General features: G+C 42.9%; 2 protein-coding genes across 3 annotated transcripts; both read left to right on the forward strand.

The window, feature by feature from the left end:
• The first annotated feature begins 9400 nt into the window (after positions 1-9400).
• LOC124795433 (chitinase-3-like protein 1) lies at positions 9401-25085 on the forward strand. The gene is made up of 10 exons (XM_047259460.1): positions 9401-9470; positions 9705-9881; positions 10095-10189; positions 10279-10410; positions 12573-12700; positions 14278-14404; positions 14510-14695; positions 16818-16940; positions 18738-18899; positions 24810-25085. The coding sequence occupies exons 1-10, from the start codon at positions 9401-9403 to the stop codon at positions 25083-25085; spliced, it is 1476 nt and encodes a 491-aa protein (XP_047115416.1).
• Positions 25086-40584: 15499 nt separating this feature from the next.
• Positions 40585-116861, forward strand: LOC124795109 (acidic mammalian chitinase-like). 2 transcript variants are annotated; one of them, XM_047258961.1, is made up of 9 exons: positions 40585-40626; positions 64451-64627; positions 70186-70280; positions 70369-70500; positions 79235-79362; positions 79458-79584; positions 79718-79903; positions 114058-114180; positions 114845-116861. In XM_047258961.1, exons 1-9 carry the CDS (start codon positions 40608-40610, stop codon positions 114974-114976), a joined length of 1119 nt encoding a protein of 372 aa, XP_047114917.1. In that variant the 5' UTR covers positions 40585-40607; the 3' UTR covers positions 114977-116861. The 2 variants fall into 2 exon arrangements, with proteins under 2 accessions (XP_047114917.1, XP_047114916.1); XM_047258960.1 differs by lacking the exon at positions 40585-40626 and adding an exon at positions 47935-47988.
• The last annotated feature ends 27318 nt before the right edge of the window (positions 116862-144179 follow it).

Raw genomic sequence — 144179 nt, forward strand, 5'->3', positions numbered from 1 at the left:
GGTGATATTGTGCCAAATTTTGCCCGATTGGCGCTTTAGATCGTCAAAATCCCGAGCTGGTTGTGGGGCCCCGTCCATAACGCCCCAAACGTTCTCAATTGGGGAGAGATCTGCCGACCTTGCTGGCCAAGGTAGGGTTTGACACGTAAGAAGACAAGCAGTAGAAACTCTCGTCGTGTATCGGCGGGCGTTTTCTTGCTGAAATATAGGCCCAGGATTGCTTAGTATGACGGGCAACAAAACGGGGCGTAGAATGTCTTCGATGTAGCGTTGTGTTGTAACAAGCAAAGGGGGCCTGCTATGAAAAGAAACGGCACCCCAACGCTTCACTCCTGGTTGTCGCGCCGTATGGCGGGCAACAGTCAGGTTGGTGTCCCACTGCTGCCCAGGACGCCTCCATATACATCTTCGGTCTGGAATCTCATTGACTGGAGTAAAATTGTCTTCAGTGATGCATCTGAGCCCTGATGTCCAACGAAGACATGTCTGGAGACGCCCCGGCAGAAGTGGGGTACCAATCTGATTGTCGCCCACCATATGGCCCGACAACCAGGAGTGAAGGGTTGGGGTGCCACTACATTTGGACCAACGAGGCGCGGGCTTGCGAGCTCTTCTCGGATGAGAGCAGGTTCATTACAACTAGTGATTCTGCACGTAATCTCAAATGGTGAGAACGCTTAATGCACGCAAAACATTGTGAAAAATTATAATTTCGGTGGTCCAGACGTTGTGCTGCCAGGAGACATAATGTTCCACGAGCGTACTGACCTCCAAATCCTTGAACACAGTACACTGTCCCGTCAGCGTTATTGTGGCACTGTACACCTTTCCCATGTGTGTCTTTTCAGGGATACATTCGCCCTTGACTTCATTTTTATGGATAACAATGCAGACTTCATCGAACAACACAGGTGGAGGAGGTATTGCAACGAGAAGATATTCGGCGAATGTACTGGTCTGTCCATTCCTCCGACGTAAAACCCATCGAGCATGTTTGAAATACGGTGGGGAGGCGTATCGCAGCACGCTCACGTGCACCAACGGCCGTCTAGCAGTTGTGAAGCACGCTCGTGGGAGAATGCAACGCCCTATCACAAGAATCCCATACCAAACTTGTGGCTAGTAGGGGAGCACGTTGCAGAGCATGCGTTGCTGCCGATGTTGATCACACATACTATTAGGATCCATGTCCCGTCTTTTGTAACGCCCAGGGAGCTGACTTCAGTTTATTTGAAATAAATTTCGTTTCGTTCGTCTTGTTGCGTATTTCTTTCAGTTACCTTCTGTAGAACACCTTAGTAGTTCTTTCTATGTAAGATTAAGTGTCATCGAGCTGTTACTTGGCAGTGATATATTATGCGATTGTTGCTTCACTTCTTGTCTTTTGTACAGCTGTCTATCTGTGTATTTTACCTATCTATTTTTAAACAGTGGATTGCAGCTATAATCTGTCTCATTTGTGTTCGAAGCGAAGGCTTAGGTGATACAAATAATTTCGTTAACGTTTCTACTTCGTACCGTTTGGTTATCATCCGCAGCACCGTTACAGAACAGTGGTACGTCTACGACATTCTATGCCCCGTGCTATTACTTTTCATGCAAGCCATCATGAGCTTATATTTCAGCAACATAATGCTCGTCCTCATGCGGAGAAGTTTCTGCTGATTGTCTTCTTGCGAGCCAAACTCTACCTTGAACAGCAAGGTCGAGAACGTTTGGAGCATTACGGGCAGGGCGCTGCAGCCAGCTCGGCAATTTGACAGTCTAACGCGCCAGTTGGACAGCATTTGGCACAATATCACCCGGCATGACATCCAACAACTCTGTCAATGAATACCAGGCCGAATAACTGCTGAAATTGGGTCAAAGTGAAAGGACATGACAGCAGGATACTAGATGGTGCAGAAGTGGCCAAAGATGATGGGGAAGAATATATCTAACAAATAACTAAGGACGTTGTGTACATAGTCTAATTCATGCTGGTTGGCAGCTGACATTTATGTTCCGAAGCTGCGACAAGTAATCTGCTGTTCTGGGAAGTCGCCAAAGCGCTATTCCCTCCGCGGCAATGGAAAATCATTTTAAAGTCCCTCCTGCAAAAGTGATGTACAAAATAACTGCGTGAGTAGTTCAGGACCACGCCGTAGATTTTTCGTGAAAACATCGGGATAAAATTCTAACAGGTGTTTCGTATTGACATGTAATTTAATTATCAATCTGTTCAACACAATGGCACACAGAGTGGTGTAATGGTTAGAGAGCAGATAAATCACTGGTTTGGACCTTCGCTCGCCGCTGTATGCCCGATGTGCCAGCTACATTATCACTTTGCGCCGTTTTTTCATTTCCCTCTCGACGTTGCCGTAGCTCTCGCAGTCGTTCTGCATTGGACTTTTTAAGCTGTTTGGATTCCTTTCGACTCAAGCTTTCCTGTGACTTGCGTTTTTACATAATTTCGAACATACGAGCGAATCATATGAGAAGTCACCTTTCATTATTTCATAATTTTCAGTTTAATACCAATTACCGCGTTCATTCCGGATAATATTTTCATTGTCTCACTTTTGGTCCTTGTAGAGCTCCTCAGTCTCTTCACAATGACATGCAAGTCTGTGTCCTACCTAAACGGATTTCCACTCCCGCACCATTTACAACCTCAACAAATCTAATACGCAACAATGAAGTACATGCGCCTACAATGGTGCGAAGACATAACAGCCAAAACAAATACTAGACTACAAACACGAACAGGCGCGATCTCTCTGTTCTGGGGTTACCTCTTGTTTACGCATTGTTAGTCCTGTAGTTATGACCGACCAAAATCTGACGATAATTCGTCGCACAAGGAAATTAGACTGACGAGCGAAAAGACGTTTCACGTCAAAAGCCTTCAATTCGCGTATGGTATACAACTATACAGTGTCTCTAAGTTTGTCAGATTTTAATTAGGACCAGAGTTACGGTTTGTATTTTTCCTTCTTTTGAAACACGAAATTTCCAAACTGTGGAAACAGTGTTATACTATCTAAAAAACTACTAAACTCACTAAAACACGCATTTTTCGATGATTAGTAAAATACTGTACTTGGCGAGTTTTCTTTGCAAAGCCTCATACGGCATTCATTTTCAGTGAGTAAGCTTCGGAAAGCGCCATTTTTTTCCAAAGTTTGTCGATATTTAATGCGTAGCGAGTACGAAGTTAAAGTCTCATCTTCAACAAAAACCAAGTAAATATTCTGAAATTAATAAACAGTATCCCTATAGTGTCCTTAAGAATTAGAAAATTGCGTTCCCTATTTTAGTTAAGTTCGGAATTAGGTTTTTTCTTGAAACATGTGAAATTTTTGCATCAGGAAAAGCTTTGTAATTGAGAAACGGCAGGCACAAAGATTTGCGAGGCGGAAGACACAACACAGCGGGAGCCGAAAACTCCAATAGTTTCTATTAGCGCATTCTTGTAGGAAGCAGCTGACAATTAATTTAAACGGGACTATAATGAAGGCTACTAACGCAAGTGCTACTCTGATGTTTCTCCAGATCGTTCCATGTAAACGACGAGTTGATACCTTTGAAAAATTTCCGTGATTTTCCAAAATCGTTCCATTCAAATGCCGGGATCGTTTCTTTGAAAAGAGAACGACCGATAGACGGCGTCAAACCATTCAGAAGGCTGACGAGGAGAAAGCTATGTATCAATCTCGGCTACGAATTTCGCGAAGTCCCCAGTCAGCAGGCGATATTGCGCCGAAATTATCAGTCGTATCGGAGAGCAAATCTCTGGTATGTCAACATGGGCGGCCGTGTCAGAGGAGCGCGCGATAACGGAGAGCGCTGAGTTGTTTGGTTTGGCACAGGTTCGCAGTAACGCAACCAGCGGCGCATTTGACGACAGGTGAAGAAGGATCTTAATCCCCGTTTGCTCTGGCGCTTAGTCTAATGTAAGCAGTTTGCTCCTCTCTCCTTATGCGGTACATCTTCCAGTAAGCCGTGCAAACTCGTCCACAATAAAAGGCGGTAGCCTTTGTCACATCCCCTTTGTGAAGCTCGCACGGCCTATATAAGCTGTTCCCTCCAGCTGTCCTACACATCAGTCAGCGAAGCCATCTCCAGGATCAAGGTAAGCCTGCTCACCCTCTACTTGTTCACTTTGAAGCTGTTCTCTTGTTCCCGTCGTCCATGGCACTCGAGTACGGTTGCCTTCGACTGCAAAGTGCAATTACCTCACCGAAAGTCACGAGCAACTCCTTGTTGTAAACTTAATTTTTAGTTTTTGGATGCACTATGCACCTCGTCTTAATCTTAGTGATGCACCTTTCATCGTTGGTTACAATGTTCGCCAAAGAAAAAATGGTCACCTTTATTTCGATATCTCTGAGGAAGGTGTTAGGTGATGGTTCTTCTCTGAACTTTGTACTCTTCAGGGACCAAACGGAAACAAGCTTTTTGCTAACCAAAGAGTTCGTGCTTTTCCTGCACCCCATTGTGTTCTGCTTCAAGTTTTGCTGCATTTCTTCTCCAATGAATTCATCCACTCTTTCCTTGTCACGTGCCGTAATATACGAGTAGCCCGAGCGCATGTTCCCACCTCTGAAGCGTTTGGCATCTTTCCTAATATTGCTCGCACCCATTCACACATCCTTTAAAGCTCGCTTGAGTTTGAGACAAATTTCAGCAGCAAGTTTTTCCTCTTTAACAGGACATTCAATGACAGCACGCTGTCATACGAGACTTTGTTAGCACCCATGGTTACATGGTGTAACCGGTTTAAGTGACATAGATTTTTATATATATATATATATATATATATATATATATATATATATATATGGTGGTCTATTGATCGTGACCGGGCCAAATATCTCACTAAATAAGCGTCAAACGAAAAAACTACAAAGAACGAAACTTGTCTAGCTTGAAGGGGGAAACCAGATGGCGCTATGGTTGGACCGCTATGAATGTTTTAGTTCGACCACTTTTTTCGTTTTTTGATAGATGGCTCTGTAATAGCCACAAACATATGGCTCACAATTTTAGACGAACAGTTGGTAACAGATAGGTGTTTTAAATTAAAATACAGAACGTAGGTACTTTTGAACATTTTATTTCGGTTGTTCCAATGTGATACATGTACCTTTGTGAACTTATCATTTATGAGAACGCATGCTGTTACAGCGTGATTACCTGTAAATACCACATTAATGCAATAAATGCTCAAAATGATGACCGTGAATCTCATTGCATTTGGCAATAGGTGTAACGACATTCCTCTCAACAGCGAGTAGTTTGTCTTCCGTAATGTTCGCACATGCATTGACAATGCGCTGACGCATGTTGTCAGGCGTTGTCGGTGGATCACGATAGCAAATATCCTTCAACTTTCCCCACAGAAAGAAATCCGGGGACGTCAGATCCGGTGAACAGGCGGCCCATGGTATAGTGCTTCGACGACCAATCCACCTGTCACGAAATATGCTATTCAATACCGCTTCAACCGCACGCGAGCTATGTGCCGAACAGCTATCATGCTGGAAGTACATCGCCATTCTGTCATGCAGTGAAACATCTTGTAGTAACATCGGTAGAACATTACGTAGGAAATCAGCATACATTGCACCATTTAGATTGCCATCGATAAATGGGGATCAATTATCCTTCCTCCCATAATGCTGCACCATACGTTAACCCGGCAAGGTCGCTGATGTTTGAGTTGTCGCAGCCATCGTGGATTTTCCGTTGCCAAATAGTGCATATTATGCCGGTTTACGTTACCGCTGTTGGTGAATGACGGTTCGTCGCTAAATACATTCCTGGAAATTGAAATAAGAACACCGTGAATTCATTGTCCCAGGAAGGGGAAACTTTATTGACACATTCCTGGGGTCAGATACATCACATGATCACACTGACAGAACCACAGGCACATAGACACAGGCAACAGAGCATGCACAATGTCGGCACTAGTACAATGTATATCCACCTTTCGCAGCAATGCAGGCTGCTATTCTCCCATGGAGACGATCGTAGAGATGCTGGATGTAGTCCTGTGGAACGGCTTGCCATGCCATTTCCACCTGGCGCCTCAGTTGGACCAGCGATCGTGCTGGACGTGCAGACCACGTGAGACGACGCTTCATCCAGTCCCAAACATGCTCAATGGGGGACAGATCCGGAGATCTTGCTGGCCAGGGTAGTTGACTTACACCTTCTAGAGCACGTTGGGTGGCACGGGATACATGCGGACGTGCATTGTCCTGTTGGAACAGCAAGTTCCCTTGCCGGTCTAGGAATGGTAGAACGATGGGTTCGATGACGGTTTGGATGTACCGTGCACTATTCAGTGTCCCCTCGACGATCACCAGTGGTGTACGGCCAGTGTAGGAGATCGCTCCCCACACCATGATGCCGGGTGTTGGCCCTGTGTGCCTCGGTCGTATGCAGTCCTGATTGTGGCGCTCACCCGCACGGCGCCAAACACGCATACGACCATCATTGGCACCAAGGCAGAAGCGACTCTCATCGCTGAAGACGACACGTCTCCATTCGTCCCTCCATTCACGCCTGTCGCGACACCACTGGAGGCGGGCTGCACGATGTGGGGCGTGAGCGGAAGACGGCCTAACGGTGTGCGGGACCGTAGCCCAGCTTCATGGAGACGGTTGCGAATGGTCCTCGCCGATACCCCAGGAGCAACAGTGTCCCTAATTTGCTGGGAAGTGGCGATGCGGTCCCCTACGGCACTGCGTAGGATCCTACGGTCTTGGCGTGCATCCGTGCGTCGCTGCGGTCCGGTCCCAGGTCGACGGGCACGTGCACCTTCCGCCGACCACTGGCGACAACATCGATGTATTGTGGAGACCTCACGCCCCACGTGTTGAGCAATTCGGCGGTACGTCCACCCGGCCTCCCGCATGCCCACTATACGCCCTCGCTCAAAGTCCGTCAACTGCACATACGGTTCACGTCCACGCTGTCGCGGCATGCTACCAGTGTTAAAGACTGCGATGGAGCTCCGTATGCCACGGCAAACTGGCTGACACTGACGGCGGCGGTGCACAAATGCTGCGCAGCTAGCGCCATTCGACGGCCAACACCGCGGTTCCTGGTGTGTCCGCTGTGCCGTGCGTGTTATCATTGCTTGTACAGCCCTCTCGCAGTGTCCGGAGCAAGTATGGTGGGTCTGACACACCGGTGTCAATGTGTTCTTTTTTCCATTTCCAGGAGTGTAGAACGCGTGCAAAAAATCTGTCATCGTCCCGTAATTTCTCTTGTGCCCAGTGGCAGAACTGTACACGACGTTCAAAGTCGTCGCCATGCAATTCCTGGTGCATAGAAATATGGTACGGGTGCAATCGATGTTGATGTAGCATTCTCAGCACCGACGCTTTTGAGATTCCCGATTCTCGCGCTATTTGGCTGCTACTGATGCGCGGATTAGCCGCGACAGCAGCTAAAACACCTACTTGGGCATCATCATTTGTTCCAGGTCGTGGTTGACGTTTCACATGTGGCTGAACACTTCCTGTTTCCTTAATTAACGTAACTATCCGGCGAACGGTCCGGACACTTGGGTGATGTCGTCCAGGATGCCGAGCAGCATACATAGCATACGCCCGTTGGGCATTTTGATCATGATAGCCATACATCAACACGATATCGATCTTTTCCGCAATTGGTAAAGGACCCATTTTAACACGGGTAATGTATCACGAAGCACATACCGTCCGCACTGGCGGAATGTTACGTGATACCACGTACTTATACGTATGTGACTATTACAGCTCCATCTGTCACAAAGCGAAAAAAGTGGTCCAATTAAAACATTCATATTTCTTTATGTACCACACGAATATGTAATAAAAAATGGGGATTCCTATTTAAAAAGACGCAGTTGATATCTGATTGACCTATGGCAGCGAGACATTGTTCAACAACAACAACTTCACTTTGGGCAACAGCTATAATCCTCGCTGATCCTAGTTGCTCACGGAAGCGGCGTCTCGACGTTAAGAAATTCGTCGAGTTGCTTACGTTCCAATGGGAGCAGTGAAGCTACCAGCATCGCACATATCTACAGGATTCCCATGATGACTTCACGCTGTCGTTGATCAACTAATCACGGGCTGATATAAGACTACCACAGCAGTTGTCACAACAGTCCGTTTGCTCCTGATGAAGGCGACGGAGGTTATCGTCGAAAACTCGAAGTTTTATTACACTCTTACTTGACGGCCCCAAGAAGGCCTAGGTGACTTTATATTACGTAGGACGTAGCTTGTACGATCGTCCTTCGTAGAAATGGGAGTAACACCTGTTGGTATTCGAGGGCAGTAGGCTACTTACTGAGAACCCTCCACCCGTTCAGTATCACATTCATTTGTAATAACGTAAAGGTAATATCACTCTTCAAGAACACTTACTGCTGAATTCCATCAATAGTATTTACACATCAAGCGCAGACTGATACGTGCGCTGTAAGCGTCCCGTTAGAGCGGTATGAGACGTCCTTCAGAGTCTTGCACTTCATGGACTCGTAGTCCTACACTTGTATTTCTCAGGCCATTGTTGAGTGTGAAGCGGAAAGTAGCTGGTTCCTAGTTGGTTCAAATGGTTCAAATGGCTCTGAGCACTAAGGGACTTAACATCTGTGGTCAGCAGTCCCCTAGAACTTAGAACTACTTAAACCTAACTAACCTAAGGACATCACACACATCCATGCCCGAGGCAGGATTCGAACCTGCGACCGTAGCAGTCGCGCGGTTCCGGACTGCGCGCCTAGAACCGCTAGACCACCGTGGCGGGCGGCTGGTTCCTAGTAATTTACCACAGACAGACACGACTGAAACTACAGTTTAGCATAACTCGCACCACACGTTTGAATGCAGACTAGCTAATGCTCACATTGACGTGTACCAAGTGTGTACTCTGATACAGAAAAGACATCGAAACAATATGTTGCATATGACATCTCTATTCGAAATTAAAAAGTAAATAAAATACGGGTTTCAGTGTTTTTGGAAATTCAGCCCCTAAGGGGATGATACAGGGGATGAAAATTTTCATGAAAATATTTTGCTATCTCGGTTAGAAATAAAGAAATACGTGTTAGGGGATGAAAGTTTCTATGGAAATATCACCACGGTAACTCAAAAGACACGATTTAAAAAAACCTTCGACTCCAGCTACCAGAATCGCTTTTTGGTCGGAAATACATTCGGGAAAGACCATACTTCTATGGCCTTAATTAAACCATACCGTCTACCCGAGGGCAGCAGCGGGCGCTAAACTAGTAATATATAACTGAGGTTATGTTACGAAACTTCTCAAGATGATTTCAACGCTTTTCTTTCTTGTATGTTCACATGATCAGTCATCACAAAGCAAAAATTTTTTGTGTTCACAGATGTCTCACTTCTTGCTTGGACTTGCCGTGATCCTCGGCGTTTCTCTCAGCATCTGTGGTGCCGAAGATAGTAAGTTTAGCCCAAACTCCTGTGTGTTCTTGTGATAAAGCAATGTGAATGTAGAGGCCAAATGAAGCATAGAACTCAATATATTATTTGCTTTTGTGTTACCTTCTGAAAGGTTACTTCAGGTTCTGGAGTCTCAAACATACTGTAGTTACGTACTTTCTTCTTCCATCATTGTTTCGTTATTTTTGTTTGTGCTCACCACAGCTATGAAATGACGCTCGCACTGTTTTCCAGAAAAGGTCGTGTGCTACCACGGCAGCTGGTCCGCCTACAGGAACGGAAACGGCAGGTTTGAGATAGAGTACATTCAGCCGGAGCTGTGCACGCACCTCATCTACACTTTCGTTGGCATAACGTCTGCAGGAGAGGTCAGGATTCTGGATGAGTGGCTGGACCTTCCAAGCGGAAAAAGTAAGTCAGCTAACGGAAGATTCGAACAAACTATAATAATCACGGCTACGTGCTGATTTTTCTAACGTTTCACGTGTGATTCTTTCGCGTCAGAGAATTAGAGGTTTATTGAAGTTAAAATGGTGCCCTGTAAAGTGAAGAAATAGCATAATATTTCCACATATTGCAATAAAATGTACTAGATGTAACACTCACTGTTTCCTTTCACGCTAGACGCATATAACCGCTTCAACGCACTGAAATCGTCCAACACGAAAACTCTGGTCGCCATTGGAGGATGGAATGAAGGTTCTGCTACGTATTCGGCTGTAAGTAGAACACAAGGCGCAGTAAAAATTTGTTGTCCTTGTAGCTGTTTTGCTAATGACGTCACGCTGCCTGCTTCTGTGTTATAAAGGTAATGAACGATGCCTCGCTACGAGCAAAATTCGTGCAAAACGTCGTGAATTTCGTGAAGACGTACGGCTTTGATGGCTTCGACCTGGACTGGGAATATCCGGCTAACCGTGGCGGTTCTCCAGGAGATCTGGTGAGTCACTCCCTGCATCGAGAAGTGCGCTCTTTTGTATAGAAACTGTTCTGAGGTCTGATCTGACCAAGTAAGTGTGTTGCTGCTCTCATTAAGGCATAAGGTACAATTTCAAATGCTGATTTAGTTTTGCAAAATTTCAGAACGACCCCAAACACTTGCAGCTATAGTCTCAAGCGACACTGGCACACCAAAAAAATAATAGAACTGATCCGATAACATAGTAAATCATACACATGTTATTTGTCGGTTGGTGCGCACCAGTGGTCTGCGCTCTGTGGCCTCCATTCTGTGTACGGACAACTAAGAAACTAAATAGCTAGAATTTGGAACTCAGGCCTAAAGCTCCATCATTATAGAGAACCAAACACTCGGGAAAAACACTGTTCAAACATCTTGTCTATCTCACGACTTTGGACAGCGAGACATTTCCTGTCGTTCGAAAGCGAGTTAACGCTTTTAACTGAGATGGCACCAGGCCACTTGAGTAGAGTTGATACTTGACATGAAGGATTTCAGTGTTGCCATTTGACTATACTCCTAAAGGACGACCGCCCTGTTTCAGGAACTCTTCGTGCTGAACATTTAGCCTCGGTAAACTGCAACAGTGCATTAAAAAGTCTAGTTTTTGGCAGTGGCTGCTGAAAAACGTAATGAGCTATCTTTCGTCAGGTTCGAAAAAGAAATGCCGCACCCAATGCAGTAAAAAGCCCTGCAAGCACAATCTTGTTCGTTCTTCAGACACCAACCATCCTGTTTTGCGAATAATACTGGCTAGGTCGCTGAACGATTATTTATTTTATTGTATTACTTTATACTACGTTTCGCTTACTGTCAGTGTGCAATGAAGCATAAGGCGAAGCGGGCATTCAGTAGCGAACTCTGCTGGAGAGTTTCACGTTAAGTTGAACTTCGTTTGAGGGATTTTTTGGATGAGATTTTACGGATGTTGACTTCTAATTTTTTATACACAGATTTTGCTGGTTATTACAGGATCTGATGATGGCAGCATCTTAAACACGTCAAAAATAACGTAATAGATGAAAGTAATACTAGGCAGTACTATTTGCTGAGGGCCATAATGGTAGTAGATTCATTCTGGCAATTTTATTTCCTTTATTAACAAGAGGCGCATTCGGTAAGTAAGGTCCGATTGGGCGCGTGATGGAAACTACTAAGAAGACCCGATGGAACTTTTCCACAGATGTGTTGGGCCTGTCGATCGCTCTTTCCAGTTCAGAGCGCAATGTGATCACAGAGATGCCTAATACAACAAAGCCTCCCACCAAGTCTGTTGATTTAGTGAGGGATTTCGCCTGAAGCTATGCAGCGCACATAATATAAATGTCATGCGTTTCTCTCTTCAAGACAATTTTCAGCCGCATTCTTCAGAGGCAATGAAGACACTCCTGTAGCGTTTTCGATGGGAAGTGTTTGATCACCCATAATACAGCCCTTAATTGGCTCCCTCCGTTGCTCACATGAACCGCTGGCTATGAAGACAACATTTTGGCCCAAACAACGAAAGATAGACCAGCGTAGAGAATTGGCGGAAAGCACAGGCGGCTGATTTCTGTGGCGAGGGTAGTGAAAGTTTGTAAAACGCCACGACAGATGTCTAAGTCGGAGCGGCGACTAATTAGAGAGGTAGCTGGAAGGTGTGGCTAACTGTTGCGAATAAAAAATTGTTGATTTTCACTGTGGTTTTCATTTACTTTCCGAACAGCTCTCGTAAATGGTACTGCCATTTCTTCACAATTAGTATTGTGCATAAACCTTTTACTCCTCGGATGCAAGGCACGGCTTCATACACGCCACATTTCACTTGATGTTTGCAAACTTTTGACGACACACTGTATTTCTCGCATACTGGAACTATCTGTATTTTTTTAATTCAAAAGTTTTCCTGTTACAATGATACATGGTTAGTGAATCAGTTTTCATTTTTTGTAAATCCGTACCATGATGTCTCTAAGCTGGTAATGCAAAAAAGAAAAGATCAAAAAGCGTTGGTTGTTAGGAGATGCAGCCTGAAAATTTTTCTCCACCACCTGTCTGTATTACAGTAATTACGTTGTGTTATTAGCGTTAACATGAGTCACAGTGTCCTTCGCTAAGTTATGGATACATGGAGATCTGACGCTAGAAAAATTCTGTTTCAGACGGCGTTCGTTGAGCTGATTAAGGAGCTGAGGACAGAGTTCGACAAATACGGGTATCTTCTGACGGCCGCAGTGGGTGTCGGTCGCTATCTAATCGGAACAGCGTACGACGTACCACAAATATCCAAGTAAGTCAAAAACGAGCAACATATACCTTATCCTCTCCCCAGAGTACCGAGACCACAATAAAACAAATTGTAGCGAGCGATTAGCTAGTATCTCCATACTAGGTGCCGTTTTATGCACTGTGCAATTTTGCTTACTTTGGGAAGCTAATTAATGTGGTGATCAATTTGTTATCACTGCTACTGAAGTTAACTGAGTACTGATGGATTTATTAGGTGACAATTGAGCAGTTCACATACATTAATTACATATGTTAATTATAAGCAACTGCACTTGAGTGTGACCGAGCGAGGTGGCGCAGTGGTTAGCACACTGGACTCGCATTCGGGAGGACGACGGTTCAATCCCGTCTCCGGCCATCCTGATTTAGGTTTTCCGTGATTTCCCTAAATCGTTTCAGGCAAATGCCGGGATGGTTCCTTTGAAAGGGCACGGCCGATTTCCTTCCCAATCCTTCCCTAACCCGAGCTTGCGCTCCGTCTCTAATGACCTCGTTGTCGACGGGACGTTAAACACTAACCACCACCACCACCACTTGAGTGTGGCATTTGCAGTCAATAACAAAAGATTTGGCACACCATCTACACAAACATAACTGACCTATATTACAATTGGGTTGGGTTGTTTGGGGGAAGAGACCAAACAGCGAGGTCATCGGGAAGGGCGGGAAAGGAAGTCAGCCGTGCCCTTTCAAAGGAACCATCCCGGCATTTGCCTGGAGTGATTTAGGGAAATCACGGAAACCTAAATGAGGATGGCCGGACGCGGGATTGAACCGTCGACCTCCCGAATGGGAGTCCAGTGTGCTAACCACTGCGCCACCTCGCTCGGTATATACTACAGTTCTTTTCATTTAAACAAAAGATTTCTGTTTTGGACCTTGGCTAGTTTGATCAAAATTACTCTTTACAAAACTTAATCTCAAACAAATAACACCTTGATTAAATCTCTACCGGGCATCAAATGAGTGGAAATGTCGCCTTGAAGCGGTGTTTCAAAGCGTTTATTACTCGACATCGTCACCAGATGCTTCAAAATGACGTTTCCATTCATCTCTGATATCTCAAATAATTCTCCGATAAAGCCTAAATTCGAAATTAAGATCTTTCCATCACATAGTAAGTTTAGAAACAAAACAATAACATCCAGAGGATCTCTCCACTAACTTCCTGCAAGGTTCTATTTGTTCCAACATGTCATTGGACATCTCAGGTCCTTCATTGCGCCCGTCGAATCATTTGTTAGCAACTTTCGTTGGTGTTACGTAATGCCTTCTTTTCCCGCGCTAATGACATGTGGGTGCCAAGACCCTTCTTCCTAAAGGCAGCCCATTTTTGAGCACTGTCAATAACTGCAAGGTCATAAAACTTGTAATACTCTACACGGACACCTCCATTGTGCAAATATCTCCGTCACTGCAGACCAACAACACACTTTTCCTTAGAGATATACTATGTCAATTGGGGGCCGTCCCGGAACCTCATTATCTGGTGACTGTCTTTCTTTTTGTGTTCCCAGACTGCTTGTAGAGCCCTCTCTTACAGAGGCATCACAACCTGCAACATTTAATCTTCTACAGATACCTGGACTTCATCAACCTGATGACGTATGACCTCCACGGATCGTGGGACGGCAAGACCGGACAGAACGCCCCTCTGTACGCCAGCTCTGCTGACAAGACCGAGGCTGAGAGGCAACTGAACGTGGTGAGTGTCTGTCCCCCATTCGACTACTCTGCTCCACTGGAAAAGCACGCTCCAGGCTGGGTGGCACAAGCGGCAGCTGACACATCACTTCTGTACGATTCCCAGGATTCGAGTGTGCGCTACTGGATTGAGAATGGAGCCGACCCCTCAAAACTTGTTCTGGGCATGGGCACCTACGGGAGGACGTTCACCCTGTCCAGCACTGCCAACACCGGAGTCGGAGCCCCTGCATCTGCACCCGGCACCAACGGGCCCTACACCATGGAGTCCGGCATGATGGGTTACAACGAGGTACTGCCACACTTATTTACTACTCAAGTTACCCCAATACTTTATGGTCAACATTATGCAAATGATGGACGATCCTTTAAGAGAAGGATGTAATGGTTGAAAATGAATATTTAATTTCTTACTGATACAAACAGCTTACATCTTATACCAAAACTGAGGTTCATAAAAAGCGTCCAAAGTAACATCCGCCAAGATCAGAGCCCCAGTTTCAACATAATACAACGACTGAGCTGGGCCTCATTCCTTTCGCAAACTGTTTATGATCCTACAGCACTCTGCATAATGTCCTCTTTGAAGGCTGCATTTCGTAGTCACGTAAGCAGGTGCTTGTTGATGAATCATTCCCAGAGAGATCCAACAACATCAACTCAAATTTTCGTGTCCGAACAACTCTTTGCTAAGAACTTTGGCCGGCTCTCTAGGCCTTGAACAATCCAGTTTCTCTTAATTTTCTACCGATGACAACAGCTTTTTTTCAGTTTAGATAACACCTATACCGAAACTTTTGTCTGTGCGGTTGTTCAGAAATTATTCAGTTGGACAACACATTAAATATACTTATTAAATATACTCCTTATAATTATATGTCCGAAAGAACAGACACGATATCCATATAACTATATAGTTCTGGCGATAACGACCATGACATTCCTCTTCTGTGCAGATGCACACATATTACCCGAACTCTTACGGGAGTTGGTAATAATGCCTTCTACGAGTAACGAGTGTGTTGAGGTGGGACACTATGAATGTAGTGTGTGGACATACAAGGTGAGAATGTGAGTCTCACGGGAGGCGTGCGCGAGATAGTCCCTGCAGTCGCACTATCCTCTGTGACCTCGGTGGCTCAGATGCATAGAGCGTCTGCCATGTAAGCAGGAAATCCTGGGTTCGAGTCACACATTTTCACCTGTCCCCTTTGATATATATATATATATATATATATATATATATATATATATATATATATATATATATCAACACCCAGCAGCAGCTGAAGGTATTAATATATAATTCTAACACATTAAATACGTTTCTGCAACTTCCTTTACTGTAAAATATTCATCTAGAACAAAATTGTGCAGTGGCAAGATAGTGAAACGAACAAACTGCACTTTTTGAAGTGTGTTATCTTACACTTATTAAACAATGGAAACGCCAGGTAGCAAAATGAACTATGTAGGAAAAGGTACATTGCTACTTGTTGTAAAGAAGATACGTTCACTTGCAGACAGGCACAATTAAAATTTTGGGCAAGCGTCTTTTATTTGTGCCTGTCTGCAACTTAACGTGTCTTCTTTACAGCATGTAGCAATTTACATTGTTAACTTAAAATTTATCTTTTACATAACAGAGGTTTCAATTAATCTCTTTGTTATATAAATTTTTTTCTTTGAACACTCCTTTAAATATGTTTCACTGAAGTGTTGCGGAGGATGATCAAGAGAAAATCATCATAGATTTGCTTCTAGTTACGAAGTTTTGGTAGAGGCGTTTAGGACAGTTTTGGGCAAGTTGGTGTGCTGAACAGGTAAAAGTTGCGGATATAGTGCCTTTGAGAGAGTAAAAGTTGAGGATATGATGTGTTGAGCAGCTAAAAGGTGCGTAGTTGGTATGAGCGGCCCTGACCTTCCCTCCCTCCGCCATTTGCTCTGGGCGTGTCTTCACGGCCACCTCTGACTATATGGTATTCTCCAGCCGTATTAATTGCCATCAATTTACATTTCTATTGATTAATACCTGATTCTTATTCTAAAGGAAGCGCACCATTACTACTAAAGTTCGTCTGAAAACACTTCTTTCTTGAGTTACACTTAGTTGACGATGTTTTTGCCAATCTGCAACCTTCGTGTCCGGTTGGGCCGCAGGTACAGATACACCCTTCAGAGACATTCTTCGTCAAGTGCTTATTCCATTTCGTTCATTGGTTCATAACTTTCTTTTGATATTATTTACCACTTGTAATGACGAAATTCTGGAGGTCACAGTTGCTTTTGTACTGCTATTATCTAAGTGGCTGTAAATTAAGTTATTCATTGATCTCGTCGAGATGTATTTCAGTAACGTACAATTTTTTTTAGAATAAATACAACTGGTTGTGTAATGCTTTTCATATTTGCAGATCTGTGAAAAGATTAACGCTGGTGGGTGGACAGTCGTTTGGGACGAAGAGCAGAAGGTGCCATATGCCGTGAACGGAAATCAGTGGATTGGCTACGATAACGAAGAATCCATCAGACTCAAGGTAACAGGCGACACTATAATTCTCTAAACTCTTCCACATTCATTCTGGTGGATTTTTCCCTCACAGCCTGGGAGAAACTCTTGGCATTTACAAGTTTGAAATACAAACTGTGGGTACTCCAAGGCATTTATGTAATTCACTTTAGAGTGTTTATCTTACAAGGCCTTCGTCAGACAGTAACAGCTGCCTGAAGATGGCATTGTTAACACGAGGTAGCAAGATAAATAGTTAGGGAATGCTAAGCTCAGTGGTGGAGCTTCTCTAGAATTACCTCTGTAGGCATACCGTTGCAGTATGGATTGCATTCAGAGAATCGTCTCAATGACAGATTCATACAGGAGTACCGCAGGGATTCGTTATAGGACCTCTTTTGTGCAGTGCCTACGGTACTTGCTTCCTAACTACGCCATTCGTCACCAAGTGCTTTTACTCACATGACACTGCCCTAATAAGCAGAAGCCGTTCGCCAGCTGCACTTAACCCTGACTACAGGACGCCTGCAGAGATATCAAACATTTGGTAACGGACCGGCGAGTTGGACTCATTGGAGCGAAAGTAAAAAAAATGGTTCAAATGGCTCTGAGCACTATGGGACTTAACGTCTGAGGTCATCAGTCCCCTAGAACTTAGAACTACTTAAACCTAACTAACCTAAGGACATCACACATACCCATGCCCGAGGCAGGATTCGAACCTACGACCGTAGCGGTCGCGCGGTTCCAGACTGTAGCGCCTAGAACCGCTCGGCCACCCTGGCCGGCAGCGAAAGTGAGACATTGCCACTCATCAAGAGATGATCTCGAGAAACTGGAGACCTGTCTGGAACCGCGCGACCGCTACGGTCGCAAGTTCGAATCCTGCCTCGGGAATGGATGTGTGTGATGTCCTTAGGTTAGCTAGGTTTAAGTAGTTCTAAGTCTATGGGACTGATGACCTCAGAAGTTAAGTCCCATAGTGCTCAGAGCCATATGAAACAAACTGGAGACCCCTCACACTCCATTTCAATGGACAGTGATAGACAGATACCTAGGAGTGGCAGTTAATCGACGGCTTACATGGGGACAGCACGCAAACCAGGTGTGAAAGAAGATATCTCATATCCTGTGCGCATTTTACCCACTAATTAATGCAAGGTCATCATTATACATTGCATGCAGCGACAGTCTGGCGTTCAATGTAACTTGTCTGCTCCATCTGAGACACAAAAGCAAAATCTCACACTGAGAAATTGCAACGGCTTCGAAATGAGGCGCTGCGGCGCGTACTCCATTTTCTGAGTTACTTCCCGGCCTGTTATCTGCTGAGGAGGAACCAGCCACTAGGCGATACCAGGAATACTCCCGGAAACTTTGCAGTCAAGTCAGGATGTTCCTCAGTTCCTTAATACGTCACCTCAGACATTGATAAAGAAACAGACCGCTACAAGCGGTAACCAGTAATACCAAGAGATAAAGGCTGTCATATGTTTAAAAATTCAATGCCCACCAAGAACAAAAATTGAAAAACAAGTTGCCCGTAGTAACAGCCATTGAATAATAGCAAGAAATACGTAAAGAGTAATAAACGGTATCGGAGCACTAAAAATAGGATTCATTCTATTAACAGAAGACAGATTCGGATCTAGCAAGACAAACACTGTTGAAGATCTGCAGTCTGGGTTTCCATTGATAAAAATTTCCCTTCCTTCCTCTTCGTATTCCCAGCTATGAACTTAGAGTAATGTTCTGATGTCAACCACTGCATGGCATATACCAATATACATCGGCAACAACTACGTTTTTTGATGGTTGTTTTCAGTCCCAATACGTTCTCGACATGGGCCTGGCTGGTGGAATGATCTGGAGCCTGGAGACAGACGATTTCAAAGGCCTCTGCGGCTCGAAGACCTACCCTCTTCTCAGCACCATCAACGAGGTCCTTCGTGGAATCACCTCCACCAACAGCGGTTCCTCAGTAAGTGTGGTCGCTGTAGTTAACAGCAGCTTATGACGCATACACATTATACTGCCTACGTTCCCTTCTTCTGGTTCTTTTTTTTCCTCTGAATGATATCCCACGTATACCGCCGGCTTCATATCCATTTACAACAACCAGTTTTTCATAAGTTTCCAATGTATTTTTCACGTAGTTAAGATTTTATTTTCTTATGTGAGACGTTAGAACGTGTCTTTAGTGCTTCACCTGTTAAATGCAGAGCATCCTGGACATCTTCTTTGCTATGATGGCAAATTCAGTCTTAGAAAACACGTAACGCGAAGATGTAAGGAAGCAAGGAGTGGTTCCATCGGAGAGATGGAGGATCCTATAGGCTTTCCAGAGCTATGTGCTCGCAGCCCCTGCCTGTCGATATTCCACCCCTGATTGAAGTGATGATACACACCTACCTTCTTACCTCATTTTTTATGCACAACTTGTGTTTATGAACACGCCCTGATAGCCGTGCGCGTTAAAGCACCGATTCAGGGACGGGAAGGTGCGATAGCCCCATATAGAATCCGTCCGAGGGATTAACGACGAAGATCGTTGTGCCAGCCAACCTGAATGTGGTTTTTAGGTGGTTTTCCACATCCCACCAGGTAAATAGCAGGCTGGTACCCAAGGTGCGTCACAGTTAGCACGATTCTCAAACGCTTAGAAGACTATCTCTCACTTTCACATGCGTAGCCCGATACGCAAAAGTTGTGGTACATATTTTCCACCCCAGGAGAGTGACACGGTGGTGACAGGAAGGCCATCCGGCCACCCCTTAAATTAAGCATGCCAAATCCGTTAATAACAAATGCCGATCCTGCGCCGGTGCTGATCAAAGGCATTAGGAAAAGAAAAAAGAACAATCTGCAAGTTTACACTGAGGTGAGGGAAGTCACGGGATACCACCAAATACCGTGTCGGACCTCCTGTTTCACTGCATAGTGCGGCAGTCGCTTGCAGAAATATTGAGCCATGTGCCTCTACATCCGTCCATAATTGCGAAAGTGTTGGCAGTGCAGGATTTTGTGCACGAACTGACCTCTCGATTACATCCGATAAATGTTAGGTCGGATTCTGGTCTGGCGATCTGGGTGGCCAAATCATTCGCCCGAACTGTCCAGAATGTTCTTCAGACCAATCGTGAACAGTTGTGGCCTGCTAACATGGGACGTTGACATCCATAAAAATTCCGTCATTGTTTGAGATTATGTCCATGAATGGCTGCAAATGGTCACTCCAAGCAACTGAACATAACGATTTACCGCCAATGATCAGTCCATTCCATGTAAAATCAGCCCTCATCGTTATGAAGCTATCACTAGTTTGCACAGTGCCTTGTTGACAACCTGGGTACATGACTTCATGGGATCTGCCCCACACTCGAACTCTACAATCAGCTCTGACCAACTGAAATTGGGACTCGTATGGCCAGGTAACAGTTTTTCAGTTGTCTAGGGTCCAACCAATCCGGTCAAGAGTCGAGAAGAGGCGATGTCGTGCTGTTAGCAAAGGCACTCACGTCAGTCGTCTGCCGTCATAGCCCCTTAACGCCAAATTTCGCCGCACTGTCCTAAAGGATACGTTCGTCGTGCATTCCAACATTGATTTCTGCGGTTATTTCATGCAGTGTTGTTTCTGCTTTAGCATTGACAACTGTACGCAAACGCTGCTGCTCTCTGTCGTTAAGTGGAGGTCGTCGGCCACTGTGTTGTCCGTAGTGAGAGGTAATGCATGTAATTTGGTATTCTTGGCACACTCTTGACACTGTGGATCTCGGAAAACTGAGTTCCCTCACGATTTCTGAAATGGAATGTCCCATAAGTCTAACTCAGACTAGCATTCCGCCTTCATAGTATATTGATTCCCGTCGTGCGGCCATAATCATGCCGGAGAACTTTTCACCTGAATCACCTGAGCACAAACGACAGCTCCGCCCGTGTACTGCTTTTTATCCTTGTATACGCAATATTACCGCCGTCTGTATATGTGCATATTACTATCCCCTGACTTTTATCACCTAATTACATGAATGTAATGTAGTGCGGGTTAATCTAAAACTAATGAATACGTCGTAATTAATTAACGTATGTACCAGACTGCGTCTGGAACCAGACCTTCCTTCTTTCCGCGAGCAGCCGCCTAATGCTCAAGCTATCTGAATACGCTTCAATGCCTGATTGAAGATTTCACTGTCACTAACTGTTCTTTCTACTACTTCCTATTACTTGTCTACAAATATAATTACATGTGTCTTCTTCCCGGACTATGAATACCAGAAGAACGAACAGGATGGAGGGCCATCACCACCGTTCATTAGACAGAAGTTCAGAATTTTTAAATGTTGCTTCGCTTTCATCGTTAGGTGCCATTACCTATTCATTGATTTCATCCATATTAACTGAATTAATTTCATGTCAGTGAAATTAATTCAACTGATAACTCTATAGCCTCCTACGTTTCGGGTAAGTTGGTTTCTAGATATTTGTCGTTAAGGCTGCAACGAAAACACATGATTTTTATAAGACCTGATAGAATCTCTATATAACGATTAAGAAGCTATACAGCGGTATCATACCATGATGCAGACTGTTGTTGTTGTGGTCTTCAGTCCTGAGACTGGTTTGATGCAACTCTCCATGCTACTCTATCCTGTGCAAGCTTCTTCATCTCCCAGTACCTACTGCAACCTACATCTTTCTGAATCTGCTTAGTGTATTCATCTCTTGGTCTCCCTCTACGATTTTTACCCTCCACGCTGCCCTCCAATACTAAACTGGTGATCCCTTGATGCCTCACAACATGCCCTACCAACCGGTCCCTTCTTCTAGTCAACTTGTGCCACAAACTTCTCTTCTCCCCAATCCTATTCAATACTTCCTCATTAGTTATGTGATCTACCCATCTAATCTTCAGCATTCTTCTGTAGCACCACATTTCGAAAGCATCTATTTTCTTCTTATCCAAACTATTTATCGTCCATGTTTCACTTCCATACATGGCTACACTCCATACAAATACTTTCAGAAACGACTTCCTGACACTTAAACCTATACTCGATGTTAACAAATTTCTCTTCTTCAGAAACGCTTTCCTTGCCATTGCCAGTCTACATTTTATATCCTCTCTACTTCGACAATCATCAGTTTTTTGCTCCCCAAATAGCAGAACTCCTTTACTACTTTAAGTGATACAGACTAAAATTAGCAAATAAGAAGAAACATGCTCTCAAATGGACGCGAACCCTCCACCTAGAGTATTTCAACCTGATACTCTACCCGCTGCTGTAATTGGGTAATGCTGTTACAACGTCTTTAATGTGTATTTTTGTCGTATATGTGATAACAGTGGTGCCAGTTTGACATTCACTGACGTCAGTTTTCTACCAAAAATATCACACAGCGAAATACTGTCACATTCATTTCTGTGCTGATAATATGCAAGAAATCGCTCTGGTGTGCGCTAATTTATCTCGCCCTGTATGTGTAACGAACATTGGTAAGCCCGCTCCTACTTATTGTAAAATTTATTGTACTCACTTATACTTACTGAGGTGCAAAAGTCATGAGGTAGCGATATGTATATATACAAATTGTGATAGTATCGCGGACACAAGGCATGAAAGGGCAATCCACTGGCAGAACTGTCATTTGTTCTCAGGTGATTCATGTGAAAATGTTTTCGTCGTGATTATGGCCGCACGAAGGGAATCAACTCGCAGTGGTAGTTGCATCTAGTAGCACGTGACATTCCATTTCGGAAATCGTTAGGGAATTCAGTACTCCGAGATACACAGTGCCAAGAGTGTGTCGAGAGTAACAAATTTCAGACATTATCTTTCACCTAGGTCCTAAGACAACACAGTGATCGACGGCATTCGCTTAACGACCGGGCGCGGCGGCGTTTGCGTGGATTGTCAGTCCTAGCAGAGAAGCAACACTGCGTGAAATAACCGCAGAAATCAATGTGGGACATACGACGAAGGTTTCCGTTAGGACAGTGTGCTATAGCAACAGACGACCGACGCGAGTGCCTTTGCTAACAACACAGCGTCGTCTGCAGCGCCTCTCCTGGGCTCGTAACCATTTCGGTTGGGCTCTAGACCAGGGGTCCACAAACTTTTTAGTACGCGGGCTACATTGACTCCTCCACGACGTCGTAAGGGCCGAGATCTACCTAGTGGGATTAAAGCACCCTAGCACTCCATGATCACTGTAATGTAAGGCTAAAGGAAAGATGAAATCGATAAAATCTAAGGTTGAGGGAATAGCTAGCACTGAAACGAACTACGATTTTTTTTAATTACATAATTTTGATTGGTGGACAACCCTGACCGAAATTCTGGCGTACTTTATTCTGGCGAATTTCACAGACAAAAAAGTATGTCACTGCACATTCTTCACAAAAGCATCCTGCAAAGTTAACGAAATCTCAAAATCATTGTTAGCAACACTATTACTGCAAGACGTAACATAGGTAGAGTATGTCAACGCATTGTTATTTCAAGCGGCGCAACAATAACTTTAGTTATGTAGTCCTGTAGCGAGTAGCAGAGCCAATATCGCGGTGTATTGGTCGCGATAGGCCACGAAACTCAATTGTTGGCAGTATAGGTACCACTCAAATATTTGGCGGGCCGGATACCGGGGATGTCCGGCCAGCTAACGCGGGCCGGTTTGCCGGCCCTCGCGGGCCGGTTTCGGCCCGTGGGCCGTAGTTTGGAGACTCCTGCTCTAGACGACCGGGAAACCGTGGCCTGGTCAGATGAGTCCCGATTTCAGTTGGTAAGAGCCGACGGTTGGGGTCGACAGTGGGGCAGACCCCTCGAGCCGGCCGGTGTGGCCGAGCGGCTCTAGGCGCTACAGTCTGGAACCGCGCGACCGCTACGGTCGCAGGTTCGAATCCTGCCTCGGGCATGGATGTGTGTGATGTCCTTAGGTTAGTTAAGTTTAAGTAGTTCTAAGTTCTAGAGGACTGATGACCTCAGAAGTTAAGTCCCATAGTGCTCAGAGCCATTTGAACCAAGACCCCTCGAAACCATGGCCCCAAATTGTCAACAAGTCACTTGCAAGCTGGTAGTAGCACCATAATGGTGTGGGCTGTGTTAACGTGGAATGGACTAAGTCCTCTTGTAGAAGTGAAACGGTCATTGACTGTAAATGGTCATGTTCGATTACTAGGAGACTACACGGAGCCATTCATGGACTTCATGCTCCCAAAAATGATGGACTTTTAGGGATGACTGTCTGGTCACAAGCATAACATTTCCAGAAAATAATAAATAAAATTAAAAAAAAAAACAGTTACTGGAATAATCCCTATTGGGACTGTCAAAAACTGAATCAATTACTTTATAAAGCTCAAACAAAAAGACGTAATTCACCTTTCCTTCTCTCTAGGAAAAATTGTCAATCACAACAAAACTTACAATCTTATGCTGCGTATGTTACAAAATAGAATGCAAGGCTTTTCCACAATTTTCAAATGTCACAAAATTCTCGGAATATCGTAAGGCTTAGGGTATATGGTAAGGGGAACTTCGATGAAACAAGCTTTATTACACAAGTAATCAAATAAATCAATGTATGCAAAATATAACACTGTTACAAACATACGTAAAAATATGTACTCCTGTCTTCAATCATTTTTCCAGGCATGTACTTGCCTATATCCTGAGCACATGGCCGACACGATTCCGAAGAAATTCAGTAATTACGTAGCTTCTGAAGCCACCCATCAACTCTCTAGCTTTCAGGACAGCTGCAGAATGACCACATAAAACATGGCGCCTAATAGCACGGCATGGAACTGCAGGGAGCGCTGAACAACTTCCTACAGTCTCTCTATGTACTATTACATTGAACCATCTGCTTTTATTGAAGCCTGTGACGTACTTTGCAGAGTTCCAGCTCGTCCAGCTCCAGCAGTAGTTCCAGCTCGAGCTCCAGCAGCAGTTCCAGTTCCTCCAGCAGCAGCAACACTGCAGCCAGTGCCAGCAGCTCCTCCGGCGTCTGCAGCTCCGCGGGCTATGTTCGGGATCCCAGCGACTGCAGCGTGTTCTACCTGTGTACCGCCTCCGGCAGCGGCTACATCGCCAGCAAGTTCACCTGCCCAGGGGACCTCGTCTTCGACGAGTCTTCCTCGGCCTGCAACTACAAGAGCCTCGTCGCCTGCTGAACGCTCTCCCGTAGTCTGCCGATACTTCGGCCTTGCACTCAAGTACCTGCTTCTTCAAATTGTACTTCCGCTAGTCGCCATGGCGTGCGTTGACTAAATAAAGCTTTACTGTGCACTGCAAAAGCATCTTATTTGTAGACCAAGCATTCTTGTGCCACGTCAGATGTTGACATTTGAAGGAAACTGACTGTACTCCTTACACATGTAATTTATATTTTTTAAATTCGTATCAGTAGTACAAGGAAAAGCTGCCGTTCGTAAGTTGGATATGAAAAACCGTAAAGATTAAGAAAACATGTAAAATATCTTCATGCTCTGATAGACACCCTTAAGTGACATAATTTCAGATAGTTTTCTGTTGTCACTGAAAAAGGTGAAAAGCATTATTGAGTAAATTTTAATTTGCTGCGTAATGGCGACGCATTGTTGTCCACCAGGGACACTCTGTTAACTGGCGGCGCGAAGTTATCAAATGCTAGAAATACTGAAACAATTAAAATCATGACATGGGGGCTGCAAGGTTTCTATAAACGATAACTGAATTAATATCTGATACGTATATTAATCTTTAAGCATACAGTTTCACATCTTAATCTCACTTCGTCGGATACAGCGGCTGCATTCGATACGAAACGAAACGTAAGATAGAGAGATGGCGGCCAACTGATCCCGCTTCTTCATAGCAAAAAGAAAAAGATATTATTAGGTAATACTCTTTCCAGAGATAATACTTCGTACACAAAGCTATAATGTACGGTGCACATATCTTTTAGCCGCATTAGACTACTATTCGGTTTTGTATTCAGATTTCACTTTCCATGAAACGTTTCTCAAAAATGTGTGTGAAATCTTATGGGACTGAGCTGCTAAGGTCATCAGTCCCCTAAGCTTACACACTACTTAACCTAAATTATCCTAAGGACAAACACACACACTCATGCCCGAGGGAGGACTCGAACCTGCGCCGGGACCAGCCGCACAGTCCATGACTATAGCGCCTTAGACCGCTCAATTAATCCCGCGCGGCGAAACGTTTCTCAAAAGAAAAAAAAAATGATGAAAAATTTTAAATAATTTATACCGCTGGGACTCATAGTCACATATACTGTCCTTCCGTTTGGAGACGCTATAACAGCCAGACACAGAAAAGTTAAGCACCCAGAAAACAGGGGCGGATCTCAATTGAACTTTGGTAACATTATATACGTACACACCATCATTAGTGCGTATCTAAACGATTAGAGTTGCTATTCCCTTTGACAGGCAGAACAGCCACCAGTTATTGTTATTCGTGTTTAGTGTTGTTACCAGGCTGGTAGGATATACAAGGGGCATTAACGGCGTCAGATGTTGAATGATCGCACGAAGATGACGCTCAGTCAAGTGAGACAGCGTTATCAGCACCTGACAGAGTATGTAAGAGGCCTTGTTGTGGGACTCCACGTAGCCGGATGGTCGGTTCAAATGGCTCTGAGCACTATGGGACTTAACATCTGAGGTCATCAGTCCCCTAGAACTTAGAACTACTTAAACCTAACTAACCTAAGGACATCACACACATCCATGCCCGAGGCAGGATTCGAACCTGCGACCATAGCAGTCGGGCGGTTCCGGACTAAAGCGCCCAGAACCGTTCGGCCACCGCGGCCGGCCCGGGTGGTCGAATCGTGCAACATCCACGATTGTGGGGCATTCTGACGTGACAGTAACCCAATGTGGGATTACGTGGGAACAGGGATTCTCGCCATCAGGCTTCTGCTCGAACACGTCTGACCACCACGATGGAGGACTGTCATATGTGAACCTGGCATATCATAACATCTTCTCATCTGTTCCTGTCATCTGAGAACAAGTAACTCACTCCGTGTAACATTCAGCGTTGCCCCACGCTATTGGTCACAGATTAGCAGCAGCGGGTTGTGGAATTACTGTCCCATGCGGGGGCTGCCCTTAAACAGCTGCCTCTGGTATGTTGTCATCACAAGGAAGCATTGACTGCCCATGAACTGTGTCACATTCTGTTCAGCGATGAATCGCGGTTCTGCACTGCCCCAGATGACTGTCGTCAGCGAGTATGGCGGTGACCTGAAGAGAGTTCCAATTTTTCTGATGGTTTGATGGTTTGGAGAGGAAGCGGTGTTACTCCTGGCATCTTGATGAGGGTAGCCATGAGGGGAGCCATGAGGATCGTACAAACATACCGCCGTTTGAGTCTCGTACAGATTCCCGTATGGAGGACATAGTGATAGACATCCCTGGGGTTGTGAAGCAGCTGAATGGGTTGAAAATAAATAAATCGCCAGGTCCTGATGGGATTCCAATTCGGTTTTACAGAGAGTACTCTACTGCATTGGCTCCTTACTTAGCTTGCATTTATCGCGAATCTCTTGCCCAACGTAAAGTCCCGATGCCCAACGTAAAGTCCCGAGCGACTGGAAAAAAGCGCAACACAATGGAACCAGAACTAATCTCTGCACTGACTTTTTCCTAATTAGTGTCAAGCTTTTCTAAAGCACAGTATGTATACTTTTACGATGCGACCTGTAAATGCCCGTTCGAATTGCACAGTTTTATTTGCGTTCTAAGTTACGCAATGGCTTTGTCTTGCCATGATGTTTATCCTTCATTGTAGTATATTTTAAAGCTGCCCCTCACTATTTTTGTGCTTTCTAGAATCACACCACGTCTTCCAAGTTGAAAATTATGCGTAATTTCGGGGTTACATTTTGTTCCTAATACCACAGACCCATCCTCTATTTTGTCTGTATCGATTATATCAGGTGAAAAATAGTTATGAGAACATATTCTTCTAAAAAAATTGTGCAATACATAGCAAGGCATGACTACGATTTCAACAATTTTTACATCCAAATTAACGGCAGTTAGCAAAATTCGGAGACGAGATGCAATTATTCCAAATGTATTTTCAAAGACACGTCAAGCTCTTAACAGTCGGTAGTTAAAAATTCGGCTGCCTCGGCTTACGCTGCTTCTAGGATATGGTTTGAGAAAATGAGATCGCGGTCCACAAGTTCCGTCACCGACAAACGAATAAGGAGATGCTTGATTATTATTTGACACTTTATCTGCTTTAGGAGTCTTGAGGCTATCTTGTATCAATTTATCGCAGAACTTCGTGTTTGCAACGACTTCTCCATCCGAAATCCTGTTATTTTTTCCAATATCACAGCAGATAATTTTACAAGTAGCGTTGGCAGTTACCATGAGTACAATTCTGTGGGTGTTTTTAAAACTGAAATCCACTATGCCCTACTGATGCGATTCTCATATGTTTCCCGTCAACTGCGTCAAGGCAATGATGAAACTGCCATTTAGTGCTGAATTATTCAGCTATGTCTGTCTATTCTTTTTTCGGTCTTTGGAAACTGAAAAGAGCAAACAAAGGCTGGATCAGTCAAGAAACCGTGAAAGTTGAGAAAATGTTTAATTTGGTTTTTGTTTTGTGTCATAGATAAAAATAAACGGGTTTATTCATTTTATTTACTAGGAAGATGAACAAGAATTGGTAAATGAAGAGGAATCTCAAACAGAGGTTGTTTTATCACCTTCTCTAAAATCACGAGAGTGTGCTTTAAAAACTTTATCAAGAAACAACCAGTCTTCGATAAAAAGGAAGAACAACCAGTTTAAAAGCAACGATATGCCACATAAGTACTTAACACTAGCTAAGAAAAATTGAAACCTATTCGTTCTGACGATGAATTTGATGCTTACGGGAAATATATAGCGCATAAATTACACGATCTTAAAAAAGTCACCCAAACAGTTCAATGGGTTATCCACAACTCAGTCATCCTGTTCAGCCTATTACTATTTCAAATATCAATATAATAAATTTGAGAATTCCACGAGCTTATCAGGAATTGTCTAAAATTATGCAGCCCCTAATATATTTATAAAATATTGTCACTTAAAATCGTAAGGTGTTAATATGATAATATTTTTGCCTAATGTCCATTTATTTGGACACTTTTCTTTTAAAACACCAAACATTCGTACGTTTTATTTGCATACCTGCATATATTCCTTTTTCAAAACGTTGTATATAGCTTCACAGATTCCTGGTGTGACATGGCTCAAAGCTTGTTTCGAAGTAACAGTAGCGAATTCAAGGTCCTTGTAGCTCCAGCCAGTCGCTAAAAACATTAACGCTGCTGTGAGTCACTCGTATGAGCTGAAAGCTGCCATCGTGACACCATCTTCTTTTTCAGTTTCTGTGGTTACAAGCGTTAATTGTTTGCAGTACGTTTCTATGTCTACATCTACATCTACATTTATACTCCGCAAGCCACCTGTTGCTTTAACACCCCTGAGAGAGCTGTAATTATCTAACGTTGTCTCTGCAATCCCTGCGCGAGCGATATGTAGGCGGTTGTAGTACATTTCCTGATGCCTCAAAGATGCTTCTGGAGACGTAGTAAATATTCAGTCACAAGAAAATTTGAGTCTGCTCCAAACGTCAGTCTGTTCAGTTTTTTCAACATCTTCCTGACGCTCGACAACGGCTGAAACAATTCGTGCTGCTGTTCTTGTCACAAAGACCAATTACCGGTTTTCTTTGTCTAATGCATATTTTTCTGTTGCATTATATACGGACATTATACAGTGACAAAACCCATGGAATACTTCCTAATATCGTGCAGTAGTGCAGCAACTCGACGTGACAAGGACTCAACAAATCTTTGTAAGTCTCCTGCAGAAATATTGAGTCATGCTTCCTCTACAGTCGTACATATTTGCGAAAGTATTGCCGGTGTGTGGCGGAGGGCACTTTACGTGCCACTGTCATTACCTCCCTTTCCTGTTCCAGTCCATACGTCAGCAACTGCGATAGTCTTCTGGTTTCTGCTATAGTTTTTTCAGAATATTCAGACGGGTGAATATTCCTCTCTTCAATAACCAATTCTGGGACCATCGTGAACGACGTGCAATCGTCGTCACTAAGGACATTTCTTCCCCCATGATGATTTCGGAACGACTAAGAGAAAAGACTGAACAAAATAGTGAGCGGAAGTTTGAATAGTGTAGCTGCGTGATTTGTGGCAGTCTTGTCGTCAGTCTTGCATGTCGCTACGTGTAGACTAGGCTTAAGAATATCGATAGAGTGCACATTCGGATACGCAGAATGGAGTTTAGTCGGCAATATTCATTGTCCCAGGGTAATATGACGATGCTATGGCGAAGAGATTTTCATGTAAGCGGCCTGCAATGTTGACTAGCGTTACATCCCTAGTAGAGACAGATCCCGCACAAAAGTTCCGTGAATTTTGTACAAGCGCCTCGGAGGTGTCTTAATGATTTGTATACAATACCTGCAATACACTTATTTACAAATCTGTAGATGTACATTCAAGGGCGTGGAGCTTGTTTGCGACAATTGTCACAACTCAGAAGTCATTATTTTTGTTGTTAGAGGAAAAGAAGGTTTGGCTACTGGCCACCGGTATTTGTTAGGTTATATACTTCCCCTGATCGTACTGTCGAGTCCCTGTTTCAATAACGGGGACGGTGACGGCATTGCGAAATATCTGCCTAATATGTCAAAGTGGAAGTCTCCCATAAAACTTGGAGCTATCACATACATAGAATTCGTGATTTATCATATTTTGAATTATTTTTAGTGAGGAAATTCTTTCGTTTTCACGTTCTTGTACCATCTGTCTATTATTCGTTCATCCTTAGGGATACAAAAATATTCGTAGCACATGTTCATTTCCCACGTCATAGGCACCTGTAATACAGTAACCTGTAGAGAACACTTTAAAATAAGCATAATGGTTTGTATCTCTTTACAACACAGAGGAAGTAATTGTCAAATATGAATCATCTTTGCAGGTGAACATTGTTGGAACTGCGTGTGGTGTCAGACTTTCCCCGGGTTCCGCATTAGGTTCTATACTCTTTTCATTGTATGTAAATGATTTGTCATCAGTTTTGTTCTTCTGCAAGTATCAAATGGTCGCTGATGACCCCACTTGTATACAAGTGCAAAACCAAGAAACCTGAAGACAGCTAACCCGACCTGTGCGCACTATCAAAATGGGTGCAGGATATAGTATTAAAGCTGAAACTATCCAAAACCCAAGCGGTACTGGTTGGTCATTTTAGACTAGGTAGCTTGAAATATCGGTTATCCTTACCATCTTTAATCCTAAATGGGACAAATATCAACTTCTCTTCTTCAGTAAAAAGCCTAGGAGAAGTAACAGATGAAAATCTAAATTGAGTTGAGAACGTAAATGCAATGTTCAAGAAGGCATCAGCATCTCTCCATGCCCTACAAAAATATAAAAGGCTATTCACTCTTGACTGAAAAAGAAACTTGTACAAACACTTCTACTTCGGTTAGCGATTACAGCGAAGTTATCTCAGAAAAGCTCACGGAGCCTAGAACTGGTTATGAATGGCTCTGTTTGTTATCTGTGTGATGTTCCACTCTTTGATCATATTTCACCCTCATATACACAGCTCGGCTGCGTGCAGATGATTGCAGTTTCCCATACCCTCTGTCTTCTCTACTGTCTTATCAGCGAACACTGTGCCTCATATCTCTCCTCGACCTTAACGCTCTTATCTGAACAGTGTGGCAGAAACACTCGCTCCCATCAGAGAAAAATCATTTTTGTCCCACTCCATCATTCAGCCACTTCCTCAAAATCCTTCTACGCTGTAGGAACCCGACTCTGGAATAACCTCCCGCATTACAGAAGTGAATAACATTTCCAGCGTCAGAAGACAGTCAATTACATGTCTACTAAAGCAACAATAACGATTACCATTGTTCCTGTACGCACTTGTTACCCTTGTTCATCCTTCTTTCCAACTAGATCTTCCACTCTGCCCAGTACTGTTAGCTAGTGCAGTCTCCTTAAAATTCCTTTTCCCAGAACTCGCTACACCAGAAAACTTCTATCTTGTACAGCTATAAATTATTTTTATATCTGCTACTGTTATATTGCAATTATTGCCACTGTTATTATTATTATTATTATTATTATTATTATTATTACTATTTCTAACGGGTGTCCGGGAAGGAAGGACGAATTTGAATTTTGCGCCATTTTGTCATATGACGGTTGACAGTCGTGTTTTTTTTCGCGTTTGTTACCTGCGATCCTTCCCATTAATAGCCTAATAGCTTTTGTGTGGTGAGTATTGTTGTTTGATGTTTATTTTCACCATGGAGCAGGTGACACCTGAGCAGCGTATCCTAGTGATATGATGTTGTTATAAAAACAGTGAAAGTCCCACGGCAACCGTCCGTGAACTGCGTGTGACACTCTGAAGTAATGCTGCCCAAACCGAATCATCGGTTCGGAAGTTGATCCGGAAGTAGGAGACCACGGGTTCTGTTTCAGATGTTAAGAAAACAGGACGACTGTGTTCTGTTCGAACACAAGAAAACATTGCTGTCGTGCGTGAGAATGTGACCGTAAGCCGCAGAAAATCGGTGCGCCGACGAGATCAACAATTGTGTTTATCGCCGCGTTCACTGTATGAAATCCTTTCGAAAGATCTGAAAATGCATACGTACAAGATTCAACTTACTCAAGCCTGCAGATCATGGAGGTAGACATCGATTTAATCAATGGGTCTTGGCTCGACAAGCGGAGAACAAAAACTTCACAAAAAGGAATAATTTTCTCAGATGAGGCGCACTTCCACCTGAACGGATACGCCAATAATCAGAACTCCAGAATTTTAGGTAACGAAAATCCGTGAGTGACTGTGGAAGATGAGATGCATCCACAACGCACGACCATTACCGAAACATGGTTCCGGTTAATTTTTCCCTCTCATTGAAGAAAATGACCGTTTTTGGTTTCAACAAGATGGTGCGACATGTCACAATCCCGTTAAACGATTGCTCTGCTGAATGAAAAGTTTCCTTAAAAAATTATCTCTTTGCGTGGCAACCAGGAATGTCCTACAAGGACATGCGATCTTATGTCTTGTGACTTCCTTTTGTAGGGATTTGTGAAATCAAAAGTGTACGTGAACAAACCACAATCAATATACGAGTTGAAAAATGAAATTAGAAGGGTTATCAACGGCATCCCACTAGATGTTTGTGAACGCATCATCGGGATCTTCAGTGAACACATCAAATGGCTCTGAGCACTGTGGGACTTAACAGCTGAGGTCATCAGTCCCCTAGAACTTAGAACTACTTAAGCCTAACTAACCTAAGGACATCACACACATCCATGCCCGAGGCAGGATTCGAACCTGCGACCGTAGCGGTCGCGCGGTTCCAGGCTGAAGCACCTAGAACCACTCGGCCAAACCGGCCGGCTCAGTGAACGCATCGCTCGTTGCCACGCGACCTTGAGTGGTCATATGGAGGACATAATGTTTCGTACAAAAACGGGAGAAATTACTTAATGTGTTCGTAAAAAAATTACATTTTCAATAAATTTTTATGTCCTATAGCATTTTAATATTCGTCATAATTCCTTCTATTATCACTATTAATGGTTCAAATGGTTCAAATGGCTCTGAGCACTATGGGACTTAACATCTGTGGTCATCAGTCCCCTAGAACTTAGAACTACTTAAACCTAACTAACCTAAGGACATCACACACATCCATGCCCGAGGCAGGATTCGAACCTGCGACCGTAGCGGCCGCTCGGCTCCAGACTGCAGCGCCTAGAAACGCACGGCCACTCCGGCCGGCACACTATTAATGGCAGCAACTGCAATAGTACAATTACTGCTAACATTAACTTTATTAGTTCATAATCAGCATTATTTACTGACATTGCCACTTCAGGTGCTAAAATCATTTTAATACTATTTGTCCTATTAAAATTGTTATTTGTTAGGAAATCGTGATGAAAAAAGGTTACTGTATGTGTGACATCTTGATCCGATGTGAGAAAGGTCCTGATGGCTCTAATCAGACCGGGTTAAATAAACAAATATACATATAATGGATTGATAATAATGTGTGTGAAATCTTATGGGACTTAACTGCCAAGGTCATCAGTCCCTAAGCTTACACACTACTTAACCTAAATTATCCTCAGGACAAACACACACACTCATGCCCGAGGGAGTATTCGAACCTCCGCCAGGACCAGCCGCACAGTCCATGACTACAGCGCCCTAGACCGCTCGACTGATCCCGCGCGGCTTAACGGATTGACTCGTAGCCCATTCCGTCACTACCGAACTTATCTAGCACTTCTCTCATAATACACCAACCGTCTACAAAGTTCCAAGACCTTTGTTCTCAGTGTATAAGCGACGTCGGCACAGTAAATACTGTGGCAGCTTGAACTAACTAATAACTGTAAACAACAGTTGTGCGTTCGCCCTGCCAGTTGTGAGCAGGCAGTGTTAATGCAGTGGGCGTGTCGCTGTTGTGTGTCGATGTTGTGTCACAAATCGCAATGGAACAACGAACTGAACATAAACAAATGAGGTGTTCAAAACATTCTCCAGAATGTTTTGAAGAACAAAAAGGTGTGCGTGAAGTTTGCCCCGCTCACCTTGACTCGCAAGCAAAAACAACGACGCGTGGACGCCTGTAGCGACTTGGTTGAAATAAAAAGCACACACAGTTATTTTCTAGGGAAAAAAGTCACAGGTGATGAGACTTGGTGTTATCAGTACGAACTTACCACAAAACGGCGAAGTGTAGAATTAATCTCTGATAGTTCGCCATGACCGAAGAAACTGCGGATATGACACGCGAGATGAACCACATCGCAAAGAACGATTTCTCTGACAGTTTCACGTAGGTGTATGAACGTTCTGAGCACTGTACTCAAGTATGTGTGTGTTGGGGGGGGGGGAGGGAGGGGGGTGCGGAATTGCGTTGTTCAGCCAGAACAGTATGACAACCGAACCACAGTACTATGGACATAAACCCGTCCAGGCGATAGCAGCGTCACCTGGCGAGGAAAGACTGCTAGTTACACACACGCACGGCGTATGTAGTATCTGTGAGCGCGCTGTCCGTGTGTAGAATGGGGAAGACGTGCGATCTATCTGAGTTTGACAGAGGGAGGATTGTGATGACCCCATTTCGGAAACTGCACGACTTGTCGGGTGTTCGACGAGTGCTGTGGTGAGTGTCTTCAACACGTGGCGAAACCAAAGTGAAACCACGTCCAGGCTTCGTGGGGTTGGGCCGCAACCCCTCATTACAGCTTTCGGACGTCGCTGGCTTGGAGGACTGGTAAAATAGAACAGGCGACGAACCGTGGCGGAACTTATGTCACACTTTAATGCTGGGCAGAGTACAAGTGTGTCTGAAAACACAGTGGACCGAACACTCCTAAAGATGGGCCTCCACAGCCGACGATCCATGCATGTGCCAATGTTTACACAACGACATCGGCAGCTGCGACTGAAATGGGCACGTGACCAGCGGCACTGGACATAGACATAATGGCGCAGCGTTACATGCATGGTCTTATGAATCCCGACATCTTCTTCGTAATGCCCAAGGGAGGGCGCGAATCCGTCGTCTTCCAGGGGAACAGCGCCCCGTCACCTGTACTGCAGAACGTAGCCGGCCGCTGTGGCCAAGCGGTTCTAGGCGCGTCAGTCCCGAACCGCGCTGCTGCTACGGTCGCAGGCTCGAATCCTGCCTCGGGCATGGATGTGTGTGATGTCCTTAGGTTAGTTAGGTATAAGTCTAGGGGACTGATGACCTCAGATGTTAAGTCCCATAGTGCTCCGAGCCATTTGAACGATTTTGCAGAACGGAAACAAGCTGGCGCGGATCCATCATGCTCTGGGGAACATTTATGTGGGTATCCATGGGCCCAATGAAGCTGGTGCCAAGGAGTATCGTACACTGGTTGCAGGCCACGTACACCCGTTCATGACGATCATGTTTCCCGTCGTTGGTGGCATTTTCCAGCAAGATAATGCGCCATGTCACAAGGCAGGAGTGTGATGGAGTGATTCGAGGAACACAGTGGCGAGTTCTAATTAATGTGCTGGACATCCGACTCGCCAGATCTGAGCGCGACTGAACACGTCTGATATATGACTGAACGTGGCGTCAGAGCTTATCGCCGTGACTTGTGTGCGCAGAAGTGGTGTCAATTCCTCCAGAGACCTACCAAGGCGTAATTGCTTCCATTTCATGACGCGTCGCCACTGCTATCTGTGGCAAAGGTGGACATACCGCTATTAGATCGGTAGTCATAATGTGATGGCTACTCAGTGTATGTAGAACACCTGAAGCATTAAAACCGCCATCTTAGCTTTTCACTATACTTTATATTAACGCAGTGACAAAATTTTTCGGGCTGGCGAGATATATGGCCATGCAGTCACAGACCTCCGCGGTATTTACCCTTGAAAATGAACTTTCCCTCCTTTGACGTATTTCGATTTGCATCTGTGTCAGCAAAAACTACGCACCATTGCTACTCTCAATAAATAACTGTGTACAAAAGGACAAATACTACTGTCTTTGTGCAAAAAGTAAACAAACAGTGTTATTCAAAGTCTCATGGCTATTACGGTTTGATATTCGCGACGTGCGTAGTTCACTAAACTCATTCCACAGATATCCCCCTCTCTGGGACCAATAGGGTACAATGAGCGTATACAAAGAATGGCATTGCGAAGGCTCACAGGCTTGTCTCGCAGGCGTGAGAATGTAACGGAAATTTTTAAAAAATATTGACAGGGGTACATTTCGCGAGAGCCTGCTTAGAAAACTTAGAGAACAATCATTCTTCAGTTTCCTACGTACCTGGTCCGTAGAGATCGTGCCGATAAGGTAAGGGAAGTAACGGCTCGCACAGAGATGCACAGGCAGTCATTCTACCCACACCTCATGGGCTGAACTTTACCAACTCATTTGTTCTGACGTTTATGTTCGTGAAGTCACAACAACTGCTCCGTTCAACGTTACCGCCTACTGTCATGGTATAAATGGTCTGAAGATGGTCACATTCTGACCAGAACCAGCAACTATTGTAAAAAGAAAAATATAGTGGCGGTCAGGACTGTTTTAAATCCATTTTTAAGAATAGGATACTACTTTTCTGAAGCATACAATTTTACATTTCTGAACATTTAAAGCAAGTTTTCAATATTTGCACCACTTAGAAATCTTATCAAGATCTGTCTGAATATTTACGCAGCTTCTTTCTTCATTATACATAACTGCAGCAACTTCAAAAAGTCTCCGGTTACTATCGATATTGTCCACAAATCCTTAATCCAGTCATAAATTTCGCTTAATACCGCCTACGATCGTACTTTTGATAATAAGCGAGGATGTGGCACCGGGTCAAATGCTTTTTAGAAATCACGGAATACTGTATCTACGTGACTGGCTTGATTCAAAGCTTCCAGTATGTCATGCGAGAAAGGAGCGAGTTGAATTTTCGGAGTCCATGCTAGTTGCCATGGAGGAGGTCGTTCTGTTCGAGGTACCACATTACGTTTGAGCTCAGAATATGCTCTGAGATTCTCCAACAAATGAGTGTCAAGGATATTTGACGGCAGTTTTGTGGATCACTTCTACTACCCGACTTTTAAATGTGTGTGACCTATGCTTTCTTCCGACCATTGGGATCTGTTTTTTGGCCGAGGAATCTACGACAGACTATAGTTGACACAGGGGATAACTCAGCTGCAAATTCAGTATGGAATCTGATAGGGATTCCATTGCGCCCTGGAGCTTTTTTCAGGTTCAATGATTTCAGCTGTTTCTCAACGGCACTGACAGTAACATTTCTTTCTTCTTTTCAGTATTATGAGTATTAAATTGGGGCAATTTTCCTGCGTTTTCTTTTGTAAAGGAGTATTTGAAAAGGTAGTTAAGCATTTCTGCTTTCGATTTGCTACCATCAGTTACAGTTCCTGTCTCATCCACGAGTGTCTGGACGCTAAAGTTGGTGCCGCCAACAGTCTTTACAAACGATCGGAACTTCGTTGGGTTTTGTGAAAGATTGTTTGACAGTAGTCTGCTACGATAATCACTGAAGGCTTCACGCACTGCGCCCTTGACAGCGTAAAGCGTTTCATTTAGCATCCCTCTAGCTACAGCTCTATGCTTTGTTTTACACTACACTGACGCGACAAAAGCTACGGTGCAGCGTTACGTACACATACAGATGGCGGTAGTATCGGGTACACGAGGTATAAAAGGACAGTGCATTGGTGGAGTTGTCATTTGCACTCAGGTTTCCGACCTGGTGATGGCCGCACGACGGGAACTAACAGACTTTGAACGCGGAATGGTAGTTGGAGACATGGGATATCCCATTTCGGAAATAAATATTCCGAGATAGCATGTAGAAAAATATCCGCTACCAGTCACAATAAAAGGTTATACATTTGTCACACGACCCGTTTCGGGCTTGCGCCCATCCTCAGGTGTTTACACATTCATGTACATGTTTATACTACTGGAGATCAATAAAGATGAAGCATCATTATTATAGTTACGCTGTGGTGACAGTTTTGCCACTTAGTTACACACTTATTATCATTTTCACGTCCATATTCCAGTTTTATAAAGTTTAGCTGCTTATTTCACTATTACGATGTGCACTCGTGAAATACACTATGTTTGCATGTATGTAAAGTAAGTGTGTAACTAATGATGCTTCATCTTTATTGATCTCCAGCAGTATAAACATGTACATGAATGTATAAACACCTGAGGATGGGCGCAAGCCCGAAACCGGTCGTACGAGAAATAAATAACCTTTTATTGTGGGTGGTAGCTGATACTTTTCTACACCCTATAAAGGAACAGTCACGGAGTTCGACAGCATCCACTATGGACAAAATTCATTTAATATTCCGAGAACCACAGTTTCAAGAATGTGCCGAGGATACCAAATTTCAGGCATTACCTCTCACTACGGACAACGCAGTGGCCAACGGTCTTCACTTAGCGACCGAGAGCAGCTGCGTTTGTTATCAGTGCTAACAGACAAGCAACACTGGGTAAAATAGCCGAAGAAATCAATGCGGGAAGCACGACGAACATATTCGTTAGGACATTGCCCAGAAATCTGGTGTTAATGGGCTGTGGCAGCAAACGACCGACTTGAGTGCCTTTGCTAACAGCACGACATCACCTGCGTTGGACGCAAGACGACTGGAAACCAGTGGCCTGGTCAAATGAGTTGCGATTTTAGTAGGTAATAGCTAATGGTAGGGTTCGAGTGTGGCGCAGACCCCACGAAGCCATGGACCCAGGTTGTCAACACGGCACCGTGGAAGCTGATGGTGGCTCCATAATGGTGTGGGCTGTGTTTGCATGGAATTGTCTGGGTCCTCTGACCCAAGTGAACTGATCGTTGATGGGAAATGGTTATGTTTGACAACTTGCACACCATTTGCAGCCATTCATGAACTTCATGTTTCCAAACAACAACGGGATTTTTATGGATGATAATGCGCCATGTCACCCGGACGCAACTGTTCGCGACTGGTTTGAAGAACATTCTGGACAGTTCGAGAGAAGCATTTGGCGGCCCAGATCGTCCGACATGAATCCCATCGAACGTTTATGGAACATACATAATCCAGAGGCTAATTCGTGCACAAAATTCTGCACCGGCAACACTTTCGCAATAAAGTACGACTATAGAGGCGGCATGACTCAATATTTCTGCAGGAGACTTACAAAGATTTGTTGAGTCCTTGTCACGTCGAGTTGCTGCACTACTGCACGATATTAGGAAGTATCCCATGAGTTTTGTCACTGTATAATGTCTGTGTATAATGCAACAGAAAAATATGCATTACACAAAGAAAACCGGTAATTGGTCTTCGTGACAAGAACAGCAGCACGAATTGTTTGCCGGCCGCGGTAGCCGAGCGGTTCTCGGCGCTTCAGTCCGGAACCACGCGGCTGCTACGGTCGCAGGTTCGAATCCTGCCTCGAGCATGGATGTGTGTGATGTCCTTAGGTTTAAGTAGTTCTAAGTCTAGGGGACTGATGGCCTCCGATGTTAAGTCCCATAGTGTCTTGAGCCATTTGAACCATTTTTGTACGAATTGTTTCAGCCATTGTCGAACGTCAGGAAGATGTTGAAAAAACTGAACAGACTGACGCTTGGAGCAGACTCAAATTTTCTTGCGACTGCATATTTACTAAGTTTCCAGAAGTATCTTTGAGGTATCAGGAAATGTACTACAGCCGCCTAAATATCGCTCGCTCAGGGATTACAGAGAGAACGTTAGGTAATTACAGTAATCTCAGGTGTGTTAAAGCAACAGTTCTCCCTGTGCTCGCTAATAACTGGTACGATAGGAAGTATCCTCCGCCATGCCCTTCACAGTATTCCGCGGAGTTTACATGTAGAATCGACGAATGAAAGCTCACCGAAGGAACAATGCAGATCGCAGCGCGTGAGTCAGGTACGGGAGACAGCAACCTGGCGCATGCGCAATAGCCACAAGTTGACGCAGGCGTACCACCAGAAGCGCTTGCTATCTTAGGCGGAAGTCGTGTCGTGACTTCTTGCTTGCTCTCGTGACAGTCTCGCCGCGTCACCCGACATGCATTGTGCGGAAGGCAGTAAGTGTAGTTCTAGTTTGTACATTAAATGGCTAAAGCAATCGCTGAAGGCTACTTTTGTAAAGTATACTAATAACCAGTCACGACTAGTGCAAACCTACTCATCCTGATAATTACGGGAATTACTTCTAAATTACTTTATTACTAATATGAATTAACAGAAAAGCAGATACTTTTAAAAAAGCCACTTTTTCCTTTTACACTATTGGGCTGCGTTTATATCTACAACTATACTCAGCAAGCCACCTTGCGTTGTGTGGCGGAGAGTAGTTTGCCGTTGTCACTTCCCCACTCTCCTGTTCCAGTCGCGAATAATTCGCGGGGAGAACGATTGCCGGTAAGCCTCTATGTCGGACTCGAATCTTCCTAATTTTATCTTCATAGTCTTTTTGCCAGATGTACATAGGAGGAAACAATATATTAGTTGACACGTCTAGCAACGTACGCTCTCGGAACTTCTAACAATAAAACACACCGTGATGCAGAAGGCTTCTCTTGCAGTCTGCCACTGGAGCAAGTTGATCATCTCTGTGACGCTTTCGTGCTTACAACGACGGTTGGAACTTAGTGGCTACTATTTATTCACAACCGATACAGAAGAGTTACATGTTCGGAATCAAATCAAAGTCACAAGGTTCAAATGGCTCTGAGCACTATGGGACTTAACTTCTGAGGACATCAGTCCCCTAGAACTTAGAACTACTTAAACCTAACTAACCTAAGGACATCACACACATCCATGCCAGAGGCAGGATTCGAACCTGCGACCGTAGCGGTCGCGAGGTTCCGGACTGTAGCGCCTAGAACCGCTCGGCCACTCCGGCCGGCAAAGTCACAAGGACTTAAATCGGGGAGTATGGTGGATGGTACAGTACTTCCCAGTCCCATCAGCCGAACAGAGCAGCCACAGCTTGCGCTGTATGCGCCCGCGCATTGTCGTGCAAAATGATGGATGGGTTGCGCAGAAAGTGTCGCCGCTTCTTTCGCAAAGCTGATCGCAGGTGATGCTCCAAAAACGAACAATAATACTGTGAATTGACGGTCTGCGGTGGAGGAACTTAATACGTTGGGATAACACCATCACAGTCGCACTGCCGGCCCTGCGACCGAACGGTTCTAGGCGCTTCAGTCCGGAACCGCGCTGCTGCTACGGTCGCAGGTTCGTATCCTGCCTCGGGCATGGATGTGTGTGATGTCCTTAGGTTAGTTACGTTTAAGTATTTTTAAGTATAGGGGACTGATGACCTCAGATGTTAAGTCCCATAGTGGTTAGAGCCAGTTGAACCACAGTCGTACACGAGAATCACCATGACTTTAGACCGCTCCGTTCGCACCATCAACAAAACAGGGTCCGCAGCTCATGGTCGTGCGGTAGCGTTCTCGCTTCCCACGCCCGGGTTCCCGGGTTCGATTCCTGCGGGGTCAGGGATTTTCTCTGCCTCGTGATGACTGGGTGTTGTGTGATGTCCTTACGTTAGCTAGGTTTAAGTAGTTCTAAGTTTTAGGGGACTGATGACCATAGATGTTAAGTCCCATAGTGCTCAGAGCCATTTGAACCATTTTTTTGAACAGAACAGGCTCTGTTAATGGTACACTACGCCTTCCACATCGCTGGCAACGGGTTATACACAACACTGGTGACTACTCTGAAGGACAGTAACAGGTGCAAACATGTAACTCTTTTGAATCGGTTGTGAATAAATAGTTGCCACTGTTTAAGTTCCAACCCTCGTAAATTAATCTATAACGAAACGCGCTTCTATTCTTTAGATCCCCTCTATTTACACTATCAGTCGTGTCTGGTGCGGTTTGCATACTAACAAGCAATATTCAAGTGTTGGTTGAACGTGTATTTTCTAAGCTACTTCCTTTGCTGATGTACTACATTTCCTCAGGTTTCTTCCAATGAATCATAGTCTGGCATCTGCCTTACTCACGGTTATGTGGTCGATCCATTTCAAATCGCTTGGAACACGTACTCTTATATGTTTTATGAAAGTAACTGCTTCCATTGATTCTTTTGTAAATAAGTACGCGGTCTGACCGAGAGATGGCAGTCGTTGTTGAAAAATATCTCAGTATTATAAAGTATACGATCTACGAAGCGTATGTTTCAAGTTAGAAGACGCCACATTGTTTAGTACTTGTTTGGCAGCCATCAATAGTGAACGTTGTGAGTGAACTTGCGAAAATGGAGAAAACTGGTGATCGTTATGTGATACAATATTTTATTTTGAAAGGCCTCAGCACAGGCAATATTAAAGCTGAATTAGATGCTACTTTGGGAGAGTCTGCTCCTTCGTCGACAACAGTAAAATATTGGGTAGCTGAGTTTACACGAGGCCGTGCGAGCTGCCAAGACGAGCAACGCAGTGGTAGACCAAATAAGGTGACGACCCCGGAAATGGTGAAGAAAGTCCACAAAGCGGTTCTGTATGGTCGTCGACTGAAAGTGCGCGAGCTAGCAGACATAGTAGGCTTTTCAAAAAGTGCAGTACATCGCATGTTAGCTGAAAATTAGAAAACAGTGTGCAAGGTTTGTTCCGCGTTTGCTCACATTCGAGCAAAAACAGTGTCGTGAATATGTTTCAGTTGAGTGTTTAGCGAAGTTTCGCAGCAACTAAGCTGATTTTTTGCGCCGTTTCATAACCATGGATGAAACATGGGTCCACCACTTCACTCCCGAGACAAAAGAACAATCAAAACAGTGGACACAAATTGCAGAATCGATTCCAAAGAAGGCGAATACCATTTCATCTGCGAGCAAGGTCATGGCGTCGGTTTTTTGGGATGTGCGTGGGATAATTTTCATTGACTACCTTGAAAGAGGAAAAACTATCAACGGCGATTATTATGTGAACATACTGCAACATTTGGACGAAAAAATCCAGCAAAAACGGCCGCATTTGGCCAAGAAGAAAGTGTTGTTTGGTTCAAATGGCTCTGAGCACTATGGGACTTAACTTCTGGGGTCATCAGTCCCCCAGAACTTAGAACTACTTAAACCTAACTAACCTAAGGACATCACACACATCCATGCCCAAGGCAGGATTCGAACCTGCGACCGTAGCGGTCGGGCGGTTCATGACTGTAGCGCCTAGAACCGCTCGGCGACTCCGGCCAGCAGAAAGTGTTGTTTCTTCAGGACAGTGCACCAGCTCACAAGTCCGTTATTTAATGGCCGCAATTAATGAATTAAAGTTTGAATTACTACCTCATGCACCCTATTTGCTGATTGAGCCCCCTAGGATTATTTTCAGTTCCCAAACTTGAAAAAATGGCTCCGTGGTCGAAGATTTTCAACAAATGATGACGTGACGTCGGCAGCTAATGACTATTCTGAGGAGTTAGACAGCTCTCATTATAAAAAGGGTATCGAACTTGTTGAACATTGCTGGGAAAAGTGTATAGACCTGAAAGGAGATTATGTTGAAAAATAAATACATTCTTTTTACAAAATTTTTGTGGTTTCTTTGTTGGGTTGGGTACTTAGGGGACCACCCTGATACGTTACATTTGTTTATTTTGAGGGACAATTGCAACTCCCTGCACCAAGCGTTGATACTCTGCAGTATTCCTTCATTTCGCTACAATTCTCCAGCTTCACGACTTCTGTGTATACTACAGCATCATCCGCGAAAAGCCTCCTGGAACTTCTGACGTTCTGTAGTAGGTCATTTGTAAGTATTCTGAAAAGTAATGTTTCTATAGCACTCCTGTGGAGAATGCCCGATATTTCTCTTACGCCTGAAGGCTTCTTTCCATTCAGAATGACTTGCCGTTTTCTGTTTGCTAGAAATTCTACAGTCCAGTCACACAATTGATCGGATATTCTTTACGGTCGCCCGCATCTCGTGGTCGTGCGGTAGCGTTCTCGCTTTCCACGCCCGGGTTCCCGGGTTCGATTCCCGGCGGGGTCAGGGATTTTCTCTGCCTCGTGATGGCTGGGTGTTCTGTGCTGTCCTTAGGTTAGTTAGGTTTAAGTAGTTCTAAGTTCTAGGGGACTTATGACCACAGCAGTTGAGTCCCATAGTGCTCAGAGCCATTTTCTTTACGGTCGTATTTTTTTCGCTAGACAGCAGTGCGGAACTGTATCTAATGCCTTACTGAAAAGGAACAAGCCATGTACTTGGGCGGCCGTATCTACTACTTCCTGGGACTCGGGGACGAACAGAGCAAGCTAGGTTTCACACGATCATTGCTTTCGGAACCCATGTTAGTTCCTACAGAGGGCATTATCGGCCACCAAAAATGTCATAATACACGATGGTACAATAGTTTCTAAAATTCTACAACTAACCGGCGTCAGAGAAATATTCCTATAGTTTCGTGTTTCTCTTCGACGACCCATCTCGAAAACGGGAATCGTACTGGTATTCCGCTAGGTCCAGTGGCCTTCCCTCTGTTGAGCGATTTCAGTTGCTTTTCTATCCCATGGTCACTTATTTCGATATCAGCCACTTTATCGTTCGTGCGACGATTTCAAGGAGGCACTACAATGCCATCTTCCTCTGTCAGTTTTGGAAAAACACTTCCATCTCCTATTTCATAGTAATCATTTATGTAAGTTAACATAGATCACTTTTGTTTTTGTTGATTGGTTTGGGGAGGGAAGGACTCAACTGCTGGGTTATCAGTCCCTTTTTCCGAGGGCATGCCCCATATGAATCCTATCACTTAAGATCGGGGACACGAACAAAAGGCGTAAAACGAACTGTGTAACCACACAGGACGAGAAAACGAAAGAAGGAAGCCAAAACTGAAAACATTAACTGAAAGGCAAAAAGCGGTAGAAGGTGGTAAAACAGTATAGCAGATGGCCTGCGCTGGCTGATTGAAAGGACAAAAAAGAATGAGCCAACCACTCTGCAATACGGATCACTATTGCCTGTATACTATTAAAGTCAAAATCTGTTTAATACAAACACAAGTGTTAAACGAAATATAAAAAGGACGTGTGTGTGTGAGTGAGTGTGGGTGGTTTCCAGCACAGCAATTTCACACATACGACCTGTTATCAGGACGTAAAAAATATGGTGGTAGAGCATCAAAATGGTTCAAATGGCTCTGAGCACTATGGGACTTAACATCTGAGGTCATCAGTCCCCTAGAACTTAGAACTACTTAAACCTAACTAACCTAAGGACATCACACACATCCATGCCCGAGGCAGGATTCGAACCTGCGACCGTAGCTGTCGCGCGGTTCCAGACTGAAGCTCCTAGAACCGCTCGGCCACACCTGCCGGCTGGTAAAGCATCCCTGGCTCCCCTATTTGTGGGGCTGTGATGGGAAAGTGTAGATATGTAAGCATAATTCTGGTTATTTTGGCAGCCGAATTGGAGAGGATGTAAAATGCAGACCGGTAATGGTAAGAAAAGCACTTCTGAAGAAGCGAGATTTATTAACATCAAATATAGATTTAAGTGTTGGGAAGTCTTTTTTTGGAAGTATTATCTAGAGTGTAGTCATGTATGGAAGTGAAACATGGATGATAGTTTAGACAAAATGAGGAGAGAACCTTTTGAAATATGGTGTTACAGGAGAATGTTGAAGTTTGCTTGGGTACATCACGTAACTAATGAAGTACTGAAAATAATTGGGGAGACAAGAAATTTGTTTCACAGCTTGATCAAAAGAAGGGATCGGTTGATAGGACACATTATGAGACATCAAGAGATCACCAATTTAGTACTGGAGGGAAGTAAGGGGGTAAAAATCGTAGAGGCAGACCAAGAGATGAATACAGTAAACATATTGAGAAGGATGTATGTTGCAGTAGTTATTCGGAGATGAAGACGCTCGCACAGGATAAAGCAGCATGGAGAGCTGCATCAAACCAGTCTTAGGACCGAAGACCACAATAACAACAATTCAGGAATCCCTGGAGCAGTACCTACAAAACTTGGAACACTTACGGCTTCCTGTGGTAAAACATATTCTGTTGGGGAAGATATGTCTAAGCCCTTAGGTGTGACGCGAGAGTTCAGAGTGGATGGCATGTAAAAATAATCAAAATGAACTAAATTACTGTCGAATCCTCAGGTTTCGTTGTTTGGTAAGCTGATGGTAGCAGACCCGATGATATTTTGCCACTGGGAATTTGAGAAAGGTTAAGGGAGTATTTACGTTTGAGTACGTTTGTTCTACAGTCTTGCTGTTTAATTTCAGGTTCATGGCAAGACGGATGTCGAATGCATTTCTAGCAGGAAAATTTAGAGTGAGAATAACTACCGTATCTCTTATTGTCAGCAAGGTTTTATCGGTGCTGTAGCAAAAATTACAACTGTTGTATATGAACCCACAATCGGCACAAGAATTCGAAGAAATAGCTGTTATGTTCTATAAGAAATGAGCGTTCCAGAAATGTCTAAGTTCAATCAGTGGGGAACATATCAGACTTCTTAGCTCTAAGTGATCAGTCTCAAAGTTTCGTAATTATAAAAGCTACTCCTCAATAATACTGCAGTGTATTTGCACATTGCAAATACACTTTTGCGGAAGTCAGGGCCATGTGCATAAGATATGCTTGAATTCCTGTGGGCGACTTCCTCCCAAGTGCTACTATCAAAGTCCCCTTTGTCTTCGTAGGAGATGAAACTTGCTCAAACTCAGACACATGATTATAGATTGTGCCAGGAAAAGTCTTCATCATTCGAAAAATAGGTTTAACAAAGCCTTTTAAGGACTCAGAAGAATGGCTAAATGTGCATTTGGAATTGCAGTAGCACACTAGCGAATATTTAGAAAAACCGATTGAAACGAAAGTTGAGACAACAGGGCTTATTGTAAAAGCTCTTTGTGTTTTATACAATACCGCTGTAGGCAAAGAGAATACACTGAACGTTACGTACTATAGAGACATACTTCCTGTAGTTGGCACATCAAGAAGGAACAATGCAGATTTTGTAGAGGCTATCGACACAAGAAATCTGTTTCTCTGTCCCTTACTGAAGAAAATATTGTCTGATTAAATAAAAGAATATTAAAGTGTAGCTTACGTGTTTCACATTATATAGAAACGTCTTTTCTTTGTTAGTCCAATACCCAGCGGTTGTGATGTTGTGTATGACTCTAGTACCAGACGGCTGTGCGTTCAAAAACGGCTGAATTAACTGCCTTTCTAATATCGCAACTGAAACTGTTTCCACAAGCTCGCAACAAAAAACACTGCTCGAGAAAGCGCGCAACGAGGAGAACTCAAAAACGGCGCGACTAGAGTGGCCTTGAAGCAGCCAATCACGGCTCACGTTTCAGGACGGGCCCCGGATGGTCGCTGCTGGAAAAACAAACCAGTCTGAGTTTACATCGTCGACTGGCGTGAATCTTGGCGGGCAGCGATGCAGCAGGTTAAAGGCGCCGGTGAGTTCCAGTGGGATTTTGTTTCATCATCGCCAGGCAATGCCGCGAAGTGCGAGCAGCGAGGCTGGCAGCTTCGCCGTCGGCTGGTAATCGTTTCCGTGTTTCTATTTATCTTCTCTGTTACACCGCAGTTCTGCCGTGGAGATGCATTTGACGGCTTAGCAGAGCATTTCTGGCATGTAACAAGTGGCTACATACAGTAGATTACACTCAGTAGAGGGTGGAGGACGTGGCTGGGCCTGAGGAAGTTTGCACCTCTGACGTTTCTCTTTCCAGTTTTCGACATTTCTCCTTAAAAAACGTACCAGGTGGTTATAATTAATGTGCAGCTGCTCACAGAGATCTAGTGCAGGCTGCAATTATCGTATGAGAACGAAATTTTGTAGATATTCTAATGCGTTAATGCGGAACCGCTTTACACTGGGAAAAAAATTAGTTCCCATTTTGACCACTAGGTGCAAATCTGGCACTTTGAATGCAAGAAAGACGTATAGAAATGCTCCCATACATAAAGGATTAGGAACAAGATGTGTGCAGAAAAGTTCAAACAGGTGAGAAAGGCAGAATGTTGATTTTATTATTGACCACAACTTACACAGTTTGTTCCGCATGGGCACTAGAGACTTCGACCAGATGCTGTACAGCCCCAGATTCCCACCTGGTGGCCAAAACCGGAACTAATTTTTTCCCAGCATAAATCGGTTCCACGTTAATGCATTAGCATATCTACCACGTTTCGCTGCTGTACGATAATTTCAGTCAAACGGCAGTTATACAACAGCGAGTACGATCTTCTGCAGTGGAGCACCAGTTACTGGTGTCAATGTTTAGCCTGCTTAGGTTCTCCTTGAATTGTTCCTTAAAGCGATTCAGAGGAATACTGCTGAGCCTTCTACCTGTGTTCACTTTAGTATACAAAATTATTGGCGGAAATCCATCGTTTTTCATTAGCTAGAGACAACGAATTCACCTGAGTTGGTGTCTAATGACGGTGGCTTCTGTACTGTTCATCTTCGCCTTTTGCACATCTGTACTTGATATGAAGTCATCCCATTTGATGTTCATAACGCATCTAAGCTACTGATAGTTGAAGCGCTCTAGTTTCTTAAGACAAGTTAGCTCCCAGGTTTCGCAACTGTAGAGCAGGGTAGAATCAACAATGTCTCGATACCCTGTCAGTTTGGTACATAGTGTCAGGTCTTTATTCAGGAAGACCCAATGTCTGAGATGTCCAGCCGGCCGGTGTGGCCGAGCGGTTCTAGGGGCGGTTCTAGGCGCTCGGGCATGGATGTGTGTGATGTTCTTAGGTTAGTTAGGTTTAAGTAGTTCTAAGTTCTAGGGGACTGATGCCCTCAGATGTTAAGTCCCATAGTGCTCAGAGCCATTTGAACCATTTTGAGATGTCCAAGTGCAACATGGGCAGCACACGTTATGTTCTCCACGTCCGTTTCCGATGAGCAATTAGATGATTATATACCTCCCAGATAGAGGATGCGAGCTACTGGTTCCAAAGATGTGTTAGAAATATGGATATTGAAATTTGGAATAGCTGTTCTGCGATTGCCTTTGTTTTTGGGATGGTGAAGGTCAGCCAAGATCGTTTTTTTGCACTACTGAAACAACTTACGATTGCTGCCTTACAGGGGATTGAGGTGGAGACGCATTGTCATCTGCATGTTGCAGTTCAGATTCGTCGGTGTTGCAACGTACTCCTACTCTAATAGATGGATTTCCTCCTTTCCACTGTCTTCTACAGGGTGTTAGAAAACTATTCCATATTTTGAGAAGCGGCAGTATGGACTGCAAAAAAATGGCTCAAATGGCTCTGAGCACTATGCGACTTGACTTCTGAGGTCATCAGTCGCCTAGAACTTAGAATTAATTAAACCTAACTAACCTAAGGACATCACACACATCCATGCCCGGGGCAGGATTCGAACCTGCGACCGTAGCGGTCGCTCGGCTCCAGACTGTAGCGCCCAGAACCGCACGGCCACTCCGTATGGACTGCAACAAGACAAAAGTGTCACGTAAACAAGGGCTCTGTAATGTATACCTTAGAGGTATGATATGAGCACTTCCCCCCCCCCCCCCCCCCCCCCCCCCCCCCCCCCCCCCCCATGATTCATGGACCTTGCCGTTTGCCGTTGGTGAGGAGGCTTGCGTGCCTCAGCGATACAGATAGCCGTACCGTAGGTGCAACCACAACGGAGGGGTATCTGTTGAGAGGCCAGACAAACGTGTGGTTCCTGAAGAGGGGCAGCAGCCTTTTCAGTAGTTACAAGGGCAACAGTCTGTATGATTGACTGATCTGGCCTTGTAACAATAACCAAAACGGCCTTGCTGTGCTGGTACTGCGAACGGCTGAAAGCAAGGGGAAACTATAGCCGTAATTTTTCCCGAGGGCATGCAGCTTTACTGTATGATTACATGATGATGGCGTCCTCTTGGGTAAAATATTCCGGAGGTAAAATAGTCCCCCATTCGGATCTCCGGGCGGGAACTACTGAAGAGGATGTCGTTATCAGGAGAAAGAAAACTGGCGTTCTACGGATCGGAGCGTGGAATGTCAGATCCCTTAATCGGGCAGGTAGGTTAGAAAATTTAAAAAGGGAAATGGATAGGTTAAAGTTAGATATAGTGGGAATTAGTGAAGTTCGGTGGCAGGAGGAACAAGACTTCTGGTCAGGTGACTACAGGGTTATAAACACAAAATCAAATAGGGGTAATGCAGGAGTAGGTTTAATAATGAATAGGAAAATAGGAATGCGGGTAAGCTACTACAAACAGCATAGTGAACGCATTATTGTGGCCAAGATAGATACGAAGCCCACACCTACTACAGTAGTACAAGTTTATATGCCAACTAGCTCTGCAGATGACGAAGAAATTGAAGAAATGTATGATGAAATAAAAGAAATTATTCAGATTGTGAAGGGAGACGAAAATTTAATAGTCATGGGTGACTGGAATTCGAGTGTAGGAAAAGGGAGAGAAGGAAACATAGTAGGTGAATATGGATTGGGGCTACGAAATGAAAGAGGAAGCCGCCCGGTAGAATTTTGCACAGAGCACAACATAATCATAACTAACACTTGGTTTAAGAATCATGAAAGAAGGTTGTATACATGGAAGAACCCTGGAGATACTAGAAGGTATCAGATAGATTATATAATGGTAAGACAGAGATTTAAGAACCAGGTTTTAAATTGTAAGACATTTCCAGGGGCAGATGTGGACTCTGACCACACTCTATTGGTTATGACCTGTAGATTAAAACTGAAGAAACTGCAAAAAGGTGGGAATTTAAGGAGATGGGACCTGGATAAACTAAAAGAACCAGAGGTTGTACAGAGATTCAGGGAGAGCATAAGGGAGCAATTGACGGGAATGGGGGAACGAAATACAGTAGAAGAAGAATGGGTAGCTTTGAGGGATGGAGTAGTGAAGGCAGCAGAGGATCAAGTAGGTAAAAAGATGAGGGCTGGTAGAAATCCTTGGGTAACAGAAGAAATATTGAATTTAATTGATGAAAGGAGAAAATATAAAACTGCAGTAAGTGAAACAGGCAAAAAGGAATACAAACGTCTCAAAAATGAGATCGACAGGAAGTGCAAAATGGCTAAGCAGGGATGGCTAGAGGACAAATGTTAGGATGTAGAGGCCTATCTCACTAGGGGTAAGATAGATACCGCCTACAGGAAAATTAAAGATACCTTTGGAGATACGAGAACGACTTGTATGAATATCAAGAGCTCAGATGGAAACCCAGTCCTAAGCAAAGAAGGGAAAGCAGAAAGGTGGAAGGAGTATATACAAGGGCGATGTACTTGAGGACAATATTATGGAAATGGAAGAGGATGTAGATGAAGATGAAATGGGAGATATGATACTGCGTGAATAGTTTGACAGAGCACTGAAAGACCTGAGTCGAAACAAGGCCCCCGGAGTAGACAATATTCCATTGGAACTACTGACGGCCGTGGGAGAGCCAGTCCTGACAAAACTCTACCATCTGGTGAGCAAGATGTATGAAACAGGCGAAATGCCCTCAGACTTCAAGAAGAATATAATAATTCCAATCCCAAAGAAGGCAGGTGTTGACAGATGTGAAAATTACCGAACTATCAGTTTAATAAGCCACAGCTGCAAAATACTAACACGAATCCCTTAAAGACGAATGGAAAAACTAGTAGAAGCCAACCTCGGGGAAGATCAGTTTGGATTCCGTAGAAACACTGGAACACGTGAGGCAATACTGACCTTACGACTTATCTTAGAAGAAAGATTAAGGAAAGGCAAACCTACGTTTCTAGCATTTGTAGACTTAGAGAAAGCTTTTGACAATGTTGACTGGAATACTCTCTTTCAAATTCTAAAGGTGACAGGGGTAAAAAAAAAAGGGAGCGAAAGGCTATTTACAATTTGTACAGAAACCAGATGGCAGTTATAAGAGTCGAGGGACATGAAAGGGAAGCATTGGTTGGGAAGGGAGTAAGACAGGGTTGTAGCCTCTCCCCGATGTTGTTCAATCTGTGTATTGAGCAAGCAGTAAAGGAAACAAAAGGAAAATTCGGAGTAGGTATTAAAATCCATGGAGAAGAAATAAAAACTTTGAGGTTCGCCGATGACATTGTAATTCTGTCAGAGACAGCAAAGGACTTGGAAGAGCAGTTAAATGGAATGGACAGTGTCTTGAAAGGAGGATATAAGATGAACATCAACAAAAGCAAAACAAGGATAATGGAATGTAGTCGAATTAAGTCGGGTGATGCTGAGGGAATTAGATTAGGAAATGAGGCACTTAAAGTCGTAAAGGAGTTTTGCTATTTGGGGAGCAAAATAACTGATGATGGTCGAAGTAGAGAGGATATAAAATGTAGGCTGGCAATGGCAAGGAAAGCGTTTCTGAAGAAGAGAAATTTTTTAACATCCAGTATTGATTTAAGTGTCAGGAAGTCATTTCTGAAAGTATTCGTATGGAGTGTAGCCATGTATGGAAGTGAAACATGGACGATAAATAGTTTGGATAAGAAGAGAATAGAAGCTTTCGAAATGTGGGCTACAGAAAAATGCTGAAGATTAGATGGGTAGATCACATAACTAATGAGGAAGTATTGAATAGGATTGGGGAGAAGAGAAGTTTGTGGCACAACTTGACCAGAAGAAGGGATCGGTTGGTAGGACATGTTCTGAGGCATCAAGGGATCACCAATTTAGTATTGGAGGGCAGCGTGGAGGGCAAAAATCGTAGAGGGAGACCAAGAGATGAATACACTAAGCAGATTCAGAAGGATGTAGGTTGCAGTAGGTACTGGGAGATGAAAAAGCTTGCACAGGATAGAGTAGCATGGAGAGCTGCATCAAACCAGTCTCAGGACTGAAGACCACAACAACAACAACATGAGCACTTGCTGAACTTCACTGCGCCGGCCGGCTTGGCCGAGCGGTTCTAGGCGCTACAGTCTGGAACCGCGCGAACCGCTACGGTCGCAGGTTCGAATCCTGCCTCGGGCATGGATGTGTGCGATGTCCTTAGGTTAGTTAGGTTTAAGTAGTTCTAAGTTCTAGGGGACTGATGACCCAAGATGTTAAATCCGATAGTGCTCAGAGCCATTTGATCTTCACTGCTGTGATACACATCTCTTCTACCAGAAGCTATCTGATACTACGGAAGAGCTACAAAATGCAGTAAACAAATGAGAATATATTTGTCTGTTATTGTCCATGGATATAGCATACAATAAACATCTGTTAATGATGTTGCTTTAAACCGTATTCACAGTTCTGGGTAAATGTAACATATACATTACTTCTGGTGGAACCAGTTTGGGGACTAATATTTTGTGAAATACTTTTACATTGCTGTTTTGTCTTTGCACTTACCAGCATAACGGAAGCCTATTATTCCACACAGAAAATGGCAGAAATGATGTTCTGTTATCGTGTGGTTAATGGAATCAATGGTGAAAGATCATGTCTAGCATTTACTGTGTGGAATGATAGGCTTCCATGTTGGTAAGTGCAAAGATAAAACAACAAGGTAAAAGTATTTCAGCCGCGCGGGATTAGCCGAGCGGTCTTAGGCGCTGTAGTCATGGACTGTGCGGCTGGTCCCGGCGGAGGTTTGAGTCGTCCCTCGGGCATGGGTGTGTGTGTTTGTTCTTAGGATAATTTAGGTTAAGTAGTGTGTAAGCTTCGGGACTGATGACCTTAGCAGTTAAGTCCTATAAGATTTCACACATTTAAAAAAAAAGTATTTCATAAACGACTGAAAACATAAGCTGGTTCCGTTAGAACTAACTTAACTAGGCTGTGAATACAGTTTACAGTAACAATACTAACAGATGTATACGTCATGCTTTATCCATGGACAGTAGCAACAGGAATGTGTCATTTGTTTACTGCATTCGGTTGGTCGCTCATAATAGCAAAGAGTTGGCGGTAGAAGCGATGTGTTTCACAGTAACGAAGACGAACGAGTGCTCATAGTTCTTAAGGTATGCATTTTAGACTATATATTTACTGAATTTTTTTTTCTTTTTTTTGGTCCGTATTATCGCCTGGCAAAATATGGAATACTTTTTATAACACTCTATTTAAGAGTGGCCAGCGCCTGGGAAAACAGTTAATATACTGATAAATTACAGAAGCAGTGGTTAAAGAGGTGCGTTTTTGTTTTCGTTTTGAATATTTGCAGGTATTCGATTCTTGCCTGCTTTCTGTCCGTAGACTGTTAAGCTTTTCAGGACTAAATGGAATGAAATATTACTTTTGAATACATTATGGGAGTGACAGTGATCAATGTGTTACAAATATTTACTATTAAAAACAGTCTTGATCACGATTTATTTATTAAGGTGACCGGTAGTGATTCTCCAGCAGAAAGAGGTTCTTACTTAATGGTCTGAAGATGACCACAGTAGTGGTCGAAACCGGTCACCTTAATAAATAAATCGTGATCAAGACTGTTTTTAGTAGTAAGGAATGAAATATGTTTAGATATGTCTGACACACGCGCATAATTATGGAGCTATGTCGCTGACGTCAGTCTGACGTAAAATTATGGAAGACGACCAAGTACTAACCACAGTACAGACATATATACATCTAACATTCCGTGCGGCATACAACAGAAAGTTGCAAATGTCCTGAAAAACACAAGATTAAAAACTGGATTCACTCCACCTAAAAACTATGACAGAATATAATACATAATACAAAGTGTGATCAAACGATGCTTATTCAGGTTCTGGAATGTAGCATGTCAAGACTGTCCCGTGTTCTTCCCGAGACAAACAGGCCGAATTTCCACAGTAGGTATACAGAGCGCATTAGAGCCTACGTACGTAGTAATCATACAACAACAGCAATAGCCACACAAATACACATTTGGAAAAGTAGAGCAAAACGTGTAAGTACGTCACAGACTAAATAAAGGTCATGAAACGAATGTGTCACAAGAACTGGGGATATATCCCCACTACAAAAAGTATGGAGATAAAATAGTGAATGAAGAACTCGAAAGCAACAGAGTGAATTTCTTCAGATGTTTCGATAGTTTCCGTAAACAAGCAAAATATATATTATTCAGAGAAAGAAACATCGTTGTAGCTAATATACACGTAAATAATGGTTTTAGATTATAGATGGAGAACGCCCTCTGCAGCATATTATAGCGTATGTATTCTGTGGACGATCTATAGCATATGCACTGATAAGTCAACATTATGACCAGTGTCCACCGCGACGCTAGATGCTGCCTGATGGCGTTGCAGGCACGTGACACGATAACAAAAGTGTGTAAGCGGGGCAGACACGGGCGGGGATTACGCTAGCGAACATGTGGGGTCCATAAGCGGCTTTCACAAAGGGAACATTTCTATTGCGCAGAGCATGTGAACGAGTATCTCGAAAACGGGGAAATTGGTCGAATGTTCACGTGCTACGGTCGTGATATCCGCAGAAAGAGGTAGAAGAACTAAACACTAAATGGTTGGACGCCCACGATTCTCCACAGAACGTGGGGTTCGGTGGCTTGCCTGTTCTGTAAAGTTCGATGCCGATCTATGGCATCTCTTCCCAAAAGAGCACAATACCGGTGCACGCACAAGTGTTTCGGAGCACAGCGTTCACCGTACGTTGTTGAACATGGAGCTCCAAAGCAGACCACCCTTAAGTGTTGACTTGCTGCCCAACGAAATCGTCAATTACGACTGCAAAGTGTTGACTTGCTGCCCAACGAAATCGTCAATTACGACTGTAGTGGGCATGGGTCCATCGGGATTCGACCATCGATCGATGGAAACGTGTCGGCATTTCGGGTGAATCACATAATTGCTACACTAAGTCGCTGGTCGTCCCCACAAAGCCTTCATCGAGGTGAACGGTGGCTCGGAACGTGCAGCGCGCCACGGACGCAGGCTGGTGGAAGCAGTATTATGTTGCGGGAGACATGCCCCTGCGCTTGCATAAGATCTGTGGTAGTAATTGAAGACACGCTGACAGCTGCGAACCACCCTTGTACAGCACTTCATGCGTGAAGTCTTCCCCGACCACGATGTCACCTTTCTGCAGTGTCTCCGAGCCAGAACCATGCTGCAGTGGTTTGAGGAACACTATAGTGAGCTCACGTCGATGTCTCGGCGACCAAATTCACCTGATGTAAATCCTATTGATCCCTTATGGGTCGCTATCGGGTGCCATTACTGCATATGCAAATCAGCGGACAGTTAGTTAGACGAATTAATGTAGACATCTAATGCCACATATCTTCACAAACCTACCAACAAACTGTCGGATCCCTGACATGCAGAATCACTGATGTATTTCGTTCCAAAGACGTAAAAACATGCTGTTAAGCAAGTGTTCCTACTGCTTTGGCCCATCTGTGTGTATCTGTTGACACACTATAAAGAGTGTTTCAGAGTCTTTGCGACAAACGTGAAGGAACGATAGATCGAGTAACGGGTAATAGATTTTCTTAGAGGCAAAATGTTCGTTGATACGTCCTGGTGATGCTAGTCATTGTTCAAGCCTGGTTATGCTCTATGGAGTTGGCATGACGTAGGCACTCTGCAGCGTGGAAGACTGAAAGCCTATCAAAATTGATGTTCCCGATTCGCTTCTAAAATATCTTTCTGCGCTTAGAAACACTCATTCTTATGGTTTTCTTGTTGAAAATCACTCTATAAGTTTAGTGGGGTAGGTACTACGCTGTACACTAGTTAGTAGACCCTCCTAGTTTGATCAATCTCGTCGTCCCAGGGCCGACTAATGCTAAAGGATCACCTGGGAAGCGTCAGTGAATTGTTTCGAGCAAAAGTGACGTGGTATATCACCCCTAGACGTTTGTCGCAAAGACTTTGAAGCACCCTGTCTATACGTAACATATCTTTGTGACTGTTTCTGCATGGGACTTTGTGATTTTAACACGTGCTTTAGAACGTGGACTGTAACAGTTATGCATTATGTGTATGAGTTTCTACATAACAAACCAAGAAGAAATTCGCACACGAAACTTACTCTCAATCTGTAGAGAAAGATACATCAGTAATTGAAAAACTGCGCAAATTTACATTACAGTGAAGTCACCCAAAACTGCCAGACAACACGAAAAAACTTACGTAATACTGTGAATTATTTCCCAAAACGCGTCGGTAGAAGAGAAAATGTTACTGGTGGAAGCAAAATATTACTTTATAACAAAAGAAGTCATTATGGATGCAAGTTTTGTTCAAACGTGTTACAACATTTATGGAGAACGCAAATCTTCTCTATGCGAGTCAACATCGATTCTGCAAACACAGATCTTCTGAAAATCAGCTCGTCCATGAGATTCAGAGGGCCGCAGACAACAGCGCTGAGGTGGTGCCGTGTTCTTCGGAATGAACAAAATACATGCGTTCACGTACAGGGCGGTTATAATTAAACTTTCCGTACTTGAGATGTCCCCCATGAAAAGTTATCGTAGAACAACGAAACTTTGTTACAACATTTGTTAGGATATGCAGAAGACAAATAACGAATATGATTCAAATGGCTCTGAGCACTATGGGACTCAACTGCTGTGGTCATAAGTCCCCTAGAACTTAGAACTACTTAAACCTAACTAACCTAAGGACAGCACACAACACCCAGCCATCACGAGGCAGAGAAAATCCCTGACCCCGCCGGGAATCGAACCCGGGAACCCGGGCGTGGGAAGCGAGAACGCTACCGCACGACCACGAGATACGGGCAATAACGAATAAACCGTTGAAAGAAACGCATAATAATTTCCACATGAAAGAGTTCAACTCTGATAATATTGGTTGTTACGGAGTGTGGAACGATCGGCCAATGTTTTGGTTTGCTCCCGGGAGACGCCAAACGCTAATTGCGCACCAGATTGTTGAATGCTGGACGCAAAGTGCGATCTCCCAGCAGTGCTCGAGCTGTGTCAACTGCGTTACTAGAAAGGCAACGGATCTGAATCCTCTCATGTGGCACCTAAAATGTTTTACTTTCCATGGTTCACCGTTCGAAATGTGCTGTGAATAATTGTGAAATTGTATCCGTACAAACTTCGCATTACTCACCAACTTTTGCCACGTGACACAGACATTCGAGTACACTTTGCTTTTACTTTACCTGCAAGGGGGGAAGTTGATGACGTGTAGCCTTGGAACATTTTGTGGAGTGAAGAAGCACACTTTGCGCTCGCTGGGGCAGTAAACGATCGTAATCGTTGCATTTGGGGATCGTCACGGCCAACGAACGTGCATAATGTTCCCCTGCATAATCAACGCGACACTGTGTGGTGAGACTTCACGGCACAGTTCGTGATTGGTCTAGTTTTCTTCGAGGAACTCAGGTCCCAAGGACCAAGTATATGCAGTGTGAAAGGATAATGTGATCTGCTTCGCCGGCCGAAGTGGCCGTGCGGTTCTAGGCGCTGCAGTCTGGAACCGCGAGACCGCTACGGTCGCAGGTTCGAATCCTGCCTCGGGCATGGATGTGTGTGATGTCCTTAGGTTAGTTAGCTTTAACTAGTTCTAAGTTCTAGGGAGCCGGCCGCGGTGGCCGTGCGGTTCTAGGCGCTGCAGTCCGGAACCACGGGACTGCTACGGTCGCAGGTTCGAATCCTGCCTCGAGCATGGATGTGTGTGATGTCCTTAGGTTAGTTAGGTTTAAGTAGTTCTAAGTTCTAGGGGGCTAATGACCTAAGATGTTAAGTCGCATAGTGCTCAGAGCCATTTTAAGTTCTAGGGGACTAATGACCTCAGCAGCTGAGTCCCATAGTGCTCAGAGCCATTTGAACCATTTTGTGATCTGCTTCGTCAACATGTGACCCCTGCTCTGCTAGAAAGAGGTGCTTTGGACTCAACTGATGCACGATGGAGCTGCACCTCACATTGTTCGTGAGGTCGCTCGGTTACTCGGTAACGCATATTTAGAGAAAAACGAATCATTTGCCGATAGTTCCAAACTGCGTTATTAATAAAACACCGGATTTGAACTCTCTCATATGGCAACTAAAATGTATTTCTCTTCCCCATGTCCTAACAAATATTTTTATAAAGTTTCGTTGACCTACGATCACTTCTCAAGCAGTGACAGTTTAATTATGTCCTGTATGATCTGGTGAATTCAGTCGGAAGATCCACGAGGCTCTTCGCGGACGATGTTTTTTAACTATGGAGGAGTTGCAACTCCAGAAAATTTAGTTTTTGGTGTTCTCATTGACTTTAATTCCCTTTTCAAACTTTATCTTCGGTTTTCTTTCCTGCTTGCTCATGTACAGATTGAATAAAGTGCTGGGTACAGTACAATCTTCCCTCACTCTCTTCTCAGCTGCTGTCTCTTTTCATGTCTCTCACCACTTAACTATAGATTGGTTTCTGTACAAATTATTGATAACCTTTCGTTAACTGTATCTTCCCCACGATAATTTCAGAATTTGTGCAATGTGTATTCCAGTTAAATTATCATAATTTGTCTCTAAATCTTCGTATGCTATAAATATGGGCTTTTCTTCCTTCGGTCTATCTTCTAAGATAATTCATTGCATCAGCATTGCTTCGGATGTTTCTGCATTTCTCCAGTAGTCAATTTATGCTGGGTCGCCTGGGTCGCATTGTAACTCTCTGTCCCTCCTCAGGAACGATAGATTCAACTACATAACCCTACGTGGAGGTAACTACAACGCTGGAAAAAAATGCATCACCCTCAAGGACAAGGTAATTTTACTGACAAGTGGGGTGACATACAGTTCTTCATTGTAGGAGTATACGATAACAAATGCAGACCAAATGAAAAATTCGTCACAACAAACGGTGTCCAGTCACATAAATTCACAGTGTGGCCCCCTCTGGCTGCAACGCAAGCGTGTATTCTCGCACACAAACGATCGTACAAATGCCGAATTGCATCCTACGATAGTTCGTCTCAATCATATTGCGACTTTTGTTGCAATTCGACAAAAGTTCTTGCAGGCCCTGGGGGATGAGTAAGTTACCGCTTCGTCATGTGACATACCTGTTTAATTGGCGAGAGATCTTGCTGGTCAGGGCAGCTGTTCTACATCATGAAGAGCAGTTACACTGTCCTGCTGTCCGCCCCCGGTAGCTGAGTGGTCAGCGCGACAGACTGTCAATCCTAAGGGCCCGGGTTCGATTCCCGGCTGGGTCGGAGATTTTCTTCGCTCAGGGACTGGGTGTCTTGTTGTCCTAATCATCATTTCATCCCCATCGACGCTCAAGTCGCCGAAGTGGCGTCAAATCGAAAGACTTGCACCAGGCGAACGGTCTACCCGATGGGAGGCCCTAGTCACACATCATCATCATCATCACTGTCCTGCTGAAAAGCATATCACCTTCCCTTCGAAGAAATGGCAGTAGCACGGGAAGAGTAGCCTCTGCAATGTAGTAGGCACTGGCTACCTTACCCTGCAGAAACGCCAAATGTGATCGCGAGTGGTGACGGCCCACCACACCATGCAGCCAGGGATGGAACCTGTGCATCGAGGGTGAATACACTCTGAAATACGGCATACACGTAGATGGACTCTGGAATACGAAAAAAGACGTGGACGTCTGTCACTCGAATACAGACAGAATGTACTGACTTCACTAAAGACTACAGACTTCCACTCCAGTCTCCAGGCAACTTCTTCACGACGCCAGAGTACCCCTGCGTGGCAGTGTCGTTGTGTCAATGGTAGCCTGGGCAGAGGCACATGTGGTTTTAATCCTGCTGCAAGCAGACGGTTCCCAGTGGTTCCTGATGTCAAAGCAGCTACAGCTGCCCAGATTTCGTGACTGGATGATGTACGGCCGTCCACCGCTACTCGCGCAAAGCGTCGATCTTGACGTGTGTCTGCACTACGTGGACGTCAACGTAGTTACAGGTTTGGAAGCGTTCCACAGACCACTATTGAAAGCAGCGACACACCGCTTGTACATTGTGCCCAACATATGCAACAACTCGTCGATATGTCCATCCAGCTTCCCACGGGCCCACAGTGTCAGTCCTTTCAAATGGCCGAACCTTTTCAACACGCGTACGTTCTCGCCGGTGGGACATGTTGCAAACGTTCACCTCTAATCTCAGCACAATTATTGCATGCAGAGTCGAAACCGAGGTTTCACAGACAGGCCTCCTGAGAGCCATCTGATCGCCGATGACTGTGACCAATGAATCACTAACACCACAACCACTCTGTATGAACACTGTAAGTAGGCTGTTTAGGTTTTTATGTTGGTAATGCCATGTAGTGCTGTGTATGAAAATCGCTGACTGCGCTGTGCGCAGTCTGAGGCTGGTTGGACTCATTGTTGGAATATTCGATTTGTAGTGTTGGGCAGTTGGATGTGAACAGTGCGTAGCGTTGGGCAGTTGGAGGTGAGACGCCAGCAGTGGTGGTTGTGGAGAGAGAGATACCAGAGTTTTGAGAAGTTACTATAAGCGTACGATCTGAACGTGTGTCCGCCAGAAAAAGGAAATTTATAAACATCGATGTTATGAATTGATAGATATACACTACTGGCCATTAAAATTGCTACACCAAGAAGAAATGCAGATGATAAACGAGTATTCATTGGACAAATATATTATACTAGAACTGACATGTCATTACATTTTCATGCAATTTGGGTGCATAGATCCTCAGAAATCAGTACCCAGAACAACCACCTCTGGCCGTGATGACGGCCTTGATAGCCTGGGCATTGAGTCAAACAGAGCTTGGATGGCGTGTACATGTACAGCTGCCCATGCAGCTTCAACACGATACCACAGTTCATCAAGAGCAGTGACTGGCGTAGTGTGACGAGCCAGTTGCTCAGCCACCACTGACGAGACGTTTTCAATTGGTGAGAGATCTGGAGAATGTGTTAGCTAGGGCAACAGTCGAACATTTTCTGTATCCAGAAAGGCCCGTACAGGACCTGCAACATGCGGTCGTGCATTATCCTGCTGAAATGTAGGGTTTCACAGGGATCCAATGAAGGGTAGAGCCACGGTCGTAACACATCTAAAATGTAACGTCCACTGTTCAAAGTGCCGTCATTCCGAACAAGAGGTGACCGAGACGTGTAACCAATGGCACCCCACACCATCACCTCATACCATCACCCACACCATGGTAGTCCATGCTGCTGCACACGTCGTCGAACTGCTCGTGCAGATGATTGTTGTCTTGCAGATGTCCCCATCTGTTGACTCAGGGATCGAGACGAGGCTGCACGATCCGTTACAGCCATGCCGATAAGATGTCTGTCATCTCGACTGCTAGTGATACGAGGCCGCTGGGATCCAGCACGGCGTTCCGTATTACCCTCCTGAACCCACCGATTCCATATTCTGCTAACAGTCATTGGATCTCGACGAGCGCGAGCAGCAATGTCGCGATACGATAAACCTCAATCGCGATAGGCTACCATCCGATCTTTATCAAAATCGGAAACGTGATGGTACGCATTTCGCCTCCTTACACGAGTTCAAATGGTTCAAATGGCTCTGAGCACTTTGGGACTCAACTGCTGACGTCATTAGTCCCCTAGAACTTAGAACTAGTTAAACCTAACTAACCTAAGGACATCACAAACATCCATGCCCGAGGCAGGATTCGAACCTGCGACCGTAGCGGTCTTGCGGTTCCAGACTGCAGCGCCTTTAACCGCACGGCCACCCTTACACGAGTCATCACAACAACGTTTCACCAGGCATCACCGGTCAACTGCTGTTTGTGTATGAGAAATCGGTTGGAAATTCTCCTCACGTTAGCACGTTGTAGGTGTCGCCACCGGCGCCAACCTTGTGTGAATGCTCTGAAAAGCTAATCATTTGCATATCACAGCATCTTCTTCCTGTCGGTTAAATTTCGCGTCTGTAGCACGTCATCTTCGTGGTGAGGCAATTGTAATGGCCAGTAGTGTATATATGATGACTTTTGAGCATTATTAAGGTAAACACATTGTCTGTTCTCTACCAAAATCTTTCATTTTCTAACTATGCCTATCAGCAGTTAGTGCCTTCAGAAGTTAGAATCTTTTATTTAGCTGCCACTATTGGCGCTCGGTGTATTGCAGTAGTTTGAGTAACAACGATTTTTGTGAGGTAAATGATTCATGAAAGGTATAGGTTATTGTTAGTCAGGGCCATTCTTTTGTAGGGATTATTGAAAGTCAGATCGCGTTGCGCTAAAAAATATTGTGTGTCAGTTCAGTAATGATCAGAATAAGTAAAGAGAATACTGTTTGAGTACGTTGAGTTTTGCTCATCTGTTTGAAAATTAAATAACGTAGGAGTTTACCAGCACAGTCATGCTTAAGTTTTCATAGGGGACGTTACAACACATTATATTCTGGTGCCACTGAACACAGTCCTCGAGGTTGCTCTATTTTTTCTGGCAGTTTAGTCGTAAGGAAAGCGGATACCTGGCTGAGAGTCATCACAAGATTCGTAAGGTAATGCAGTTTATTGACGAACGGAGTGGCTTACAGAACACCAGATCCGACTGATGCTTGAGTTACTAGGTTGGAGTAACTGAAGAGGAGGGGAGATCAAAAGAAGAGAGGCGGGCTCCATAAAGGTTTCGTTTAGTAAGAATAAGAGCATTACAGAGGTGCTCGTCGAACGCTTCAAGAGAGGCGCTTTGCAAATGGAAACATTAGTCTGAAAATTTTGATGACACTCTTTCCAAGGAGAGTCAGCCAACATATTACCATATTACCTCGTTATCACAACGAGAAAGCCAGTGAAATTAGAGCTTCTATTGAGGAATGTCTATATACGTTCTCCCCACGGATCATTATCGAATAGGGCAGGAAAGGGGGGATAGGATAATGGTCTCAGAAGGATCTTCTGTCATACACTGCAAGATGGCTTGCCTAGGACAAATGAAGACGTGTGTGAAACTTGTTGTTTGTTGTTCCTTTTACTATCCGCAGCTGTGAAGTGACACCGCCTTTTGTTCCAGGAAAGGTCGTGTGCTACCATGGCAGCTGGTCAGCCTACAGGACCGGCAACGGCAAGTTTGAAATAGAGTACATACAGCCCCAACTGGCCACCCACCTCATCTACAGCTTCGTTGGAATGACGCCTGAAGGAGAGGTCAGAATTATTGATCCGTGGCTGGATCTTCCTGAAGGAAAAAGTAAGTAACCTTAAGAAGAAAACAACTGCTTTCACAACACATATTTTAGCGACAAGGAGTAAACAGAGGCACACTGTCCAAACCCATTACTGTGACCACCTGTCAAAAGCCTGAATAACCACCTTTTACAGCGCGGACCGCTGCAAGAGGTGCAGGAAGAGAGTTAGTAATGTTCTGTACTGTATCAACAGGCACGTGGGGCCATGCCGACTTCTGTGCCGTGGCCAGTTGAGCTAGATTTCTCGGCTAGGGACCCTTGGCACGTACAGCCCAATCGAGATGGTCTCGCAGATTATCCATTGGCTTCGGTGACCAGTGGAGTATGGTAATTTCATCCCGGTGCTCTTTGAACCATGCACCTACAAAGCGAGTTGTGTGACACATTCCATTGTCCTCCTGAGAGATGCCATCGTGCCGAGAAAAAACAAACTGCATGCAGGGGTGAATATGGGCCCCAAGGATGGATTGTGCCTTCCAGAATGACAATATCACCCAGTGAATATCACAAAAACATTTTCCAGACGATAATGCTCATTTATGCGGCCTGGGCCCCTTTTCTTTCAGATGTTACATGCCGTGCGCGCCGAGAGCCATGTGCTCGATGGAGCCTAGAACGTGATTCTCCAAAACGGCTACTTATCGCCACTCAGTAGACGTCCGGTTGGGATACTGGCACGCAAATTCTAGCCATGAAGATTCTAGCCATGAAGACTAGTCAGATGGGCTCATTAACCAGCCGCCTGCTGCGAAGCCCCCTACGCAGCAACCTTCCCTCAACCGTCGTTGAGGAGACATTTTTGGTAGCCCCTTGGTTCATCTGGGCGATCGGTCGCCCAACAGTTGCATGTCTATTCGCCTATGCACATCTCCGCAGCAGCCGTTCACCCATGTCATGCATGGCTCATGGTACACCACAGTTGCCTTGGTGCCAGTTTTGGATAGCACCATTTTGCCAAGCATGGTGTACTTTAACCTAGGCAGAAAGCGAGCAGTTTACAAACTTAACCGCTTCAGAAATGCTTCCATCCTTGGTCATGCCCTCCTGGCCGAGCCAGAGATTTTCTTCACTCGGAAACTGGGTGTTGGTTGTCCTTGCGTTCGTATCGTCATAATTGAGGCAGCCGAATGGACACGGCCCGGAAGACAATAAACTGAAAAAAAGAGCATGCCCTTTTGGATGTCAGATAAGTCACTCCCTCGGGCATGGGTGTGTGTGTTTGTCCTCGGGATAATTTAGGTTAAGTAGTGTGTAAGCTTAGGTTCAAATGGCTCTGAGCACTATGGGACTTAACTGCTGTGGTCATCAGTCCCCTAGAACTTAGAACTACTTAAACCTCACTAACCTAAGGACAACACACACATCCATGCCCGAGGCAGGATTCGAACCTGCGATCGTAGCGGTCGCGCGGTTTCAGACTGTAGCGCCTAGAACCGCTCGGCCCCTCCGGCTGATGACCTTACCAGTTAAGTCTCATAAGATTTGACATTCATTTGAACATAAATCAGTCCGTTTCCGCATTATGACAACAAATTCACTGTTTCCACATCCCCTGACACGTTTTATATACCCTCCATTCTCGTGTTGCCAGCTGCTGTCTGTGAGTGGTTGTAGCACGTTGACTTCGAACACAGGCAGTAATCACATTGATGTGAATGGACCATGTATACATAAATGCAAATTTGAATGTTCTGTAGTTGTGCGAAGGACATTGATGATGATGAAGTCCCATACTCCATGACAGAGCGTAGGGCACGATGCAGTAAAGCCGCTGCGCTTACTAGGCAAGGTCCTAGCGGAAGTGGTTTGCTATTGCCTTCCTCCGACCGTAATGGTGATGAATGATGATGGTGAAGACGACGTAACAACACCCAGTCATCTCGAGGCAGGTGAAAAGCCGGCCGGAGTGGCCGTGAGGTTCTAGGCGCTACAGTCTGCAGCCGAGCGACCGCTACGGTCGCAGGTTCGAACCCTGCGTCCGGCATGGATGTGTGTGATGTCCTTAGGTTAGTTAGGTTTAATTAGTTCTAAGTTCTAGGCGACTGATGACCTCAGAAGTTAAGCCGCATAGTGCTCAGAGCAGATGAAAATCCCTGACCCCGCCGGGAATCGAACCCGCGACCCTGTGCTCGGGAAGCGAGAACGCTAACCGCGAGACCACGAGCTGCGGGCCGAAGGATATTCGCAAAGTTTTAATGATAATCTCGGAAAATAAAGTTACGTAATTAACTTGCTTGTTTGCTCCTCGGGTAAACACATGCAGTGCTGGTTGTTGTTGTTGTGGTCTTCAGTCCTGAGACTGGTTTGATACAGCTCTTCATGCTACTCTATCCTGTGCAAGCTTCTTCATCTCCCAGTACCTACTGCAACCTACATCCTTCTGAATCTGCTTAGTGTATTCATCTCTTGGTCTCCCTCTACGATTTTTGCCCTCTACGCTGCCCTCCAATACTAAATTGGTGATCCCTTGATGCCTCAGAACATGTCCTACCAACCGATCCCTTCTTCTGGTCAAGTTGTGCCACAAACTTCTGTTCTCCCCGATCCTATTCAATACTTCCTCATTAGTTATGTGATCTACCCATCTAATCTTCAGCATTCTTCTGTAGCACCACATTTCGAAAGCTTCTATTCTCTTCTTGTCCAAACTATTCATCGTCCATGTTTCACTTCCATACATGGCTACACTACATACAAATACTTTCAGAAATGACTTCCTGACACTTAAATCTATACTCGATGTAAACAAATTTCTCTTCTTCAGAAACGCTTTCCTTGCCATTGCCAGTCTACATTTTATATCCTCTCTACTTCGACCATCATCAGTTATTTTGCTCCCCAAATAGCAAAACTCCTTTACTACTTTAAGTGTCCCACTTCCTAATCTAATTCCCTCAGCATCACCCGACTTAATTCGACTACATTCCATTATCCTCGTTTTGCTTTTGTTGATGTTCATCTTATATCCTCCTTTCAAGACAGTGTCCATTCCATTCAACTGCTCTTCCAAGTCCTCTGCTGTCTCTGACAGAATTACAATGTCATCGGCGAACCTCAAAGTTTTTATTTCTTCTCCATGGATTTTAATACCTACTCCGAATTTTTCTTTTGGTTCCTTTACTGCTTGCTCAATATACAGATTGAATATGGTCGGGGAGAGGCTACAACCCTGTCTTACTCCCTTCCCAACCACTGCTTCCCTTTCATGTCCCTCGACTCTTATAACTGCCATCTGGTTTTTGTACAAATTGTAAATAGCCTTTCGCTCCCTGTATTTTACCCCTGCCACCTTCAGAATTTGAAAGAGAGTATTCCAGTCAACATTGTCAAAAGCTTTCTCTATGTCTACAAATGCTAGAAACGTAGGTTTGCCTTTCCTTGATCTTTCTTCTAAGATAAGTCGTAAGGTCAGTATTGCCTCACGTGTTCCAGTATTTCTACGGAATCCAAACTGATGATCCCCGAGGTCGGCTTCTACCAGTTTTTCCATTCGTCTGTAAAGAATTCGTGTTAGTATTTTGCAGCTGTGGCTTATTAAACTGATTGTTCGGTAATTTTCACATCTGTCAACACCTGCTTTCTTTGGGATTGTAATTATTATATTCTTCTTGAAGTCTGAGGGCCCAGTACTGCAGAACGTGCTAGGCGAACCAAACTGAACGGCTCAGCCCATTGAAACAGTGGCTATTGTCTGCGCCGTTTGTTTCGGCTCGGCTAGCGGCGTTCTACGGTACTGCGGTGCAGGGGTTTCCATGCATACCAGCGCTGCAGGTGTCTACCACAGGAGCAAACAAGCAAGTTAATTACGTAACTTTATTTTCCGAGGTTGTAGTTACTCGTAAGAGTGGAACTGTCAAACTACCGTTACACTGTAATTAACATTTTATTTTCAATATATTTACATCATTTATCATCTTATTAAAACAGTGACAACTACGAGACAGTTCATTAACGACTTAATATGCACGTCACATCAGTGTAGACGTAATTGACGATGGCGATAAATGCCGAAACAGTCTGTCGTGAACAATGATTAGTTATTACAAGCAGCTATTTTGGTGCATCTATTCTAATAATCAAGTCGTTATCAGGCATCTGTGTATGTTTCTACTACAACCAAAACTGGTTTGAAGGTGAAGATACCGATGTCTTGCCCTGGCCTGCATGTATCCCAGACATGAACCCCGTAGTAAACTTTCGGGTAATATTTGCAAGGTGTTATCGCAATGGAAGGCAATTTGAAGCCGTATGTGAGCTGAAAAGTACGATACGAGAAGAGTGGGCGACAATTTCATTACAAGAACTAAAAACCCTAACAAAATCAATACCGAAGACAATTTTTGAGGTTGGACAAAGTTCTAACAATGCAATAAACAATAGGACAGTGAGTGCCTTTATACCAACTTCCACCCATGAAATGCAAGCGCCTTATTTTGTTAATGGTGCTATGAAATAAACTATGTAATTCCGTCATAATTGTTTATTTCTTATACATATCTACTGCTTTCAGGATTAAGTCAATACAGTATGCTACAGACCTTGTACTGCTACTTTCGTAGCAACCCTGCCTTGATACCGACTTCCACTTCCGTATTAAGAAGAAACACCTCTAAACTAAATTTGCTATCTGCCAGACGTTTTCTGTGGATGGGCAGGTTGTCAAAGAGTCTTACAGGTGCACATTTCACACCCTGTTGTGCCAAAGGCAGATTCATTAAAGGATAACGGAGATAATTTTTCCTTCTAGTGTTGTACTTGTGAATACCTCTGTTACTCATAAGTGAATAAATGTACTTTTAGGCTGTGGTTAATATTCCTATCTGCTACCTGCAGAATGCATGTTTGTGAACTCCACACATATTCTGATTACTTTCTTTTGTGTAAGGAATACTTTTTGCAAAAGGAAGGAGTTACCCTGGGATACTATCCCAGGAGACATCACTGAATGAAAATATGCAACGTATGTTCACTTACTGAATTCTATAGCTCCAAAGTTGGCAATTATTGCTATATCAAAAGTATCCATACCTAAACATTTTAGCAGGCATAAGATATGAATATCACAATTTAAGTTTTCATCAATATATTCACCAAAGAACTTACGATTTTCTATTCTGTTTATTATTTGTTGTTGGTATACCAGGTTAATAGGAGGTGGGATATTTTTGAGAGTACAAAACTGGGTGAACAGCGTTTTTCCAAAACATAAAGCTAGCCCATTTGTGCAAAACGATTCAGTAACTTCCACGAAAACATTATTTAGGGGAGACCGGTCTAAAATTGACATCTCGACTCAAAGGAAGTAGCCATAGCTTAGGGTAAATGAATGTGATGTTCAGAAAGGTGAATTGGCAGCATTGATTCTGCTTTGACGGGAGAAGCCTGTCGGCATTGTTGTCGGTGCTAGACACGAGAAAAAGGTAAACAAATTTTTCTTCTTTACTCACGTAAAATGCCCAATATTATATTCTCTGCGTTTTTATTTCAAAGCTGTAGTGAATGGCTTTACTTTTACAATAAGATGTACAAGATATGATTCTATCTTTTCCTTTTCCACTAGACGGATTTAAGCGTTTCAATGCTCTCAAATCGGCCAATACGAAAACTCTCATCGCCCTCGGAGGCTGGAATGAAAGCTCTGCTACGATCTCAGCTGTAAGTGACACATAGAATGCTGCACAAATCAGTCGCTTCTTTTGTTTTCTTCTAACGACATTGCCACATCTGCTTCTACCCCGCGCAGGTAGTGAACGACCCGTCGCTGAGGGCTCATTTCGTGCAATGTGCAGTGCAGTTCTTGAGGACTTACGGGTTTGACGGTCTCGACTTGGACTGGGAGTACCCAGGGCACCGCGGCGGTTCCCCGGGAGACAAGGTGAGTCACTGCCTGCACAGACGAGTGCGCTCTTCTGTACGGAAACCGTACAGAGGTCTGGTCTGACTAAATATCTATGTTGCTGCTTCCATAAATGACAAGATAGAATTTCAGTGCCGATTCACCTACGCAGCATTTCAAAACTACCACATTTCTTTCTTCCGAAAATAGTCGCAGTTGTAAACTCGTCAAAATATAGGTATGGAAATCATCTAACTGCCTTGTACATATGTGTTATACTCAGCCTTAAAATAAACATATTTGGGTCAGTAAAAGATGGCAAATAAAATGAGTTAGAGGTATTGTATTGTATGTTAACCGGGGACCTAGAAACGACGGAGAGGCTCCGTCCCCGCCGCAGCCGCAGTGGCCCACAACGATTTCCGCAGTCCACTTCACCCCTACGCCGCCCCACACCGAACCCAGGGTTACTGTGCGGTTCGGCCCCCGGTGGACCCAGCAGGGAACGTCTCACACCAGACGAGTGTAACCCCTATGTTTCCTTGGAATGCCGGACTTTTGCCACGCTGGACATTTGACAGGCCGGACATTGCCTCACTTGCCCCTTGGCCAGGTAGCTTGAGTAGCGATCCCTCAGGTAAGGGACGCCCTTCCTCGTACTTCTTCTGTCCGCTTTCAAACTGCCGTCTCCACATCTTACTCGATACAACCAGTACGTAAGGGACCTTCTTCTTCGACATCTTGGCGAAATACAGAACTTCTTTTCCGAAATCGAAATATTTATAGCTTTTGGGAAACGAAAGCAACACCGACGATTATATCATGCCGAATGGACCTCTCAGGATTGGCCTCACGTTCTCTTCACCGACGAGTGTCGCGTATGCCTTCAACCAGACAACCGCCGGAGACGAGTTTGGAGGCAACCCGGTCAGGCTGAACGCCTTAGATACACTGTCCAGCGAGCGCTGCAAGGTGGAGGTTCCCTGCTGTTTTGCGGTGGCATTATGTGGAACTGACGTACACCGCCAGTGCTCATGGAAGGCGCTGTAACGACTGTACGATACGTGAATGCCATCCTCCGACCGATAGTGCAACCATATCGGCAGCATATTGGTGTTATAGACTTTCAGGGGTAATGGAGGAGGGGTAAATATATCAATTTGACGTAAGTGGCGCAGTTCCAGAAGACCTAGTCTAAAGTTATAAGCGAAAATCGTTCTGATACCTATGACAGTGGAATACAACACCGACGATTATGTCAGTATGTAATTAGTTCTGCCATGTATAAATATAGATCCCCCTCTCTGTATGGTAGCTTCCTTTCGCGTTTACTAATTGCGATAGAAACAGCCCATCGGCAGGGGAGCACCAAGAAAGAAACGATGTATAGAGAATGCGAATGTACGCTAATCATTTCTCTTTGATCACTGCATTTGTGCCTACTTTAATTACTACAACTGCATGCCCAAAAGACAATAAGGAAAGAAGAAATGGGAATGTGAATATTTGAGAAGAAGAACGACATACTCCATATTAATTTACTCTCTAAAATCCGATATCCTTTGCGGCGAAACATTAGTTAATAAAGTGTAGCGGGACAATGTTCAAAGCATGACTGAAAGTACGTTCATACACAGAGATAAGAACATCTACGATTGACATCTCATCTAAAGTCGACGTACAATTTTAAAATGTTAGAAATAAGGAAATGAAGTAATACAGAATACTATGCTTGTACTATACGTTGTTGTTCTACATTGTTTAGCTCTGGTATTTACAGGGTCACAGAGAAAGCATCCTAGGTTTCGGAGGGAAAAGCCGTAATTGTAATGATCTCCACAACTTAAACAAAAATGTAATGTGTGTTCCGGCTCACAAGCGACATTGAAGCAGGTAGTTCCTGTGACTTAGTATGGACAAAGGTTATATTCGACAACCGGAATAAATTAAAAACTGGCTCCTTTCACCAGCCCCCTGTCTGAGGATGAAACAGTTGCTGAACATTTCAAAGAAATCTCGAGTCTCATCCGAAATAGATACCCTACTTACACAATTATAGTTGGCAGTGACTTCAATCCACGTTCCGTATGTTGACAAAAATACATTTTGAGACCCTATTGTAGATAGAAAACAACTTCCGTAACTGTTCTAAATGCTTTTTTAAAATTATTTTGAACAATTAGTTCATGAGGCCATTCAAATTGTAAATGGTTACGAAAACACACTTGACCTCTTAGCCACAAATAAACCTGAGCATCACGACGGATACAGGGATTAGTGAACACACAGTCGAGGGAGGCTCAATTCCATAACAAAGAAATTCACCAAAACTAAACGCGATATATATCTATTTATAAAAGCAGCTAAATATTCGGTTGACGTCTTTCTAAGAGAGAGTCTCCACTCCTTCCAAACTATGTAAGTGACGACCATTGTTGTTGTTGTGGTCATCAGTCCTGAGACTGGTTTGGTGCAGCTCTCCATGCTGCTCTATCCTGTGCAAGCTTCTTCATCTCGCAGTACCTACTGCAGCCTACATCCTTCTGAATCTGCTTAGTCTCTTGGTCTTCCTCTACGATTTTTACCCTCCACGCTGCCCTCCAGTACTAAATTGGTGATCCCTTGATGCCTCAGAACGTGTCCTACCAACCGATCCCTTCTTCTAGTCAAGTTGTGCCACAAACTCCTCTTCTCCCCAATTCTGTTCAATACCTCTTCATTACTTACGTGATCTATCCATCTAATCTTCAGCATTCTTCTGTAGCACCACATTTCGAAAGCTTCTATTCTCTTCTTGTCTAAACTATTTATCGTCCACGTTTCACTTCCATACATGGCTACACTCCATACAAATACTTTCAGAAATGACTTCCTGACACTTAAATCTACTCGTATACTGGACGTCAACAATTTTTTCTTCTTCAGAAACGCGTTCCTTGCCATTGCCAGTCTACATTTTATATCCTCTCTACTTCGACCCTCATCAGTTATTTTGCTCCCCAAATAGCAAAACTCCTTTACTACTTTAAGTGTCTCATTCCTAATCTAATTCCCTCAGCATCACCCGACTTAATTCGATTACATTCCATTATCCTCGTTTTGCTTTTGTTGATGTTCATCTTATACCGACCTTTCAAGACACTGTCCATTCTGTTCAACTGCTCTTCCAAGTCCTTTGCTGTCTCAGACAGAATGACAATGTCATCGGCGAACCTCAAGGTTTTTATTTCTTCTCCATGGATTTTAATACCTACTCCGAACATTTCTTTTGTTTCCTTTATTGCTTTCTCAATATACAGATTGACATATGTGGCTTAAATTCAAAGAAATAGTATCCACAGGACTCGAGAGATTCCTACCAAATAAATTAATAAGAGATGGAACTGATGCCCCATGGTACACAAAACACGACAGAAAGCGGCTGCAGGAGCACCGAAAAAGGCACGTATAATTTAGACGAACGCAAAATCTCCAAGATTGGCGAAGTTTTACTGAGGCTCGAAATTTGGTGCGGATTTGAATGCGAGATGCATTTAATAGTTTCCACAACGAAAGCCTCTCTAGAAATGTGGCGGAAAATCGAAAGAGATTCTGGTCCTATGTTAAGTAAACCAGCGGAAAGACTCAGTAAGTACCTTTACTGCGTGACAGCGACGAGGAGGAGGAGGAGGGAGAGACAAGGGACCCAACCCTTCAGAGCAGGTAAAATCGTGGCAAATGTCCGGCATGGCAAATGTCCGTCGTGGCAAATGCCCGCACACTGTTTGCGTGGTAGAGAAATGGCGGTGTACGCATACGTCGAGAACTTGTTTGCGCAGCAGTCGCCGACATAGTGTAGCTGAGGCGGAATAAGGGGAACCACCCCGCATTCACTGAGGCAGATGGAAAACCGCCTAAAAACCATCCACAGACTGGCCGGCTCACCGGACCTCGACACAAGTCCGCCGGGCGGATTCATGCCGGGGACCAGACGCTCCTTTCCTTTCCGGAAAGTTAGAGGTATTACTCCGAGTGAAAATTATATGACTGAATTAAGTAGTGTTAATGTAGGAAGTTTTTACTGTACATTAATTGATATCTATAAGTTAAGCTTATTCTCATTAACTTCCCAGCAGCCTTGCCGCAGTCGTGATACCGGTTCCCGTCAGATCGTCGAAGTTACGTGCTGTTGGCCTTGGCTAGCACTTGGATGGGTGACCATGTAGGGAAGCAGCCTACTCACGCCATAGTAAATTCACATCAGTCTTTCCATTGTGTGCCAGCCAGTCCGCTGTAACTAGCTCTGACGTCATAAATGTTGCGCAATACTTTAAAAATCAGGCAAATAACCTAAAACATTTCTAGCATGCCAGGAGCAATACTAAATTAATATGTGTTGAATATCAGTTCGATAACTTTAACCATTTTCGAAATTTGGACGTTTTTCTGTAAAAATCATTGGCGCAACAGAAAAGAGCTAGAGAATTAAAAATTTATATTTAGATTCCTTTTCAATAATAATTTAATAGAAACAGTCTTCTGAATCTCACAAATTAAGATTTTAGTTGAAATTCATGATTTTCTGGTTTTTGTCTTAAAACTTAAGGAAGCAAGATAGATTAAGTAGGCTAATAAATAAGGCTAGGATGTTTAGATTTAAGTAGAATGGAGATCCGCTATAATCATAAAGATATGAGAAGTTTCATTTGAATAACTCTAAAACTATAGCGATAGCGTATCTCCAAAGGGCCAGTTCAGAGCTCGTCTACTGCGTGCAGTGTAATTAAATTAATTCTCTCGCCCAAAATATTTCACTTAGCCACGTCAAACTTTAATTATGATTACTTAACTGTGTGCTGAATGCACATTTAAATTAAGAGCTTCATCGGCCATCAGCAAGAGAAGCTATGATTTATTTAATAACTTAATGTGGTGCATTACTAGCCCAGCGGCTAGTCGGGAGAGCCAATTTGATCAGGCGTTCCCTTAGCCGTCCGCACCGCGGCTTTATATATAAGAATGCTGCGCGAGGAAGCAAGGCCCCAGTTCTCTCCAGACAGTGAATAGCACGCCATCTGTGTTGGGAGTCTTGTCGCGTCGCGTCGCGTCGGTATCATTGCTATAGACAGCCTCGGATGCCGTATTTAGTTAGTCCTGCCTCAAATGCACTAACAGCGTTTTTCAAAGAGACCAATGGTTGGGTCGCAAACATACATATCAGTCATTTTGAAGCAGACCTATGACGTATGACAATCAGCTAATACGTTTCTCTTACCTGAAAACTATAGAGACAGCAGGAGGCGGTCGAAGTAATTAAAAAAAACACATCAATTTTCAATTATAAATGGAATCTTTTGAAATAATGTAGAACCTAAAAAAGCCTACAACTACACAATTTGTAGCAAAATAAAGTCTAAAATATTACCAGCACAGGTCTAAATGAAAAAAATGACAATTGACTCCATTTAGATTCGAACTCTCGTCCTTTACGTTCATAAACCGTCAGCCTATCCAGTGAGCCATTGAAACATATGTAAACTCTCCTGGTTGTAGTAATTCTACCGATTTGAAGTTCTTATATTTTTACAGTTTCTACGTGCTCGAATAATGATTTTCAAAAGAAATGACGCGCTGAGCTAAATTGCAATGAATCTCGACATATACTGTAACCTAACTACTACACACATCAAAAAAGTTTTGCATCATCCTGGTTCCCGGAACTCCTGAAGATAGACGTTGATTGTGGATGCTTTATCACAGACACAGTCCCTTTGACTGTTCAGAGCTCTCACTAAACCCGCCCAAAGACGTAAACACCCATGCATGAGTAGCGCCTATTAGATGGAGGTGGTCCGACAGCCAGTCAGTTCCAGTCATTCCGCCAGGAAGGAGGTACACGGTTCGTGTTGTCTGTAGTTCCACTATGCCTAGACAGCCAATACCGCGGTTCGATCGCGTCCGCATGGTTACTTTGTGCCAGGAAGGGCTCTCAAAAAGGGAAGTGTCCAGGTGTCTCGGAGTGAACCAAAGCGATGTTGTTCGGACATGGAGGAGATGCATAGAGACAGGAACTATCGATGACATGCCTCGCTCAGGCCGCCCAAGGGCTACTACTGCAGTGGATGACCGCTACCTACGGATTATGGCTTGGAGGAACCCTGACAGCAACGCCACCATGTTGAATAATGCTTTCTGTGTAGCCACAGGACGTCGTGTTACGACTCGAACTGTGCGCAGTAGGCTGCATGATGCGCAACTTCACTCCTGATGTCCATGGATAGGTCCATCGTTGCAACTACGACACCATGCAGCGCGGTACAGATGGGCCCAACAACATGCCGAATGGACCTCTCAGGATTGGCCTCACGTTCTCTTCACCGACGAGTGTCGCGTATGCCTTCAACCAGACAACCGCCGGAGACGAGTTTGGAGGCAACCGGGTCAGGCTGAACGCCTTAGATACACTGTCCAGCGAGTGCTGCAAGGTGGAGGTTCCCTGCTGTTTTGCGGTGGCATTATGTGGAACTGACGTACACCGCCAGTGCTCATGGAAGGCGCTGTAACGACTGTACGATACGTGAATGCCATCCTCCGACCGATAGTGCAACCATATCGGCAGCATATTGGTGTTATAGACTTTCAGGGGTAATGGAGGAGGGGTAAATATATCAATTTGACGTAAGTGACGCAGTTCCAGAAGACCTAGTCTAAAGTTATAAGCGAAAATCGTTCTGATACCTATGACAGTGGAATACATGTTCCATTACTGTTGTTGCTAAGATTGCAGGATAGGCAACTTTAGAGGTGGTAGCATCGACCAAACAGCAAAAAACTGTCAGGTAACATGGGCTCTAAAATTGATGCGTTATGGTTTGTGAGCACTTGCTCATCTTCGCTACTGTGAAACACATGTGTTCTACTGACCAAATGCACATAGCTTCCGATGTATGCACTTTTCAGCCCATGTTTACTAGATAATTTTTTCTTGTTTATGTGCATACTTGCGCCCCTGAAAGCTGCCTCTCGTGAAGTCGCAGCGACAATAGTACAGGTACATGATTCCACTGTCAGAGATATTAAAACGATTTTCGCTTATCCTTCTCCATCACCCTTGAGAGTTTGTAACATCATGACGGAATCACCCCGTATATAGATGATTCAAAAGGTGGCGCACAAACACAAGTAGCTGATGGCGGAATCGAAATACAACCACTTTGGAATGGGAACTTGTGGTCTTGGAAGTAATCCTGAAGCTGTGAAAGCTTTGGAATGTGAAGAACAACAACGACAGTCGATGCACGCGCTACTTAAGTACGACAAAGATGTTCAATGTTTACTCATTAATGTTGTACATTAACGAAGGTGTCAAAATGACGATCATCGCATTCAGTACAGGCATAATATCCTATTAGAAACCTCTAGGGCAATTTTCCAAGTCTTTCAAGTCCACTAGGAGTCGCACCAACCTCTTCAGACGCTGCAAGTATTCTGGAAAGAATTGTTCCTTCGTTGGGAACTGGTGTCACGTACACGAGGGTTCTGATACAGGAAAAAAAAAGAAAACCCTCGTTACATAAGGAGAGCTCGGTGGCCATATACATGTGGTCTTCCCCTTCTGGTTCAACGCCTGGGCCGGCCGCTGTGGCCGAGCGGTTCTAGGCGCTTCAGTCTGGAACCGCGCGACCTCTACGGCCGCAGGTTCGAATCCTGCCTCGGGCATGGATGTGTGTGATGTCCTTAGGTTAGTTAGGTTTAAGTAGTTCTAAGTTCTAGGGGACTGATGACCTCAGATGTTAAGTCCCATAGTGCTCAGAGCCAACGCCTGGAATATGTGGTACTGAGAACATCACCTACTTGCACAGAAAAGCAGGATGCCCGAGCTCCGTCTAGTTGTATCCACATATGATGACGCATGTTACGTCAGATACCCTCTAACAGTTGCTCGACTTCGGCAAGTGTGCATTGACTGTCCTTGTTCTTCCTGACATTCCAAAACTTTCACTGCCTGAGGACTACTTCCAAGACCACAAGGTCCTGTTACAGAGTTGTTGTATTTCGAGTACTCTATCAGCTCCTTCAGTGTGTGCGCAATCCTTTGAATCAGCCTGTCACTGGAAACAGCTACTTACTGTATTCACAAAACATGCTAGATGTCACATACTGAATCAGCCTGTCACTGGAAACTGCTGCTCTTGTTTACTGCATTCACAAAGCGTGCTGCATGTCACATTTGGAAGCGCATTGCATTACTTACGCGTTGCTCGCTGGAAATTGAAAATTTATTTGCAAAATGACACTGCATTTCAGTTCACACACCGATTTCAGTTTACTTTTGAGAAAAAGGATCGTCCATTTTTTTCTTTTTTCCATTCAGTTTTTTCACGACGATGGTTCTCATTTTTTGGAGAGTCAAACCATTGCTATCGTCAAACGAATCTCATCTGAATACTCTAACAACAGGGCAATGCAGTTCAGTGTGCGTGATAATATCATCTCGATCACCAGGGCTTCGCTCTCTTCTCTGCCGTCCACACCACGTTCACTGCACCTGCTCATATCCCGGCTCATAGGCATCGCTATGTACCCACTCGCGAATATTTTCGTCATCTACGTCTTCGTGATAATAAATATTTTGAAGAAAATATTCGTTCTGATTAGAACAGAATGCTTCAGACTTACTTTTTTATTTTTTCAAAAATCTTTGAAGTATGCTCATATTATCCACAGGTCGGATAATCCACACCGCGAGCTTACGGATACAGGAGAAATGACGCATTGGAAAATTCTGTTTCAGGTGGCGTTTGTTGAACTGCTCAAGGAGCTGAGAAGAGAATTTGATAAACACGGTTACCTGCTGACGGCTGCAGTGGGTGTTGGTCGTTACCTAGTTGGGACTGCTTACGATGTACCCCAATTATGTAGGTAAGTTGAAACGACGAGTCACATAAGTGTACCCATCTTTCCATTATCAGCGTGGAGACAGTAGCGAAACATGTTCATCACTTAACTTTCGACAGATACCTGGACTTCATCAACTTGATGGCATACGACCTTCACGGATCGTGGGACAACAAGACTGGTCAAAACTCCCCGCTGTACGCTAGCTCTGCTGACAAGACGGAGGCTGAGAGGCAGCTGAACGTGGTGAGTGGCTGCTGCCCCCTTCCCCCGCCGCCCTCAACGCCCTGCCCTCCTACTCCAATCCGTAACTGGAGACTCCCAAAGCGAAGCGGGGAGGACAATGGCCGCTCACTTCTTACTTCTGTGTGGCCCCCAGGACTCCAGCGTGCGCTACTGGATCCAGAATGGCGCAGACCCCTCAAAACTTGTCCTGGGCATGGGCACCTACGGGAGGACGTTCACTCTAGCCAGCACCGCCCACACCGGCGTCGGGGCTCCGACAAATGGACCCGGCACCGCTGGACCGTACACCAAGGAGGCTGGCATGATGGGCTACAATGAGGTACTGCAACACTTACATATTACTGGCTTGCTGTCCTCAGGCGGCTTTTTCAATGTTGTTGTTTTGTTCATCCATCACCTCAAATGTTTAATGCAGTTATCCATTCCAGCTGTCATTGGCGTTTCTACAAAACAGTTGCATCCTGTATTGTCAACAGTCGCTCCACCACTCCTGAACTACAATTTTCAGCAGTGGCGCATGTCATGATATCTGTCCAGTCATTCTACCTGTTCATTTTCCTGCTAGATATTTCATCTCAATGACTCGTTGCAGCATTTCTTCTTTCCACACTCGATCAATCAATTCTGACCTTCAATCTGTCTCCTGTAATACCCCATTTCAAAGGCTTCCAATCGCTTCATTCCTGTCTTCCTCGCTGTCCTCGTTTCGCACACAGAAATTTCCGCAAAACATAGCTTTTCAGTAATCCTTTTCTGAGTTCAGCAGCTGTTTCTTTTCACAGGAAGCCCTTTTCCCTTGTGTAATCCTTGCTGGTATGTCTTTATCGCATCTTCCTTTATCTAATCAGCTTTCGAGAAAGCAAAATTCTTTCGTTTCTTCAGGAGTCTCTCGACCAAGTTTATTTATTTATTTATTTATTTATTTATTTAACCTGATCAGATTAGGGCCATCAGGCCCTCTCTTACATCGGACCAGTGTTCCACACATGCAGCATTTCACACATCAGAGTAACATCATGAACATAGTTTAAATGAGAAAATTAGCTTACTCTAGTGACAATATGAATAAAGACTAGTGACTAAGACCTAATAAAGTAAATGCGGAAGTATTTTTACAACAGTTGCTATACATACAGATTATGATAAAAGCAATAATAATAACAGTAAAACAAAAAATCAAATAATAATGATAAACATGACTAAGACCTAATAAAGTAAATGCTGGCAGTATTTTTACATCAGGTGCTATACATACAGATTATGGTGAAAGCAATAATAATAACAGTAAAAAAAACAAATAATAATGACAAACATGAGAAAGATTCGCAATAGTAATGAAGGTTTGTGCAGATGTACATTAATATTTTGGTGTGTAAAGTAGATGTTTACTAGTATAGCGAGTTTTGGGTAAGGGAGGTTTAAGGAGGGGGAGAGAGGGAAGTAATGAGGTGAAGTGCACTCATGTACAGAGGAAGGCATTACTGTTGCTTAAGTAGATACGTCATTAATTGTTTTTTGAAGCCGGTCATGTTTTTAAGTTCTCTAACATAACGAGGGAGGTTATTCCAGAGTCGGGTTCCCGCTACTGTAAAGGACTTGGAGAAGGTGACTGAGCGATGCAGTGGAACGGAGAGGTTTTTATTATGATGGGAACGTGTGTTTCTGTCATGTTGTTCCGACATGAGTGTTAGGGACGAGGAGAGATATGAGGGACAGTGTACATTTATAAGGCAGTAGATGAGACAGAGTGTATGGAAATCTCTGCGTTTGTCTGCACGCAGCCAGGACAATTTTGCATATGCTGGTGAAATGTGATCAAAAAGTCGAACGTCACAGATATATCGGACGCAGGCATTCGTGACCAGTTCTAGACGTCGGGAATTTTCCTGAGAGAGGCCTTGTAGGATAATATCGCTGTAGTCAATGATTGGGAGTATAAGCGTTTGTACTAATTTCTTTTTCAGATCGAAAGGGAAGAGTTTTTTATATTTTTGTAGGACATGAAGGGATGCTGATGCTCGATCGAGCACGTCCGCCATTTGTCTGCCTCCGTAGTAGCTGAGTGCTGTGCAGAGAACACGGGTTGGATTCCCGGTAATGTGAAGGATTTCTCCCCAGTGGGAAGACAGGAACAGGGTCCATACAACCTCGTGATGCCAACTGAGGGCCTGCTTGAATGAGACGTGGCGGATCTAAGGTCTGCAAAGCCGACTACGGCCGGAAGACCGGTATACTAACCACACGCCCCCTCTTAACCCCCACCCCCACCCCATCCCGCAAACCCCTCCTCCGCACCCCTTTCCCCGCGCGCTTATACACATATATGACGCCACTGGCCGAGGACTACACTTTGGTCGGTCGGTCCAAATTGACCCCCCTCTGAGGTTGTAACAGCGGTACTGTACAGGGTTGTCAGAATAAGTCTGAAAAGCTTGCAAGGCTCGAATTCAAAGGAATAGTATCGACAGTAATTGAGAGATTTGTAACAAATAAATTAACAAACGACGGAGCTTATCCACTATGGTACACAAAACGGGTCAGAATACTGATGCAGAAACAAAGAAAAATGCATGCCAAATTTGATCGAACGCAAAATCTCCAAGAGCGGCGGTCTTTTACAGAAGCTCGAAATTTAGCGCGGACTTAAATGCGAGATGCTTATAATAGTTTCCACAACGAAACATTGTCTCAAAACCTGGCAGATTCTGGTCGTATGTAAAGTATTCTAGCGGCAAGACGCAACCAACGTCATTTGTGCGCGATTGCAATGGAAATACAATCCACGACAGTGCTGGCAAAGAAGAGTTATTACACGCAGGCTTCCGAAATTCCTTCACCAAAAAGACGAAGTAAATATTCCAGAATTCGTATCAAGGTCAGCTGCCTAAATGAGTAACTTATAAGTAGGTATCCTTGGAGTAGTGAGGCATCTTGAATCAATAACAGCAAGTCTTCCGGTCCAGACTCTGTACCAATTAGGTTCCTTTCAGACTATGCTGATGCAATATCTCCATACTTAATAATCATATACAACCGCTAGTTCGACGAAAGGTCCGTGCACAAAGACTGGAAGGTTGCAGAAGTCACACCGATATTCAAGAAAGGTATTAGTCGTAATCCACAAAATTACAAGCCCGTATCATTAATTTAGATAATCAGCAGGATTTTTGAGCATATATTATATTCGAACATAATGAATTATGTCGAAGACAGCGGTCTGTTGACACACAGTCAACACGAATTTAGAAAACATCGTTCTTGTGAAACACAACTAGGTCTTTACTCACGTGAAGTGTTGAGTGCTGTTTGCAAGGGATTTCAAATTGAGTCCGTATTTCTAGATTCGCAAAAGGCTTAGCCGCGCCGGGTAGCCGAGCGGTCAGTGGCACCTTGTCACGGTCTGCGCGGCTGCCCCCGTCTGAGGTTCGAGTCCTCCCTCGGGCATGTGTGTGTGTTGTCCTTAGCGTAAGTTAGTTTAAGTTAGATTAAGTAGTGTGTACGCCTAGGGACCGAAGACCTCAGCAGTTTGTTCCCATAAGACCCTACCACAAATTTCCAATTTTTTTCTAGAAGGCTTTTGACACTGCACCGCACAAGCGACTTGTAGTGAAATTGCGTGCTTATGGAATATCGTCTCTGTTATGTGACTGGATTCGTGATTTCCTGTCAGAGAGGTCCCAGTATGAAGCAACTGACGGAAAATCATCGCATAAAACAGAAGTGATTTCTGGCGTTTCCCAAGGGAGTATTATAGGCTCTCTGCAGTTCCTTATCTCCATAAATGATTTGGGAGACAATCTGAGTAGCGCTTCCAGATTGTTTGCAGATGATGCTGTCGTTTATCGTCTAGTAAAGTCATCAGGAGATTAAAACAAGTTGCAAAACGAGTTAGAAAAGATGCCTGTATGGTGCGAAAATTGGCAATTGACCCTACATAACAAAAAGTGTGTGATCATCCACATGAGTGGTAAAAGGAATCCGTTAAACTTCGGTTACACGATAAATCAGTCAAATCTAAAGGCCGTGAGTTCGACTAAATACCTAGGAATTATAATTACGAAAAAGTTAAATTGGAAAGAACACGAAGAAAATTTTGGGAGAAGGCAAACCAAAGACTGCGATTTATTGGCAGAACACTTAGAAAATGTAACAGATCTAAAAAGACCGCCTACACTACGCTTGTACGTCCTGTTTTGGAATAGTGCTCCGCGGTAAGGGATCCTTACTAGATAGAATTAACGGTATACATTGAGAAAGTTCAAAGAAGAGCAGCATGTTTTGTATTATCGCGAAGTAGGGACGGAAGTGTCACAGACATGATACAGGATTTGGGATGGACATTGTAACCTCCCCACCGCAATTTTTAAAGATAATACAGCAATACTTAATAGAAATGGGAGCCAAGTGTAACCTCCCCACAAAAATTTTAAAAGAAAATAGGACGATACTAATTACAAATGCTGATGGACATTGCACTAAGCGTAACCTCGCCCACAATGAGAGGTATTGAAAATGGCAACAAAAATGTGAAATTCGCAATCTGACTCAAATATAAATTCCTCATGAAAAATTAAAGTCCATTCAGTGATAAGAAAATTTAATTAAACCGAAATATCGGTCTTTGGCCCTGTGTAAAACAATCAGAATTAAAGTCTTACCTCAGAATAAATGGATGTCACATATCTGCTCTTGTTGTTGCGCACCGCTTGGAGGAACTGCATTGCAAATAATAATATTCTCTTTTTTTTTTGTGATTTTTAGTGGAATTTTTCTTCAACAGAAGTGGAATGAAATGGGAAGTGCAACGAAATCTTGAGTTCAATAAAAAATTAAATTTTTGAGAAAATGCTTTTGAAATAAAAAATTATTATTGGGAGACTTGTTGGAGAATAATTACAATAAATAAAATTTTCCATTATCTAATGATTATATTAATTAACAGTATACCTTATTCCTCATCTTGACCAGTGTTGCCGACCGCCTACATCACACAACCGCACTGGGCTGCTACTACTGACCGACCGCTCTGCATGACGACTACAGACTGAGTACTGCTCTCAACTAGACAGAGCTACAGACTCGCAACGACTGAACTGACAGACTCGCAACGACTGACTCACAGACTGAGAACCGCTCGCAACACTCGCGCGGTCAAGCGCATACTCTCTGGTCACAGATGCTACAATGCCTCGCCATCGCTGCTGCGTTACATACGTGTTTCATAACCCTCCACTGGGAGGGCAAAAATTTGGCAGCGATGGTGAGTCATTTGGACTTGCCAAGCGCGGCAAAATTTTTCTTTAACTAACAAAATTCTACAACTTACAGAATATTTAAATGTTGTGCACACGCACTAAGTACAAAATATATCAGACAAAGATAAAATGTGAATACTAAACATAGTAGCAAATCAGAAAAAAGTATATACAAATTTTTTGACAGATAAAGTGCACAGGCACTGAAAAATTCTTTAGCATATTCAGAACAAATAAACAGACTGGCAAAAAATATTATGTTGACAAGTGTACATGCACTGAAAAATGTCTTTAGCATTTTCACAATAAATAAACATAATGGCAAAAAAAAAAAAATCATGTCCAAAGTGCACATGCACTGAAAAATGTCTTTAGTATTTTCACAACAAATAAACATAATTGCAAAAAAAAAAATCATGTCCAAAGTGCATATGCACTGAAAAATGTCTTTAGTATTTTCACAACAAATAAACATAATGCAAACATCATGTCGACCAGTGACATAAGGGTACTCACACTGGAGTTTAGCGAATCGAAAAATGTATAACCTATGAACATAAATGATGTTACCAAAAAATTTTTTCTTTATGTGACAAGAATCAGGATAGGGAAGGGAAGGATTGCATCATGGTTGTAGCACTTTAGATTGCACACAGCTGCTCTGAAAGTCCATATCTTTCCACAGAAGTACAACACCAAGTGACACAACTTGAAGTTCTTTTCCCATGAGAATTTATCATTGTAGCCAAGACACTGAACTGTCGTAGTAATGTTCCATGTTTTCATTTTGGCAGTACATTACGTACACCAAACAGTGGGACCATAATAATGTCTTCATCGCTCATGGTGGTGGACAGCATGTCGTGTCAACACCACACTCTTACAAGGCACACCAACGTAGAATTAGTGCAAAACCAAAGATAGTGCTCCATGATCACTAGGATAAACAGGACAAATGGACATTGCAGTAATTCAGGGTAGTCAGCTTATGAGGTGAAGGACATCAAGTCACATAATATTGACAATTACAGACTTAATTAGTAGTTTGTGGCATTCATAGCCCAGTTATTGAACATTTCTGTACCAAGTATGTAGTATTACAGAAAAATGTTCATTAATTGTTGTACATAGAATCAGTAGCCTTCTTTTCCTGGTTACAACGCATTATGAAATAATCGCATTCTTTTCAGTTACAGAGAATAATTAAGAATCATTAACCTTCTCCTAATTACAGTTAATTAATCATTTGTCATTCCAATAATCATTAGCCTTTTCCTAATTACAGTTAATTAATCATTTGTCGTTAATTAATCATTTGTCTAATTACAGTGAATTAATCATTTGTCTAATTACAGTTAATTAATTAATCATTTGTCATTTCAATATAGTAAGAATTATTAGCCTTAATTAATTACAAAGCATTATTAAACAGTACCATAGTTAATTAATTATGTGTCATTACAATCTATTAAGAATCACTAGCTGGCATCATGGGTAATCGTATTACAATAAACAGTGGCGGTCCTTCGCCAGTGACAAAGTATATTTAGTAAGACAGAATAATGTTCATCAGAAGTCTTAGTTAAAAAGGAGAGTCAATTATTGGCCTAGCATTAACATAATACATTGAGTGATACAAATTATTGGCACTCATTGGCTATTAACCAAAACATGAAAAGTCAACATGGAAAAAAGGGCTAATTAATGGCATAATTAATAACAATTCTTCAAGTGACATTAATTATTGGCACTCAGTGGCCAGCAAGTATTGAATAGAATCATCATTCAGTATTATTCAAATTATTACGAAGTCATTATTAAAAATCAGTTAATTATAGTCAAATCATTAATAATCACAGGCATTATAAGTGGTAACATTACAATAAACAGTGTTCCTCCTTCAGTAGTATTCAGACCATTACAAAGTCATTATTAAAATCAGTTAATTACAGTCAAATCATTAGTAATCACAGGCATTATAAGTGGTATCATTACAATAAACAGTGTTCCTCCTTCAGTAGTATTCAGACCATTACAAAGTCATTATTAAAATCAGTTAATTACAGTCAAATCATTAGTAATCACAGGCGTTATAAGTAATATCATTACAATAAACAGTGGCAGTTATTAGCTAGTGACAAAGCATTATTTTGAATATAGTCTCATTAAGAGGTCATTACTCAAGTGACATGCTATTCAGAGTTGATCAGTATTATTCAGAATTATCATAAACTAGTGACATTATGTGGGACTGGTAATACATTTTTTTGGTAGCAATGCATTGCGTTGGGATCGATAATTAATTGCTGAGGCATAATACTTTTTGCTTTTGACCTATTGCTGCAAATGAGGATAGGTAACGTCATTCGTCATGAGTCAGCTGTAGCAAGATTATGTAACAAGGCAGTACATGTGATCACATTTATAAATGATAGACACAAATGGGTAAAAATATAAAAATGCAAGTACTAGAACAGGTATAATAAGTAACAGGTTTAGTAAGTATCATGAAAAAAACTTCTCCTGGAAAAATTACAAAAACGGATTATTGACCTGAAAGAAGAAACGCACACTATGCTGAAAAGAAGTGAACTTCGAATTAACAGGCAGTGAAGCGTGTATAAAAATGTGTTCCATAGCTGTCCTTTCCAAAACTTTCAGTCATCCTACTATGCAATGTAACACCTGCTGTCAAAGCAAACTGCAACAAATACTTAAATAACTACGTAGCATAAATACATAACTTCAACATTATCCTCATCTGTAAAGAAAAAAACTTTATTATCCATATCATCATAACTTCACCATTATCATCACCTGTAAAGAAAAACTTCATTATTCATAATACCATATCCTTCATCATTATTCATCAGTATTCATTATCATCTGCAAAAAATCACTTCATTACTCATTACATAACTATTCCTTATCTCCAGCATATTTCATCACTAAAACTAAGATGTGTAGTTCAGTCTGACAGCCTGCATCAATCACCTTGTATTCTGAAAGAAAAAATTAGTTAAGACTGCTATTCTTCGATGAGTATAGTATATTCTTGTTAATGTTTGTTAATCCTGATCCATTTACTTTTCCTCATAAAGTTATTGCATCTCCTTTCGTTTATTCCGTAGGTGAAATTCCCATTTCTGTTGAATTTATTTCTTACATACATCATTTCTTACTGAAATTGATGAACAAAGATGAATGTCTTGCATTTAAATCATATACCCACTAAATAATGACTGGTTTATAGTGACACAATTAACCATACAGCATAGCATGACAGAAAACGTAATATGTCAAAAACATTGACAGTGTTCAAATGCAAAAATATACACAGAATAATACAATGCAGCAGCAAAAAAAAATGTGAAACAGTCACGATGTTGAGATGTCATAAGGCAAAAAAAAATGTCAAAGTCGACTGGTGTGTGTTATATCTTAACTATTTCATAGTCCATACAAACAAAACTGGAGTACAGTCATATACACAAAAAATGGAAAATGTGCACGGTCTGATGTGTAACGACAAGAAAAGCGACCTGCTAACCTTACCTTGCCGGGCACTTGCCAAGAAAAAAATACGATAATCATCAATAAGTAGTCACATAAATATAATTGCAAAAATAGTCATAAATGTGTAAATTCATCTGGAAAAATATGCACGGTCTGATGTGTAACGACAAGAAGAGCGACCTGCTAACCTTACCTTGCCGGGCACTTGCCAAGAAAAAATACGATAATCATCAGTAATTAGTCAAGTGAAATAATTGCATTAGTAAATGGCATCATAGTGTGTTGAATCATACAGTGGTTTCACTCAATAAACGGTTTAATGTTTGAGATATGGTGATTGCCTTTCGATTTTCTGGTTCTCAAAGTTTCGACGTGTACAACATTGGGGTGAGGGATGCTGCGAATCCGATATGGACCTGCGTATAGAAGTTCAAATTTACCGCACTTACCTTTTAATTTGCTGGATAAATAGTGTGTACGTACTAGTATCTTCTGTCCAACGTGAAAGACGCGGCGTGTACAAACCTGTTTTTGCTGTCTTCTCCGGCGCTCTGCGGCACGTTTGATGTTGTTCAGCGCAATGTCAATTATTTCGTGGTGTCGTAGGCGACGACTTTTGGGAAATTCTATTAATTCTTTAATTTTGTTCGGTGGTTCAACGTTTTTCAGTATAACAGTCGGAGATAGCATAGTGGATTCATTTGGAATAGAATTAATTACATCTTGGAATGAGAGTATGTGTGTATCCCAATCAATATGTCTTTTGTGGCAGTATATTCGGCACAGCTTACCAATTTCTTTCATTAATCTTTCACAAGGGTTCGAAGAAGCGTGGTACTTGGATATATAGATCGGAGAAATGTTTCTGGCTCGTAACATGCGTGTCCATACGCTACTACGGAATTGAGATCCATTGTCAGAAATTACTTTCATCACATGCCCTACATGAGATAGAAAATGTTTTACAAATGCTTTCGAAGCAGTTTTAGCAGTAGCTTTGCGTAATGGAGTGAAAGTAACAAATTTTGAAGTAAGCTCAACAGCGACAAATATGTAGCAAAAACCTCTGTTAGTTCTCGGAATCGGACCAAAAATGTCTACTGCGGCCATGTGTCTTAATTTAACAGGTATAATGGGATATAACGGAGGAATATGTGAAGTGGTGTCTGATTTAGCTTTCTGGCAAATTTTTACAAGACGCTAAAACTCGTCGTATACGTTTCTCCATGTTGGCAAAATAACAGTTCTGTCTCAGTATAAGAAAACATTTTCGTGCTCCGTAATGTGCGTAACTTAAATGAGTGTACCAAATTAATTTGTTAACCAGTTCGTCAGGAATGCATAATAACCAATTGTTACTGTCAGGATGAGAGCGGCGAAACAGAATGTCATTGCGTACAGTGTAGTGGTTTCTAATCGTAACATTATTCTTATCTAGCCAAAGGTGTTTAATTTCTTTCCACACATTGTCTTTATTTTGTTCTTGCGCTATGTCCTGTAATGATGATGAAATAAAGTTTTCAAATGCAACTTGCTGAATGTACATGACACTGAAATTTGTTTTGCAGAAGTTGGTTGCTACGTCTTGCTGATTGTTGCCGAGAGAACGCGATAGTGCGTCTGCTACAACATTTTGCGTGCCGGGAATGTGAACTATTGTAAAATTAAATTCCTGTAAATACAGTTTCCATCTACTTAATCTATCGTGTGTGAATTTAGCCGAAAGTAAAAATTGTATCGCTCTGTGGTCTGTGTAGACGGTGGTATGTCTGCCATAAAGAAAGTGCCTAAATCTCGTAAAAGCCCATACAACACATAATGTTTCAAGTTCTGTAACAGAATAATTTCGTTCAGCGGGTGACAAAATGCGGCTTGCAAATGCGATGTTTTTAATAACTGTTGAACCATCTTCTTCAATTTCCTGAAAAATGTGTACGCCTAAAGCGGTATTGGAACTGTCGGTGGCAATGGAAAAATTTCTAGTAAGATCTGGGTGCGATAAAAGTGGAGCATTCAACAGAGCATGTTTCAAATAACATTCTCGTGAGCAAAATTCTGCGTGTCAAAGGTAATGTTTGCGTTACTGTAATATGCAATCTGTGCTGTATCTGATTAAATTCTGTCGTACGTGCTATTATTTACGGGAGAATGTTGTGGCATATCCACTATATGAACTGTTCTGTTATTTCATACTGACGTGTTACGCTATGGATGACACCTATTGTCTGTTCCATTCATGATTATTTGTTGTTGCTGATGTTGTTGCTGCTCATAAGATCGACTGTTATTAAATGTACGCTGAAAATTGTGCTCATCATTCTTTTTACGTCGGTCCTGATAGTAATTTCTATACGGCGCATTGCGATACGAGTTGAAATAGTGTGTTGTCTGTACGTAGTTATTTCTTTGCTGCCGTGCGTTACTATTTGTTGTAGCTGAGACTATACGTGCACGCGGCGAAACATTAAAGTTTGGTTGACCTTGTAGACTGCATTGTTGGTTAGGTATGCTAAGCGGCTGACTTTCATGTTGTTGCGGTGAAAAAACATCTATTGTTACAAAAATGTGGTTCCTGTTACTAATAATTTTACACATACTGATGATTACGATTTTATCTGTAATTAAAATTACGGCGGTATTTGTCATTACGGGAGTGCCTACTGAAAATTGTCACATTCGGTAAAAGTTTGTCACATCGGGTTTTCATTACATATTTTTAATCCTAGATAGAGCAATAGTTAAAGAGCAGTTTTGATAGATATAAAGGATAGTAGAAGAAAAGGCAGCAGTGCAGAAAACTAAAGATGAAACAGCACTACTACAGCTCGGGGCCCTATGCTCGCTACGGCACATCTTCATTAAAGCGTAATGAATCCCCTGAGGTCTATTACGCACTGCGAATAAATTTTAGCTTTTGCGTTGCAAGTAATAGCGGTAAAAATTCAAAAGCAAGTAGTTGTATCCATGTTAATTCTTGTTTCTGCATTATAGGCAATGCTGTTGTAAATACAAAAATAAATTGTCGCATCTGGTTCAAAGCTAGTTTCTGCATTACACGCAATAGCGGTGAAAACATAAAAACAAATTGTCGTATACCGCTCAAATCGTGTATTTGTGTTCTGCCATTATTAAATTCTTTACATTTTCTTACAAATGCAAATTGCTCATAATCAACGTTCTCGTCACTGAATTTGATAACATGCTCAGGCTTGTGTGTGAATCCGCTCGTCTGTGTCATTTCGTACTTTAAGTTGTGTAGCTTTTCAGATTTTAATTCGCGTGGCTTTTCGGATTTTAAGTCGCGTAGTTGCTGTAAATTGCTCACATTATACACGCTGCGTGACTCTGATAAATGCTCGCAACGTGGCGGATTCTGTGACGTATTGGTGACTGAAATAATTGTTAATTCTGTTACTTTAATACTTTCGTCAATATGGTTGTTGTGTCGTGCAAATTTCTCGTCATCTTCCGTATTCGGAGTGTGTGAAACTTCCACTGACTCTAAATTAATTTCGTCGCAAATCTGTACTTCGTTTTTAGGACATTCTTCAGTGACTGCATTAATTTCGTGTATCAGTGTTTCGTTTGCTGAACATTGTTCAGTGACTGCAATAATCTCGTCTTTATGTGATTCGGTTGTGCCTACACGTGTGCTACTTAATTCTTGTGCAACAGTGCCAACCTTTTCATTACTGTTATTAGCACAAGTCTTAGTATCATCACGTAGTTGTTCCTTACTGTCCTGACATTGCACGGTAACAGCTGTAATCTGCTCACTAACTTGTTTGTTCTGTTCTTTACGGTCGTCTTGTTTTTCGTTTGTGAGACCGACACTTTTATCAATTGTTTCGCTAAGTTGTTTGTAATGGTTGTCAAAAATTTCATCAAGTTGTTGTCTGAGTTTTTTGTTATCTTGTTTGATATCTTCCCTAAGTTGTCTAAAATTTTCATTTTGTTGTTTGAACATTTTATTTAGTTCTTCACTGAGTTGTAGTAAAAATGCGATAGCTTGAGCCTCAGTAACATTACCCATTTGTTGTGCCAATACTCTAATTTCATTCTTAGTAACATCACCTACTATATTCTCTGTGCTGTTTAGTGGTGGATCTGGAACTTTCTCGCTTACTGTAACCATTTGGTCATTTTGAGATTTACAAAAAGGTTTGTCAGTCAAATGTATACTATCAGTCATTGTTTCGGAATTAAATAAATCCGCCCTACTTTGTGTGATCTGTTCATACTCATTAGACAAATTTGTCTGTTCGTTACTTGGGTTTTCCAAATCGGGTGTGTTAAGCTCTGCAGCGCTCATTACAATAGAGCATTCTGCGTCATCAATTGTCGTCAAGTTAACAGACGAGACAATTGAGTTCGTTTGTTCATCATTAAGGTGAAAGTCATCATTAGTGGTTGGAATGCACTGATTGTTAGTGAACGCAGGATTGTCATCATTACGTTGCGTATCACAATTACTATCGGTCACGTTGTTTAAGTCGGTAATTTCAATGTCAATACTTCGCGATACACTATTCACAGTCTTTCGCGGCATTTTTACAATAGTCAAAATTTTTCACAAAACAAATCAACACAATGCAAAAGCAACACACAAATACAACAAAGCAACAAATTGCCGTTGACCTGTAGAGAGAAAGTCACAATATTATTAAAAGCGTTGCGCTAAATCCTAATTATATCTAAGCAAACAAGAGCAGATATCTGACTGTCGCTCAAAAGACTCTCAACGAAATTCGATCCTGGACTGGGTGTCGCCAAGTGTAACCTCCCCACCGCAATTTTTAAAGATAATACAGCAATACTTAATAGAAATGGGAGCCAAGTGTAACCTCCCCACAAAAATTTTAAAAGAAAATAGGACGATACTAATTACAAATGCTGATGGACATTGCACTAAGCGTAACCTCGCCCACAATGAGAGGTATTGAAAATGGCAACAAAAATGTGAAATTCGCAATCTGACTCAAATATAAATTCCTCATGAAAAATTAAAGTCCATTCAGTGATAAGAAAATTTAATTAAACCGAAATATCGGTCTTTGGCCCTGTGTAAAACAATCAGAATTAAAGTCTTACCTCAGAATAAATGGATGTCACATATCTGCTCTTGTTGTTGCGCACCGCTTGGAGGAACTGCATTGCAAATAATAATATTCTCTTTTTTTTTGTGATTTTTAGTGGAATTTTTCTTCAACAGAAGTGGAATGAAATGGGAAGTGCAACGAAATCTTGAGTTCAATAAAAAATTAAATTTTTGAGAAAATGCTTTTGAAATAAAAAATTATTATTGGGAGACTTGTTGGAGAATAATTACAATAAATAAAATTTTCCATTATCTAATGATTATATTAATTAACAGTATACCTTATTCCTCATCTTGACCAGTGTTGCCGACCGCCTACATCACACAACCGCACTGGGCTGCTACTACTGACCGACCGCTCTGCATGACGACTACAGACTGAGTACTGCTCTCAACTAGACAGAGCTACAGACTCGCAACGACTGAACTGACAGACTCGCAACGACTGACTCACAGACTGAGAACCGCTCGCAACACTCGCGCGGTCAAGCGCATACTCTCTGGTCACAGATGCTACAATGCCTCGCCATCGCTGCTGCGTTACATACGTGTTTCAACATCATTAAAACGAAGGCGTTTTTCGTTTCGGCGGAATCTTCTCAAGAAACTTCAATCACCAACTCTCTCCATCGAATGCGAAAATTTTTTGTTGACGCAAGCCTACATAGGAAGAAACGACCATCATAATAAAATAAGGGAAATCAGAGTTCGCACTGAAAGATACAGGAGTTCGGTTTTTTCCGCGCGCCGTTCGAGAGTGCAATAATGGGGCATTATTGTGAAGGTGGTTCACGACCCCTCGGCCAGGCACTGATTTGCAGAGTATCCTTCTCGATGTAGATGTAGATGTAAGGGAGTTGTGAGGTAGGATGCACCGACAATAATTGTTAAGAAAAAATGGAATACATGCACCGTTTTCGAGCTAATTAACATTGAAATTAGACAATCAGGTCGTTATGAGTGCAAATTCAAGCGGCCTACGAGAAACAATTAGTGTCAGTTGTTCTCACAGCGTAGATGATATGGTACGAGACCATGCAGCCTCTGGCTCGGGTTCGATCGTTACTACCATCCCATGTCACATTTTGGTTGGTTGGTTGTTTCGGGGAAGGAGACCAGACAGCGAGGTCATCGGTCTCATCGGATTGGGGAAGGACGGGGAAGGAAGTCGGCCGTGCCCTTTGAAAGGAACCATCCCGGCATTTGCCTGGAGCGATTTAGGGTAATCACGGAAAACCTAAATCAGGATGGCCGGACGCGGGATTGAACCGTCGTCCTCCCGAATGTGAGTCCAGTGTCTAACCACTGCGCCACCTCGCTTGGTCTCACATTTTGGTATCGCACTCTTGTTCGATTTTAGGAAACCAAACGAAGAATGCATTTGGCAACACAGTCTTTGGGGGTAGGGGGGAGGGGGTCGCTTGAATTTGCGTGCACCACAGCCTGGTTGGCTAACGTAAACATTAATTAACTCGGAAACAGCGCAGCGCATCGAATTTTTTTCCTTAACAGTTATTTCTCAGCACAACCTACTCTGCAACACCCTTACAAGCTTTTCAGGCTGTTTCAGACCACACTGTGTAGCTATATGTCAAACCGCTGAGCACTCCATTGACTCAGTTTTTTTTATGCGTATTGTAGCCATCTTCTAGGACCCACTCTGTTTCATTAAGCACCCCCCTGAATTACTACCTGCTTTCAGTGACTACTTCGGTACCGGCGAAACATATCATTCTGATATTCTTCCCGCAACAAACAGCTCCCATCACGTCAAGACAGTCTTTTATTTGCATTATTGACTCTTCCATCGAAGGCTATTAGGGAAGGATTGGCGAGGTATGGGAACCATTTGAGCAGCCATCCTAAATGATTTAGAGAAAATATAAACGCGAATGGCAGGGTAGGGATTAGGACTGCTATCGTCCTGAATACGATAGCTTTGTTTTATCACTCTACCACCTCACTTTTCAGTTTCATTGTACAAATTAGATGTCAGTCGTGCTTTCGTATCACGATTGCGAATCTGGCTAACTAAAGTCCTCTCTCTTCCTACTTTCTTTGTCCTTCTTTTTATGTATTGTAGGGAAGCAGCCTACTCATGCCGTAATAAATTCTCATCAGTCTTTCCATTGTGTGCCAGCCAGTCCGCTGTAACTAGCTCTGACGTCATAAATGTTGCGCAGTACTTTAAAAATCAAGTAAATAACCTGAAACGATTCTAGCATGTTAGGAGTAATACTAAATTAATATGTGCTGAATATCAGTTGGATAACTTTAACCATTTTCGAAATTTGGGCGTTTTTCTGTAAAAATCATTGGCGCAACAGAAAAGAGCTAGAGACTTAAAAATTTATATTTCGATTCCTTTTTCATAATAATTTAATAGAAACAGTGTTCTGGATCTCACAAATTAAGATTTTAGTTGAAATTCATAATTTTCTGGTTTTTGTCTTAAGACTTAAGGAAGCAAGATAGATTAAGTAGGCTAATAAATAAGGCTGGGATGTTTAGATTTAAGTCGAATGGAGATCCACTATAATCATAAAGATGTGAGAAGTTTCAACTCAATAACTATAAAACTATAGCGATAGCGTATCTCCAAAGGGCAGGTTCAGAGCTCGTCTACTGCGTGTAGTGTAATTAAATTAATTCTCTCGCCCAAAATAATTGACTTAGCCACATCAGACTTTTATTATGATTACTTACCTGTGTGCTGATTGCACATTTAAATTGAGAGCTTCATCGGCCATCAGCAAAAGAAGCTATGATTTATTCAATAATTTAATGTGGTGCATTACTAGCCCAGCGGCTAGTCGGGAGAGCCGATTTGATCAGGCGTTCCCTTAGGCGTCCGCACCGCGGCTTTATATATAAGAACGCTGCGCGAGGAAGCAAAGCCCCAGTTCTCTCCAGACGCTGAATAGCACACCATCTGTGTCGGGAGTCGCGTCGCATCGGTATCATTGCTATAAACAGCCTCAGATGCCATAATAAGTTACTCGGGATACGAGTAATCATGAAATCATTTTCGAGTGAAGTATTAATTCTGGGATGACTTTAATTATCTATCTTCAGTTTGCGTATGTCGTATTTTCACGTGCCGCCGCGGGACGGACATTCTACCATTATTTAGCGTGGCGTTTGATGAACATTATCATCAAATTATGGCGAGCATTCATTTAAACATTTAATTTGGACAGTTATAGTTGCATCAGCGCATTAGACTCTGAACTGCTCTGTTAGTCAGATTGTGTGGATTCTTTTTATTTTATCTGTGATTTTCAGAATACAGAGAACTTTTTTTTACACGATCGGTTTTGATTATGAATCCCAGACAATCTCCTAATTCCTCAGAGCTATAAGCTGTAGCTATAAGTGTATTTCTCAGATGAAGTGGGCACTAGAAATTCTAATTACAGGCTTCACGTTTTGCTAATCACTTTCTGGTTGCCAATATTGTAGTTAGAGAGCCAGTGTTGAGAACGGCAAAACAACAGCATAAATAATAGGAACATTTTAAACAACATAATTCCACCCGCAGCCCCACATATGGTTAAACAGCAGGGAATTGCATCTTTTCTGAAGTTACATTTATATAACAATTAATTTCCACCAGCTGCCCCACATATGGTGCTAATCGGCCGGGAAACAAACTGAGTAAAGTGGAAGTGATTTTTAAATATTCGGATTCGCGAGTGAAATGCGACACGCAACTAAGTAATAGAACAGTGAAAGTGTTACGTGTGCATGTGGACGACGCAATTGGATTAACAACGCATCTGGATTGACGAAGCTGGCACTGAGTCTAGCGGCGCTGCCGGCATCGCGAGAAGCAAGTTTCGCCTCACCGCAGTCGTCCGCCGGAGCAACCAGAGGCGCGCCTGCAGTTGCGGGCCACGTAAACACACCACAGCTGTCGGAGTGCCGTCTGCAGTTCAAAGCGCTGCGTCGCATCAGTAATCCTGGTACGCCGCGCCGGCAACGCCATACGTCGTGCAGAAGGAACTAAGTTAAGTGAAAAGCTGTTAAAAATTTTACTAACCTGCACTAAAAGACTGTCGGAAATGGAACTGCCAGAAGAAACCGAGGTTAAGCTTAAATCAGAACCTATGTCTGTTGAAGGAACTGTAAATCCAGACAACAGTTCAAGTGTAAATATGCAAGAAAATAGTAATGTTAAAGTGAAATATGAAGCATTGTCTCCTGACAGTAGTGTGAGAAGGGGCAATGATTCAACAATAGAGACCCCTGTAGTAAAGCAGAAATTGTTAATTTATTGGATGATAGTTTATCTGATGAATTAAAAACGAAAGAGCCATCAGAGGTGGTAGAGTTTAAACAGGAGAAGTTAGATATAACTGATCAATCAGAAGTTTCATTTAGCTTTGATGATTCTGGTGTTGGAGCTAGTTTTTCGCCACCTGAGTGTGATAAAAAGCCAGCTAGTGAGCAACCCAAAGATACTGGGGCTATTGATTTAAATGTTATATTACAAGAAATAGCTGCCAATAATGCAAAAATGTCAGCCAGTAATGCTAAAATGACAGCTGAATTAAAGTCTGAAATTGTGGCCAGCCAAACCAATTTTAATAAACGGTTTGAGGCAATGGACAATAAATTAGAATCCAATAAAGCTGAATTAGAAACTTTCTTCAAGACTGGCTGCAGTAAGTTGAAAGAGGATCTGGATAGTTTGAATTATAAAATTAATTACAATCATGAGGATATTAAGAAAAAGGTTGCTCAACAGTTTTCTGAGATGCATAAAACAGTAAAATCCGAAGTTGCTGAGGTTCGCAGAGGTTTCCAAATGGAAGATGCGAAGCTGGAGCACAAGTTAAAGAAAAGATCGAGGCGGAATCTGAACTGCGCTCAGATAGGTTTAAAGATGTTAATATAAACGTAAACATATGTCAAGCAGAAGTACACGCAATCAAAACTGATACTACTCATATTGTGCAAAGAGTAGATAATGTTGAAATGAGAGTAGAAAATATTAGTACTAACATTGCTAACATTGAGAGTAAAGTAGCTTCAGTAACTTCTGGTAATGGTAGTATGCAACAAACTGTAGCTGCAAACGCCGTTTTTATCGGGTGTAGGCAGTTCTTGCGGTTCGATCCAGATAAAAATATCCACCCGCTAGATTTCTGGAACGATTTTGAAGATGTGATTCCACCAACTTGGTCTGAACGAGAGAAAATCTCATTTATTAGAAGCCATTTAGCAGGTGACGCCATGCGTTGGTCAGCTGATGTTATGTTGAAGTGTAAAACATTAGCGGAATTTAAAACAGCTTTCATTAATGAGTATTGGTCTAGTAATAAGCAAAATGCAGTGTTGAGAGAATTTTGGAGTGGAGAGCGCTTCAATGTAGGTAAGGAATCTATTAAAGAGTTTGCCAGGTCATGGGTCTCACGTTTGTCACATTCGGACGAAAAGCTAAAACCTGAAATGATAATACTAGGTCTTGAAGCCAAACTGCCATGGTATCGGCAAACTAGAATTATATCTGCCCCTAGAGACAATCTGGATCATTTCATTGAATATTTGGAACGTGTAGAACGTGTTGCTGCCAATGAGGAGCAAGCACGTAAGAACAGAAATGCTAATAACAATAGTAGTAATTTTAAGAACGAGCAGAATGGCAACGTAAACATCAGAACAGTAGGTGTTCGCCATCCTAAGAGAGGTAGGAATTGGAGAAATAATTATCAGAACCAACAATGGCATCCAAATGATAGTAATTTTGTTCCAAACAAAATTATGCAGGTAAACAACAGTGCGGAAAGCAATGCTGTGCCAGTTAACTATAATGGAAATAAAGGAAACAGTAGTAGGCCGAGGCAGGAAAACTAGTTCCCGTCTATGAGGACACTGGCGCTCACCGGACGGTTACTTTTCCTAAGCCAGTAATTACAATAATTGGTAAGACAGATCAGGATACTCAGACTGAACATGTGGATGAGGGGTCGGTAGCATCTAAGGATACAGCAGAAATATTAGATCACTCACAGTATTTGATAGATACCGTGTTAGAGACGCTTTCTAAGTGGGAAGAGGAAGAGAAGGCGCAGCAGTGTAACGGTAGGGAAGAGCTACAAAATACTGAATTGTCAGGTGAAGAAGCAGAGGAAATTAATGCTTATATTTACGATGAGGATGATGTGCTCTTATCTAAAGTGCCTGTGCAGGAAGTTGATACTGTACTAATAAATTTAGGACAGGAGGTAAGTGAGAATGTAGATGGTAGCCTGTTTGGGGTCGATGATGCCAGTAGCTGTGACCAGTTGTCACTAGAGAAGAAACCCGACGATAATAGTGAAAGTGGTTTAGCTGTAACTAGTGTTATGCCCGGTCTGGAGGCGCAGAATCGCTCAGACTACAGTAATTTGGGTCATGTTCCGCAAACTAAATGTAATGAAGTCGTGCAGTGTTTCGATTTAAAATTAATAGACCGACTAGAAAAGGCAGCTGAAAATGTAATTCAGGAAACACCTACACACTTTGACCTAAATGTAATGAAGACAGATGTCGACCACTTTAGTTGGAGACAAATCCAAAAGGAACTATTGGATGAATTTGAGGAACCACCTGTACAACCTAGAATAAGCCATAAGCCACCCTATAATAATAGTGAATATGTTTGTTATCAATGTACGTTGTCTCTTAGACAGTGGAAGTGAGTCCTTCTTTGATGCGTTACCTGGTAAAGACAAGCTTACAGTAATGAGGGTATCAGGACTAAGAATAATTGGTGCTACTGGCAAGGTGTCAAAAACGGTAAAGCAAGAAGCTTTACTGCCCTTTAACATTAATGGTAATTTAATTGATCGTCCATGCTTAATTGTAAATAATCTCAGTATTGAGGTTTTAATTGGCATAGATTTCTTGTCGAAATATCAGAGTGTTGTTGACTTTGAAAGAAGCCAGTTAAAAATGGTCTTGCCGATAACCGGAGTAATTACGGTACCTTTTATTGATAAACATGTAGTAACTAATGATGAGACTTGGGAGCTGCCTATACGAGTTCTGAAAAATAGGAGGTATTGGGACGAAAGTGTTAATCTTAGTAAAAGTAAGCCAAATACAGAGAAAGAAAGGAAGAAGCGTCATGACGCAAAAGTTGTACCCACTAGTTTTGAAATAGGTCAGTTAGTCCTTGTCAAAACCAAGGAAAAATCAAAGAAAATAAATGCAGAAACAAAGAAATTCATGTTCGTATACCAAGGACCTTTCAGGATCATAGGAAAACCACATGTCAATGCATATAGGCTAGAGTACCTGAAGAGTAAAAAGCTATTAGGTCTCAGGAACGTGATCGACCTAAAGAAGTTCTGAGGTAGTGAATGAATTCTATAGCAAGGAAGTTGTTCTGTAACGTCTACACAGTGTGTCAGCTGTGCAGTCCCAGCTGTGTGAGATCTTCTTTCCCATTTCAGGTCTCACTCATTCTTCATCTTTCCTATCTACAAAAATTTCGACCCCTTCTTTCCAGTATGAAAAATTTCTGAAACCAATGAATTCTGTAGGGAAAAGGTTGTTCTGTAGCCTCTACACAGTGTGGCAGCTGTGCAGTCCCAGCTGTGTGAGATCTTCTTTCCATTTCAGGTCTCACTCACTCTTCATCTTTCTAGCCACCTAAAATTTCGACCTCTTCTTTGCAATACAAAAATTTTCCGTCATGGCTATCAAGCCATTAGTTCTGTAACCATTCTATCCACCGATTAGTGAAAAAAAACCTAATGTGACAAACCTAACAGTGACATAAACAACAGAGAAGTATGATGTAATTAAGATACAAAGGTATATGAGTAACAAGTATGTATAGAAGCCTGGTAATATTGTAAGTACAAAGTGTTGTTTTATTGGAAATGGTCCCACACTAATATTTTAAAAAGATATACAAATTCGTTTACAAGCAAGATCTGAAGTGGCAGTGAAACCTATTATATGCTGTAGAGCTAACTAATTAATAGTAAAAGAGATTGCTTAGTGTTATGAAAAAAAAAATGCAGATAAGTTGTAAGAATAAACTCACCTTGTGTAGCAAGGAATGGCAGTGTAGTAGAATTGAACAGTGTTTGTGGTTGAGACGTGGACACGTCCCTGAAATATTTATAAGGTTGGAGCTGGCCGTTAATTGGTGTAGTGTGTGACAGGACACACCTACATGTATTGAGGTTATGAGTTGGAGGCGTGGATGCGAACATAGGTACCCTTATGTTAGATGAGACAGAGCAGCTCATGGTGTCCTATAGGTTTAAGGAATTTAGCATTACGCTCGTCCATAATTACTTAATGCACTTTAGTGGTCGGTCAAGAGAGACTACCTGTGGTTTCAGCGTCCGATCGAGTGGAAATGGATTGCCACGTGAGCAAACTGATCAGCTGCAACACACTATAGATATGAAATAAATGTGCTATCCTATGCTTTAAGTGTTAATAGAGTGAGTGTTAAATAAGTACATACACTAGCAACATAATTGAATAACATAATGGCAGACATGAAATATTATTTATAGCTCAGCATAAATACACTTCGATGAAGTAAGTACATAATTGCAGATGTGGAACTGACACAGCAGCAGAGGACCAATAAGTGGATTTAGTAGTCAACTAAACGTAGTGTGTTTTGAACACTCAGAACTGTACTATTACCACAAGTTACTCACATGTACAAAGAAGCTGAGGAAACAACTACTAATCAAATATACTCATACTATCTCTAAGAATAAGGTAATCAAAGATAAGTCAGCTAAGTGAATAAAATACAAATGTATCAGGAATGTACCGAGCATTGGTTCAGTGTTCCGGCCCAGAAATGTTAAATTGAGATTAAATAGGATTTATGATGGTATGCCTTGAGCATAAATATTCTCTAGTGCTTGACTAAAGGCGTTTTGAGCCATTTGTTTACCGATTTCATGACAGTTAAGTAACCACGAGAGTAAAATTGAAAAGTTCTGTTAACTTTGTTCCAGCAACATATTGAAGGATAAAATGTATGTATCCCCATTTCATTGTGACCCACCCTTTGATAATAAGTGAACAGAGTCTGAGGCACTCTTTTTGTTTGTTCTACAGGACAAACCAGATAATGGCAGCCTGGTAGCTGTGTGAAAGCGTGGAGTGACTTGAACACAACTCAGTGACCCCTCCCCTTTCCCCATGTAATTTAGAGTGAACGTGAAGGACGCACACCATAGCAACTTCCCCTCCTCTACCCTTGTGAATGGAAGTGTAGAACGCCAGCCAAAGCGGCTACAACCACGTGTGTAAAAATGATTTGTGAAATTTTTCTTTCAGGTTTAGAAAAGACTGCTAAGATATAATCATCTGTTTATCTATCATGAATAACTGTGTTATTTTCTTTGAATTTGTGTATGTAAAAATGTATTTAATGGATTTAAGATTTTCATAATTTTACATATTTTTATGTGTTTGTTTGTCTAAGGCAATATGTATGTCAAAGTGTTTCACTGATTTTGTTTAAATTTTGAGGGATAATATTGCTTAAGAGGCAGTGAACATGCCAGTAATTTAAATAATTGAAGTAGGGAATCATTTTTCTTTTAACATTTCTATATGTTTACATTTCAATTTTAATTTTTCATGGGGAGTTAAGCTGTACTCTTGCTTCCCTTTTTGTAATTAAATTTTTTTTCTCATTACCATTCAAAAACAAAAAAAAATTTAACTAGAGGGTGATGTAGGGAAGCAGCCTACTCACGCCGTAATAAATTCTCATCAGTCTTTCCATTGCGTGCCAGCCAGTCCGCTGTAACTAGCTCTGACGTCATAAATGTTGCGCAGTACTTTAAAAATCAAGTAAATAACCCGAAACGACGGTTCTAGCATGTTAGGAGTAATACTATATTAATATGTGCTGAATATCAGTTCGATAACTTTAACCATTTTCGAAATTTGGACGTTTTTCTGTAAAAATCATTGGCGCAACAGAAAAGAGCTAGAGACTTAAAAATTTATGTTTAGATTCCTTTTTCATAATAATTTAATAGAAACAGTGTTCTGGATCTCACAAATTAAGATTTTAGTTGAAATTCATAATTTTCTGGTTTTTGTCTTAAGACTTAAGGAAGCAAGATAGATTAAGTAGGCTAATAAATAAGGCTAGGATGTTTAGATTTAAGTCGAATGGAGATCCACTATAATCATAAAGATGTGAGAAGTTTCAACTCAATAACTATAAAACTATAGCGATAGCGTATCTCCAAAGGGCAGGTTCAGAGCTCGTCTACTGCGTGTAGTGTAATTAAATTAATTCTCTCGCCCAAAATAATTGACTTAGCCACATCAGACTTTTATTATGATTACTTACCTGTGTGCTGATTGCACATTTAAATTGAGAGCTTCATCGGCCATCAGCAAAAGAAGCTATGATTTATTCAATAACTTAATGTGGTGCATTACTAGCCCAGCGGCTAGTCAGGAGAGCCGATTTGATCAGGCGTTCCCTTAGCCGTCCGCACCGCGGCTTTATATATAAGAACGCTGCGCGAGGAAGCAAGGCCCCTCTCCAGACGCTGAATAGCACACCATCTGTGTCGGGAGTCGCGTCGCATCGGTATCATTGCTATAAACAGCCTCGGATGCCGTAATAAGTTACTCGGGATACGAGTAACCATGAAATCATTTTCGAGTGAAGTGTTAATTCTGGGATGACTTTAATTATCTATCTTCAGTTTGCGTATGTCGTATTTTCACGTGCCGCCACGGGACGGACATTCTACCATTATTTAGCGTGGCGTTTGATGAACATTATCATCAAATTATGGCGAGCATTCATTTAAACATTTAATTTGGACAGTTATAGTTGCATCAGCGCATTAGACTCTGAACTGCTCTGTTAGGCGGATTGTGTGGATTCTTTTTATTTTATCTGTGATTTTCAGAATACAGAGAACTTTTTTTTACACGATCGGTTTTGATTATGAATCCCAGACAATCTCCTAATTCCTCAGAGCTATAAGCTCTCAGATGAAGTGGGCACTAGGAATTCTAATTACATGCTTCACGTTTTGCTAATCACTTTCTGGTTGCCAAAATTTTAGTTAGAGAGCCAGTGTTGAGAACGGCAAAACAACAGCATAAATAATAGGAACATTTTAAACAACATAATTCCACCCACAGCCCCACATATGGTTAAACGGCAGGGAATTGCATCTTTTCTGAAGTTACATTTATATAACAATTAATTTCCACCAGCCGCCCCACATTATGAATCAACTTTCCTAGTGGGCACGTGTGACATCTACGAGGGTGAGTCGAATGAAAACCTTAAATTTGTAATAACAAATCGAAATTTCGTGCCATTATCCTGTAAGTTGGTAAGCGTGCTACAAACAGCGTGCAGAATGGCCTGTAGGTGGCAACATAGTGCAGATGCACACATACCGTCGCAGTATAAGTATAAAGATGGCCGCCCCTCTAGCGACTTGCACCAGGGAAGAACAGCGTTCTGTTATTCGGTTTTTGCGTATTGAAAGTGTGAAACCTATCGAAATTCATCGACGAATGAAGGTTCACTACGGTGATGCATGTTTGTCACAGCAGCAAGTCTATGAATGGAGTAGGAAGTTCGCAAATGATGTGACTTCAGTGGAAGATGCTCCTCGTCCAGGTCAGGCAGAACTAGTTGTGACTCCACAGAACATTGCAGCAGTTGAAGCTAGATTAAAGGAAAACCGCCGAGTGACACTGAATGACATTACAGCAGGTTTACAGATTAGTCATGGGTCAGCACACCACATTGTGCATAATGTGCTCCAGTTTCACAAAGTGTCTGCAAGATGGGTGCCACGGCAGCTGACTCCTAAAATGAGAGAACGACGTGTTGATGTTTGTGAAGAACTTCTTCGGCACTTTGAACGAGAAGGTGATAGCTTCCTTGCGAGAATCGTTACTGGGGAAAAAACATGGGTTGACTTCCACCAACCGAAAACGAAGAGAGCGAGCAAGGAATGGTGGCATTCCTCATCACCAATACCAAAGAAGTTTCGGACAGAACCATCAGCATGGAAAGTTATGCTGACTATCTTTTGGGACGAAAAATGAGTCATTTTGGAGCATTCCATGCCTATAGTCACCACTGTCACCAGTGCATCATACACAGATCTCCTAAAAAATCAACTGCGGCCTGCAATCAAATCAAAGGGACATGGACTGCTGTCAGCAGGTGTCTTATTGCAACATGACAATGCAAGGCCCCACACTGCCTGTAGAACAGTTGCAACAACCACAGACCTGCATTTTGAGTGTCTTCCTCATCCACCATACTCACCAGACCTTGGCCCCAGTGGTTTCCATATGTTTGGACCACTCAAAGACGCAATGGGAGGAAAGAAGTTCCGTTCTGATGAAGAGGTACGCCACGCGGTGCATGAGTGGTTGCGCGGACTACCAAAAGAATTTTTTTCTAAAGGAATTTATGCACTTTGTAAGCGCTGGAAGACTTGCATTGAGCGTGGGGGAGATTGTGTTGAAAAGTGATACAGCTTTCTACCACTTCTGCGCAATAAATAATATTTAAAAAAGTATTTAAGGTTTTCATTTGACTCACCCTCGTACTTTATAAAAATAGCCTATGTAGTTGGTTTTATTGCTGTCGTAATACACTGTTATCCATCAGACGGAAGTGAATTGGTCAAAAATGTTCAAATGTGTGTGAAATCTTGTGGGACTTAACTGTTAAGGTCATCAGTCCCTAAGCTTACACACTACTTAACCTAAATTATCCTATGGACAAACACACACACCATGCCCGAGGGAGGACTCGAACCTCCGCCGGGACCAGCCGCATAGTCCATGACTGCAGCGCCTTAGACCACGGAGGTGAATTAACTGCAATGAATACAGCGTTATTAAAGCAAGCGAGGAGGACGCCTCGCCTCTGTCAGGAGCACAGATCCGTTTGTCGTTCATTCGCTGGAGGAGGACACCAGGTGGTAACAGCAGCCGTTTTTGAGTTGACTCAGGGTGGCGGTGGTGATGGTGGGGGGGGGGGGGGGGAGAGGGTGATAGGGTGATATACATAAGGGTACGAAAGCGGAAGTGGACTACGCTACAGGCGCCAAAAGGCCGAGAGTGATTATTGATTATCAACAAAAGCAGTTACTCCAACAGATATAGCTCTCCGCAGAAATCTATTAACTTATTTATACAGGGTCCCACAGGACAAATGGGGTGAATCAGATCCCGTCAACAAACTTTCAAAGGTGCTAGTATGAACCAAAACGAGGAAGAAACGTCTAGCAAACATGGGCTCTTAAATGTTTACCTTGAGAGCTATGAGAAGTTAACCTTCGATACTGTGAAAAAAATCTCTTCTACTGTAAGCTCTTTGCTTTCCATATTTTGAGCGGTGGTGGCATGAAGCAAAACTAGTAAAAACGTCCAGTAAAGTAGGGCGCTGAAGTACGTACCTTAAGAACTTTTGGGCAGTTGTTCAGTAGAAAAGATATGTTTCACAGTAGCGAATATGAACAGGGCCTAAGTTTACCGAACATTTTTTCTTGTTTTGCTCCCTACTGCCTTTCTCAAAATATGGAACACCAGAGCTTGTAGTATAAGAGATTTGTTTCACGATATCGAAGACGAAGAAGTGCTCATAGATCTTAAGGTGTGCATTTTAGAGCCCATGTTTACCAGAAATATTATTCTTGTTTTGGTCCACATTAACACCCGTGAAAATCTCTCGTTGGAGTTCTGGTTCACCCTGTGTGTCCCACGGGACACATACCGTTTTGCCACACCGTGGCCGCAGCGCTGCGGTCGGCGTTCTGTGCATGCGCACTGGGTGCCTACACCTGTTGTCTACGCACTGACGCCATTACAGTCTGAATCTTCCTTGTTTACGTTGTGTACTGAGTGTTTAAGATACCTCCGATAATCGTGAGTCCTGCCGACTGTTAAGTACGGGCTGTTATAAGATTTCTTAGTGCTAAAGGCCTAAAAGCGATCGATGTTCATCGTGAGATCTGTGCAGTTTATGGAGCAAACGTTTTGAGTGATGGAATGGTAAGAAAGTGGGAGAGAGCATTTAAAGACGGCCGCACAAATGTGCATGATGAACAACGGAGTGGGCATCCTTGGGTCGCTAATGGAATTTTGCTGCAGGAAGTGAACAATAAGGTGAGAGAAAACAGATCCTTTACGATTTCCTCCTTGCGGGATGACTTTCCTAATGTTTCTCGTAGTTTTTGTATGGCATTGAGAACGAGCACTTGAATTACCAAAAATTGTGTGCACGTTGGGTACCGAAAATGTTGACGGATGTGCACAAAATCAATCGTTTAAACAGTGCATTGACTTTCCTTGAGCGGTACCACAACAACGGTGATGATGTCTTAAGCCAAATTGTTACAGGCGATGAAACATGGGTGGCCTACGTCACACCAGAATCAAAGCAACAGTCCATGGAATGGCAGCATTCAGATTCACCCAGAAAAGTGAAGTTTAAGCAGATAATTTCTGCCCAGAAAATCATGTGCACAGTTTTTTGGGACAGAAAAGGAGTATTGCTTGTGGAATTTCTGCCTCATAATGAGACAATCAATGCAGCAGCTTACTGTAAGATATTGCACAATCTGCGCCGTACAATTCAGAACAAAAGACGTGGCAAGTTGAGCAGGGGCATCGTTTTGCTGCAAGACAATTCCCGTTCGCATGTGGCGAATCAGACCAAAGATCTCATCACATCTTTTCGATGATGGTCGAAGTAGAGAGGATATAAAATGTAGACTGGCAATGGCAAGGAAATCGTTTCTGAAGAAGAGAAATTTGTTAACATCGAGTATAGATTTAAGTGTCAGGAAGTCGTTTCTGAAAGTATTTGTATGGAGTGTAGCCATGTATGGAAGTGAAACATGGACGATAACCAGTTTGGACAGGAAGAGAATAGAAGCTTTCGAAATGTGGTGCTACAGAAGAATGCTGAAGATAAGATGGGTAGATCACGTAACTAATGAGGAGGTATTGAATAGGATTGGGGAGGGTAAAAATCGTAGAGGGAGACCAAGAGATGAATACACTAAGCAGATTCAGAAGGATGTAGGTTGCAGTAGGTACTGGGAGATGAAAAAGCTTGCACAGGATAGAGTAGCATGGAGAGCTGCATCAAACCAGTCTCAGGACTGCAGACCACCACAACAACAACAGATCACAGAGAAATCAGTACCCAGAACAACCACCTCTAGCCGTAATAACGGCCTTGATACGCCTGGGCATTGAGTCAAACAGAGCTTGGATGGCGTGTAGAGGTACAGCAGCCCATGCAGCTTCAACACGATACCACAGTTCATCAGGAGTAGTGACTGGCGTATTGTGACGAGCCAGTTGCTCGGCCACCATTGACCAGACGTTTTCAATTGGTGAGAGATGTGGAGAATGTGCTGGCCAGGGCAGCTGAAATTAGAGTATCGCAGGGATTGAATGAAGGGTAGAGCCACGGGTCGTACCACATCTGAAATGTAACGCCCACTGTTCAAAGTGCGGTCAATGGGAATAAGAGGTGACCGAGACGTGTAATCAATGGCACCCAATACCATCACGCTGGGTGATACGCCAGTATGGCGATGACAGATACACGCTTCCAATGTACGTTCACCGCGATGTCGCCAAACACGGATGCGACCATCATGATGCTGTAAACAGAACCTGGATTCATCCGGAAAAATGACGTTTTGCCATTCGTGCACCCAGGTTCGTCGTTGAGTACACCATCGCAAGCGCTCCTGTTTGTGACGCAACGCCAAGGGTAACCGCAGCCATGGTCTCCGAGCTGATAGTCCATGCTGCTGCAAACGTCGTCGAATTGTCCGTGTAGATCGTTGTTGTCTTGGAAACGTCCCCATCTGTTGGCTCAGGGATCGAGACGTGGCTGCACGATCCGTTACAGCCATGCGGATAAGATGCCTATCATCTCGACTGCTAGTGATACGAGGCCGTTGGGACCCACCACGGCGTTCCGTATTACCCTCCTGAACCCACCGATTCCATATACTGCTAACAGTCATTGGACCTCGACCAACGCGAGCAGCAGTGTCGCGATACGATAAACCGCAACCACGATAGGCTACAATCCGACCTTTATCAAAGTCGGAAACGTGAGGGTACGCATTTCTCCTCCTTACACGAGGCATCACAACAACGTTTCACCAGGCAACGCCGGTCAACTGCTGTTTGTGTATGAGGAATCGGTTGGAAACTTTCCTCATGTCATCACGTTGTAGGTGTCGCCACCGGCGTCAACCTTGTGTGAATGCTCTGAAAAGCTAATCATTTGTATATCACAGCATCTTCTTCCTGACGGTTAAATTTTGCGTTTGTAGCACGTCATGTTCATGGTGTAGCAATTTTAATGGCCAGTAGTGTATTACAGAACAATTATTGAGAACCCTTGAAGCCTAATGACACAAGTAAAACGTTATTAGAGTTCAGTTATTTATTCGCAGTGTTTACAAGTCATTGTTCTTCTGCAGCGTCCTTGGCTGTTGCTAATTCAGCTGCGTGCTGGATTCTAGCTGACGTCCGTCGAGTCAGCTCAGCGTTTCCACGCTCAGGAGGTGTCGTCAGCGACGCTGTCGGCGCGGCGGCTGCTGGCCAGCGCGAAGTGGTCCTCGCGCCGGCTGCGGAACGTGCTCGGTCCCATTCCGTATTCTACGATGATCCTTGATGACCCACCTGCGATGTCGTGTGCTCGGTTGATCTCCTCCCTACTCCTGGTAGGTTTCATCTCTCGAAGGCGTGTCAATGTTGAGCAGGAACACGGACCCAATGTGGCCGTGTTGCTGGCCTCCACGTTGAAGTTAGGTACTGGCAGCACCCGCGATGTGGTGTTCTCAGAAGACTACCAGTTTCTCCATCAGTAGATAGCAGGCGGCTAGCTGCATGAGATTCGTCTGGTGAAGACCATAACTATGAGTAGATCTTTGGCTAGTTCATAGACTGTGCTGGAGCGTCTAGGACGCAGATTCACTGCACTATCGTAATCATGAAATCGAGTGCTATTACTATGAATGTCTTCAATTCCAGTGATCAATTCATGACAAAAGCTGGAGTATTTAATGGGAGCTAGCGCGAGGCTATGACGCAAATCTCGGTTCGTAATGACCGATTCTCTTCCTTAATCTGCTGAATTCACTTAACAGGTTGTTAACTGCTCTGTCGGTCCCTGGCTGCAAGTTCTTATCAAATAGAACAGGTTCTTGCAACATTCCTAACCAGCTAACAAATATTCTTATCTGCTTCCTTTGGTTTTCCATCCTCTTTCCTGTTGAATGCTTATTCCTTACTCAGCAAGTAGTGTCGTAGACCTGATCCCCTGGTAATGGCACGGTTCCTGCTTCCGCGTCTGTCTTTGGCATGACTTTAATTTCCCTGAGGCAATGTGAGTGAGTTTTAATACATTTTTTTCTAATTTCTACTCCTTACTATTGTGTGCCGTAACAGTAAGTTCGCCGATATTCTGGCAACGTGCCATCTAAAGTAGAACCAATAGGAAGCAATGCCGCTCCCTACGTCACAATCAGAAAGCAAGACGCCATACTGTATTTGTCATGTTCAATACAAGTCCATATTCGGTGTGTTTTACGTTACATCTACACCTTATGAATACACGCAAGTTCCAAGGACTAGCACACTGAATGTCTCAAGAACGAATCGTTATTGGTACGATTTGTTGTAATAAAATGACGCGAAACGTCATATCAGTGGTCAATGAATATTCATACTTAGTTATTTCCGCCTCATAACTCGCATGCTTTGAGAGTTCGCCATGTTAATCCAACTACCTATGAATATTCACGATAACATTTCGTCCTTGTTAGGATTTGTTATAATTATGACATTTCCGCCATTGAAGCCTTTAGAAGTTGAGCTAATATACGGGGCCTATAGAAGCCGAATTTCACCATAGTGTACTTCGTTGCATCACAATTCGAAACCGAGGGCGTATTGAAGAGGGTTCGCGTCCCGATGTATCCAATTTCTTTCAACCTTCGTGCCTTCTGAAAGGTTGTGGGAGTTTCTGTGAAATTAATAGGAATAATTTCTGTAATATTTACTGTTATGCCAACATAAGTTCACTCTCAATAAGGAGTGAGTTAGTTCAATTTGGTGAACTTTTATAAGCTGATGTCCTTCGTCAGTGGACATATGTCTTTCATTTTTCTATTATCACACATTCATGGATACTGAAGTTTTTATTTATATAACACGGACAGATAACGTGACTAGTATATGGTCAACAAAGAAATTGTCAATTTTAATACAGCTAACGCGCGTCCATTTTCCTGAACAAACTGGAGAGTGCTGAGAGTGCAAAATCACGTTAACCAGATGGCTCTCTGACTCGTGACATGGGATATCCCGTCTGCTTCCACATCCACGTTAGCCGCCTCGTCCCGTGTACCGATGACTTTAGGAACGCGAGTCTCCCCTCTCCCTAATGTATGAGCTATTGTTCAAAATGTGAAGTCCTGATAAGGCTAACTGAGTATCTCTGGCATGGTTCTGATAACTCATGCATGTTGGGTCGATCTTTGTATTGTAGTATCATTCAGTGTACAACTAATAATAAGTGCTCAAGGTAACATGATTAATAGATCAGTGCAGTTCACACTGAAAGCGGCGCCCAATAAACGCAATTCGGACTGAACGTTTTACATCATTTGTATGATAGCTTTCCGCTTCCACTGGCAGATTCCTGCACTTGTCTGTTTCTATCACTAGCGTACAAGCCGACTCCCCCTAGCTGAGAAAATAATTACGACAATCCGCGACCGTGTTCTCAAATAAGTACTAGGACTGTTGAAGTCCGTGCCAGTAAAAAACTCTGGCGAGAAAGTGCGGTTTTGTAGTCGCAAGGGTGGGTCATCCGCCGCTGCGTTGCTGCCCTAATAACGGCCCTAGCTGTCTATGCTAAGTTTTGCTAGGTAAGTACCAATTAAACATATAAAACCCAGCGCACACTGCAGTAATAACAGTAAAATAAGTTAAAGGTGACTGTTGAGTATTGTACTTGCAATAAAAACACAAAGAAAGACGGTGGCCCTACAAAAAATAATTAAATGGATTTTGGAAATTGGAAATTTGTGGTAAATTCTTATGGGACCAAACTCTTGAAGTCATCGGCCCCTGAGCTTACACACTACATAATCTAACTTAAATTAACTCACGCTAACGGCAACACACGCACCCATGCCCGAGGGAGGACTCTAACCTCCAACGGGGGTAGCAGCACGAACCGCGACAAGACGCCCAAGGCCGCGCGGCTACCCTGCGCGGCATATGGCTTTTGGTTTCCACCTTAAGTTAAAGAGTTAAAATCGGAGCTCAGTGCAGTTAACACTGCGTCAACTGCAATAATATTTGTCAGATTCGCCAGTTAAATCGGGCAGTTCGATAGCAAAACCAAAGTGAATTGCAAATAATATTTGGCAGATTCGCCAGTTAAATCAGGTAACTCCTAAGCAAAACCGAAGTCAAGACCCCGACTGTGCAGTACTGTAAACGTTCATCAATGATGCTGCCACACTGTCCGCTAAAGTTCGTTATGAAACAAATCAGCACTTGCGCCACGTTTAAGTTCTCCAGTTGTGAAAGCATACGTCAGTCGCAGTTTATAAATAAATAAACTTATATAACTTCAAGCACAAACTTAAATCATTCCAGCATGACTACTTCTACTCCATAGCCCATAGAATAATTTCTGAACTGTGTGTGTGTGTGTGTGTGTGTGTGTGTGTGTGTGTGTGTGTGTGAGAGAGAGAGAGAGAGAGAGAGAGAGAGAGAGAGAGAGAGAGAGAGGAGTTATATATAAACCAGAACAAAAAATTTAAAGGCACTGTAATTGATGATTAATGTAAGAAATAATTATGTAAATGGTCAGCATACTGCAATGTTTTCCACTGAGAAAGATGTATCAGCTGTAAACTAACTGACACATTCCACATCGTAATGAGAGATTGCAATTTTGATATACGGAATATGTGAATACCTGTCTATGTAAGGAAAAAGCAGTTGCATCATGGTTGATGTTCCACATGATACTGTTTTCCTCTTTTACCATTAGGACGGTTCCACCTGCGAGGTGTGATGCGCATACGAGTGCCCCATCCATTCATCTAGTGATATGCTAGGACATAACACCTCTACGTTTTATTTTTAAGAATAACATTCGTTGAGATTTCAAATATATGTCATTAAACATTTCGTATGCCTCTTTACCTCTTCACTGGTCGTGGCAGATGGTGAATAAATTAACAGTGAACAACTAGAGAAATGGAAAAAAAAGGAAACAAATAGTATTGCTTCCAGTGTCAACTGTAAAATTTACACTTAATAAATTGATTTTGTTGTTGAACAACATATTGTAGTTGGAAGCCCTACTCTTTGCTAAATCTGCTACAAGCAATCGATGAGGAAGCTTCTTCCTCCTCATTCCGTTGATTCTGCCATTGTACTCCTAATTAAAAGAACCCAAATCTTGAGCTCACATCAGGACGAATATAGGGGCGGTCACAACGCCACAACTTTTTAGCACAGCTACAGGAAATACTCAAATCTTATTCATGTTTTCAGATCCTGGAAAAACTGAAATCTGGAGGGTGGAAAGTCACATGGGACGAAGAGCAGAAGGTACCGTATGCAGTTCACGAAAACCAGTGGGTTGGTTATGACAACGAAGAGTCCATCCGGCTGAAGGTAACAGTGAACAGTCTAACCCCTCATCTCTTCCTTATTTATGGCGTCGAATTCTTTTCTCACAACCTGAAAGAAAAGTTTGGTATTTATAAATTTGAAACACAAACTACGAACGTTCTACACTAATCTGAGCCTCGTTAACCAATTTCCCGCTTAGAGACCATAAGTGAGATAGTAACATTTGAAGACCGTCATCATTCACCATATAAAGATGTTGCAATGATATATTCTTTATTGTAGAGGCTAGTTTCGATAAAAAAAATCATCTTAAGTCGTCAAAAGTTTTCTTTGCAGGAAAATCTTACAAATTTTCTCGACTGCAGATGATCTTTTGAAGCAAACCAGTCTCAATAATTCTTTGCAGCAGCTTTTTGGTGGTCACAAAAGACTTTCTTCAGCTGTTTAGAAGCTGGGAAACACTGCTTACAAAAAGTATGTTGGAGTGAAACTATTCGCTTAAGTTAGCCTTGCAAGCCAAAAAATAGTTAACATGATAAATGAACAGTGTGGAACATGTAGAGTTTGAGTTTCTACTGATGGCAATCTTCCTTACTATCTTTCATTGTTCTTTGTTGTGATTCTATAAGAAATATCGAAGCGTTAACTACCTTGATAAAAAAGTTATAGATCAGCTACAACTATGATTTCTTGTATTTGTTTCCAGTCGCAGTACGTTCTCAACATGGGGCTGGCCGGTGGAATGATCTGGAGCCTGGAGACAGACGATTTCAAAGGCCTGAATAGTTCTACAACCTACCCTCTGCTCAGGACGATCAACCAAGTCCTTCGGAGTTAGATACATTTAGAAGAACAATGGTCCGGATTCTTACCTAGTTTTTGAGACAGGTGTATGTGCCCGACACTTCATTAACTGTAAAAGTCGCTTTCAAACAATGGCATTACCAGATGTACTGGTTCCTGTTGAACCAATATTGGTCAGCTAATATGTTAATGCTTACTAATTGATGCTACACATTTTATACTTTATGATGTGTTGATAATTGAGTATCCTCCCAAGTACATGCTGCCTGAGTTGAATCGATAGTCAATGGCCAGCAGCCTCATTTCCTGCTTAATTTCGAAAATATTGGAGCATTAAATCAGTGAAAGTGGATTGTGTTTAAAAAGTATCTACGTCTTCAGAATAGAAGGTGCTTCTGTCGCCGGCATGCGTCGTACAAAACCTAAGATTTTTTCTCCATTTTGATCAATATCCGCTGCCATAGACGTACTGAGACAAGCCGTCTTCCATTGACGTTCTGCCTCAACGCGGGACTCGAACTGTGGGCACTTAAGACACTCTGAAACACATCCCATGCAGAGAGCAAGGCTTGACACAGACTTCCTCACTACACTCATCAGTTGCTATTTATTAAAAGACAACAAAAAGTTACTTAATTTCATCAGATTAAATATTACTCAGTTTATCTAATATCGTCAATCTGGCCAAAGATGATCTCAAGGGGAGCTCATAACATAGCCATAAAGCAGTCAGAGCCAAACTGCTTTACGGATATACACGGCAGTATTTTATTGGTATTTATTTTGTCGTGGACTACTGAATAACGTTTACAGCAAACTGAAATTTTTTGGTCACTCAGACTATTTCGACTGAATGGTTGTTGGTAGTATTATCACTGCACTTGTATTAGTGAAGCTCTCGATTTCAACGTGTCATCACTGGAATCACTGTTACTAATCCAACAGTCGCTGCAGCAAAATTGTAGCCAATTCTCACCGCAATTAAAGTTCAGTTTTATTTAACAATATGCAAACCTGTGCTCTGTTATTGGAGGGTGGAGCGAACTATAACGAAATTCGTAATTCAAGGAAGCGTATCACTTAATTCAGTACACAATTCATAGTCCACCACAGAACAAAATTCCGCCCAAGTTGCACGTGAGCTGTTTCAAAAAATAATTCATAGTTCAAAGCAACTACCTACGCTAAGCTATAAAGTGCCGACTGCACCGCGAAATGATGATCTTCCCACAACAAACATTTTCAAAAGCTCAAGATCACGACTCTCGCCTACGAAAATATTACAAAAAAAGAAAAACAAAATAATTGGTCTCAGTACCACAGCCGTACGGCCGATCTGATGATCACGCTTAACGTAGATCCCTGTCTGGTGACCGCTGCAAGAAGTCGCCTCCAGGCCTTCGCTACCGTACTTATATTCGTTACTCCCGCTACGCGTAAGGGTGCTGCTGTAACACGCCACCACACAGCATTTTTGCTATAATATTTGTACTTAAGATTCTATAGTTAAGCAAAAACCATAACAATGTGAACGATGAAACGCCGATTTCAATGACGCCAAACACTAAACGTGTTGATCATAGAAAAACTGATGAATAAAATGTGCTTCGACAGCATCATATTGTTATAACAAAGAAAAAGATGTTAAAATTAATAATGAATAAACATGTGACATATTAATCACATAGGTATTTTCCCTTCTCTTTCATTTAGTGAACTTTGAATCATGGTGTCTTGCACCTTGTATCTGTAATTGAATCTAATAACGTTACCACAGTTCTAGTATATTTTTACTATGCAAACATATGTATTTATAAAAGTAATGTTATTATCCAGTAGCTAAAGCTATCCTGGATAGCTTATGGATTCATTTGTCAATTGTATTCTGGCTATGAATTAATTAATAAAGCCCATTAATAGAAAGATGTGACATTTTATTTCTTTTTGTAGGAGTCTGACCCAAGCATTCTTACATCAACTACATAAAACAACTTGTATGACTTAAACAAAACGTTATAGGGCCGAAACGTTTACCATGTAGGTAAGAAAAGGTCCATAGCATGATGAAGTGCAGATGATTATGCAAACAGAGGTGCATGTATTACTCAGTACAATTTGATTAGTTCATAATTAAGTTTTAGACAATGGTAAGTGGGCAAGGACTCTTAACTTGATTACTGGACAACATGCTTCGTTATTATCAAAAACATTATTATGTACAACTTATCAAAAACATACATGAATGTACATTACCGGTACAAATAAAACAGTTACTGCGTCAGTCACGCAGAAACTGTTTTATTTGCATTGATCAAAAGTTGCAGCCCAAATAATGACGTCCCTTATGGACGAAATATACACTGCCGGTACTTAAAAGAAAATAGTTGTCACTTTTGCGAAACCCCTGTAACTGTCTCCCATTGCGAAGTATACGTTTGAAATTTGGCTCAAAGATGCATACAACTTTCCTCTGTAATGATGCAAAAGCATTGTCCCGATGACGTAACACTCGGACTGGGAGAAGCTTCAAACAGCATAGCGTTGAAATATACGGGAAAAAAGCTACAGCTCAGAAGAACAAATGAGGTGTAAGATGGGTTAAAGGTGCCACATTAGCACAAAATTGCACCACAGTTCTGTCCAAGACGATCATGGACGTGTCACGGTTTGGAAGGTCATTATACTTCTTCTTACCCTCATTTTGTTCCTTCTTTTGATGCCTCTGCTATGCAGGTCAGAACTGCGACATCCAGCGTTGGAGACACACGGTTTTCTTTTGGGTTGCCGAGGAAAATATTTCAGGTAAAACGCCGCTCAGAATCGACACGAGAGGTCCTCAGGAGGAAGCAAACAGGTCGTCAATGAAAACACTCTTCCCTTGAGGCATTGATTCTCACACGTTTCGCCGTCAAAAATGCAGAGAAGTCTTCCAAAGTAAGAGTGATTTCAGGTGTGCCGCAGGGGAGTGTCATAGGACCGTTCAAATGGCTCTGAGCACTATGGGACTTAACAGCTATGGTCATCAGTCCCCTAGAACTTAGAACTACTTAAACCTAACTAACCTAAGGACAGCACACAACACCCAGTCATCACGAGGCAGAGAAAATCCCTGACCCCGCCGGGAATCGAACCCGGGAACCCGGACGCGGGCAGCGAGAACGCTATCATAGGACCGTTGGTATTCACAATATACATAAATGACCTTGTGGATGACATCGGAATTTCGCTGAGGCTTTTTGCAGATGATGCTGTGGTGTATTGAGAGGTTGTAACAATGGAAAATTGTACTGAAATGCAGGAGGATCTGCAGCGAATTGACGCATGGTGCAGGGAATGGCAATTGAATCTCAATGTAGACAAGTGTAATGTGCTGCGAATACATAGAAAGATAGATCCCTTATCACTTAGCTACAAAATAGCAGGTCAGCAATTGGAAGCAGTTAATTCCATATAAATTATCTGGGAGTAGGCATTAGGAGTGATTTCACATGGAATGATCATATAAAGTTGATCGTCGGTAAAGCAGATGCCAGACTGAGATTCATTGGAAGAATCCTAAGGAAATGCAATCCGAAAACAAAGGAAGTAGGTTACAGTACGCTTCTTCGCCCACTGCTTGAATACTGCTCAGCAGTGTGGGATCCGTACCAGATAGGGTTGATAGAAGAGATAGAGAAGATCCAACGGAGAGCAACGCGCTTCGTTACAGGATCATTTAGTAATCGCGAAAGCGTTACGGAGATAATAGATAAACTCCAGTGGAAGACTCTGCAGGAGAGACGCTCATTAGCTCGGTACGGGCTTTTGTTAAAGTTTCGAGAACATACCTTCACCGAAGAGTCAAGCGGTATATTCCTCCCTCCTACGTATATCTTGCGAAGAGACCATGAGGATAAAATCAGAGAGATTAGAGTCCACACAGAGGCATACCGACAATCCTTCTTTCCACGAACAATACGAGACTGCAATAGAAGGGAGAACCGATAGAGGTACTCAAGGTACCCTCCGCTACACACCGTCATGTGGCTTGCGGGGTATGGATGTAGATGTAGATGTACATCGCAGAGTCATGAGCAACAAAACGATGTTCTTGACAACGTTAGACACTGCTGACACGCCCCAGACGATTCAGCCCTCCTCCAAGGACATCGTGGGGTTGCAACCCCATTGAAGAAGATCTAACCCCTTTGGAGTGTAGTGAGACCGCAAGTTTTGCTCTGGTGTACCAGGTGGAGCCACTAGGGACCCTTCAAAAGCACTCAACTAAATTCGAACGTGACCCAGAGGGGCGAAGCGTGTTTATGTTTTTTCATCGCCCCTGTTTCGTGCCCTGCTGTTGTGTGATCATGGAGGGATGCAACATTGACATGTGCGTGAATAAAAGGGCAAAGGGGTCCTTTAAGAACCCTCCAGTTCGGCAATTCCTTCTGTGCATCCAAGCACATTTGTTGAGCACGTTAAAAATGTACCTGTACAGAGACTTCGACACCCATTCAGCTGAGTGGTACACCGCAGCTGCCTGTAGCGCCTGAGGGGAGGCAACCCCTCCGACGCTCCTTAGGTGCCAGCTTTTATTAATAACTCGAAAACGAAGGGGTTTCGTACATATTGTAAGAACTGTTTTTCTTGTTTTGTTGTAAGGAACCTGTCTCCAGAGTTTGTAAAAGTATTATGGAAACACCCTGTATACCTCGTATTTTTTCCTGAAGTATGCCGCAGTCAGTACACAAAACAAAGCGAATTGTAAATCATTTCTGCTAGGTCATACAAAAGTGTAATTATGAGTCATAGCAAGGTAAAATTATGATCGTCGGTCCAATTCGGACAATTTTTTCATTGAGTAATAAAACTTTAGTAATTAAACCGGGAATTTCAATGACTAATTAACTGTCTACATAAAATATTTCATGATACAGCTGTTGAAGCAACTTTTACGTGTTAATATTGATTATGCACTTTGTTGTGAGACACTAACTAGCCATAAAATCACATTAACGGTTAAAAAATAACTCTACAAGGCTTTGAGTAAAGCAACCTCTAAAGTAACTGAGGAAATTAATTCGCAGCCCTAACATATTTACAAATACAAGTAAATGGATGTACACTTTCTACATTTCGCAAACAATGAAATGCTAAACCCAACTTCTTCATTTATCACAACTTTTTGTTGAATATAACGGTCAGATTTAATTTCTTTTGGATTAATAGTTAACTTCTCTTGAACACTGTACAACTCAGTCACTGCGCCACTTACGTAGTCTCAATCGGCAAAAACTCCTGACAGCCTTTGTCGAGAAAATATGACAGTTTTTCGTTTTGTACGTGGTGCTCAGGTAAATTTTAGGATTTGGACAAGGAATTTATCACAGGTAATGTGAATCGGCTAAATAACAGTCAGTATGCACACGTAAATTAGACTATATTGACAAAATAACACACAATAACTACTGGCCCACGTGATTTACAATATTAAACAAAACAATACAATGCCGGGAGACGACTATGTGAAGCCTTGTGTAGGTATCATAGAGTATTACGTGGATTTATCATCACAGTTTACATGGCTCGCATTCTAATTAACAGGTGGCATGGACTACTATTTAAACATTCCACATTTTTACCATTGGTGCTAATGACGATACGAGAAAATAATTCCATGTAGCTGTGTAGCTCTTAACCTCATATCCAAGTCAGGATGTGCTCACTATCATTAGCTGTCATTAGTTGGCAGTCTCTCCATGTGCCTTCCACCTTACTCATGTGAGTGCATTTGCCTCATTAACACAGAAGGACTGCCCCCAGCTTTTCTTAACCTATACTTAAAACTCTATCGGCGCTGTAAACCATACAACATTTTCACACATAACATTTTAAAGCTATATGCTGTTATTAGTAATAGAATTTAATTTACTCTGAGCTTTGTAGCTTAGCGGAACATCCTTTCTGAAATGTGCAACATATCCTGTGACTACTGGGGGACAAATTCACTATCATTGACCATAAATCAAGCTCAGTAACATTCAAATTTAATTTGGGCAAAGGAAATGCAACATTTTTTGTCTGAATTTAGGGCAACTACTTTGTACATCAATTACGTCTGAATGAACCAGGATGGGACAAGGCTTGCAAAGTAGAAGACCTGGGGTTTGTTTAAGGCTTCACAAATAAGATTTATTTTCAATTTCAACGGAAACCACAATTTATATGAGGCAATCAGCACTTTATGTAAGCCAATAATCTGCATTCATAATAAGATTAACCATAAATATCAGATTATAGGAAACGTACTGTGGTTTATTTCAAACCTAGAACAGTTGCTTTGTAATGTGAGGACTAAGTAGGAAATATTTGGATTAATAAGCAAAAGAACTGAAAACAGAATCAAGCACTCGATTAGTCATACAAAAATACAATGATTGAGTCCTTTAAAACTCGGGAAATTTATAATACCAATACCATGTTAAAAGTAAATAGACCCCTCTAATTTATCTAAAACATTGAGGGTGAAACGATTTAATAAAATATCTAATTAAGCATGGTTCCTTTGCCTTACCACCCCCGGTGGTCGTTATACAGTCTATAGAGATTCGTGCACATACGAAATCATACTCAAAATTACTCATATTTTCTTTTAACGTTGTAAATCTGAAACCTCTCTGTGAAACAAAATTAAAACATACCATGACCGTTCCAGTGCCTGTATCCACATCTCGGAGTGTCTTCGAGAGATACAACATGACTTACGGAGAGCTCGAACAAGAGCGCGCAGTGGTTCCACTGACCAGCATTCCTCTGCTCCAGAAGCCAGACAGGGAGTGAGCGCTAAGGCAAAGACTACTGCTACCTGATACCAGCCCTTCTGTAACCTCTCATGCAAAATCCTCTCTCTCTCTGACAGTTGATAAACCTTTCTGCCCTTCTGCCTAACCCTCTACGCTGGCTAAACTGCCCTTGCAGACTACAAGACTTTCTTCATCTACAAGAAAACACAGTCGTCTCACTCGCTCAAGCTAGACAAGCACAATGGAACAATGGAAACACTGGGTTGGGGCATGGCAAAAAGAATTATGATAACAAAACATAGATACAATATGTGAGAAAAAGCAACACGGCTCTTTTCCTTCCTTAAGATTCGCTTGCATTACTTACAGGAAGCCCGAGGCACCGAAACCCCAGAAACAACAGAATTAGGTAACATAAATATACGCAATGGTTCTGACGGATTCCTTTCATATTACGTGCACAGAATGGGTTCATATTCGGCAGAAACGTCAGAAATAAACATTAGCATAATATAAACAAAATATAGATAAAATATTCTACATAAAGGAAGGACAATAATGAGACGTAACATGCTATTGTTTACGACCTGCACCATTTGAAGCAGACAGTGAATGTATGAAGGAAAAATAATGTTTTACGCTGCAGTGTGGGATGAGGATTGCCATTGGTCGAAAATTTAATGCGACGAACGGCAGCTGCGAGATTTTAACTAGTACTGCAATGGCTCGAACTTTCGAGCAGCGGTCCAGCAAGCCCGGGGAGCTCTCCCCATGCCACAAGCATGTCGTCATTCGGCTACGCTTCCAGTTGAGCCCATGGAAGTGCCTGACCGTCGCAAGCTGTGCTGACAAGACCGGCTGTCGGCGTCACTCAAGGAAGACGGCTTTAGCGCCCATCCGCTGGGCTGGAACGGAACCTTCAGGCGCCTCGTAGCTGGAGACGTAGCCGGCCAATCTCAGCCGTGGGCACCCGTGCTGAGGTACTCACCTGCCGCTTGCAGCAGCCAGGGTATCAGCTGTTCAGATTGGGTACCCTTCTTCACTTCATAAGATAGACAATTTGCTGGTTTCGTACTAACCGATAGATGTATTGGCATTCTTTGCAGTTAAATTTCATTCGTGGTAATCGATGTTTGCAATTTGTTCACGGTACTGTGCCCCTTCATAGCGCTAATATTTGGATTTTGTAGCGAAGTGTTAAATGAATTTCAAAGTTTTCAGACACGTGCATCGCATAAATTAGATAGATCCACGAAACTTCTTGTTAGCACGAGAGCATCGTTTGTTTTAAATTTACAGTCACAACTGTGGAGTTTTTCATTTGAAGCATCGTGTTTGCACGGTACATGATAAACAGAATATCTGTGAAATAACTGATGTGCCCAGTTTGTGGATGCAAATGAGATTTAGAAAACACTGCATAACAGTGCGAGTAACATGGGATTACTGTGAGGAGCGAGATTTTGGGATCGCACATTGTAAGCTTCAAGAAAAATGGAAGACCCCAAATGAAAAGGAAAGCACTGTAGTTTCCCAAAGCAGCATGTTCCGAGGAGAATTAATGAGAGCTTTTGAACGGGGGAATGCTTAGAAAAAACTTGTGCCTCTCATTTTTGAATATTTATCGAGCACGTGGGTTCCATACCAAAGAGCACTAACAGGGGATACTAACCTAACCTCAGAACTGGAAATCCAGTGTGCTCCGTGCCCCAATGCTACTAGACATTTTTCATGTTAGTAAATCTTTGCCACAGGTGAAAGGAGCACGGCAATGGGATTGAAACCCAGCGTTGCAGAACAGAAGTCGAGTATTTTCTGACTTTTAGTTTTTTCAGTTATAAACTTTTATTGAATGGTATTCAATAGTATGCAATTTCAAGACATCATGAAACAAATGCCAGGATACTACATTACTGACACAAAAAATATAATAACAACAAACATTTCTTTACTTCATATATGTTACGTCTGTATTGCAAGGTACACAACAGTTGGATGGATTATCACCTTGAAGCTGAAGCATGAAGTAAATATAATACAACACAAACGCCGCTAAACCGCTCAGCTAGGTCAGGTCAGGTAAAGACATATTTGGGACATTTTCTTGTAGTTCGGCTATTTCTTTGCGAAATAAGGGCTCTTCTGCAATGTGCTGGACGTATTCTTGCATTGTTGCTTTCCTGTTAGTGAGGAAAAAATATATGTAATGCCCTGTAGGCCATATTGTAGTATTGTTCTTTCATTCAGGGTAAGCACTCCAAGCTGACCGGATTCAAATGTATTGCTTCCTCAGACGTACTGTTCATAAACGTATTGCTTCCTCTGGCATCCTGTTCATAATGAAGAGTGTCCATTTCCATACCTATATTTTCTCTCAGGATCTTACTCTGTGAGCTGTGGTATCAGTCAATATTCACAGCATAGCATGTGACTTTATTTTATTTTGTATGATTTCTGTGGTATTGGTACTGTTTCATTTACCACTGCATACCAACTGAAAGTATGTGGGAATTAAGGATGCGGTTGTCAGTATTTTTCCACACTTATTTCCATTTTATGGCTTAATATTTGAGCTCAATCGCGTTCCTTGTATGCCTATGTGTTAGCACTCTATATATAATAGACGGTCAGAAAGTTCCCATTCGTAGGTCTTACTATCCAGAATCGGTATGCCAATCAGGTAAAATCACCGTAAGCATTGAGACAATTATCCTACCTACGCACCAGGGTAAAGATACTTGTTTGGTGAAATACTGTGTTCCGCTGCGTGAAGAAGTCAGTTATTGCCAGCTGCACCTCTTATCCGACGGGAATCGTTGACACTTTAAGGACTTTTTTAAAGGATTGAAGTTGTGATAATCGCATGGGGAGAGATGAGGACTATAGGGCGGGTGCTCGAATGTCTCCCCCCTGAGTTGGCGTAACTTCTGCGTTACGACATTTGCGAAAGGGGGATGTGGGTTGTCATGACGCAGCAGCATTCCAGAATGATGCAGGCGTGCTGCTCCGTACACATTCTTCATTCTTCGATGGATCTTTACTGGTGTTTGTACTTCGGCAGACAAGAAAAGAAGAACAGCACGCTGGTCCTGTTTGGACGAATTGAACAATAAGGTCAAGATAATAAAACATTGTCGGGTTTCAAGCCGCGTCAAGTGGTTTACTGCCCACGAGCTTTCGGAAGAGATCTCCTCTGCCATTGTCAGGTTGACTGACATGATCGATATAGATGGAAAGACGAATTTATGGAGAAAGTCTATCCCTAGTACAGATTCAGTGATGTCGGTGATGCAGAAAGCCCAAGGGCAGCGTAGCTCGTTCTTAAGTTGTATGGCATGGTTTGTAATGCCATGCACACAGATGCTAGCGTCGTTAGATGCGTAGAGCTGCAACTCAAGAGCTTTGGAACACGGTTTGAACATTTAGCAGAGTACCTTGCTTATGTTTGAACCAGTATCAATAAGAAAGTACTGTACCTGTTTGTAGATTGAACCTAGATAAACAAACGGCCTTAACAGGTGTCAACTTCTTGGAAGAGAGGTGACTTGTTGTGGAGTGAGCTGGCGCACCTTCTGCAGCCTGCCTCTGTCATTTGGGTAAGAGTAGAGCTGCTGACTGTTGCGTGCACTGTCGCCAAATTGCTCATGACTTCAACAATGCTGGAGTTGCAAGATGACGGGATCAGCTAACGCAATGCTGTCTGCTGGTGATGTGGTGCCATGTGAATTCTGCTGTCCAGTGCTTGGAGGGGTGTACTTGTTCGGGGTGCATGTCGGCTGACTGGGTGGTGGTCGCAGTGTCACTCACTTTGTCGTAGTGGCCCCTTATCAGATAGAGGGCCTGCACAATGGACAAACAAGATGGGCTGCCAACCTTCCTTCAAGAGCGCAGAGCGAAACATCGCTAGTGGATCTAAACAATAACAGGCTTTGCCGCGCGGGATTAGCCGAGCGGTCTTAGGCGCTGCTGTCATGGACTGTGCGGCTGTCCCGGCACAAGTTCGACTCCTCCCTCGGGCATGGGTGTGTGTGTTTGTCCTTACGATAATTTAGGTTAAGTAGTGTGTAAGCTAAGGGACTGATGACCTTAGCAGTTAAGTCCCGTAAGATTTCACATACATCTGGACATCAATAACAGGCTTTCCGACTCTGCCTTATAAGCACGCCCGGACAGTCAGACCGGCAGTGTTTATTTACCACTAGAACAGCTCCGGCCAGTACTTACGCCGGCTCTAGCATAGTATACACTCGCCGTAGCATTCAGTAGCACGTTGTATCTCGTATTTGGCAGAGCAGATTTTGGTCATTATTTTCTTTCATTGTCCTGTATTCTTATCTGGTTTTTGCCACCGCAAGAATTGTGGGGTTTTTCTTGTTGTTCTTGCGTTTAAAAAATAGTGCAAGCCAAGAAGGCGTTTTTCTTTAATTATAATAAAGTGTGTTCAAACTTTACTGTTACTTCTTTCCTGACTACCGCAGGACACTACAAACATAGGTGCATTGCCTGTGCTGTCCATCACGGCGAGTTTCTTATCCAACGGTTATGCCTCATATGCAAGGTGTAGCTAAGGCAGGAGATCGAGAATCCACGATATCCAGAGTATCAGGCCAGCATCAAAGTGAGGGTCCACCAGAGAATGTGCTTGGCACCACAATTGTAAAGATCACCTACTTAACTGTTTAATATAGATCACGTGGCGCACTTCTTGCTCTGGAGTGTGAGCAATTGTTGTAGCAATGCTGTCTTCACAGTGGTGTTCTTGTATGTTGGCAGGGTGAGAATTATGACACTGATTAACTACACATGTTTGGTCAGGTGGTTGATCAGTATGACTCACTTCGAAGAGCTACAATGAATGCCTAATGAACCCAGTTTCATGTTCAGTGTTTGCGTAGTTAATGCACTAGGCAACTCGAAACGAAATTTCGAGTTTATCGTAGCATTCACAGAAGTCAGGGTCATTCAACATTAAGTTTGCTGTGCTACCCCTCGTGGAAGCTCCTCAAGCTCCATGGCAGTCTTCTGTACCTCCCCTTTCTTATCTGAAAATGCATTTTCAGTATTGGCTTTTAGTGCTTCTACTCTCTGTATGAGGTTTCGCAGAATTGTAGCATGACTAGTTACTTGCTCCATAATCTGATCCCCAACTCCTCACTTGGAACAGCATCTAACCTATTTGAAATTTCTGTCTTGTCTCTTGCATGGGTCCTGAGCAAGGCACTTAAATCTTCTTGTAATGATTTATTCAGATCTTTCACAGCTCCTCTCAACTCAACATGATTTTTTATTCTCAACACCAGTAACTCTTCCATCATATTCAAATTGCAGCTGTTCCAAAATTTGATTACTGAGCTCATTAAACTTACTCAAAATATCCCCCTACTAAAGAACTTATTTTCCAAATTTTGCAATAGTCCCTTGACTTCTTTAATGCTAGTCCTAGTCTCATCTCATGCCTATCTCTGCCGTTCGTTTAATTCTTTTGCATTATCTTCTAATTGCACTCTTGTGCTGGTCTCCAGTTATTCAACTAACTCTTCATTTTGTTACTTTGCGTTAGTCTCTAACTTCTCCCTTATAGATACCAGTAATACACTCAACCATTCCTGATTAAGAATACCTTTGGCACTTGGAACAACATTCTGAAGTTCAACTTGAGCATTGCAGATAGTAGAAGGTAAAGAGTTACCTAACAGAACTTCACAGCTGCCAGTGGGTTCAAGTGACGTCATCACTTCAGCGCCACCTGAGCCTCCACTCACACTGATGCAACTTGTTTCCTGAATTACAACGTCAGCACTACTAACATCAATACTTTCCACTTGACTATCCTACTAGTATCATTAGACATAGTATTTTCATTATTTTGAACTGCACTATTTTGAAATGATGTTGTCATTACGACTATGGTTACGAAAGTTAAAAAGTCGGTAAAGAAGGCTAGGAGAGTATTCTTACTAGAAAGAGCAGATAAGCAGTTGTTAGTATCCCACTTAGTAAATGAATCGACTTTATTTACTTCCGGTGCGATGGACGTGGAAGAATTATGGGCAAATTTTAAACACTCACGCATTGGAGAAGTATGTGCCTAAAAAGTGGGTTACGGACGGAAAAGACCCACAGTGGTTTAACAGCTCAATTCGGAGAGTGCTCAGGAAGCAAAGACAGTTGCACTCGCGGTACAAGAAAGATCGGGAGAATGAGGACAGGCAAAAGTTAGCAGAGATTCGTGCTGCTGTAAAAAGAGCGATGCGCGAAGCATACAACCACTACCACCGTCATACCTTAGCAAAAGATCTTGCTGAAAACCCAAGGAAATTCTGGTCTTACGTAAAATCGGTAAGCGGGTCGAAGGCTTCCATCCAATCACTCACTGATCAGTCTGGCCTGGCAACGGAAGACAGCAAAACGAAAGCTGAAATTTTAAATTTAGCATTTGAGAAATCTTTCACACAGGAGGATCGTACAAACATACCGCCGTTTGAGTCTCGTACAGTTTCGCGTATGGAGGACATAGTGATAGACATCCCTGCGGTTGTGAAGCAGCTGAATGAGTTGAAAATAAATAAATCGCCAGGTCCTGATGGGATTACAATTCGGTTTTACAGAGAGTACTCTACTGCATTGGCTCCTTACTTAGCTTGCATTTATCGCGAATCTCTTGCCCAACGTAAAGTCCCGAGCGACTGGAAAAAAGCGCAGGTGACGCCTGTATATAAGAAAGGTAGAAGGACGGATCGTCAAAATTACAAACCAATATCCTTAACATCGGTTTGTTGCAGGATTCTCGAACACATTCTCAGTTCGAATATAATGAATTTCCTTGAGACAGAGAAGTTGCTGTCCGTGGAGCAGCACGGCTTTAGAAAGCATCGCTCCTGCGAAACGCTACTCGCCCTTTTTTCACATGATATCTTGCGAACCTTGGATGAAGGGTATCAGACGAATTCCATATTCCTTGACTTCCGGAAAGTGTTTGACTCGCTGCCCCACTGCAGACTCCTAACTAAGGTACGAGCATATGTGATTGGTTCCCAAATATGTAAGTGGCTCGAAGACTTCTTAAGTAATAGAACCCAGTACGTTGTCCTCGATGGTGAGTGTTCATCGGAGGTGAGGGTATCATCTGGAGTGCCCCAGGGAAGTGTGGTAGGTCCGTTGTTGTTTTCTATCTACATTAATGATTTTCTGGATAGGGTGGATAGCAATATGCGGCTGTTTGCTGATGATGCTGTGGTGTTCGGGAAGGTGTCGTCGTCGAGTGACTGTAGGAGGATACAAGATGACTTGGACAGGATTTGTGATTGGTGTAAAGAATGGCAGCTAACTCTAAATATACAGGGTTATTACAAATGACTGAAGCGATTTCACAGCTCTACAATAACTTTATTATTTGAGATATTTTCACAATGCTTTGCACACACATACAAAAACTCAAAAAGTTTTTTTAGGCATTCACAAATGTTCGATATGTGCCCCTTTAGTGATTCGGCAGACATCAAGCCAATAATCAAGTTCCTTCCACACTCGGCGCAGCATGTCCCCATCAATGAGTTCGAAAGCATCGTTGATGCGAGCTCGCAGTTCTGGCACGTTTCTTGGTAGAGGAGATTTAAACACTGAATCTTTCACACAACCCCACAGAAAGAAATTGCATGGGGTTAAGTCGGGAGAGCGTGGAGGCCATGACATGAATTGCTGATCATGATCTCCACCACGACCGATCCATCAGTTTTCCAATCTCCTGTTTAAGAAATGCCGAACATCATGATGGAAGTGCGGTGGAGCACCATCCTGTTGAAAGATGAAGTCGGCGATGTCGGTCTCCAGTTGTGGCATGAGCCAATTTTCCAGCATGTCCAGATACAAGTGTCCTGTAACGTTTTTTTCGCAGAAGAAAAAGGGGCCGTAAACTTTAAACCGTGAGATTGCACAAAACACGTTAACTTTTGGTGAATTGCGAATGTGCTGCACGAATGCGTGAGGATTCTCTACCGCCCAGATTCGCACATTGTGTCTGTTCACTTCACCATTAAGAAAAAATGTTGCTTCATCACTGAAAACAAGTTTCGCACTGAACGCATCCTCTTCCATGAGCTGTTGCAACCGCGCCGAAAATTCAAAGCATTTGAGTTTGTCATCGGGTGTCAGGGCTTGTAGCAATTGTAAACGGTAAGGTTTCTGCTTTAGCCTTTTCCGTAAAATTTTCCAAACCGTCGGCTGTCGTACGTTTAGCTCCCTGCTTGCTTTATTCGTCGACTTCCGCGGGCTAGGCGTGAAACTTGCCCGCACGCGTTCAACCGTTTCTTCGCTCACTGCAGGCCGACCCGTTGATTTCCCCTTACAGAGGCATCCAGAAGCTTTAAACTGCGCATACCATTGCCAAATGGAGTTAGCAGTTGGTGGATCTTTGTTGAACTTCGTCCTGAAGTGTCGTTGCACTGTTATGACTGACTGATGTGAGTGCATTTCAAGCACGACATACGCTTTCTCGGCTCCTGTCGCCATTTTGTCTCACTGCGCTCTCGAGCGCTCTGGCGGCAGAAACCTGAAGTGCGGCTTCAGCTGAACAAAACTTTTATGAGTTTTTCTACGTATCTGTAGTGTGTCGTGACCATATGTCAATGAATGGAGCTACAGTGAATTTATGAAATCGCTTCAATCATTTGTAATAGCCTTGTAGATAAATGTAAATTAATGCAGATGAATAGGAAAAAGAATCCCGTAATTTTGAATACTCCATAAGTAGTGTAGCGCTCGACACAGTCACGTCGATTAAATATTTGGGCGTAACATTGCAGAACGATATGAAGTGGGACAAGCATGTAATGGCAGTTGTGGGGAAGGCGGATAGTCGTCTTCGGTTCATTGGTAGAATTTTGGGAAGATGTGGTTCATCTGTAAAGGAGACCGCTTATAACACAAATACGACCTATTCTTGAGTACTGCTCGAGCGTTTGGGATCCCTATCAGGTCGGATTGAGGGAGGACATAGAAGCAATTCAGAGGCAGGCTGCTAGATTTTTTACTGGTAGGTTTGATCACCATGCAAGTGTTACGGAAATGCTTCAGGAACTCGGGTGGGAGTCTCTGGAGGAAAGAAGGAGTTCTTTACGTGAATCGCTACTGAGGAAATTTAGAGAACCAGCATTTGAGGCTGACTGCAGTACAATTTTACTGCCGCCAACTTATATTTCGCGGAAAGACCACAAAGATAAGATAAGGGAGGTAAGGACTCGTACAGAGGCATATAGGCAGTCATTTTTCCCTCGTTCTGTTCGGGAGTGGTACAGGGAGAGAAGATGCTAGTTGTGGTACGAGGTACCCTCCGCCACGCACCGTATGGTGGATTGCGGAGTATGTATGTAGTAGATGTAGAAGAAAGCAGAGTACTACTAGTGCCTGACTGTGCCACAGACCTAAGTTCTTGGTTCCTATCAGTGCCCCTATCCAATCTACTACTCCCAATCTCTCTTTGGTTTGCACCAATTCTTTCCATTTTGTAATACAAGATGAAAATACACTCCTGGAAATGGAAAAAAGAACACATTGACACCGGTGTGTCAGACCCACCATACTTGCTCCGGACACTGCGAGAGGGCTGTACAAGCAATGATCACACGCACGGCACAGCGGACACACCAGGAACCGCGGTGTTGGCCGTCGAATGGCGCTAGCTGCGCAGCATTTGTGCACCGCCGCCGTCAGTGTCAGCCAGTTTGCCGTGGCATACGGAGCTCCATCGCAGTCTTTAACACTGGTAGCATGCCGCGACAGCGTGGACGTGAACCGTATGTGCAGTTGACGGACTTTGAGCGAGGGCGTATAGTGGGCATGCGGGAGGCCGGGTGGACGTACCGCCGAATTGCTCAACACGTGGGGCGTGAGGTCTCCACAGTACATCGATGTTGTCGCCAGTGGTCGGCGGAAGGTGCACGTGCCCGTCGACCTGGGACCGGACCGCAGCGACGCACGGATGCACGCCAAGACCGTAGGATCCTATGCAGTGCCGTAGGGGACTGCACCGCCACTTCCCAGCAAATTAAGGACACTGTTGCTCCTGGGGTATCGGCGAGGACCATTCGCAACCGTCTCCATGAAGCTGGGCTACGGTCCCGCACACCGTTAGGCCGTCTTCCGCTCACGCCCCAACATCGTGCAGCCCGCCTCCAGTGGTGTCGCGACAGGCGTGAATGGAGGGACGAATGGAGACGTGTCGTCTTCAGCGATGAGAGTCGCTTCTGCCTTGGTGCCAATGATGGTCGTATGCGTGTTTGGCGCCGTGCAGGTGAGCGCCACAATCAGGACTGCATACGACCGAGGCACACAGGGCCAACACCCGGCATCATGGTGTGGGGAGCGATCTCCTACACTGGCCGTACACCACTGGTGATCGTCGAGGGGACACTGAATAGTGCACGGTACATCCAAACCGTCATCGAACCCATCGTTCTACCATTCCTAGACCGGCAAGGGAACTTGCTGTTCCAACAGGACAATGCACGTCCGCATGTATCCCGTGCCACCCAACGTGCTCTAGAAGGTGTAAGTCAACTACCCTGGCCAGCAAGATCTCCGGATCTGTCCCCCATTGAGCATGTTTGGGACTGGATGAAGCGTCGTCCCACGCGGTCTGCACGTCCAGCACGAACGCTGGTCCAACTGAGGCGCCAGGTGGAAATGGCATGGCAAGCCGTTCCACAGGACTACATCCAGCATCTCTACGATCGTCTCCATGGGAGAATAGCAGCCTGCATTGCTGCGAAAGGTGGATATACACTGTACTAGTGCCGACATTGTGCATGCTCTGTTGCCTGTGTCTATGTGCCTGTGGTTCTGTCAGTGTGATCATGTGATGTATCTGACCCCAGGAATGTGTCAATAAAGTTTCCCCTTCCTGGGACAATGAATTCACGGTGTTCTTATTTCAATTTCCAGGAGTGTATCAAAGCAATAAGCAAGCTTCCCAATGAATACCTCACTACACCAGACACAAATGTAACAATTATGACTTACGCAATAGACAATAAAGAAATAATGTCCTAGTCTCCCACCAGAATGTCCGTATAGCTCCAGCAAAGCAGAAATATGCAACAACACTATCAAATATTATTCCTCAAGACCCAACAGTATGCTTAAGGTCACAGAATGAAGTCAGAAAAGCCTTCAGAATAAAAGTTTCTCGCAGTAACACATAAAATAGAAAAATAACTCACAAAAGCATCTATTCTATATTGAGTACAAGCAGTAAATATGTTAGTACTAGTAGAGAAAGAGACCCAAAAGTTCAACACACAAGACACAAGAGCACTTCATTTCTCACCAGGAAAAGTTTTTCAAAGTTCAGTATACACCTCCGAGGATTAATAAATCTAGCAGAATCACTAAAATCGTTAATTCCAATGTATGTAGCACCTACAAGATATGCAAAAATGAATACACATTCCACTGAAGAAGATTCTTACTCGTGACCACCTGAGTGGGTGTGGGTAGTGGTTAACCACTTACCATACACCGTCCAAACCAACAATATCTCCTCCCTCCCACTCACAAGCATGGAATTAACAATCAAAACTTGTTCCACCATTCAACTATCACAATACAGCCTGCCCAGCTGCAACAGGTCACATGAACTTTGAAAGTATACTTTACTAAAAAGACTCAAACTACTAGTTAATAACAGATATTTTGCATAACCACCTGAATAGTCAATAGCACAGATACAGTTCCCGCTATCCATCAGTGAAATTCTCAAACGTAAGTCCCAGACAATGAAAGGCATTAAAATCCCTGCAGTGTCTCACAATCTGAAGAAAAAAATCAGTTGCAGACAGACTCAATATACAGTATCGATGCCTATACAACAATCTGAATAGCAAATTCAACCATGAAATTCCATGCTGAGAGGAAAACGTTACAATCCCGTGCCAAATTAAATTATTATCCACTCTACGAAAGTAAAATGTATCATACAACATCAATACAAGATTAAGTTACTGCACAAGTGTTAAAGTAAGACACACTATATCCAAGTATTTCACGCATTCTAATACAACCTATAAGTGTGAATGTGGCTCTTCTTATAGAAAAAGCCGCGCGGGATTAGCCGGGCTGTATGAGGCGCTGCAGTCATGGGCTGTGCGTCTGGTCCCGGCGGACGTTCGAGTCCTCCCTCGGGCACGGGTGTGTGTGTTTGTCCTTAGGATAATTTAGGTTAAGTAGTGTGTAAGCTTAGGGACCGATGTCCTTAGCAGTTAAGTCCCATAAGATTTCACACACATCTGAACATTTTCTTTGTAGAAAAGATGCATGCAATGTAGATGGTACTGCCTTTCGTATGACCTAATGCCAAACAGCAAAATAATGAATTGCTGAAATGTAATGTCTCGAAAACTACATGGTTACAACACTTATCTCAAAGTTCTCTGCAACTCACGACTATCTTAATTTGGCTGGAAATGATCTAGAAAACTAGTAAATATTTCATCTGCCGATTGCAGTTTATAGTGGCATGGGTTCTGCTGAAGGCAGATCGCTTATAGTAAATTGTGCTCATACCTGCTACTGCCCAGACTAAAGGCTAATCAAGCACATGTGGCACTGCCTGTAATAGTTCGTAAACTTAAGAATGACTTCAGTAAAAAATAAGGAATTACAGATCTTAAGTTAATTTCAATTCCTGAACCATAGATACAAAGATGCATAATTGAACCACATTGCTGATAAAATACAATGTATTCACAAAACCAGAAAATAACTCAACATATAGGATTTTTCAAAAAGAATGATCTGATTTTGGACGGTAATAATTACTAAACGCGAGACGTGCCGGCAAGGAAATGTGTGTTGTTTGAATGGACATGGCCTAGAGTTTCGAAAAATCGCCATTAGACATCAATCAATGCGTCTTCTCAGTTTACAGTCAGCCAGAAGTAAGATGGCGTCCGACCAATGTGCTTTTCGTCTGTTATGTTATCTGCGTTTTGGCATTGATCCACCTGCACCCAAAAACAGTTGTCGCTGACATCGCCAATTTGAAAAGACAGGATGTGGAAACAATTAGACAAAAAACATGTTCCATAATCCTAAAACAGCTTGACATCATTAATGTAGGGCTACAACTACACTATCAGATTAAAAGTATTCGATTAACAGCTAACTATCGTTGCAATAGATATCAGTAGACACCGATACGCGATGTGTCCACTCTTCGCCTTTATGACGGCTTGAACTATGCTGGGGACACTTCCAGTGAGGTGTGAATTTCTGTAGAGGGAAGGCAGTTCTTCCTCAAGATCCAAACCAGAGAAGGTAGTGACGTAGGAAGCTTGGGCGTGGAATGAAATCGACGTTCCATTAACTTCTGGACGGTACTTTGGACAAGGCAGTCTATTTCAAGAATGTTATTTTCCTCAAATCATTGTCTCACTGATGCTACTTTATGACAGGTTGCTTTGTCACGCTCATACAAAGTCATTGTCTTCGAATTGTTCCTCCTGCATATAGCGTTCTCTTAAGCGCAGTAAGGGGACAATAGCCTAACCACGAAGCCCCCTGCCCCCACCCCAGTACACAACACCATCTCCTCTGTACCTCAGTGTTGGCACCACACTTTATGGCTTGTAACACTCTACAGGCATCCTGCAAATGCAAACCCTTCCTATAGGATTGCCACTGGGTGTAGCGTGCTTCATCACTCCTCATTACTCGTTTTCAGTCATCCACTGTACAGTGCCGTCGCCCTTTACACCACCTCAAAGGCCGCTTTGCACTGCCTACAGAAATGTGCGTCTAATGAAGAGCTGCTGGACCACTGTCCCACATTATTTTTAATTCCCTACGCACCATCATTGTGTTACTTGGACTGCCGGTAGTACTTTGGAACTCATGAGTGATTCCTTTCGCTGATTTCGTGCGATTTTTTACAACCGCAATCCGCAATGCTCGTCAACCTCTGTCCGTCACACATGAGGTGTGCTTTGTCTTGGTTCAGCTATGGTTGTTCCTTCGCGTCGCCACTTCACAGCCATATGTCCAACAGTGTGGACGTGGGCTCCTTTACGAGGGTTGAAATGCCCCTGATGTGTTTGTTACTCAGTGACCGACCCATTCTGCCTCTTTAACAACACAGCACTCCCGGCCTCCTTTCATGCTGTCAGGTTAAAGTTCTGTACAAAGGAAAGTATGGCCATCCTTTTGCCCTCCGTTTGCCGCCGTCCGCAGTTCAGGATTGGCTGAAATCGCGTCACGTGACGTTAGCAGCCATTGTGGGCCCAAGCGTTACATGTGGAGCATAGGAAGTGTTGTGTATCTTCGAAGTCTTAAGCAGAATAATGCCTCAGTGCTGTGCTTTTGGCTGTTCATTTCGAGCTGAAAAGGGAGGAAAACTGTACAGAATTCCTTCTGAAGGGAGGGAAGCAACAAGAAGAAGAATATAGGTCACAATGGGAAAGGTTGCAGGAACTCGACTTAACCATTCAGTAAGTTTTATTCATTTCTGGCCTTTTGTCTTTGTCTCCTTTTTGAATTTCTGTTACTTACTTTCTAATCCATTCGAATAGCAAAAAAAGAAAGTCAGAAGAGCTAATAGGATGGTTTAATGGAAATTTATCTTAGAGATAAAACTGCCACTGTTAGCACATAAAACGAAAAATAGTGAGTGGTACCATACATAGTTATCATGACTGGTAAAAAATTTAACCTGATCGACTGTACAGTATGGTTTAAACTTATATTTACGATAGTAACAATAATAAATTGTACTTTGTTCCACATAATGTAATGAACAAAAACATTTTTTTGCTTTTTTTTTATGTGCCATTTTGTTCGTCCTTGATTGTTAGGTTCAGTCGTTGCGGACGCCACATGACATCCGTTCAAGTTCGTTTGTTGATCCTTCCACTCAGTTTTTTATTACACAGGCGAACCAGCTCTCTCTGACCGAGCACGCTGAGCTACCGTGCCGGCACTCATTTTGTTCGCTTTCGTTCGCTGGATCTGCCTGGGGCGGACGTCGTAAGACACACGTTTAAGTTCGTTGTTGATCGATTAACTCAGTTTTTGTATTACAGAGGGCAGCTAATCCTCTGACCGAACACACTGAGCTACCGTGCCGGCGCACTAGGCAAGCACCGAACCTACGACCTTACAATTTAGTAACCATTAACGTTCCCAAGAGACTTTTAGTACTGTTGCAACCAAGCTTCTGATCTACGTTGTATTTCTATGAATAAGTTTCTTACTGTTTCCTACAGCCTACTTTTGATCGTAGACCTAGTTTTATTCCAACACATTTTAAAAATATTGTATTCTCTTGTACTTTCGTAATCATTCTCCTAATGTCATAGAACAATTTGCAGATAAAATTTTATGGTATAGATCTGACAAAAACATAAAGCATGCATAATCATATAGGCACGTTTATCGATTCTTTTTACTAAGGTACCGCGCATATATAATTGAATCTAATGCTTTATTTCGTAGTACCTGGCAGCAGGAACAAGAAGCAAGTCGATATAGTGCTTTAAATTAGCGATGGATTTTTCCTTGCACTTGTGAACTAATATTGGTTCCCTTTTGTTCTGCTGAGTATTAGGTAGGACCAATTTAATTCTAATTAAGAAAACAGGTGTTCAAACTCGATACCGCAACAAGACCTCCGAAATCTGCTTTCACTTTCTGCTAGCAGGGAAAAAACTGTTTCATGCTGGCCACAACAAATGCTTTTCGATTCATTTAGCTTAAATTTGTTGAGATTGTTTGTTGCCATATATCCATCGTGTTCCGATCTCAAGCCACTGATCAGTTTTAGGAGTGCAATAGACGGTCGAGTGCACTTCTTTAATATACACAGCTAAATATTCTGTGGAAGTCAATGTATCACCAGTGATGCAGTGGGATCAAAATGGCGGCCACTGGCAAGTTAGCCGTACTTTCCCTATAGAGGGATTTATGGCAGGTCCGCTTCTCGTGACATCTGGTGCTGAATTCCGCGTTACTTAGGGGTGTCCGGATACTTTTGATCAGACACTGTACGTGCATCTACCTGACGACCCTTGAAAAGAGAAAGGCAAACACTATTTTCCTATAGCAAGATACCCTTCGTTTCTTCAGTTACCAACGATAGGCTGCTAATAGAAGGGAGGCAGGTTAGCTTGCATAATCTCTGCAGAATCTCACAGATATGTCATAAGATCCAGGCGCCTTGAGCGATATTAGTTGAGTTTCCGTGACGCGATCACTTATCTCAATATCTGCGTTTCGAGGTTAGTGTAATGATGGAAAGGAGGAACCGTATTGTGGTCTTCCACAACAAAACAATCTCAGAACGCTGACTTCCGTATTTCAGCCGCCTGTTTGTCATCTTCCGTTTTGGTACCAGTACTGCCGCTGAGTGACCGCGTTTATGATTTCAATCCATTTATTGACTTCTTAGTGTTTTTCGTCTAATCATTTGTTTATATTTTACTTTCGAATTCACTGAATACCTCTCTAAATGTTGTTGTTGTGGGTAGTGTTTAACGTCCCGTCGACAACGAAGTCATTAGAGACGGAGCGCAAGCTCGGGTTAGGGAAGGATTGGGAAGGAAATCGGCCGTGCCCTTTCAAGGGAACCATCCCGGCATTTGCCTGAAACGATTTAGGGAAATCACGGAAAACCTAAATCAGGATGGCCGGAGACGGGATTGAACCGTCGTCCTCCCGAATGCGAGTCCAGTGTGCTAACCACTGCGCCACCTCGCTCGGTCCTCTCTAAATGCTCTAGTTACATTTACTTTAGCTTAGTTCATCTTTTGTCTGAGCTGGTTAGTTACGGTCTGAGACTCTCTGGTTTTTGTCAGCACTGTCGCCGGTATTCATAACGCTTCAACTGTAAGTCCGCGGTTCTCTCTGTCTTTGCTGCTTGCCTCATTGCCAAGTCCGGTCACTGCCCCAGAATTCCGCCTTCGGATAGCCGGCGGAACTGATAGGAGGTTACGGAGGTTTTCCTCGTAGTTTTATTACAGCATTCTGTCTAGCCGGTGTTGCCACGTCACCCTTTTAGCCTTTAACCTGTGATAAAGCAGCTCTGAGATCAATGGCACGAAAGTGTAGTGGACGTGTTGCATGATACATCTGCCACTTGGGCGGTTCTGAAGTGAAGTTGTTTTTCCACACCTGCGTCCATACATGTTCGGCTTATAGAGAACTCTATGAAGGTGGAAAACTATTTTAGATATTAATACAACTACAGCTAGCAGTCACTTTTGTTTTGTTCTACTTTATTTACAATGTACAACTAATAACTAGTGGATACCCAGTCACCTTCAAGAGCACAGAACAGACGTTTTTACATAATTATATCCAACCGATGGGCATGCGTTAAGGACTATTCCGTTGCGTGATAACAGAGTTCAACATTCTTGTTTGTGAATTTCAACGAAACGACAGTTACGGAAAGGAAATGCGTTGCGACGCCGCGCCTAATATTGGAAAAACAGTTTACAGATACAATAACAATATTTAATCTTCCTTTGATCGTTTTACACAGTTATAAAGACAAATATATATATATATATATATAATTTAGATAGTGTGACATGAAACATGGACATCTGCCCAAGCTTGGAACTAAATGGACATCTGCTGAAGCTTAGTTCTGAATGACTAGTCACAGTTCCCTATGACGCCACTTCTAACTGCAGGTACTACTCATAACTCCGTCAATGCCATATCGTAAATTACCCCTCTCATTCACATGCCCCATTTTTTCCTTTATTTCATTTATTATAATTTTCTTGACCTGTTAAAAAAATTTTACTTTGTATGATCACAGCTCCTTCACATATCTGCTTAATTTCACTAGTATATCTTGTATGTTTGTAATTAATAACCTATTAAAGACAAGATTATTTTGTTCAGTTACACTCTTGGAAGATGTCATAATAAGAACAACTGTTGTAATTTGATCTGTAGTTCGACAGATAATGTGTCACATATTTTGTCTCAGTTAAATAATCCTACATCGCATTTTCAATGAAGAAATTCCTCTCGTTTTATTCCTAAATCTAACATCAACTTTTTTCATCTTTGGAGACAGAGACTCTCTGTAGATGCACTAGTCTTAAATCTTTGATTCTACAAAAACTTCAGTGGAAGCTATCCTCGGGGAAGATCAGCTGAGTTTCAGAAGAAATATAGGAACGTGCGATTACTACTGATCGTGTGTGTTATCATTAACCTTAAAGAAAGGCAGACCTGTATCTATTGCGTTTGTAAATTTAGAGAAAGGTTTTGAGTATATAAACTGGAATATACTCTTTGAAATTCTGAAGGTAACAAGAATGAAATACAGGTACCGAAAAGTTATATGCAACTTGTACATAAACCAGACTGCTGTTATGAGTCGAAGTACATGAAAGGAAAGCAGTGGTTGTGAAGAGAGTGAGACAAGGTTGTAGCCTATCCTCGACCAAGAAAATCTGGAGAGGAAATTAAAGATCGGGAGAAGAAATAAAAACTTTAATGTTTTCCATTGTAATTCTGTCAGAAACAAGAAAGGACACCGAAGAGCAGGTTGAATGAATTGGATAAAGTCTAGAAAAGATATTTTTAAGATAAATCTTAGTATAAGTAGAGCAAATGTTACTCATCGTAGTTGCATTGAATCAGACATTGCTGAGGGAATTGCGAGATGTATATGAAAAGTAACGAAATTGGCAACACGGCGAGCGATCTACAACTTACTGTTGTTCTACTTGCGTAGACCTGTGTGTTCATCCCTTCCAGATGTTTAGTCTGAGTTTCAACTCAGTACAGCCATCACGTGATTTTTGAGAGTGCCATCAGTGAAGTTGCGTCTTTGTTGTGTTACGAAAATGGAACAGCGGAATTTAGAGCAACGTTATGCTGTCAAGTTTTTTGTTAAACCTGGGGAACCCACGAGTGTGACCTTTGGAAAGCAGAAACAGACCTGTGGAGAACATTCCTTGTCAAGAGCACAGCTTTCTCGCTGGCAGTATTGTTTTTGGAAGGCCGAGGACACGTTGAGGATGAAACTCACTTAGGGACATCTTTAACTTCAAAAACAGACGAAAACGTCGAACGTTTAACAATAACGATGTTGAGTAACCTGCCAACTTAAAACACTTTCACGGTACATCAAATTTTGACTGAAGTTCTGCATATGCGAAAAAAATAGGTCAAATGGCTCTGAGCACTATGAGTTGGTTGGTTTGTGGGATTAAAGGGACCAGACTGCGACGGTCATCGGTCCCTAGCACTATGGGATTTAACATCTGAGGTCATCAGTCCCCTAGAACGTAGAACTACTTGAACCTAACTAACCTAAGGACATCACACACATCCATCCAGGATGCGAATCTGCGACCGCAGCGGTCGAGGGGTTCCAGACTAAAGCGCCTAGAACCGTTCGGCCACTCCGGTCGGCTCCATATGCGAAAGATTTGTGCCAGAATGGTTCCGAGTATCCTCACAACTGAGCAGGTCAATCGAAGAAACGTGTGCGTTGATCTTCTTGACAGGATTTCCAGTGACCACGAATGGTTCAGTTGTGAGATCACGGGTGATGAATCCTCGATTTTGGAGTACAGTCCTGAGACGAGTGGCACGCTGATACATCTCCCCGACCAAAAAATGCTCAAATGAGCAAATCAAAGATCAAAACAATGTTGATTTGCTTTTCTCACAGCAGGGATATCGTGCATAAAGAATTTGTTCCTCCGGGAGAAACTGTCAACCAATTACTTTACGAAGAAGCCCTTGAAAGGCCCAGGATAATGATTAATCGAGTGAGGCTGGACATTGCAGACAAGTGGTTGCTGCATCATGACTCAGCCCGGTGTCACATGGCCACTTCCATCACGGAATTTTTGATCTCATACCTGTTGTTCCACAGCCGCGTAGTTACCTGATCTGAGTCCTTGCGACTTTTTTCTTTTCCCGAAATTGGAAAATGTCTTCAAAGGACGTCAGTTTTGGGACTCTGGAGAACATTAAAAGGAATGTGCCCTATATGTTAAAAGACGTTACAAGTTGAAGCCTTTCAGCGCTTCTACCAGGACTGGGAACAACGACTGGGAACAACGTCTCCGCCGGTGTATACCTGCCGAAGGAAACTAATTTTAAGGGGACAATATTGTTGGGTGAAAAAATAAAATATTTGGTAGATAAAAAATCAGCATCTTTACTTTTCTCACACACCTCGTACACTGGTACATTAGGAAACGAGACACCAAAAGTAGCAATGGGTAGATGGAATAACTAGCTAGGAGGCACTGAATCGAATTAGGGAAACAACAAATGTGTGGCACAATTTGACTATAAGAAGGGATCGGTTGATAAGACAAATTCTAGAGCATCAAGTTTGGTGATGGAAGGAAGTGAGGGAGTTGAAAATTGTAGAGGAAGACCAACGCATGAATAGAACGAGGAGGTTCAAATGGATGTACGCTGCACCAGGTATTTTGAGAAGAAGGGGCGTCCTGAGAACAGACGAGTATGAAGAGCTGCATAGGACCAGACGTCCGACTTACAACAACAACAACAACACGGGTGTTTAAAAACGAATCATCCGATTTCACAAGAGTATATCTTCTACAAGAGTATTGAAAGCAACTCAGGGCAAATTTTAACTTGCTCGTCATAGTGAAACTTTGATGCAGAGTAAGTTGCCGACCATGTGGCTGCCAGTCGCTGCAGCTAGTTGGCTGAGTGGCTCGTTCATTATCTACTCAGCGTTGAGTCGAGATGGCGACAATACAGCAGCAGCAAAAGGCTTTTCGTGCTTTCAGTTCCACCAGATGCAATCCAGTTACAACTGTGCGGCATGAAGTACGTCGGGGGTACGGCATTGCACCTCGTGGAGCGTAAGGGACGTACACACCTCGCATTGCCTCCAAGGCCGCCCGATCTGATCTATGTGATTTTCTTTTTGTGTCGTCCTTTTCAGTGACTCTATCTATTTCCTCTCCCCCCCCCCCCCCACAAGTTTGGATGAACTCCTACGCCATACAGCAACAGTAGTGAGATGCAGTACCTCTACACGTACACCTCCAACTCAAAAAATATCTGGACAACCCTACGTAATTCGGAATTGACCACTAAAAATTATGAGAGGCGAACCCGCTAGTATAAAAGGAAACTGGGAGTACTCTGCTGTCACAACCATAGGTGGAAGCGTAAGCGGCCAAAGACACTGCTAGCTAGGGCATAACCACGTATGGCGAGCTAACATACACTCGCAAGCGACGACTACGGCAAGCCCCTGCAAATCAGCAACATTGACTGGATATGTCAGCTGCTATCAAAGCCGACCAACAAGCTACAGCAGGGAAGCCGAGTAGCTCGCACGCTAACGCACAAACAAACCGCCAACACTATCCTACACTTTGAATCCGATATATGACCTGTCGGACACCAAACGATGATGAACCCAACTGTTACAGGTATGCTGATGGTGACCGAGAAGCTAACACCGGCACCCAGCTGCAGCCGCTGGGTAACGCCGCTGCACAACGCCAGAGGTATCCACTTACGTGATACCCATTACTAACAAATTCCACCCTTGCATGACCTGTCGCAGGCAGCAAGAAAACCACTATTGCTCTTGCAAACCGACCCAACTATCGCGGAGGTTTTTTTCCCTTGGCTCTTGCCTTGGCACTTTCTTCCCTCTGCCCTTCAAACCGCTACCCTACGTTCAATTTTCGACCCAATATACACTCCTGGAAATTGAAATAAGAACACCGTGAACTCATTGTCCCAGCAAGGGGAAACTTTATTGACACATTCCTGGGGTCAGATACATCACATGATCACACTGACAGAACCACAGGCACATAGACACAGGCAACAGAGCATGCACAATGTCGGCACTAGTACAGTGTATATCCACCTTTCGCAGCAATGCAGGCTGCTATTCTCCCATGGAGACGATCGTAGAGATGCTGGATGTAGTCCTGTGGAACGGCTTGCCATGCCATTTCCACCTGGCGCCTCAGTTGGACCAGCGTTCGTGTTGGACGTGCAGACCGCGTGAGATGACGCTTCATCCAGTCCCAAACATGCTCAATGGGGGACAGATCCGGAGATCTTGCTGGCCAGGGTAGTTGACTTACACCTTCTAGAGCACGTTGGGTGGCACGGGATACATGCGGACGTGCATTGTCCTGTTGGAACAGCAAGTTCCCTTGCCGGTCTAGGAATGGTAGAACGATGGGTTCGATGACGGTTTGGATGTACCGTGCACTATTCAGTGTCCCCTCGACGATCAACAGTGGTGTACGGCCAGTGTAGGAGATCGCTCCCCACACCATGATGCCGGGTGCTGGCCCTGTGTGCCTCGGTCGTATGCAGTCCTGATTGTGGCGCTCACCTGCACGGCGCCAAACACGCATACGACCATCATTGGCACCAAGGCAGAAGCGACTCTCATCGCTGAAGACGACACGTCTC

This window comes from Schistocerca piceifrons, chromosome 4, assembly GCF_021461385.2.
Source record: "Schistocerca piceifrons isolate TAMUIC-IGC-003096 chromosome 4, iqSchPice1.1, whole genome shotgun sequence".
Taxonomy (NCBI): domain Eukaryota; kingdom Metazoa; phylum Arthropoda; class Insecta; order Orthoptera; family Acrididae; genus Schistocerca; species Schistocerca piceifrons.

Excerpts from the sequence above, each read along its gene's own strand:
- LOC124795433 (XM_047259460.1), top strand. The coding sequence starts at position 9,401 with ATGTCTCACTTCTTGCTTGGACTTGCCGTGATCCTCGGCGTTTCTCTC. Across the intron at positions 12,701-14,277 it reads GACGTACCACAAATATCCAA|ATACCTGGACTTCATCAACC; the intron begins GTAAGTCAAAAA and ends AATCTTCTACAG. Across the intron at positions 16,941-18,737 it reads AAGAATCCATCAGACTCAAG|TCCCAATACGTTCTCGACAT; the intron begins GTAACAGGCGAC and ends GGTTGTTTTCAG.
- LOC124795109 (XM_047258960.1), top strand. The coding sequence starts at position 47,967 with ATGCAGCAGGTTAAAGGCGCCG. Across the intron at positions 47,989-64,450 it reads GCAGCAGGTTAAAGGCGCCG|GAAAGGTCGTGTGCTACCAT; the intron begins GTGAGTTCCAGT and ends CTTTTGTTCCAG. Across the intron at positions 79,904-114,057 it reads GCATGATGGGCTACAATGAG|ATCCTGGAAAAACTGAAATC; the intron begins GTACTGCAACAC and ends TCATGTTTTCAG.